Consider the following 142,053-nt stretch of genomic DNA (forward strand, 5'->3'; position numbering starts at 1 on the left):
TCTGGGGTATATGTTGTGCATGTTAAAACAAGATGTTCTATCCTTCTAGGTAGTATTTGCGTTGCTAGTTGTTGCTTTGGGTCCCCTATACCCTTATTGCTCTCAGCTGCCCCTTCACCTCTGGTTCGCCTTTCCTTGTAAAATAGTTTGAGTTGTAGTACCAAGCTCTGTTTAGCCGTCTGTCAACTCCCTATGAAACATTCACTCAGCGGGGATACAAGCAGTTACAGGAGGCTGCATTGGGCACAAACCATGCAGAAAATCCACTCATACCTTGGGTGACCATTAGATGTGGTATGTTGACATGATATGGGACTGGATGGTGTTTGAGGTGAGGAGGCCTCATCAGAAGACACAAGTCACGGTCCTGAGGATTTCAACCTTAAAACGGCATGACAAGGGAACAAAGCAGAAGCTCTGATCCTAAAGCTCCATAATGACTGTGTGTATGTCATCCATAGGGACTGATCTCATTTATGTTTGCAGCGTTGAGCTCTGTGATCCTCGTGCCCCCTGCTGCACTCAATAGTAGCGTTGAGTACAATATCAAGCATTGTTGAAGGAGTGCCTGGAATCTGTCCAGCTTCATTATCGCTACTATACACATATAAGAAGGAGGGTGTAGCTAGATCGGAGAATAAAATGTACCCGCATAGTGTTTGGGTGGAGATCACACAGGTGAAAGTAAGAGTGCGTGTGTGTGTGTGTGTGAATGCCATATGTGATTGTTCATAGCGATGTTTGTACTTGCCACTGCTTCACAGTTGCGAGTTTATGTAGGGCATTTATCTCCTGCTGGAAGCCTCCAGGAGGAAAGGCTGCTTCAGCACTGAATAAATGTTATTTATGGCCACTTTGACAGATGCTCATGCAGGAACTGTGTGCACGGAAGCCAACTTCAAGTACTTGGCAGAGACATACCAAGAGGATAAATTGTAGATCAAAAAGCTGTGTGAAATGAGCGGCTTTTTGTTTTGCAGAGAATGAAAAACAATGTTGGGAATATTTCACAGACGTCTTTGCTTTAAGCCATAAGTTTGTGAATGAGCAGTTTGTTGAAAATATGCAGTAATGTGGAGGGCGGGAAAAAAAGCATATATAAGGGTTTTACAGTGAAGTATGTTGCACAGTATGTAGACAGCAGAGAATTATTGGTGGTGATCCGCACCCCTGTCGTTTTAAAGATTTCGGTGTCATGGTGAAAAAATAAATTCAGCAGCCTGGTGCCTCCCATCATGACTTGCACCTCTTGTAAATCAACCTATCACTCCTGCCTGCTCTGTCATCCAGTTGTTTTGATGCATCAGGACAGTAAATCCACTGAATCAGTGGAAAATCAAGCATGCATTGACAGGTCAGAAATTATTGCATATTAGCTTTTGCCAAAAGCGAGAGTCACTATTGGCAGGGCAATATCACCCCAGGGATGGGACTGAATGACATATGATCATCATGTCATGTGATTAATTTCCTTTAAGACTCTGTTTGATTACAGTGTTGACGTCATATCCTCAGCGTTAAACTTCTCATGCAACATTAGCTAGACCTTCTCAAGAAATGCCAACTGCTTTCACAACACACAGTTTCAACATAAATTCCAGGGCATTACAGTTGACATGAAAGAAGCATCCAGACAAGTGGATATTTGCTTTATTGACATTTCTTTCACTCTGTTGTTAATGTTACAAACCGTCCGTTTGAGTGAAGTTGCTGTCTTTGTGCTACAATACAAACTATTTTGGCTCCACTTGCCCCTTCTCTGCCCTGTTCTAATGCACTCTGGTCTGGTGCAGTACACTTGTATTAACCCACGTTATTATACTTTATTATGTTTGATTTGCACAGTAAAACATGCAGTTCCCATAGCGATGGAAAGGCTGTACAGTGAAAGCCTTATTTGTTTGCTGGATGGTTTCCTCACCCTCACTGGTTCAGTGCCTTGGGTTGGACTCACATGTTTGGTGGATTTGATGAGCGAACAGCAAATGTTCACTGTGTTTTGGAACTGGTCCACTTGTGACCCAGCTCCCTGCTCCACACTGTAAGCTAAAATGCCATATGAAAAACAACTGTCGCTGGTGTGGCAGGGTGAGACATATTGAAAAAGAATTGTGTGGCATTTTTGTGTTCACTGAGTGCATTCCTTTTACTTTCAAAAATGCAAAATCCCTCAAACTCGAGCACATGGCTATGATAGGTATTGTAGTATTTTGATGCATTCTCAAGTACCACATAGCCCACAATTAAAGCCATGTGTACCATGATGTGCTGTATCTTTGGCTGAAATGTAAGATAACAAGGTATTAAATGTGATCCTCAAAGATATGGTGCATTATATATGCATTATTAAAAATAGAAGCATGACACAGGTGACGAGCAGATGCCCCACTGGATGTTTTTTTTTTCTCCATTACAGTGAAAGAAAATGCAACACCCTATTTAACTGCTCTGTAGGAATACAACATCATTAGCTGGAGGTTCTCAACCAAACTACAGGGCATTTTTACAGTGGGATGGCTGAATAAATCAGCTCTCTTGGAGTTCTCAAACTAAGTAGGTTTTACTTGGCCTCTTTGATCTCAGCAGAGCACCTGCATCCGATGTCTCAGGGAAAATCCTTTAAAAGTCAGAGGCATGTTTATGTGGCTGCCACAGAGACCTGCTTTCTCATCACTTTATTATCAAGTCTTTTAACTCTGCCTGTAAGAAACCAGACCGAAGCTCCCTCGCGGTACCAAAGCATGAGCATGAGGAAATACCAAAAGACATAATAATCATTAAATGATTAAGCCAGGAAAGCGGGCACTGAGTCATCTCATGTGTATTCAGTGTAAGTGCTGGAACTCTCAGGAGGCACCTGTGTTCCATCAGGATGCCATTAGAGTCTAAAGAGATCACATCCAGAATCCTGCTCGCATCCTGTTTCTCTTGACTGTGTGTGTGCATGTGGGGGGGTGTCACAGTCCATGTGTACTGTATATGCGTGCAGGAGGACGGGGGGTTGGTGTACAAGGCTAAGTTGTTTTGTTTTAATCAGTTTCGCCTGTAATCACACTACTTAGAGTTGGCAGGCGACGAGATTGGAGATGAGCCCGATGCGGGTAAAATGACTTCCTGTCTCTTGCTCTCCCTCTTGTGCTCTGGCTCTCCACGTCTGACTCATAGCTGGGGAGCGGCCGTGCATGTGAGTGTGAAGATGAGGGGAAGTGAGCTCACTGGTGGGCCGACCTTGCCCTCTTGGGGCCAAATCACTGCCCGCTAATTAACCACAGAGTGGCCCCTTCCCAACAGCACCCAGCAGGGAATCTGCTCACCACAGCCACTGAGCTAAAAGACTCAGCAGTCGCCAGTATAAGCAACTGTGCAGCACTTTCCTGCATCCCTTGTATGAGCATGTGCAGGACAACGCTGTCCATAAGTGCTGATCCTCTCACCAATCTAATATGTACCTGATGTCTCCACTCCACACTTTGACATCAGTTGTTTTCTTTGAGCGTCAACCTTGACGATCCGACTGTGGTCCTAGGACCATGTTGCCTGTGTTTCCATGACAGTGTGTACACTGCGCTGTGTAATGTGTTCCAGATGGATAGGTAAAGCCAAACATACTACATTTCACCAGCATCTGGTAGAATAATCTCCTACCACCTCCAAAATGCTTTGCTTGGATGCAGAAAGGAAGTGATGATCACGATTTACAACAATGTGCTTTGATTTCTGGAAATCTAGACCACCACCTTGTCTTGGCTGGCTGTGACTTATAAACTGGCAAGATGGGAGTCTGTGGCTTGAAGCTAATAGGCTGAAGAAGAAGAGCCAAGCCCACCCACACCTGACAATCCAGGGTAATATCCAATAAAACATGCAGGCATTAAGCAAACAGGGATTTGCTTTTTTGATTTTTACACACTCTTGAAAAGTCAGGGTAGCTCTTTAACAACTCAGCGTAGACTTGGAGGGATATTTTTGGTCTAACAATAGTGAACAATATATAGCGGTCTGGCTGACGAGGGACGCAAAATGCTGATCAACAGATAGTTTCCAGGAGAACAAATCCAACATGGCTTTAGGGATGATTTATGTGGTCAAGTAAATAGAATAATCTTCTTTTTGCATAGTTGTTCTGGGATTGAACAAGACCTTGAATAAACCCTCCTCTCGAATGATTCTGTTTACCAGCATTAGAACAGTGCAGATATTGTACACAAAGGAAAGTAAAGCACAGGATTTTAGACTGCTTAATTTTTTTATCTTTCAAAGACAACAGGTAAATAAAGGTAATTTCAAATACACTTGAACTTCTCTAACTAGTGTAATGTGTGTGTCACTAGCATTCAAAATGTAATATTATTTCAAATGTTGTAATGAAGGTAGAGCAACAATTGAGGAGATAAACTCTACTTTATTTACAACTCTAAAGTGGGACTTTGAAAAAGAGAAATAGGCAAATCTCCTTTTTGAAAATCCGTACAATTACCACTTTATTCTAAGTGATATCCTGATTCCTGGTGGGGATACTTTTCTGTCTGTCTGTGACAAAGTAACAATGTCATAACTCCAAATAAAAATTCTCCTGCTTTTGGTTAGACAAATATGAGACCTTTTTTTATTCATTATGTTGGACCACACATGAGGTAACTTGATATGAACACAGCGTCAATGGAGACTTCTTGGACTGACATATTTATATATATTTTAACAAAGGCAAATTAAACAGACATAAAATATATAATAATGACTCTGTAATCTCTTTGGAGCTCCCTCTGCGCACTTTAAAATAGAATCATTGTGTAACTGTCTGTTGCAACACAGTTTGAGAAATAACCAGCACTGAGAGCCGTATGACAACCATTGACGGGAAGCGCATTATAGCTTTGCATCATGGGATGTGTCATCAGTCGAGCAGTTGGCATGGCACTATGTTGATGTAATATGGCAGTCATTATCTTCCGCAGTCCCCGCCAAAGGAGGAATACCCTCTCAAATGTCAAGTCACATCAACACTGTGCAAAACCACACAGACTACGAGAGCCAATTTGTCACATTTACAGCATGTGGCACCGCACCAGCTCCACTAACATTCATTACTGGCCTGATTCGCCCTCATTTAGAGAGAATTAAAATGAACTGATTGCCTCCAATCCTGGTAATCATGCAGATATTTCATTTTCTTTTCACTGTCAAATACAATTGTTGACCAGAAGATTAATTCCATTTTTAGCCAAGCACTGCAATAACTTCCACTCTCTGAATGCACAGGCATTAATTGCCAAGACAAATTAATGCAGGGATTTGTTTAACAGAACATACTGGCAGGCATACATTGGGACACGGACAACACAGTAAATTTATTGGTCAACTTAATAGCTCAGTAAACAGGAAAAAAAACACTAAATCACACAGTACCAGTTCTACTGTATACACTTGCACACATATTTTTAGGTGCTTGACAGGTAGGTTGCTCAGCATCTTTTGTTCTTGTGTGGATTTATTTTGCATCAGTGGCTTTGGTCTCTTCATGTAATTGCAGCCTGACACAGTGAGATCAGGACTCTTATCATCTGCTGCAGGACTTGTTCTTCTTGTTGCTGAAGATGAATCTGGCTGCGTGTTTTTCATCACTGTGCAGCATTCTACAGAATGCCTTTGGGACCAGATGCCTCCCTGATGTTCCTGAAATTATAGATTGGAATCTAAACTTCTCTAAAATGTTTGCACAGGACTGCGTCTATGCGATGCTTTGAAAACATTTTGCAGAATAACTTTTCCCTTAAGTTTGTTTCTAATTTGTAGGCTGCTTTGAATGCACATCTCATGTCCTTCTTCCATGTGTGCAATATTCAAAACCCCCTGCAGTTCTGCACATTGTTTTCTGTAACATGAAGAAGCTATCCCTGTGCCATATGGATACGCTTCACTTTACAAACCATAACTGCTCTCATTGCAAGTTTTCATCTTTGTTTTATACAGTGCAATTACAATGTTCCCTTTTTGCCAATGTACATGTGTTGGTGTGTGTGTGTGCTTGTGCGTGTGTGTGTGTGCAACGCCATGTATTACATTGTACAGGTTTTCTATATCTGGAAGACGGGGATGGGATCACTCTTAAGGGCATCCAGAACATACCTTTCTGTTGTGATTGGGCTTAGATTAAACTACTGAGGCTACAAACACAAATGTGGACCACATATGAATTAATGCAAACTGCAACCATATGGAGCTGATGGCAGACAAATGAAAGAACGAGAAAATAGACAATGACTGCAAGGTCTATTGTAATTACAAGCAGTGGGCTTGCTGGAAATACCCCACTGAATTGATGAGATTGATTTTGTCTCTGTCTGCACACACACATCTAGGAGTACACACTTGTGCATGTGCAATATACATGCACAGGCTTGTATGTGCATGCACAGAGCTCTGGAGGATTTACTTTTCCTGGCATGACTAACATTCTAATACTTTTATACACTGAAGTGAAAAAAGAGCTTGTAGCCAGACTCTGCTGCCAATAGCTGTTGCAATACTTCTCTCATGCAGAGTGAAAATTTGGGGTTGGGAATATGAATCCACAGTGTTACAGATATACACTAAGTAGGCAAGCCAGAAACCTTTCTGCAAAACCACCTCTACATTTCTGTTGCTGTTTAACTCACTGAACAGCATTAAGTGTTAATACATGTTCTTTGGAAAAGTATAACACGGTTGGAGCATTTAAAAAATCAGATGCCAAACTGCTTGGATTAACTGAAATTACAATTCAGTTATGTCTCGCCTGTGAATACTTTGAAAGCAGCCCTGTGCTCAGTTTCGTGCACTTACACGAAACTCGTTCTAATTCCTTTTCAAATATGGATATCTAAATCATCTCAATTGCAGAAAATTTCCCTTCCTGAGATGAGGTAGGAGAATGGTAATGCGGAGCAGAGCTTGCCAAGGAAAGCATTTTTCTGAGGATGCACCTCAGCCCTCAGAAAATAATAAACCAAGTCATTTTTTGTAAAGGACACACTCTTCTCGCTCAGGTTTGTGCATACAGCTAAGCCTTCAGTCTACTTTCAATATTGTTCCACAGCAGCTGGCAAGCTACAACACACACCTGGGTAAACACACTACGCTCTAGCTCTTGTCCTGTTCGCTCTATGTCTCTCTGACTAACCGATGAAGATCGCTGGCTGTTGCGGGGGCCTTCGATTGTCTTCATACTTCATTCTGCTCACTGTCAGGCTCGCAGGGCTTGGCTCCAACCGCAGATCAATCTCACTTCACCAGCACTGTCTGTGTGGACATGAGAGGGACGCCACGACAAAAGGCCCACCCAAAATCCCTCCAAATCCTCCTCATGCAGAGCAAGCAGGACTCACAGCAGTGTGAATTACCTCAGGAGGCTGACATAGGCCAGCCCCTCCGCTCTGGACTGGAGGGCTCGTTTACAACCAGAACTTTGATTGTATCAGTGCTGGTGATGTCAGCCTGCTCTGCTGCTAACAGCTTTATGCCACTCTCTCTCAGTCCCCCCCTTTCACTCTCTCTGTATGTGAGTGCTGCCAGCAGATTAATCCATGGCTCTCCAGCACACACTCATCACTTTCTCAACAACATGCACAAACTGCCAAGACCAGGATATAGCCTATTAATGTCACACCTGACTGAAATTTACATTGTGTAAGCTGCCCTCACCCACTCCAACATTGCTTTTTGGTGCAGTAATTTATTTCACAGTATTGAAAAAGCCTGCTCCTGCGCTGACCTCCCCTCAATTGCAGCATGGGCTTCCAGATGCTGGTGACTTAACCCCTCGCCTGTAAAACAAGAGTAAGAAAAACACCCTGGTTATGACGACTATATTGGTGGCCTCGTTCTCCCGGGGAGCGGAGGCTTGGCTGCAATTCTGTGCGACTACAGAGGGCCAGTGGGTATTAGTGGTTACTGTAAAGTTTTTTCGGGAGTCATTTAGTTTTCTATCTGACCACTACGCCTCCGCTGACCCTTCCCTCTCTGTTGTACCCCCTCATGGTTCCCCCTGCTGTTCCCCCTCAGAGAGGGGAACTCCATGTTAAGGGTTTGTAGATCTCACCGTTATTTATTTCTGAGTGTTTAAATGCCACAGCACCTTGGCAAGGACTTTAATGGAGGTGAGACACTCCCATGTCGCGCTACTCCCCTCAGTAAAGTTTTACAGCGTCCCACCACACTCTCCAGAGAGGCCAGGGGAAAGTGACGCCATAGCCTAGGAAAATACTCTGTAGTCATGCCTGGGCTGGCACTGGTGTAGTTGAGTCGGGGGCTTTGAGGTATCTTGAAACTGTGAAAGTGTGGTTTTTGATATTGCTTTCCTTTCAAAGTACTCCAAATGTTACTGTAGTCAAATATCACACCTTAAAAGCAGTAGTAAGTCGCTAAAGTGCACTCAAAACATGGGATTGCACCACATTTGACTGCAATTATCAGAACATAATATCCTTCGTGTAGCGTCGCCCTCTCGACTTGGGCTAATCAGCCCGCAAGCCACTTGTATCTGTCAGACTTCACCACCACTGTGGCTAATGGATCGGTACTTTATCACATTGATTCTCCCTGTAAAGCCAGCCCCCTGTCAACCCACCCACCTTTTCCCCTTGCCTCATATGGCCTTGATGAGATCCAGACCCTGTGTGGAAGCATATTAAAGTGGCCCAACAGTGTCAGCAGGAGAGCTAAATGGAAGGTAGTGAAATCTTTTGAACCTCTGTTACATTATAACAGTTCTAAACACATCCAGCTGGGTCCAAAGTTCAGGGAAGACATAAAAGCACTGTTGCATGTTACCTTGGAGGATGATAATAGCCGAGCACCACTAAAACTACTAAGACAGTCCACAATCAAAGGGCCCAGAGGAAGGACTCCCCGCACTTCTTACTGGCTGCTAATGGTCTGTGTGTATCAGACACAACCTGTCTGACAGTCGTTATATCTCCTATAACACACACTCCATACGTTGTAAAGAGAGGGAACTTTTTCGGTGTTAGTGATTATACTCCATTAACTTTGGGTTAATTAAAATACAAAAGACTTAGAAGAGTAGTAATTACCCTGTGCCAGCCTGGTAGGTCACCCTTCAAGCAAGTTACAGCACACTGATCTTGCTGGGAGGCTGCTCGTATCGTGACTTCACGGCTGCCAGACGTCTTTGCAAACTTGTTTTACTGGAGTTGGACTGCTGACATTGACAATATTGCTGATTCTGTCTATATTACAGAGCAGAGGAGCTGGACAGACATGGCAGAGTGAGGCCAGACAGTATACAGCATGTGTGTGTGTGTGTGTGTGTGTGTGTGTGTGTGTGTGTGTGTGTGTGTGTGTGTGTGTGTGTGTGTGTGTGTGTGTGTGTGTGTGTGTGTGTGTGTGTGTGTTCCTTGAGCTATGTGTTGGCTGTGGGCTCCTCTGTGGCGTTTCAACCACACACGATAAATATGAGCTTGTGGTGAGGCCGTGGTGCCCCAGGAATGCTCACATGTGGTGGAGCGGCTCTCACCACCATTGACAAGAGAGTTAGATGGCTTTTGGTCATCAAGATTCCTGGTGGGGAAAGCTGCATAGGAGGCCATTTGACTTCGAGACATGAGGCCACGGTTGCCGATGCCAGTTTCCTTTCTGGCTCAAGTCTCTTGCTAAAGCGTGTTATTTGTTTACTCCGTACACTGACGACGCAACCAATCACACTATTGTTTACTGGCTGACTGATCTCGGTCAGGGCCAAAAATGCACTTAATCACCAGTTACCAACATCTGAAACAAACATGGAATGACATTACCGACAGCAACATTTCCCAGATCGAGTGTAATTCTATGAATGTCTTTCCATATTTATTTGTACAAGTCAGAAATGCTCTCACAGCCACAGTGAGTGAAGTTTTCCAGCATAGTTCACCTGGTTTCAAATGTGAGATTTGGCTAAAAATTAACAAGTAAGAAATTCCAAACAAAATATGTTCAGATTAGCTATAAGAGCATTAATTAATAACACATTTAGAGCAAGAACTAGCAAGACAAACCACACTTTAATGCCGACCAGTATTCTGCACACACTTCCCAGTAGCTTGGTATCTTCAGGACAGGACATGACCTGTCCCACCCAAGTTACAACTGACCCTAACATGTCCAAACTCATCTACTCCATCAAGCCAGCCAAGTTGGACAAAACTAGCAATAGCTAAGATGTGTAAACTGATGCACAGCAGGGACACTTTTATCAGCCTCTCCACCAAAAAGAAAACATTTCTCCTGATTGATGTTGCACTGATTGGGCTGGCGGGTCTTTTAATATCAATACTGTAGAAAGATAAAGCCAAAGTCATTTGTTATCCTCACAAATTGTGCCAAAATATCCTTGTGGATCTATTATTCATACAGTAACTGGACATTCTCACAATGACGCTTGATCCGTATGTGTTTAAGAGAATACATTTTTAAAATAGAGCTCATTAAACGCCGGCAAAATTATTACACCAGCTGGAATCTGAAATTGCTCCCAAGCAACAACAAAAAAACAATTACCAAAGTGATTTAATTGGGTCAATTATTCTGTGGTCAAGCTATTAAATTCTTTTTTCAGCCCTACATCAATAGCTTTAGGAAGAAGTCAGTGTAAATCATGAGACTATGAAATGCTCTCTCCTTCCACACATCCGTCATCGGAGACCGATCTGTTGTCTCCCATAACTTCATGGCTGACAAGGGTCATTCGCCTGAGGCCCACTTGGAGACTATATCCCGTCTCTGGACAGATGCAGTGGCATAAGGGGGCCCCGGATGCCCCCTCTCCTCCTGCCGACCTCTCTCTCTCTTCCAGAGTCTGAGAAAGGGTCCTGAGGTTGAGAAGGTCCTGGGGACTGGACACATTGCGGCATTAATTACACACTCAGTTACCATTGAGCCTAATGTTTGGCCTCCCCCCCCCCCGGGGTTAACTCCTTCCTGACAAGCAGGGAAAGTAATGGGGCCTCTGTGGCTCGTTTGCCAGCAGTCAGCCAAGACAGCTCCTCTATGTCCTCTTCCGTAGCCCCGGTCTCGCTGACTGACAGCAGCTAAATGCTTCAGTCCCGAGTCGCTGTGCACGGAGATCACACACGGGGAGGAGGAGACGGAGATAATGGGAGGTGTGAGGCGGTGGGTGACAGGCGGGACACTTCATCCCATCAAAGGCTTTTTGCTGGTTGTCTTGTGCAAACAAAGAGGCTGTTTTGGAGCGTTATCTATGAGAGGCTTCTCCTGCTGACATCCTCACTACAGTCGAGAGTGTGACTGGCTGAGGAGACAGAAAAAGAAGAAAGAGAGCGTGCACTGACAGGATATCCCCTCTGGTTAACAGCAAAGTAAACACAGTAGAAAGGAAGAGAAAGGAAGTCTACCTCTGTCACACAGACTCGAGGTGAGATGCTTGCAGATGTCTTTCGATGTATAAAAGATTAGTTCCTGAACTTTGGCAGGGCTGGCGTTCTTCTCCAGAGTGCTGCTGGCTACAACTATAATCACAAGTGTCTCTGCCTATTGCTGAAGTAATCCGATTTCTGTTGACAGTTGGTAATCTGATAGGAGAGTACTTACAATATCAAGGCTTGTGTTTCGTTTGATTAATTCATAGCCTACAGGGTCTGTGAGATAGAAGGAGAGCGCAGCATGAGATCATGACCCTGGAATTCTAAACAATAACCATCTGTGGTGAACCATGTTGAGCTCGATCCGACTCTCGCTTTTCCTCTCTCACTTCCTTTTTCTCTTCCTCCATTCTCCTCCCAAACACGCTAAACACGCCCACACACCGAACACACATACGCACACCTGCAACAGCCGTTTTGCATGTACCACTAACCATCCATGTACCAGAAATATGTCACAGCATGCACATGGTTGAAAATGGCATACTTCTGGGCCTGAGGCACATATTCTAACACCGGAGCTAAAGCAAAGCCTCTGTGAAACTTGAGTCATCCGACAAGCTAAGATGATTACAAAAATGGTCCTGATTGTCTTTTTGAACATCATGTAATTTAATTAACTCAGCAGCAGCACGTTACCCCACAAGCTGCTAGCGTTAAAAGCAGCAGTAGAGAGGAACAGTGGTCCCAGTCCACTGCACGATGCTGGAGAAACGACTTCTGAGTTCTTCATGCTTGAATGTGACATTTTAAAAGAGGGATGGTCTGAATTACGCCTTTGAAGATGTTCTTTTCTTTGCTCCAAAAAAGAAAACAACATCTCTGTAAATGTCAGAGCTCTTCCAGCATCTCCTCCAGTGTTAAGAAAAAGTGACGTGGTTTGTTCTCTTTCAGCTGGTTGCCACAGGCCTGAGAATGATGGATGAAGTGTTACTTTGTGGACTATTTTTAACTTTTCCAAACCAGCGTTCAGACATCCCATCTGGACGGGGTTAGGAGCAAGGCAGCCCAAGTTCTTTGCCATTAGTTACAGTAACAGACACCGTAAGCTCTCCTCAGAGGTCACAAAACAAACACTATACTTGTTTATGTGCTATAGGACAATGAGTGCAGCTTGGTTAGCAGTTTTCAAGAGGTGATGCGTGACTGTTTAATAATCTTGCGCAAAGCTGTATTGAATGTTGAAGATGGTCTAAAAGCTACAAATTTAAGCACTTTCTGCTCATCAAAACTGAGCTTTCACAAAGTTAGATTGTCCATAGATTATTAGGTGAGGACATATTGCCTTCATGATAAGGAAAACAGTATATAAGGCTATGCAGACAGGTCTGCAAAGCACTGATGCTATGATTACTTAAAGCATGTGGTTTATTACAAAAAATCTTGCAGAATAACTATAGATCAGCATACTGTCTTCTGTCAATATATGAATTCAGTTCTCGACTTTAACGTGGCTGCAAAAGCGACCAAGTGATCACATTGTCATCAGAGAGGATTTTTTAAAAAATGTTTTACACTTACATTGTATTATATGTTTTATTTATAAAGCATATTTTATATATATACTTCAGCATTGTATTGAGAAAAAAACATTACATTGCGTCAGAATTTAGAATGACGTACTGCAAAACAAACATTGCGGTTAAAGTCAGTATATACTGCATAAGAGCATGGGATAGTCACAGTATGCAGTACATCCAGCATGTTTTTGTTTTTTCTGTTTATCAGGAACACATCTGATGATTGCACCACATGCTGGCAAAATAATTGTGTTTGCCGTCATAGTACGAGAAAGATATGGGATATTTAATGATGTGTTATCTCAGGATAGATGGCTTTTGTTACGCTGTATGGAACTGTGCTCTGTTGTGTATGTTTTTTTAGTTGGCCTAAGCAGAGTGCATGCCCATAAAATTGTGTAAATAATTCATTTATGGTGCATGAAATGACTCGTGCATTAATCGCGGGGGGTTTTGTTTGATATGATTTCTGAAAGTTGGTTTAAGGTGATCAAAAACATCACTGTTAAGGTAAAAAAAAAACAGTACAGAATCATTTCAATGTTTGATTTTCACACAGACACAGTTGAGTGAGGATTGGATATTTCTTCAGTTGCTCAGGTCCTGTTTTTATTGAGCCCTTCATTTATAACATTATTCTGCATTGCGTGAAAAATGGTGCTTTGTGTTACATTGTATGTGTACTAAAAGTGCAACGTGAATAAAGTGTGTGATCGATATATTGCTGTATTTTTTCAGGGGACTAAAATGCACATATTTTGATGCCACATTGTTTGTGACATCTAATGTATTTTCTCAACAGCAACAATTTTCTGTTCAAAAGTTTGGGATCACTTAGAAATGTCCTTATTTTTTAAAGAAAAGCAGTTTTTTTTAGTGAAGATAACATTAAGTAATTAATATAGAAATACAGTCTAGATATTGTTAATGTGGTAAATGACTATTCTACCTGGAAATGGCTGATTTTTAAGGGAATATCGACATAGCAGTACAGAGAAACTTTTTCTAGCAACCATCACTCCTGTGTTCTAATGCTACATTGTGTTAGCTAATGGTGTTGAAAGGCTCATTGATGATTAGAAAACACTTGTGCATTTATGTTAGCACATGAAGAAAAGTGTGAGTTTTAACGGTAGTGTATGCATCTCTGCTGAAATCCAAGTGTTAAAAAAGTTTTCTGTGTCTGTGTAAATGTACTTTTTTTATTCAATTTTACAAACTGTACAAAAATTTCAAGTAATTCTGGCCCGAAAAACAGAATAAACCACCTAATAGACACTCTTCTGCATTGACTACAAAGGAGTAACTTTAAGAATCAAACATCTTTTTCTCCCCCAGCCACCTCGCATGCAGAATTCAAAAACTGCATGACCTACAAATGGCCTCCAAAGGCTTTGCTTTGACCTTTAACAGAACAGGATGAATGACCTGTAAAGGATGGCCTTTCAAGAGAAGGACTGTCTTGCTATCACCCTGGAATCTCCTAATGTTTATGCTTGAAGGGGTGTGTCAGGATGAGAGTGTCGGGCTGAGATTCTTTGAGAGAAAGGGAGGTACACCCTGCATTCACTGCCAGAGTTGAATGTCAAGTGTAGATACGCTGCAGAACAATGCAGCAACAACACCGTCTCTAATGAAAAATGTCCTCCTGTCTACAGCTGGAGCAGAAGTGGCCCCACGGAGCTGCTCTAATACACAAAATTTCCATTCTTTTTTCCCCCCAGACTAACCACAAGGTTTACAAATAACTTGCACAAAATCCATTTTGATAGCGGAGAACTCTCACTTCATACGACCATTTTTGACTTTAAAGTGAGAAAGGGTGTTCCCTTGATTATGGTTATACAGCGAACAATAACTGGAGTTAAGTTTCCCTCTGTGCCCCGTGAGTCGCAAATACCATGACCACCGCAGAGAGAGCCTTAGGTTTTCAATTACACTCTCAAAGTGGTCCCCGATCGTTCCCCCGTCACAGGTGGTGGGATGTATGTGGAGGGGCAGCAGGACCTGGTGTTCCATTTAAGAAATATGTGGGAAAAACTGAATCGGAGCCTTATTTATTTGGAATGTTTTATGGTTACAGATGTGTCTCCGACTGCGCCGACGTCACCCTGAACTAAAAATGTCTCTGCTCCTCCACGGTCCGTGTATATTTTGGTAATTGGATTTTCCATTCTGAAACGGGCATTGAAAACCAAAAACGAGTGGTTATTTGATTTTCATTTTAGAATACAAAAATTAAAATTGAAATACAAGGCGTTCTTCCTTTTCATGATCAACAAGGGATATACGAAATTTTAAAAATGCTTTGATTTTCATATCATATTTAGAAAAAAAACAAAACAAAATCAGTAAGAGACAGAAATGAATAAAGGTAAGTTTTTTCATTTTCTGATACCGGAAGTGGTCATCAGCAAGTGTGGAGCCAAACAGACTACGGTGCATAGACTGTATATAATTTTTTTTCATTAGTTTTCATGGTCAAAATGAGAAATAAGGTGGCCAATCTTAAAAAAAATCAATATTGAATTTTTTATAGAGTCATGATATCTACAGGTATGGCTCTAAACTAGACTTTGTGACACAAAAAAGGCTTTACACTTTTTTGCTTTTCAGTACTTTAAATTGGGATACAAGTATTAGTAGTCATTCTAATGGTAGTATTATGTATGTTTTGTTCTTTTTGAAATGTTAGTTGTTAAAAGTGACTACCTTCAAAAAGTGTAATGACATGTTGACACCCATTTGCAATGCATACATGTAATTATAACATACACATACAAATTACATGTACTAACTTGAATTCAGGGAGCTCTGTAGTAGTTTATGGTTGATTAATTTAAAAATAACAATAATGTTGAATTTTACAGGATTGTAGGGATTACCTCTGTAGGATTGTCCAGAGTGTAGGGAAACACCTGGGGATGTTTGTGGGGCACTAGCTACATGCAGAGGCCTTGTTTACCAACTCACAGCTCTCTGGTATGTCTAGAGGCTGAGAAATAACCACTTAAAGATGCAAAAAAGGCTGGCGAGGCTTTTTATAGCCCAAATTCAGAGAATTTCAGACCCCCACAACTCAGAAACTATTTGAGCTACAGGCCTACAATTTTGCATAGAAAGTACTTTTGTGACTATCTAATGGCATGCAAATTTAGGAGTAATTTGAAAATGGTGCAGCAACACCCCCAAGGAATATCTGGTCATTTCACCTGGAATGACCCGTATGTCGCTAGAAAACATCATAGTATAGCCTTTGGTATGAAAAAATGCCATCATATACATCCTATATCGGACCAATAACAAGTCAAAGGAAACAGACATACATTGTAGAATTGTAATAATTGTGGGCTGACTGATTTACTGACTATCAGCATTTTAGTTTTTACCGATTTATGGTAATAAATAAATTTAAAATTGGTGCTACTTTGGCTCTGAACCTTTATCTACCTGTGGTCGCTCTGTCTTCTGAAATGATATGATTGGTTATACGTCACGAATAAAACCCCTTTAACTTAATATCTGTAAACAAAACAAAAACGTATCAACAAAGTTTTCTGTTAGAGTTTGTGTTCTTCTAAGTTTAACTCCAAGATTTTAAATACTTTCATTTACTGCAAATGAATATCTACTCCAAATGTCTCACTAATAATCATTATCAGCCTTAAAACTGAACAAAACACCCCTCTATACTGGACCACACTTAGTACAGGCTGGTTCCCCCTTCTATAAATCTGTTTGGAATGTTCTACTTCCTGTTTATCAAAGTGGCCTTCTGCCTGGACAGGTTTTGTTGGAGCTCATGCAACAAACATTTTGGGTAACTGCACTTTAATATGGATGGATGACGCTGAATTAGAGTCTGTTTTAATGAGACTGAGTTCAGATGTGTAGCTCTGTCATTAAATAAGAAATTATTTCTCAGAATTCAAAGAATTCAAATGTTTGCTGGGTTAGCGTCCCACATGTTCTTTGGCTCAGCTAAAGCTAACTCTCTGCAACTTCTGGATCTCTTTCGTTGCTTGTTGTTAAAGTATCTTGCTATAGGTGCTGAAGCTCAGAAAGTCTGAGATGTTTGTGCAAAATAAGCTCATTCTCAAGTCTTATCTGAACTGTCCTCTTTTGTTTGAACTTTCCCTAAACTTAGGAGTTAATGACAGAGCAGCACATCCAGACTTGGTCTCATTTATGCAGAGATTAAACTTCAGTGTCATTCATTGATGTTAAAGTGCAGGTTATCAGATGTTTGTTGCACATGCTCCCGACCAAACCAATCCAGGTAGAAGACGATGTGAAGAGAAGCTCCAGAGGATGAATATCACACATTTACGTTGGAAATAAATGTCCTTTAATTAGACATTGTCATGCAAAAGTTGGATTCCTTTAATGATGTTCAAATCTTTGTTGAGTGTTTTGTTGATGTTGGTTTCTAAATGTTTTCTGACATTCAGCCCTAAAGATTAAAACCTTTTACGGCTCACAAGCTGCAACAATTCACACATTATCAACTATCTTTCTGACTAAACTTAGATAAAAAGTGAAAAACTGTCTGATTCCTGCGTCATGAATGTAAATATTTTTGGTTTTTATGACAGTAAACTGAATATATTTGGGTTTGACATTTTATAAACCAAAACAAGAAATGAATTACTGAAGAAAATCAACAGATTAATGGACAAAGAAAATGTGTTTTCCAACATTACAAGATGCATACAATTTAAATTCAATTTTATTTATATAACGCCAATTACAGGTCAAATTGTCTCAAGACGCTTTATTTTTATATGTTTTTTTGTCATATTTAAAATATGACAACGTAAGAAATTTAAACCTCTTGACTAATCCAATTTATTATTTGGTTTTTAAGAGACTAATCGACAATTAAAATAACTTTCTCCACTAAAACTAATGAACATGAGGCCAAATAGAAGGAACAGTTTTAAATACTGCAGTCCCACGACGACAAGAATAAAGTTTGTCAACAAAAACTAAATCTGCTGGTGGATTCCATTAAAGTCCTAATAAATGATAATAAAGTGTGATACTAAAGGTTTGTGGTGCTAAAAAGCTCAGAGTAAAGATATCAAGTTGAACATCTGGATGGAGTTTGATAAAAGTTGACCTCCCTTCATTTCTCTGGAGCTGACTCCATGGATTTTAGGGATGGTGGTTAAAGACTTGCTCTTCTAGTCATCGTCCTTCTCGACGCTGTAAAAAGTTACTCCATTTTCTTTTTAAATGCTTCATTGTATTTAAAATTTAAATTTCAATAACACTTTAAGAATATTAAAGTGTTATTGTCTAAGATTTAATTTTCTAATTAAACATTTAATTTTTTAATTAAATGTTTTTTAAAGGTTTAATCTAATTAAATGTTTTGTATATTTTAAATGTTTAATATTCTTCTTGTTTAATTGTATTTTTTAAAAATATTTATCTAAAATATTTCATCTTTAATGTTTAATATTTTTGCTTAAAAAATTTTGTTTATTTTCATAATTACATTTTGTATCATTTGTTTAATTATCTAATTAAACATTTTGTCTTTTTAATGTTGAATTTTTTTAAAAGTTTTATTGCATTAAGTGTTTTTTCCCTTGATTTAATTGCTTTTATCTGGTATATTTCTTTAATCTTTCTTTTCTGTCAAGATTTTTAACCCCAACCTTAAAGATGAAACAAACCCTTAAATCACAATGAAAATACTTCTGTTGTCACAATCATGAGTTAGTCAGTTAATCAATTCAACTTTATGTGTTTATCACCTTTCACACAGATGACAAAATTAAACAAGCAAAGAGAAAAAAAAAACTAGGCTAAAGCTGTGATTAAAACTCAAAAACATATTCGACAAAAGATTTAACATGGTAATAAAATGTGTTGTGTCCAGGGGATGGAGGGAGTTTATTGACGTCTTCTTGGGCTCACACGGTAAATCATTTAAAATAGAAACTTGATATTCAGTCTAAAGAAATAAACTGCAGAGCAACAGAAGAACCAACAATATCTCCCGTTTTCTCCTTTAATGAGTCAACTCTTCTTGTGCTTTCAGAACAAAGAACTCCTGACTCAAACTAGATTATTTTAGAAAATAAATCGATTTAGAGGCATTTGTTCACACATGTGGCTGAATAGGAGGCCGTTCAATCAGGTTAGAGGTCTTCACTCTGTAGGCTGTTCGTTGGGTGAGACTCTTGATCCTCCATCAGCTGGTCTTCCTCTCTAGTGGCAGATGATTCATCCATGAATTCAGCAGCTACAGACTGAAATGAAGCTCATGCTGCCGTTATTGAATTCCTGTTCCAGATCAAATGTTCAGAGCTCACCTTGAAAGCATGCTGTCTGCTGTCTGATAGTTTTTCTCATTGTCGTCTTCAATAAAGTCTTTCCTCATGTCAGCCAGAAATGATACCAGACGTGCAGACCATAGATACATACAGAAGACTAGATACGCTAGCACACTGTCTTCAATATATATATCTATGGTCTGACCAATCACTGCTCTCTGGCTTCGCCTTCTGAGAATCTTGTTGTCGTTTGGCTCCACACTTGCTGATGACCACTTCCGGTCTCAGAAAATGAAAAAACAGACCTTTTTCCATTTCTGTCTCTTACTGATTTTATTTTTTGTTATTCAAAATATAAAATGAAAATCAAAGCATTTTTAAAATTCCGTATATCCCTTGTTGCTCATGAAAAGGAAAAACGCCTCCTATGTCAAATTTGATTTTTGTATTTTAAAACGAAAACCAAATAGCCACTCCTTTTTTGTTTTTCAATACCCGTTTCAGAACAGAAAATCCAATTACCAAAATATACACGGACCCTCTTCCCACTCATTAGAGTAGCTAAGCCCATCATTAAAAGTTGGACAAATTATTGTACAGCAAAACCAAAGAATACTGTGGTTATACTGTACTTCACACATTGTATTTTAAATATAGAACTGGATGCAAAGATTAGTGCTAATTTTCATAAATGAATAAAATCAATGAACAGTTCTTCAGTAATTTCAGCTAAACTAGGCCACTTTTCTTCTCAGTTTTTGTCACCTTGTGCGCTCCCCGGGTGGCCTCATGTTACTTTTGGGGGGTCTCAGGCTACATCATGTTATGAAGTCCCACCCACCTTTTTCTCTCTCCCTCTCTCTCTGTCTGCACACTCATCTGTATTACATGTGTTATTTGTTGGTGGGGTGCAAGACGCCACCAATGTAGAGCACAAACCTCCCCCTCAAGGAGCCTCGTTGAAGAGAACAAGAGTGGAAAAAACTAAGAGACAGGGAGAGAGAGAGAGAGAGAGAGACAGAGAGAGAGAGAGAAAGCATTGTGTCTGTACTGCTGATCCAAAAAAACCACGGTGCTCCACCAGAGGACTCTGAAGGGGAAGCCCACACAGCAGGAACAACAGTACAGTACAGTGTGATGGGAAAATATTCTTGGATTGATTTTCATCAGTTATACCAGAAACAGAGGAAAAAAAGAAAAACACTGACATGCATATCATGCTTAAACATGGCTGGCTTCCCTTGCTATATGTCATGTGTAAAGCTATAGCCTGTGGTTCTGCATTGGTGGTCAGACAAAGAGTCTGCAGGGTCCCCAAGTCCCTCACCAGGACTCAAAGGCAAATAGGTTTTACCTTAGACAGTCAAAGTTCAGCTGACTAAGAGATCGTCCCTTTGGCTAAGGAACAATTTCCACTCTGGGGCTCAAAGCCTTGATCTAGTTTTAATGACATGAGGGAATGTGTGAAGACTCATAAAGGACCTCATGATTTACAGGTCTTTTTTGAACCAAACAAATTGAAATCCGGAGAAACAACCATAATGCTTTTTTTACTGAGAGTTAGATAAGATGATTGATTCCACGCTCATGTCTGTTCACCAGTAAATAGTTAGCTTGTTTAAACATAAACAATGCAAATGTGAGAAAACAGTTAAGTTGGCTATGTAAAATCAGATGATAAAAGTGTGAAAATTACATTTTGTTGTGTTACATTAAGTGTTTCTTGCACTGTGGTTTCCCCACAAATTCAGTGAACACATACCATGTTAATTACTGAGCTTTAGAGGTGCTTGTGGATGGATTTTATTACCTTTGGACAGCCATACTAGCTGTTTATCCCTATTTTCAATCTTTATGATAAGCTAAGGTAGGTGACTGCTGGTTCTATCGTTCTAGTGGTTTTCAGGAATAACTCTACCAATCTAGCCATGTCTGTATTTGTGCAGCATTCAGTGTAAAATCTGAGAAAACGGTCACACAAACTGACCCTTAAACTGCAGCAGTGCCCTTTGACCCCTTCCATCACTCGACACAGGAACACAGTCACAGAAACACACACTACTTACCCTCATTAGCAATTAGGACCCATTAGAAATTGGAAATTTAGCAGTGGTTTCAGTTTGTCATTGGGTAGCATTTCCTCTGTCTGAAAGCCAACCACACAGGCAGCGTGGTGTCTAACGCCTGTTAGCAAAAAGAGTTTGAAATGGAAATGCTGTTGTGGTCGGCCTCCACACCCTTCTATCATTTGTCTTAACCAAACCCGCCCAGAAATAAAATTACTCAAATGCAAGGGGATTTTCAATTATTTTTTTTCCCTCCTTTCTCGCTTACACTCTTGCACGTCTTTTTTTGCAAGTGGAAAAGCAGCACGCTTTGCGGAATTCAGGCGCCCACGCACTCTGTCAGGACACTTGATTCCAATTAGATATTTTTCTTTGCTTTCTTGTTCTAGCCTGTCTGGGCCTCCTGCTTTTATCCCTCCTTCTGCCCTCCCCACTAACTTTCTCTCTCGCTGTTGAACTCTCCCCTCCTCTCTCCCGTTTCTTCGCTCGTGTCCTCATTCTCTCAATCTCTATCACTATATGTAGTTTCGTGAACCACAGTACCCTGCTTTGCTTTCATGTATTCTCTCATACACAGATTTCTCACAGCCCGGCATCCTGTGTCCGTTTTTAAACTTTGACACTGGTGCATACAACACATCAGGGCTGTAAAACACTGTGGCAAAACTGTTACAGCAGACAAAGCCAAACAGTTTCCATAATGATAAAGCGGGGATTTAGACGCGGCTTTAGAAGTTAGCAAACCGCCTTTGTTTTGCTCCCTGGCAGTGGATATTTATTAACCTATGGATCCATTTGATTACAGTGTGAGGTCAGCTCCGTGCTGCGAAGGTCCTCCCACACATTCACTAATGATAGCTTAGCCATGGAGTGCATACAATACATTTCACCCAGAGTGCAGTAGCCACATGCAATTCCACATCCAAATTACTGTAATTAAAACATTCCACAATCCTTTATGTGTTATTTCTTCCTTCATGTGCTGTTATTTCGTGCCTCAGCTCTCCCCTTCAACAAATCAAATACTGACTATTAGCCTCATAGTAGATGAGATTTACATTCTTTACATGAAGTTCTGCTGATTCATATAGACTTATGTCTTATAACACTGCCCAAATACAGTCATTTAAGTTGGCAGCATTTCTGCAGAGATGAGAGGATCAGTGCACTGAAAGGTCAAGTTTGCTAACACTGATTCCATGTCTCTTTTTTTTGCCAGCCACAGATAGATGATTTAGAGCGCATCTCTTCAAGCTAAACTGCTTCCAAGCAGGGGGTTCCTCTGCAGCGTCCAGCCTTTCTCCTTATGAGCGAGTCCTCGAGTTTCTGCTCCATGTTGCGTGGAAGTTTCCAAAAGCCAAGCTATTGTATGTGTCAGCCACATTTATCATGTAGTTGTACAATCCTGGAACATTTTGTGTTACAGTTAGCGATTTCATGGCAAACCACAATAATAGAATAATAAGAATATCTTGTATATTTGATATTTTCAGAGTTGTCACTGGCGTGGTGCATTGGAGGAAAGTGTACAATTCAATTTGTTACTGAGCTGGCAAGGTTGTGTTTCTTATTATGCAATTGCTTGATGGTCGGCTAAATGAATTTCTATTGAAAAACTGAGCCTGAAAGTCCCCTCCTGTCACCCAACTTCAATATTTCAGGATTCAGGATGGGATTATGTTACTGATGGGCCAGCTGAGGCAGTGAACTCTAATTAGGACGGATCCTCAGGGGAGAGATTAGTACTGAAAATGCATGAGGGGGAGGTATATGTGCACTTGTGTATTCTTCACCCTCAGCTGAACATGCAAACTGTAGAATAGCTGGTGTTAAGCTCTAACAGGCACATCGGGCTGCAAACGTTGTTGCAAACCACCTTCAGCTATGAAAATTACTTATTGCTCACTCGGGGCCGAACCATTCATCACGTGGAAAAGAGGGATGGATGAAAACATACCCCCTGGTCAAGGAGAGAATACATTCAGTAAGTCAAAAAATCATCAGATTGCCTCCAAACCCAAAACACATCCACCTCATCCGGAAGATAATATCTAATGTCGTGCCTGGGCTGGATGTAGATAGCAGATGGACCTCTATTATGTACTTTCCAGATGACAAGATTTAGCCGCAAATTCAAAACTCTCAGTTGCACTGTAAAGCAGCCTCTATTTGATGAATTTATATTGGGAAGATAGGCAAAATGAGAAATTAATTCAATCCAAGGATAATAGGAAAATAATCTGTAGCCAGATTGCGGAAGAATAACCAATGTAACATTCAAGGCACAATACTTTCCTTTCACCTTGTTTGAAGAAGTAAAAATTCATGAAGTTGAGCTCTGAAATATTTAATAATTGTGTTTACTATTAAAAATAAATGTCCTCCTGCAGCTGTTTTTGCAAATATCTGAAGCCAAAAAGGAAATAGGAATGTTGCCAAGTCCTTCCAAGGCTTTTAGGATTTAGGAAGTGCCAGCAGGTGGGATTTTTGTTATCAGTGAATGCCATCTAATCTAAATAAAAGGCGCATGCTTTTAGCCATCACGTAGTCTAAAAATTGTTTTAAATTTTGTCCCAAGAATCTTGTTTCGGTGCACTTCAAGGAACTCAGAGGAAACGTTGCATTGACAGCTGTGTCATCAGAGAAAGCTGAGACCACACAGAAAAATCCTTCATGCCTCTTCAAGGCCAGAGCCATGCAGGCATGAAAGATCTACAACTGGAAGAGAAGCCCAGCCTTGCACCCTGCCTTTTAAAAAGCACTCGCTCTCCTTGAGTGTCTCCAGAGGGGGGCAGATGCAACAAGGCAAGGCGACCTCTTGGAAGGGTCAAGGATAAACACAGGGACACTTCGGGGAAGGGTGTTGACCTTACTGGAGTTGTCTATCATTCACTAAACATGTTGGCACCTTACTAAACACACACATGTACACCAGAACATGCACAAAGAAATAACCCACACACAGACTTCCCTATCCTGTTTTCGTGACAGGACATCTCTAATGAATGTGGCTCTCAGAAGACCCTTGAGAGGAAGCAAGGCCACTCTCACTCCTACCACCAACTCTACAGGGCACAGAGAGGCCCTCGCATGTCTGCATTTCACAAGATAACCAGATTGAAAAGCTGTCCCCAGACAAGTGTGCTCTGTCAAGGGCTGAGGGCCGTTTTTATGTTTCCCTGTTGCTGTCTGACGGATACGTAGAAGGTCGACTCTGAAGGAGTGCTTGTTCACGGCTGTTACAGTCGCTGGTACAGTGACAGGGTCCTTTGGCTCCACAATACCCACATTATCTGTCTTTCTCTGCCTCTACTGATGTGCACCAGGCTCTCTGTCTTGATATCCAACACACACTGTCAGTGTGTTATGGCCCCACTCAAGTGACTGTATAAATTGAGATTATGGAAGAATTATTCTGGTCTGTCTGGCAATTAAATATGCTCATGTGTGGCTTTCCAAGGCAGCCAGCCAAGATCTCATCGGCACCAGTCCCAGTCTGATCTAATTCTACCAAACGACTCCCTTTGTCTGTGGTAATACATTTTTATCAGAAGGGAATGTGTCTCATAGGATTGAAATATCTCTTTCCACTCATGCTTCCTGAAACCTTCAGTATGACAGCAAAGGCATCAAGGATCTCTTTGGTCTGTGTGGCTTTTGTGGTAAATCAAAACAAGATGAGACTCTCTCATAGTCATCTGAAGTTTGTGGGACAAAACAGATATTTACTTCACTTAATTGTTCTTTAATATAATTAAATTACCCAGAGAGATAAAGCTTTCTTCGTCTTGACTCCTCTGTTGCAGAAAACTGTCTGGAGAGTGTAATGAGCTGTTGGCAGTAGATAAAGCACAGTGAGAATCTATTAAAAGGCCTAGTGGATATTCTGAGACATGGTGCAGGTTACTGCTGGTCTCTGAGTGTGTAGAAGATAGATGTTTATTTTGGACTTGAGGGACAGTGAACCCAGCGCAAAGCCCAGACTTCAGAGACAGGAGACATCACGTCAGAGCCACATCAGTGGGAGCCACTAACGAAGGCTTGCCCCCATCAACGTGCTTTAAATGCACAAGCACACTCTCACAGCATCACCTTCAGAGGGGACCCACCACCCTGCAGCAGAGCCTGGCACCTCACCAGTGCACAGGGAAGAGGGGGTTTTAAGTAGGGAGGCCCTTGCCTCATTCAAATCCCAGAGACCACTTAAAACACATTCCTGCAGCTATTTAACACAGCGGCTCAACACAGCTCAACAGCTGAGGTCTTACAAACTCTGAGAGCAGTTGAACTGGTTGGGGTCGGGTGCTGAAGGCTGATACAGTGTGGGGGCTGTGGGATTAAGCTATTACCTTAACCACAGGAAGTAGATGAAACATGAAACCTAGTCAGTTCCACAGAGCTCATCTTGAGCTATATATTCCTGCATGGATGTTTTTTTGCTACACTCTTAAGTCTAACTGTAGGTTTCTCTGTCATCTCAAACAATCAACACTGGCTGACAACAGCAGGAGATACAGGAACTTGTAATCAACTATGATCAAAACACCATCCCTGTGACATATTATGTCATCATTCTTAAAACTGCAGAGGTAAGCAACCTGGATTGTGACATAAAACCTTTATGTTACACGAACAGGTTAGAACTCGTCACATGTGGATCCATGTGTACTCACCTCGCAGCCATATACATTCACACCTATGGAAAAACATCGTGATTACAGAATGCCTAAGCATGAGAGTCTACAGCCATACCAACCGCAGGTATAATGTTTAACAGGGTCACAATCTTAGTTTAATATGCTGGGTATGCCAACATTAGCCAAATAGTACTCAACTAAGTTTAGCAAGTGATAAACCAAAGTACTATATTAGACAGACTTGAAATTTAAACTAATGTTGGCACTGGGTATTAAGTAAGAGGATTGACAAAGTTATTAATATGAATCTGTAAGGTACCATGAATGTCTATAAATTTTAACAGCAATCCAGTAGGAAAATATTCGAATCTGGACCAGATTGGAGGACAGACTGACTGACACTGTCATTCTGGCTACTACTTAAACATGAGACTTATAATACTAAAGTTTTATCATGTTTTAATTTTTTCCTTCAGTGCTTTGACTCTGATTCAGACGAATGTCTAAACACAGGACAGTTTTAGCTTCTAACCAGGTTACGTTCCTCAGAGAAAAAAATCATCCCTCTTAAGTGTTTTAACACAAAAAAACCTAAAAACATTAATGCTCCGTTGCTCTCAGGGACACTTGGATTAAAGGTACAAATTATTTACGGCTAGCTGGTCTCAGGAAATGTTTTCATTCCTCTGCAGATACATGTACACTTCACATTAAGGTATTCAAGTGTAAACAGTTACAGCAAGTTTGGCCAGCAAATGATTGTGACTGTAGATGAAAGCGTATAATGCCTGGGACTCTTAAAACTCATGTGAAGGCTTCAAATAGAACATTCCAGTGAAACATCTCCATGGGCACTGTTATTTTCTCTCTTATAAAATATGTCTCACTTTGCGGTTGATTAGAGAGGCTTGCTTATAGTGTGAAGTCACATGAGGTCACACAGAGAGGACGGGACATGGGCTCCATCTTGCTAGGGAAACAATCTAATGACTTGAGGGGGCTACAGTGTATTAATAGCCTCAGCAATATATAGAAGTGCTTCACAGGAAAAAAGGCACCATAAACATTGGTCCTTGATGTTAGAAAAAAAAGGAGTCAGTGAGGTCACTAACTGGAAGAAAGAAGAGAGAAAGTCCCTCTGGTTAATCTGACAGAGGTGGTAGTTATTATGAGGAGGACAGATAACACATGGCAGCATGTGGAAAGAATCACAATCACAGACTCAAACGCACGCAAGCACGGCAACACAAACTTCCTCCCACAAACACTTCTTCCACGCACATGCAATATAAAATTCAACCCCTCCAAACATAAACGGCATTTTTATAACTGCACAACTTGCCACTTATACAAACAAACTTTCTTTCTGTATGACTTGTTGATTGCTGTTTGGTCGTTTGCGCGCACACACACACACACACACACACACACACACACACACACACACACACACACACACACACACACACACACACACACACACACACACACACACACACACACACTCACAGACATGCTGGGCAGTTTTTTCCGTCCTGCACTGGAGCATGGACAGGCCAAAGCTCACTTTTCAAGAGGGGATGCTTTGAGTTCCAGAGGGGTGCACATGAAAGAGCAGCAGAATATAAAGGAGTGCCCAAGGATACACTGCAGCGCTCAATGTGAGGACAATTTAGCCCTGATGGAAAACCCGGATCAAAGGCCTGGCCTCCATAATTGCACATTCCCCAACAAACACTGTGCCATTTGAAGAGTGGGCCAGACCTCCGGACTCCTGAGATCTGCTCCTGTGCACAGACACAGGCAGCTCCATTCCTTTCACCTTGCTATGTTCTCTATCTCAGTGTCTCGCTAAAAGATTAGAGAAATGCTTTCATTCCAAAAGTGCTCACAATTTCTCTTTGAATGTCAAGATACTGACACAGGCTAAGGCAAGCGGCCCTCAAAGTTTCTCTCCTCTTAGTCAAAGGTCATCCCAGTCATGATTATTACCACGGTGAGCTACAGTGCAAAATGACAAGACTTACACTGATGAACTCGTCAGATGCACCGTGCTTGTGGAATAATGACTCTTCTTTAAGATTTACTGAAGGTTGGATTGTGCAACCACCACTAAAAAAAGACACCTCAGTGTTTTGGTTACATAAGCAGCTCACAAATTAATGACTGCACCCCTCTGTTGAGACTCCAAAATAAAGTTCCTGCTTTCCTGATTAATTCTAATGGTATTGGGATGATCTGTTTAAAATCATGGGTTTATCTTTATGAGAGAATCCATTGTGCAGAGGCTCTGGCTGTCTGTGTCCTTACCTGTAGGAGATGGTGAGACAGGAAATTGTTTTAAAATGAGAAGTTTGTTGATCCCCTGAGCCCTGCCTGCAGGTATATTTTCCTGTACATGCTGGTTCAACCACCAAAATGCAGTTTCAGAGCTTGTAAATCTACCTTGGACATCTGCACTCTGCTGCAGGTGGGAGACCTCTGGATATTGTGGAATTTCTTGGCTCTGCTGAGAAGGAAATCATCTGTTAAAAAATAAAAAATCTGCTGAGCTTTAAATAGTACAAGTTGACTTTGGTAATCTTAAAGAAACTGCATGCAGACTTTAACTGCCTGTTTTTGTCCTTGGACTTAAATCGTTTGGTTGTTGGCCATCATTTCAATATATTTATGATGCTATAAATTGGTGGACAAGACAATGATTTACATTATTTTCGTGTTCTTGTTGTCCTACTACTGTATGATGCTTGTAACAAAGTGGCGTCCTTTTGCTCTGTCACCATCCTTCATAGTCAGCTCACTGATGTTTGCACTAAATCTCTCCTAACACTGCGCAGACTGCCTCAGAAACCCGGCGTGGTTCAACAGACACTGACAGCTCTGTCCACGAGAGCCTGTGAGTGCTTACTTCAGGACTTCTGATGGTTTTATGTTGCGTCTAGACTTTAATAAGTGGTTGTGTTTTCCTGAAAGCACACCCCAAATCTACCCTGAAAGTCCTATGGCGATGCTCTAGTAATAAAATACTATATGCATGTGTTGTTGGGCTGGACTCAAATAAACACGCTGCTAATAGGCCTGAATGTGGTAAACCTACAGAAAGTGCCTTGTCGTCAGAAATCTTCCTCAGCTTGTGCGTGTTTTTCAGTCTGCTACTACATCCGTGCACATACTTTGAAGGTTGAGGTTTTTATGGAGTAGACGTCACACATGGAAATGCTGTAACGTAGACAACATGAAGAGGACAGCTACACTTTGTTTTGAAACCATGTGGGAGCATTGGGTTGCTTCTCCAGACCTACTTGGTCTGGTATGATAATCTGTTCTCATTCCCAGGGTGTCAGATACTGCCGTTTTGTGAAGGCCGCTAACAATATGCACAAGGTGCCCTTTGGGTGCCACCCACATCAATATTCAACACCAATGGATGTGTAGGAGTTTTCTCAGCCCCAGGACTTTCACCCAGGAGACTGAGGTTTGTGACCCGTCTCAGACCCCTATTCTGTCACTTGGTTTCGTGTTCTTTTGTGACTCAAAGTCTCTCTGCTGTTGTTGCATTAACCCATGAAAATAATTCCTTAATGCCTTAATGGCTTAAATGTAACTTTGCACTGTTGCTTCCTTTAAGAATGTGCAGATCAACTCACCCTTCCCCACTCGAGCACACCAGCTCACCTATAAGTCTGCTTAAACCTCGAGTAGTCCTGTGGGTCAAAATTGACCCGTTCTAAAGTTTGAAAATGTGAAAAAAATATATCTATATCTATCTATCTATCTATCTATCTATCTATCTATCTATCTATCTATCTATCTATCTATCTATCTATCTATCTATCTATCTATCTATCTATCTATCTATCTATCTATCTATCTATCTATCTATCTATCTATCTATCTATCTATCTATCTATCTATCTATCTCTATATATATATATTCACAGAAAAACTTCTGATGTCCACATTTTCAACATTTTTGGGAAATCTTTGAACATTTTTTGGTGGAAAAAAAGAAATGTTAAAAATGTTTCTTTAAGAACATTGATAAAAAATCAACCAAAATCCAGCAAAATTCGCTGGATTTTGGTTGATTTTTTATGAATGTTCTTAAAGAAAATATTAGAAGTTTGACTGATATATGTAATCACTTTCGATATTTTTAAGCTCTTTACTCATTTTTTGGAAATATTTACAAGAATTTTCTAATCAAGTTTGGAGGATTTTTTAAAATCAAACTTTGAAGGGAAACTTTTAAGGAATTATTGGAATTTTCTTCCTGAAGGTTTTCCAAATCTTCACAAATTTGGGGAGTTTTTTTTTTTTTTTTTTTTTTTTTTGCTAAATTTTGGGATCTTTTTCAAACAAGGAAACAATTTTTTTGGTGCCCAAAAATTGATGATAGGAGAATTAGGGTTCACACATTCAAGCAAAATGCTGCTGAAACAGCATTCGCTTGAGAACAGCAAATTTCCATTCTCCACCCCTGAATTTATCATCCATTTGATTTGCACCACTTTTCAAGCAATTATCCTGTTTGTTTGCTTCATGCCTTTGTCCACTTTTGCTCTGATGAACGCAGTAGTTGATCACAGCTGTGAATTTATCTCCAGTCCTCTTTTTTTAACTCTGGAACTGATAAGTATTAGATGGTCTGCAGTGGCTGCTCTTTAGCAAAGGTTACGTTTTTGCTTCATGAATCACTTCAATGCAACTTTATTAGAACAGTTCAATGGATGTTTGGTGACTAGGGCAAAAGTTACAGTGCAGCTCTTTTTCTGTCAAAGTCAGTAAAATGGAGATCAGTACCTTCGCTGTCAGAGAATGACATGAATACATTTTAAGGTCAGACATGAAGTTGTGACTCAAATCAAACTGTTAATTGTTATGTTATATGTAACAGTGGTATTCTGCATGTTATAGTGGAGTTACAGCAAATGAAAAAGGCAAGTAAAGCACTGCAAGCTGCCTGTTTTGTTGAAATATAAGACTGCAGCTCCCCAACAGTAGTTTATGAATCACTTTGGCCCTTAAGCTCTGGACGTACTGATACACATACATCTACCATCTGGGGCTCACCTGTGACCCAGTCCTATTATACCTGCTAACCAGATGAACCATCAGATAGCCCCTCTCCTGGGACTCGGGAATCTATAGACCTACATCTCCCATTCAGCGCTGACCTATCGTTAACCTGTAAGGATTTTCCTCAGTTGTTGGTGAAAAGCATTCGAGTGGGTCAGATTGAATTTCTCCTTTTCTGACATTCAAGTTCAAAGCAATCATGTTGAGTAGGTAAGAAGGCCCAAGAAAGTAATTGAATTGAAGAGCTGGTTTGAACATTTTTCAAAAGAGCCACGATGGGGTCATGATGAAGCATAATGATCATTTCCTTGCCGCCGTAAGCTTTGAGGAGAGAAGAAAAAAAGCTTAGATGACAGGCTGCATCCAAGTTTTATTCCTTCTTGGCTTTGGTAAAACCTGTTGAGGTGCTAATAACAAGATGCAGGCTGTCCACAGACTCAGTTTTGACAAGTCCACAGTCTCCATTTCACTCCAACAGTTGATCACCAAAGAGATGAAAGCAGGGAGAGGAAAGGACAGATCTTTGGTGTTAATCAGGTGCTGATTGGCAACTTGGGAGCATTTTGGAGTTTGGAGAAAGGAGTCATTATCCCTGAACACCACCGCATTTCCTCCTCATTGTTGCCAATCGCAGCACCAAAGTTTTATCTTTAATCTCTTTAGTTCAACAGCACCTGGCAGAAAGAAAGTGTGTGTCATTCACAGTTTCCCATTTCTTTGAAGTTGAACTAAAAATAAAATTCCGTTTTGGAGAAAAGTTTACATCAGCCTGGGAGCTTGCAGCAGCTGTACTTAGCAGCATCTGTGATTTTTATCACTCTCCATCACTCTGTATTGTGATACAGATCATTGGTTAATGGAGGACTGAGGCTACAACTTTCTAGGCATATAGGACAGAATATACAGTATACAGCAGAAGTAAGTACACCCCCGTGTAAAATCACTTAAATGTCAAGTAATATCTTATTGTGTTGTATTGTATCAAACAATAGTAGACAAGTTGAGTGTTTCTTCTTATCAACCACCAAAGTTGATACTGAAACAAGTTAGACACCCTGAGATCATCAAAGTAAAACTGAATACACCTATGACTTCCAATTACCCTAACTACATCAATACAGTTAAACATGATCTGTGAACAAGTATAGAACAAGCCATAGTACCACTAATCAGAGCCACAGTGGTCTTTTTTTCCCAGAATGTTGCCACAAACAGTGCACTGTTTCCACAATCTACCTCTGAAAAACAGACAGGGAGGTGCTACTTCCCCTATCCAAGATTACTTTAAAATGTCCAAAGTTACTTGAAATATCCAAGATTACTTTAAAAATGTCCAAAATGTCTTGAAACTTGTCCAAAATGCTTTGAAATTTGTCCAAAATGAGTCAAAAACAGTTTGAAATGCTTTGAAACTCGTCCAAAATGACTTAAAAATATGCCTAACCGAGTTAAATTTGCCTAAAATGAGTTTTATTCTGTTTAAAATATATGGGTTATCAATGAAAACTGGAGTTTTTTTTGATAACTCAGACAGTGTCAAGGACGTTGACTAACGTGAATCTCTTTCGACAGCATCCAATAAAAACACTCTTGCTTGCTCTTCAGTACAAGACTGCAAGATGACGCTTTGCTGAAGAACTTGAAAACAAGCCTGATAAATATGGGAAACACATTTGTTGATCAGATGCAACCAAAACAAACTTGTTCAGCTCAGATGGGGTCCAGCATGTTCGGCGTGAACCTGGCCAAGACTATCACAGTGAATGCAAAGACCTGACAGTAAAGCACAGAGGTGGAAGTGTTAGGGGACTGCATCAGTGCAAAAGGTATTGAGGAGATGACATACATGGCACCATGAATGACCAGATGACTCCCATTCTGCAGAAGGTTTACAAAATAGGAATTTTCCAGCAAGATAATGATCTGAAGCACTCTGCCAGAATCCCACAGGAGTTAAGGGTGAAAGCGATCATTTCTCTGTCTCTGTAGGAATTTGGTTTCCTCCATGCTGAGCAGGATTGAGTCTGTAATCAAAAATAAAGAAAAAAAAAAGGAGACTTGGTTATAAAAGCGGTACTGAATTTTGTTGCACCACGTTCCTACTGTTGGGCCTGTATTTTATCATAATAAATATAAATTAGTAGTTTTTAATTCGCACAATAGCAAATATACCTCTGTTCAACTTTTAAGTGATTTTAATATATCTGTTTTATACTGTCTATGTTTTAATAGGATTTTATTTTCTCTGCAGGGAAGTATCTTAGATCAGGTGGGACATGTGGAAATCCAGGAGTTGCTCAGAGGAGACCTGGTGCTCCTTTTCATTGATAGAAACCAGCTGAGGTGGTTTGGGCACCTGATAAGGATGCTGCTTGGGTGCCTCCTCTTAAAGGACTACCAGGCACAGGCAGCTGGGTCGAGGCCCCAGGGCTGACCCAGGACGTGCTGGAGCGATTATTTCTCCCAGCTGGCCTGGGAGCAGCTGGGGACCGACCAGGAAGAGCCAGGGAACGTTTCTAAAGACAGGGAGGCCTGAATGTCACTCATTCCTCTGTTGCTACCGTGACCCTAAAGCACTTAGCGGTTTGGGGAATGAATGGATGGATGGAATATTTACCCTGGACATTTACTGTCACCACCTCTGGTCCCATGAAAGAGAAAATTAGGTAATTTAGGACAAACACAACAAAGTGTGCAGGAACTGCTAATGACTCAGCACTTGTTGAAAGAAAAGTAGCACTGAGCTAAACACTGTGACTTAAACTGTACCGGCAACAGGAACATCTCACCGTTTCATGCCCAAATATAGCCCTTCTCCAATATATATGTTCTCAAGATCTTTTAGGAAATGGGACACAAGTTGGCTAATTGGAGAGGTGGCAGGGGTTAAATACTTCCCTCAGCATTTCAATCTGTCTCTCCACACTGTTGCATGCTGGGACTAAGGTCTGAATGTGGATGTGGGAGACCATTTGAGCCTCTCCAAGGACATTAAATGTAGACACCCCAGAGAGGCTGCCACTGCCGCCTCAGAAGAAACACACAAACCAGCTGTGAGCCACACACACCCAATCACCCCGTCACCTCAACTGATGCCTTTTGGATACAGCGCGCCATTCCTATAGTAAAATCTTAAATAAAAATGTGATTTGTAATTCAAAACACCCCTTAAACTTAAAACCACACAAATTTCAACGAACACATTTTCTCAATAATCGCTGTCTCATTTCCGTTCCAACTAATGTCATTCACAATAGACTGCCAGCAGTGAATTTTCCTCATCTTCCTGTTGGGGCCTCACAGTGATTGAAGTTTTGTTCATGTCGCTTAAGTCTGCTGTTTAACCCCAGGCCCTCACAGGATATGGCATGAATTACACGCACACCCCAAACTGCTTAGATTCTAATCTTTTCATAATATACAGCCAATTTCCACACTGCTACATATAGCTGATTTGGGCAGAGCTGGTGGAGCCGTCCACGCCTTCTTCAGTGTCCCACTGTTTTATGAACTGTATGCAAGTCCCAGTTATAAACAATCAAATAATGAAACTTTTCATCAAGATGCTCTGCATACACTTCTGTGCCCCACTACTCTATCTCGCACACTAATTATTGTTTCTTTTTTAATTAGGCAAACACAGTTTGTACTCAGTACTTTGTATACACAACTGTGCATCTCTTTGATTAGTTTTCCACAAAGATGTTGCAAGATAGCAATGATAGCTGAGAAGGGAGGGGGCTGTCACATACTTGCTGCTGTCTTTTAACACTAATTGAGGGTGTTCTCTGTCTTTGGCAGTTTGTTTAACCACTTATATGATTGGATTGTTCATTAATTCTCATTCTGTCATGTCCCAGCATTAATCATTTTTTAACTGTGCCTTTAAACTGCCACCGTCAACATCTGTCTGATGATTTAATGTTGACATATTACACACTGAGTTGTTTTTCTGCCACTGATATATTCTCATGCTTTAATGCGATGAAGCGCTGTAATTCATTTTAACCAAATTTAGTTCTCCTATTAGATTAGACATGGTGAGGCCAGGGCACATTCTGTGAGGAGCATGTCTGCAAAGTCAGTCCACAAAAATGCGAATGGCCCTTTACTAAAGCTACACTAATGGCACGTCTTTTTTGTATTTTGAACTACCAAAATGTGAAATTAATGTCTAAAATAAATGGTAACAAAAGCATGATTAATCTGCTTAATAAGAATGTCTACTTTTGTAGTGTGCAAGATCGTTGTCATTACTAACATCAGTTCTCTTCCTCCTTTTTCCCACCATGACATTATATGCTTCATTCAGCCTTTTGCATTTGTTATTGTGCAGTGACTTTCCAACATTGTGGCCACTAGCCACAGTAACCACAACCCAGCTGACTGCTGCTCACCACACCTATAGGAACACACACCCACAGGACATGGTTTATGCCTCAAAATATTGGAAATATTATCCATGTCCATGTGTTGGGGAAACAAATATTTCAGTGGCCAAAAAATCCATCAACTTATGTTAAACATTTAGAGGGTTTTGCAACGAATTTGACAAAGAGAAACACTATTTTCTGTAACAAGAGAGTGCAGGTCATGCAGCTCTGATCGCAAGTTTACTTTTTTACTCATGGCAGGCTTTTTGTCATTTGTTTTTGCAGATTTATTTGTAACTAATACAATGCAAACTTTTTCTCCTGAAACCTGAGTGGCGTTTCCAGTTAGGTTGTCTTGTGCAAAATTTAAAACGCCCATAAAACAGGTGGAAACTCTCTTGCTCAAAAGCCATTTTATGGTTGACAGCGGAGTAAAAAGTGCACACACAGAGGCACAGACCGTTAATGTCGACTCCATCTCCTAAAATTTCATAATCTGCTTCTTTGCATTGGCCATTAGTGGGGAGGACAATGCATGTTTTACTGTCATGATGACTGCTCAGCGGTACAATACATGCTTTCTCTTACATTTCTGGCAGACGATGATCATATAGTAAATCCTGTTTATTTGTTCATTTATTACTGAAGAAAAAAAGCTTGCATATTCCAGCTGGAGGACTAGTATATGAATGGTCTGACACCTTGGAAGGACGTAGGCCAGCTGTGGTTCTGATCCAGCCGTTCACATGTGTGGGTCCAGACAGATCAGTGCGAGGGAGGGTTTGCTGCTGTGAGGCTGCTCCACCTAATCCCAAGCTGCATTACTCAACCAGTCCAGTCAAACAGCACACAGACGCGGGGACTTCCCCTTCCCTCCAAAGACATAGAGGAATACTGTATTGCCTCATGCACCACTGAGGTAATATCATTACTTCAACCAAATGCTGCAAAGTCTAACCTGAATATTGTCTTAAGTGTCCAAATAGGGTTCTGTGAGAGTGTATGCAAAAACCAATTTGTCCTGAGAAATATTAAATCACAACTCTTGGATTACTGTTGCATCGAGTGACATTTCAGCACAATGTAACTAAGTTTTCTCTGGTTGTAACACAATTCTGTGAAAGCTCTGCAATGGAACACATTACCCTGACTTTTGCTCAGAGTATCGAACAATGCTTTTAGTCATTTTCACGTTTTTCCCCCCTGATAGATACCAATCAAATCTACTTGAGGGGAAATCCATTCACATGGCTGTGCAGCAGCTCCACGGGGTATTGTCTTTTGCACGCAACTCTAAAATTACTGCTATCCACTGTTACTGGCACTTTATCAACACCTTCAGGCTGTTGAAGGGTGTCATTTAGAAAAAAAAACAGGACAACTGTAGGTAACAGTGATCATATCTGTTGGAACACGGTTCATAAAAGCTGCCGCCTTTCATCATATGAAGTTCACAGGGGTATAATTGTGTGTAATTGGTATACTTTCGGTGTAGTTCTTGGGTAAGCACGAGAAAGAAAAAGGCAAGAAGCCACAGTTTGAACAGATTATGATGTATAATCCTTCCCATTGAGAAATGTGACACTTTGAGATATAGTAAAGATATGAGTTAATTCCGATTCAGTAGCATAATATGTGGAAGAGACTGTCTAATAAGTACAAACTGGTTCTGCGCTGACATATTTCCCTCGATAGATAAATATGAACTTGAAGGAAAGCATTGGGTCTATCTCTGAAAACAAACAGGGCCATATATTTCACTTGGAATAACAGCGATCAGCTGTATCAACACTGATCCTCCTACTGCAGCCAGCCACCTCAAGTGAGAAACCATCGAGTCTGAAACTGTCCTCTCAGTGCATTCGAGCAGACATGAGGAAAACATTGTCTTTCAGCTGAGTGGGACAGTGAACAAATCAGGCTTTGATATCAAGGACTACAATTTGGTTTAATGAACGATCTCTGTTCAGTACAACTGTCACCTCTGGACAAATGTTCAGGCAACATAAAACCCCCAAATCTGCAGCTGAAGAACACTTTATTGCTGCTATGATTTGATGTCAGTATTATGATAGTGAGGCCTGCCTAACTTTTCCCTTGCAAATAATCTGTCTGCTGTTTGCACTGGCACAGCTGTTTGCATTGCCTTTGTTCAGCTGTCGGCGCGCTCCCTCCCTTTTCCCAGTTTGATAACATAATACTCTGAGCATGTTTCCAAAGGGTCATAAAATGAGAAGGAGCCGCTATCTGCTCTTTGATTGAGCAACAGCAGAGTTAAACACATCCCCTGAACCTGGAACATTTTGCCATCCAATGTTTTTCTCTCTCTCTCTCTCATACATCCTGAAGACTTGGAGTGTACAGCAGAGTTGAAAGGATAGCAGAACTATTTTCTTTTTAACCCTCAAAGAGATTCTGATTTGTTATGCTTTTTATGTTGAAGATTTGTCATTTAATAACAGTGAGCAAAGACTGTACAATATCAAGGAGGCACACTCAAAAAACATTTTTTAACTCTTGTTTCCTTTCAGGAAAAGACTCTCTCAAAACACAGACTCAAACTTTAATGGTTTCATATGTAACAAACTTAAAGAGCCAATTCTGTCAACTTGCAGGATTATATGTGACTGAAATACTCCAAATTACAACTTTTCATTGTGTAATAGAAGCAACAGTGTAGAGTTGCATCTAAGTCATTTTAAGGCAGGAAGGGATCAGTTTCATGGGAAAAAACTTTCTAAATGTCTAACTTTGATTAGCAGGGACAAGTTTTTAGGGGCTCAGTTCATGGACTGAGAGGGATTTTAAAAACTGCATTAATACAAAACTGATGTCCATTTTGTTATAACATTAATCCTTTCCAGATATCTTTGTCACCATAGCAAAATATCAGGAAAGGATTAATGTTCATTTATATTGAACATGTCAATTTACTTCCAGCACAATACTGTGGCCGGCCAACCAACCAACCAACCAACCAACCAACCAACCAACCAACCAACCAACCAACCAACCAGCCAACCAACCAACCAACCAACCAACCAACCAACCAACCAGTCAGCCAACCAACCAACCAACCAACCAGCCAACCAGCCAGCCAGCCAACCAGTCAGTCAGTCAGTCAGTCAGTCAGTCAGTCAGTCAGCCAACCACCCAACCAACCAACCAACCAACCAACCAACCAACCAACCAACCAACCAACCAACCAACCAACCAGTCAGTCAGTCAGTCAGTCAGTCAGTCAGTCAGTCAGTCAGTCAGTCAACCAGCCAACCAACCAGCCATCCAACCAACCAACCAACCAACCAACCAACCAACCAACCAACCAACCAGCCAACCAGCCAGCCAGCCAACCAGTCAGTCAGTCAGTCAGTCAGTCAGTCAGTCAGTCAGTCAGTCAGTCAGTCAGTCAGTCAGTCAGTCAGCCAACCACCCAACCAACCAACCAACCAACCAACCAACCAACCAACCAACCAACCAACCAGTCAGTCAGTCAGTCAGTCAGTCAGTCAACCAGCCAACCAACCAGCCATCCAACCAACCAACCAACCAACCAGCCAACCAACCAGCCAGCCAACCAACCAACCACCCAGCCAACCAACCAACCAACCAACCAACCAACCAACCAACCAACCAACCAACCAACCAACTCAACCTTAAACTAGCAATTTCTATTTTAATCATGACAACACTATTTTCCTAACCTTAACCAACTTTTAGTGGTTGGTCATATGAAATAGTCATAAATATTTTTTTAAATGCACTAATGTAGGTCAGTGGCATAAGGAGTGTTTCGGGCATCAGTCCACCTAAATATATGTGGCCTTTTACTGGTCAAAAAGCTCTAAAAGTTCACAAAAACATTGTTAGCAAAGGGCTTTTTCTGGCCGGAAACATAATATTGTGAGGCTGCTCAGCACAAAGCATATCCAACTTTTTACTGTGAGTCAGCAAGATCCTTATCACTAATGCGTCTCCCCCCTCCCACCCCAGCACACCACTCATCTTGATAAGCTGTCAACTTTCAATCATCCACCATGAGGCTGAGCTAAAGACCTGTTAATCTCTGTTTTCTCTTGGTGCTCCTTTCTGCATTTGTTATTGTTTTAAGATTTCTCAACATTGCGGCCACTCAGCAGCCACAACCAGCTGAATGCTGCTCACCACACCTATAGGAAACACACCCACAGGACATGGTTCATGCCTCAAAGTATTGGAAATATTATCCACATCCATGAGTTGGGTAAACAAATACTTCACTGGCCAAAAAAATGTATCAACTATACTGTTGGATATTCCGAGGGAGTTACAGCAGGAGCATTACTAGTTTTTCTCTAACTCTGACAATCTGTTGCAGCTTCCCACTTGTTTTTATGTTGTTCTCATGAAATAGCATACACTCAAAGATGATGTCACCCTGCCATTTAGGAACCTGTTTTTTCATTAACTTTGTAGGACTGAAAGGATCACGCTAAGCATGCAAAATACTTTTCATTTGTTTTCCTGAATTAACGGTTCAGTTTAGCCATTTCAATGACGTTGTGGAAAGATTATGGTGTTGGTTAAACACGGAGTTTTAGTCACAACAGCAATCTGATGTTAGGTAGTCTCTAACTTAAGGATTTTAGGGACACAGGATGCCAAGTGAAGTTACCAATGTCATGGTCTACGCTTTCCACCACTGCCCAAAAGATTCTGTTGGTATATGAATGAACATTACACTCCCTTTGGCAGTTCACATCAGGCAGCAATAATGTTTCCTCCCTGTTTGGCAAAGCAAATTACAGGTATAGAAATGTGTCTTGTAGGAGACATTGAACGAAAGGAGAAGATTCAGAGCTGATTTGTGAAAATAGCATTTCATTTCACGAAGGTCAGAGAACTGTGACCTCACAGATCCACCTCTGACCCCCCAAAATCACTGCCATTGTCAAGACTGTCTGGTCTTCTCCTCACCATCACCGAAATAACTGCAGCAAGTGTTGATTGATGACAGAGGAAGGGATATTAGCTCCTGTCTTTCTTTGGGATTTCAGAGAGAGTTTTTATTGTACACACATCCAGACTAAACACACACAGCGAGAAAGAGGGCACAAACTTTAATAGCTGCAACCCTCATACAAGCGTGACAGCGTGCTTCGTCACAGAGCTGCAGGCTGCAGCCTGGGGGGACTCTGTGTTTTGTTTCAATCATCAAAGCTATTGGGTTTAGGGTCTCTTCTCTCTGCCTATCACTCAGCAACACTCATGGCCACTCAGACCCTGAAATCTTACTCCAGGCTGCTGAGAGGAGTGGGCGGTGGGGCTGAAGAAACGTCTCCCTGGCCTTGCTTGGCACTGCCGGGGGTCACTCTGCCATTCTTCTGTTACACAAAAGACTTCTTCAAGTGCCTGTGTGACAATGGCCTTTAGATCACTGGAGCGTAATGATTGCTGGTTAACGTGAATGCACTCCGTATTAATTGAGCCAGAATTAATATGAAGTTTTGGGTGTTTTTTATAAGTTGGCAAGGAAACTTCTTAGTAGCATCCAGTAACCATGACTAAACGTCTGCGTTGTCCTTTAGTTCTTTTATTTTTTGCATAGCAGACATGATTGGAGAGGATGATAGTTAAGGCTGGACAGACTGGTCCCAGACTGGGACTCATTCTGAGCTTGTTAATGAGCACAACCTCTCACTTTCAACCTTAAGAGCTAACATAATGTCACTCACGGGCTCCTCATAACGAACGTGAACAAACCACAAGTCCACAATAGCAGTGAAGCATGATTTCACAAGACAAACCTTTAACTTAGCACAAAGGAATGTCAGATGTGCTGACACAAAAGATCTCCCCGTTTTTCCTCCTTGATTTACATACAGCATAATGCACTGAGGGAGACATTCAGGCATTTGCACACCACATTAGAATGCATTCAGGGATTCTGATTAGGTCAGAATGAAAAACATTATCAAATAAAAATAATTAAAACAAGGTTTCGAGTCTATGGGTTCCAGACTGCTTTTGTTAAGCTGTCGTAAACATAGTTAGCTGTGTCTGTCAGTGAATTAAGAAAACACTGGGCCCCTTCTGCTGTGCCGACCTTGATTCACAGATCCTGTGAGACTTGCCAGCGCTTCGCTCTCTTTCAGCACAAGTCGACTTTGCCAGTGACAGACAGGCACCCTCATGTCAAAACACTGTCTGCTTCTGCCAGCCTGCACACTGCATGCAGCAAGGCACAGCCACTGTCACCCTCACTGCTCACATGTTTTTGCATCCAGTGCATCCCTATACATATGATAAAATACACAACAGATTTAAAGAGCAACATTTCTCTTCAATGCAGGCAAGAAAGTAGCCAAGCCTCTTCAACACTCTTACATTTGTTCTGTTAAATGTTTTGCGAAGTTCCTCCACACAGTACCCTCCCTCAGCTGTTCGCTTCTCTTTCCAACTCCACTTTCAGTCAAAGGTTGAGAGCCTCATCATGTTTTTCCTTTGCTGGCTATTATCTTTGCATATCGATATTTTAATGTGATTTTTTTTTCCCTCTGTTCCATTTGCTCCTTAACGACACCACTTTGCTTTGGTGTTTTGGACCATTTAGTGTGGGGGAACCACAAGAGAACAGAACCAGGCAGAAATGCCAGTTTGCTGCAAGCTGACACCTCTTCAAAGGGCTGCGAGGCTGCCAACCATGCAGAGGTGTCCTCTTTCTGACGGTCACACTTCAAGCCGATTGGATGCTGTGCCGGACAGAGCTTGATAAAATGGCGACCTGTTTGGACTCTTAGACACGTTCTAAAGTGCTTAGATTTAGTTTGTACCTGTGTGTGTCTCTTTTATTCCCTCTTCAGCTGCTGGAATGGTTTGAGGTACAGGCAGAAGGAAATTCTGAGCCTGAACATTCCCATTTCTCACTTTTCATGATGTCTTGGATTCAGTGCTGTTGTGCACAGAATTTCCCTGGTTTCACGTGATGTAGGAAACAACACTATGTAGCCAACATGTTGCACTGTAGACACATGGAGGATTTTTGGGGGGGCATTTATCAACTTAAAGAAAAAGACTTGAGCTTATTTCCAGGCTATGTGTAGAATTAAAGAAGAACTGGGAACATGAGAGCAGACAGTCTAACCACATAGCTGATTGCTGCATTCACATACATCAATAATACAAGCAGCATTCAGACAACATCACAATGAGCCAGACTGATAATTTGAAAAAAGTATTACACATTACAGTATGTTGTCTGTATGACACCCACACATGTATTGCCTACATGTTATTTGTCATCATGCTGTGTGGAAAATATTGCTCCCACTGACAGTTTTATGACTACTTCACACAGCGTTTTGAGAGTCATGGCCAAGAAAAAAAAGACATGGCAATAAAACCCTCCTGTTGCCTATTAAGCTATAGTGAAATTTAACCATACTGAGGTTTACCCTGATTGTGTGTCCCTGTTTCTATTGTACAGACCAAACAGAAGCTTGGGATTTTTGTCTTCACAACATGCCTAAAAAATATCTGATTTGCTCACAATACAAACTATTGAAACAACACAGAAATTTAGGTCAGTCGGATGGTGCTATTGCAGCTTTCAAAAAGCTGGCTAAGACTACATATTACACAGTTTAATTGCTCACTCCTGTCTGCAGACTGGTTTAAAGGTCCCATATAGTGAAAATCTGCTTTTACTGTGTTTTGCATGTTTTATAAACTAGGAGGTGTAAAAATAAAAGCTGTGAGAACATGAAGACACTTACTACTGCCACTCCTCAAGCCCCACCTCAGCTAGAGGGCCTCTCAGCTTTACAAGCCAGTAAGAACTTCATCCAATTTTTACACAGAAACTGGGTAAGCAATCATTATCAACGTAAAAAACTCGCATTGTCCTGCCTGCCTCCTTCTTGAGAGTTGATCCATTCAGAATGAGCAGCACCAACAGGTTTATTTACCTTCAAAGTCCACACAACAATAGAATAATCTGTAGTGTTTATGTGTTGTGCCGCTAATGTGGCTAACATTACCATTAGCGTTGATCGTATGCCAATGAGTCAGAGCTTTGTAGAAACTGTAAAGTTGAGTGACATTCAAACATGGTGTGAAATCTGAGGCTGATTTTAAACAAACAAGAACTAGGGCTTTTCAGAAGCCCTCTGTATTTCGATGCAACCTCCACTCAGCCCTCGCCTCTCTCCTGCTCTCTGTGCTCACATATACTGCCTTTTATTGCAGCCTAATTCCCAATAGCGCTTTTGTCATTCACATATTTTTCTGTTTCTGTTGTAAAGCAATGGAAACATGAAACAGTAACTGAAACACAGCCCATTAACAGCATGCTTACCACAGAATCACTTCAGAGCTATTTGCAAATTGTTGCTGTACATCATTAAAATCATTTTTGAGTGATGGCCAGAATTGTGTTGGGTGAGATCGCAGCAGTCTTTTACCACCAAAACCTGAGCAGTTTATCCTCGAGTGCAAGTTGGCATTTTAGCCAAATGAAAAAATACCAGTCAGGCATTCCTGAGAGATCACATTCAGAAGGTTAGGTTGGATGCGCAACCTACAAAGGCCACAGAGGCATAAAAAAACAAATGTTTCTCCTCATTGACCTGCAGTCTTCATCATGTTTGTCATATTAAAACTGCATGAGCTGCTGTATTCATATCTTGGTGAAAATTGTGTTTAATGTGTCCTAAAATTTGGTGTGTTAGCATTTGGCTGAAGGTGCACAAACACTGAGGTGGAGATTAGAGGACTGCAGTGTCAAAAGAATAGTTCATCCAGAAAGCATTACAGAATGTTTTGACATGAACAGTGGGTCAGGTGACTATGAAAGGGGTCACTAAGAGTAGTCTTAAAGGAATAAGATGACATTTTGGGAAATACACATGCCTTCTTTTTAGACAGTTTGGTAAATATGTAGCTTGCTAGCAGTTAATTGCCAGAAAAATGGCTAGAAATGGGAAAACAGATGAATTTTTCAAGCTAGCTGTTTCCCCCTGCTTTCAGTTTTTATGCTAAGCTACTGCTAAAAGACTTAACATTAAGCATGCATACATGAGGATTGTATTAATCCTTGCATTGGAATCTCACCAACAAAGCGTGTTCCGCAAACTGCCAAACTTTTTTTTAAGTTATAATGGAGTGCTTCGGTGTATAAACAGTCGGTTCTGTTCCAACACACTTACACTTGTAGCTACATGGTGATTTACATCGTGTGGCAGACCTTTTAAACCAGCTGCACGTTCACAATGGGACTGAAAGCAGGCTCATTAGTTTAACATTAACAGGTAGTTGACATGCTCCAGTGAAGTGGACCCGTCCAATATTCAGCTTCACCATGTCCCTTGTAATTGAGCTGTTCCCACATTTTTCCATGTTCTTTGTGACTGCTCCACTTCTCCAGCAGCCCAGCTCCACACATGTCTATAAACAAACTGAATAGTGTCCTTCCCTTGTTAGTTGACACTGTGTAATCTAATTTTCAGTATACTGACTCACTAAATGTTGGAATTGGGTCCAAGCCCAGCACTAAATATGACATGAAATTAGTTCATTGTCATACAAAATTAACTGAGCACACTTGAATTATATTTTACATTTATTACAGTGAAGAAAAGTGTAAAGTAAACAATCTGCCAGGCTTCTTCTATTGAAGTAAAATCTCATGTTGGTCTTTTTTTTAAATATATATCCACCACATTCTAGTGTTTAATGCTATGTCATGCACTCACATCCAGTTTCCTGAAATAACACTGTGGCTTTCGATCTGCAAGCTTACAAAAACAACATCAATTCAAACTGCTCCACTCACGACTAAGAAGATTGAACGTGAAAACATATATCAGCTCACGAGTGCCTGTTCTGTCTCAAGACTCATTCCTGGTGTGTGATCACACATTCTTTAGTGTATGTGTGTGTGGGAGAGCTGGTGGATTTTGTTTACTTTAGAGGAAAGCGAAATGCAGGGGTCATCTATATTAAAACTGACAGGACCATTTGGAAGCAATCATCAAATGTGTCATGGAAAAACCGCTACGTCATGGTGTGAGGGACGTCAGGACTTTGCCAGCATCAATATTTTCCTTCAAGGCTGGCAATGGATGTCCTTTTGACGGGCTTATGTTCATGTTCAAGTTCCTCTCTGCAAGTCTGCAAGTCGTTTTTCTGAGAGTTTGCAGCCCGATGTGCTTTATAGTGACACACAGCTGCAAAGATCTAACGCGTAATGCAATTGACAGACAGGGACAAAAGAGAGGAAGAGTTTTATCAGTGTCACCTCCTCCAGATAGGAAGTTCAGGTAATTAGCTGCACTCACCTCAAGCGAGGGCCAATATCCTGTTTGATGAGAGCACTGTTCTGACTCACTGATCCTGAGGGCCACACTCACAGGCCCTCCTGACTCTGGGAGACCACCTCGGATGGTGTGATGGGCAAAGGATCTAATCTCCCTGCCTGAATAGTTTGCATCCTCCCACCTGAGAAGAAACCGCCACGCTGATCAATGATTTAAACATTCTTCTAGCAAATTTTCAAACTGCCCTTTCCACCGCAGGGCCAAATCTAATCAAACACAGATTTGACTCCACAGTAAATCAACTGTGCTATGACATTACGCACTCACGCACAAATCGCTTAATCACATGATCACAAGGGTCAGCTCAGCAGTATGAGACCTGGTATTGTTGGCCAGGTGGAAATGCTACACTGGTGAGTAGAAGGCTACTAGCCTAAGAGGGGATAATCTGATTTGTTTTACTGACTGTAGCCCTGCGGCCTCCCCTCCCCTCAGAGCATCAAACACCTCTGGCCATTAAGGATGTGCGAGGACACACACAGACTGATGATCCATTCACAGGTTCTTAACCTGACACGTGTGCGTGCGCAGAGTGCTGATCCAGTCTTCTCTTATGACGCTGCTGACGCTAAAAGTAACCGTCTAAATCCCTGTAGTTCCCCTGCGCCGCTGACATATGCAGCACCGCTCTGGGAAGAAAAACGAAATGAAAGGAAGACAACTAGAATAAACACGACATAAATGAGTCACCCACAGCATCACCGCAGCAATTAAAGCACAGTTTGAACCAATGAAAATCAAAACCCATGCTCTCAACCAAACCCTCTATAATCCAATTTTTACTTAACCTCTACGTAGCAGCTGGACTCCCTGTGCACGAACCACTATAAGGTACTCAGCACATATACACTGAGACATCAAAATACCATCACCTCGCAGAACGGGCTTTTGGATAAATGTTGAAAATAACAAAGTGGCCACCTTTAACAGCAGAAAATAATATTTATCTCAGTGACGATTGCTGATACCATCTGTGACACATTCTGTAAGAGCAGCTCCCATAAACACGCCATGTAAACACTGTGATATTTTAAAGGCACGAACACTAAACCGTAGAGGGCCTTCTTCTTCACTCTGTCTCATTTCCTCTTCAGATGTGCGTCTTCACCTCACACATCCTGACCTTTCTGTGTAAATTCCCCACTTCACTGTGTTTCTTTATGCTGGTCCATTTCCCACCATGATACCACAACAAATATCTAAAACTTTGGTTAATCATAAACTTCACTGATGGATCGTCATGGTGCCATCACAGCCTCAGATATGTAACAGCATGTGGATGTGGAAGGTTTTTGGTGATTGTAAAAAAAACAAAACTGCAGTACTGTAGTGGTGGAAGAAGGACTGAGATTAGTAAGTAAGTAAAAGTGCATCCCTTGGAGAAATTCTGCCGCTGCGACATATAATAAATCACTTTGATAATACTGATGAACAAGTGCTTCAGCAGCATCTTACTGTTGCAGCTGGTCTGGTGGAGCCATTTTGAACTGCTGTATATTGGATAGTGTAGTTCAACCTAAGGAAAGTGCTCCTCCAAAGGGTCTCAAATAAATCTGAGGAGGTCAGCAGATGATTAATAAGAGATGAAAATGCCTTGATTTTATTTTATTTTTTTACTTTTATGTGACATATTAGAGCGTCACGTTTGCCATCAAAAAGATAAAATCATCTTAGAAAGGGATTGATGGAATTGATAAAACAATTCCCCTCAGATGATTCATGAGCTTTCTGGGCATATTTTGCACAAAGAATTACTACATGAAAAATAACTGCAGTTGCCAGATGAGTGAAATGTCCAATATTTCTGTACAGCACCTCTTGTGCAATGCTCAAAAACTGCTTAGTTGCATTCAACTGCTGCATTAAGGGGCAAGAGAAGAGATCAAAGATTGTCTCCTGACTTGTTTAATGACATATAAAACATAATATCTGTATCAATTTGGATGCCTAAGCCAATGGGTAACTAACACAAGTGTGATATGGTGATTTGAAGACTGCATTGCACATCCACTGAACTTTTAGACACTGTGAATCCACAAAAACAATCAGAATCATACATTTTGAATTTGGGTGAGGAGATATAAATGCCATTTTAACTATTTATATCCAGATAACTGAACTTTTTTAAAAAGAAAAATCCATATCAGAAAGTATGAATCAAAGCACAGTATTCTGATGTCTTCAAACATGCTAGAAGAGGATCTTTAAACTAAAGTTCAGTGGTGAGAAACCTTCAGCATTCAGCAAAAGAACATGAAAACAGCTTTCTAGTGACATTCTCCACAGTGAAGGTCGAATATCCGTATGCAAAATTAAGACAATAGATTTCAAGCAGCACTTTGATCTTCCTCTACATTATCTTCACTCTCAACAACCTCTATATCTGAGCACAGCTCTTGTAATCAAGCGGCACTCACAGCCCTCTTCTGGAGGCACATTTAAAAAAGATGTGGTAGGTGACGTACACAACATTTCCAACACACCCTATGCAGAAGAGTAAATCTGCCAGCCCTGTCACATGGCGCTTTCTTGTCTCTCCCTGTTGACTGTCCACAATAAAAGTCCTTGTTGAAGCAACACAGCAGCATCATGTTCGGCTTATAAAAGAATGTAATGGGGGAATTATTCTCTTCCAGATCTTTAGTGGCCAGGCAATAATGGCATTAAAATAAATGGGATGCAGTTTTAAAGAGATAGATGGAAATCTCTTTAGGAGAGAGTGCACTGATTTTAGTAAAGGTAGGGGGAAGGGAGCACTCACTAAGCACCTAATCCACCACATTCTTGTTAGGGGTCCGACTCGGAATTCAGGCAGGCTTCAATGCCATGCACTGTGATAGGAGGGGTTGCAAAAGGCTGAGGTAATTGGATTGGAATACGGCATTGAGTGTCAGACAACAAAAGATATCCATCTCCCTCGCGGTCGTTCAGCTCTTTTGTAGCTGGCTGGAATTTATTTGGTCATTCACTCTACTCTTCCAAGCTCAGCAAGGACAGAAGAACAGGAGCGGGCCACCAGGACTGGTTCAGTCTGGTGGTCTCTCATGCGGGCCAGTGGAGTCACAGCGCCTTTGCAGCCTATGTGTGAGGATGTATGAACCACGGATCCCCCCCAAAGCCCAGGGGTCATTTGTGTGATCATTACCATAATCACATTAAGGCTGCAGGAGATTAGCACCACGGCCTCAGAGGAGAAACTCTGTCTGTGCTCCATGACGACTACAGACCATGCTTACAGAGAACACGCTGCTTGGATACCTATTAGCAGTCAAGTGGAAGAGCTGAATAAATCAACAAGGCATCCTTCCTTGGCCTGGCTTCTCAGCAAAGTGTGTTTTTTTCCAGGAATAAAATGCAGCATCTATTGCAAACACGCCATCCTTCAACACTGAGTATTCTGGACTTTTTGTATAAATGTGCAAACACAGAAAAAGACACTATTTGTGGCTGGCACTTTGTTGCGGATACTCATTATCACGTCAGATATTTTCTCCCAGAACACCCCTTTCTTTCATTCATGTTGAGCACCACCACTGCTCTCTCCCACCCCTGTCATCATCCCAACACAAGCATCACCTCTGGGCAGGTCACGGGGCCACGGCAGACAGGATCCAGTCACATCCCCCACTCTGAACCGTCTACAATCTCTAGACTCAATTTTTGCATTCACCATCAAGGCCGAAAAAAAGGAAGAAAAAAAATACTCCCTTGGGTTAAAAACTCCTCCAATTAACCCTAATTACCCAGAGTGAGCATTTCAATGAAGCCTGCAACCTGAGATGTCTATCAGCTCAGCGACTGAGGCAGGCGAGGAGGAAGTTCTATCTTTCATCTTGAAGTTCAACCACAGGAAATGTGACATTTGAATATAGACGGCAGTGATTTAGGATGGTGAAAGTAACACGTAGCTGCTTGCCACTTTGAGCAAGAAGCAAATTATTCCAGTTCTGTCGCTTGAAGACGAGTTTCTTCGGGATCAATGCAGAAGCCACCGCAACATTTCACTGTTAGTGAGGCATCTAACGATAAGATAAGCTATTTGCTTTGCCGTTTCAGTGAAAACAGAGGGTGTTTACAGGGTTTCAAAGAAAATATAGCCAGAAACTGCAGGACTTCTCGGCTTATCTAGATGCAAACACATACATCTGAGATGTGTGACACCCTCATAAACAGCTATAAAGTGTGATGGTGAAACATTACATGGTTACTGATTGATGCGCTCCTCACCCTGTAACGCCACAGTCTCTAACTGTGTTTCCTCGATTGTGACCCATTGAATGACCTGTGTAATTAGTCCACGCAAATCACTAACCACAGGGGCAGAGGGGGTTCCCATCCTCTCATATGAATGCAAGCATCTATGTGTGTGTGTGTGTGTGTGTGTGTGTGTACTCCTAGTCACTGATCCAGTTCACAGATTACCTTCTTGCAGAGATACACCTGGCCACAATTGCCCTTTGACACCAAAAAGGATACTGGGGTAATAATATCTTTCAGCAATCTGTCAGAGTATTTCTGTGACCACATCAATGACTTGAATGTTAAAAGGTATAAATCTGATCAGCAGGGGCTGCATTTAAACTAATATCCATCCTGGTATTATGTTTGCCCATAAACTGGAGGTTTATTGTTGGAAGCAGCATTACATTGCAAGTGATTTAAAATGTGTGACATTCCTCAGGTGGGCAAGTTCTGTTGCACACCCCCACCTCATAACATTATGTTTTTTTTTTAAATGAAGAAAAAGATATGCTGAGAATGTGCACATATTGAACATTTTTCTCCAGTGGAATGTAACGCTCTTCATCCAAGGCTTGTCTAACACACCATTTAAATAACATCTCAGCACTGGCCTTGATGCAAGTTCATTTTGTAGCCCAGAATGATTTAGTATGTTACCTAATGGCACAAATGTAGAGGAGAGTAAAAAGCAGCTAAACTCGGTCTATCCACCTTTTAAACTGACATAAATCTTTATGAGGTAAAATAATAGCCTGGCTTGTGGTGAGGGCAGTATGCAGCTAATGCAGGATGCAGAAAGATAGAATCTCTTAATAAAAGGAGGGGTGAGGTATGAACTGATGCGTGTCTTAAACTGTAATTGATTTAGGTTTGTGGTTGTGATGACTTATGAGTATCAATAAGGCTTCAGGTTATAGATTGTTTCCACTTTTAGTTTCCACCGCAGCACTGCCAGAGTAGGATCCTGAGTGTATGATTATCCTCATAATGTGAGAGGGGCGGGTTCTTGTGCGCTCACCTCATGAATATGGAGACTCTGGGCTCCGCAGACACTCCCTCCCTGCTGAACTTGTGTCTCCAGCTCGGACCAGTAGTCAGTCAGTCAGTCAGCAGTGGGCTCCGCCGCCGCCGCATGGCTACTGAGTAAACTTTCCTCAACAACAAGTGGAGACTGTCGGATAACGACGCAGCGCAGACGCTCGGAGAGCTTTGCGGGACATACTAGGAAGCGGTCTTCTATGAATCGGGAACCTGTGCTCCGCTGATCAAAGTGTTGTTCGCCACTCGTGCATGTTTAAACCAGAGGAGAGCTCTGGTGCCGTGTGTCGGCCAGACGACTAGTACAAACGAGTGGCAACCACAGTCCGGAGGCATGATTTTGAGACGGGGCTCAGTCGTTGCTGCCTTTTTACTCTGCTTTCTCACGCAGGTACGTGGATTAGTTCCGTGGGTGAAGCTGTTTGGATGTTTGCTTGTGTGTGTGTGTGTCGCTAAGCTTGCATGTAACCTCGTGCAAACTTGTGTCCACACTTAACCCGCTGCAAGTGCACAATAATGTAGAGCCACTAGCGGCAAAACGGTGCAGCTTTTACGTACAGTTAATGTTCTGTGATTTTCTTTTATTGCCAGGTCAAAGTTTTCCATTGCACTCACTGTTCTGTCTCCAACAGGTGTCAGAGGGATCGGGACAATTCGAGTTACAAATCTTATCGATGCACAATGTGAACGGAGAGTTGCTGAGCGGCATGTGCTGTGATGGCGCACGGAACACCGCGGATAGAAAATGCACACGGGACGAGTGCGATACGTTTTTTAAAGTTTGCCTGAAGGAATACCAGTCGAGGGTTTCAGCTGCAGGGCCCTGCAGCTTCGGAATGGGATCTACGCCTGTCCTCGGAGGGAATACCTTTACTTTCAAGAGCTCTGTGAGGAATGACAAATCCAGGATAGTTTTGCCCTTCAGTTTTGCCTGGCCGGTGAGTGAAGACTTAAAAAAAAAACTTTTCCTGACGCGCATCTCCAACCCTGAAAAAAAAGAGAGAAAAATGTCTGTTTGCATGGCAATTGGGTGCAATTACTGGCCGCCAATCATTCTTACCCCCCAAAGAAGTGGATAGAAAACACAACAAACACAGAATAGAGTTTGGTAGTCAGCTCTCTGTGAATTCTACTTTTTGACAAACCCCCCTGCTCTCCTTATTATCTGCTCTAATTAACCAGGTGCAGGTATTTTTCTCCACCAGGCCCAGGCCTGTCTATCTAAGTAGTGTTAGGCTGTTAAAACTCTCTTGCATATTTGATATTCATAGAAGTTTTCAGAATTTGTCTTGAGGGTGCAATCGGGCAGTGAGAAATCATTTTAAAAAGTAGGTAAAATTCAGACCTGCACTTAATTTGATCTGTCAGACAGCCATCAACATGAATAAATATCTTTTATGTCTGGGGATTTTTAATTGATGTCCTTTAAATAAACCATATTATCTTGTGTAAATAGACTGGGTGCTACTTCAAATGTTCCCTGTGAATATGTCTCCCTTGTCTGGCTTGACTGAACATTTTAAAAGAGCTTGTTTCTCACAGGGTTCCTCTCCTCTGGCAGCTCGTCCTGTTGCTCAGTACAGCGACTCCAGAGTGAAACCCCACTTTCTGGTTTCCTTAAGTGTCAGCTCTTCTTCAGAGAGTAAATAAATGGGCCTGACAGGCCTGTGGGAGTGTTGTAGGTCTGTGAGAGATATGATTTGCCATGCTGGAGCACATTTCGATGTAGTGAAAAAAAAAAAAAGGAGGACTGTGCACAGACTGACTGGCCCCACAGCTTGGCCCGCAAACTCCTCCACTGTGCCTGATGGGTGAAAGGCACAGTCTGCTGGTATGTGTGTGTCCAATTACATCAAGGCTATTTTTACCTCAATCTTGATGGAAGTTCTTGTAGTGATTTCAAGCATTGTGCGCACGGACGGCACTGAAACAGCCCAAATAAGTGAAAGATGTGGATGATCATGTGTGATTTCCTTTCATGTGGTTCATTTTTATGCCTGTTACCTGTGAGGCAGAACAGATGATCATTTAAGTGTTTTTTTTTTTTTTTTAACCGATGATCTGCCAGTAAAACAGTGTTCTCAGCGGGGTAGCGTGCAGTTTGATATTGTCTGTATTTTTTATTTGCTCTCCACTTATACACTGGCGCCTCACACCTTTTTTGAAAGACAAAGGTTTCTGTTTATGTTCGCTCTATGGCAACACTAAGTTGGCAGGAACCCTCGCAGCCAGACTAGTTTCATCTTACTGGTTGAAAATCATTCCTACTTGAAAACAGCACGTGTTGACATTGAAATGGAAGCTGGTGCTATGTCAGGTTTGAAGACTCTGCTAACTTTACTCATATTTCTTTTCTTACACGCTGGCCTACATGCCCCTGAACTAATGAAGGATGTTCGTGTCATGTTGAAAACTCTAGAAACATGGAAATGTTTAGTTTAAATTCTTCACAGTCAGTCAATCAAGCAGGGTAGCTCAGGTTTGAATGCACCTCTGCGCTAGAAAACAGCAGTTTGGTACAGCCACGCTGAGATCTGGGAGAAAACAGAGCCGCTCGATCGTTTCTCTCCTCCTTCACTTCAAGTGCTTTACTTCAGTGCACATTAACAATTGTCAGGTTAGGTATGATATCACTCTTTGTCCTTTTCATCAGTTGATTGGCTGTTGTGGACAGATGGCAGTGTGGTGCAATTGGGTTGTTGGGTACTCCGAGTTCATGAAGCGCACCCCCCACCCTCTCCCCTCACCTCCCCTCCCTCCCCTTCATCCTCTCTTGTGAGCTGCATGAAGTTGGCCTCTTGTCCAGGCCAAGGGCTTTGTTTAAGTCACGCTCGGTTGGACCCCAGGCATTTCATCGCTTTAACCTTGCCACCCACAGTAACTGCTGCACTTAATGAGGCTACACACATGTGCTTAGATCAGGTAGGGCAAGAGCCAGGCATCCAGCCCAACGACGTCGGGCCGCACATCTTAAACATAAGCGCACCGGTGTTTTAGAGCCCCGTATGGATTCACTAATGTCTGCTCCGTGCTTTTTATTCCACAAGAGGAGTGAGGGCCCGGCTACCCTGGCCCTCACAGTGTATCAAGCAGGGACAATAGTGTGCCCTCTGTGACTACAGTGAGGATTACAGAGCATAATAGAGGCAGTGCAGCTGTAATGCCAGCGCAGGGCAAGCAACAGGAAGCAGTTGTAGTAGACTCAGCAGTGATGAAGCTGGCTCTCAGGCAAACTGCGACCTTGCCTCTATGGCCGCCTCAGCATATTTTGCCCCGGGTTCCACCTGTAAAAGGAGAGAGAGTACTTTCCTGTCATCTCAAGCCTCAGTTCATCTTGCGCCCTAATTGTCCTAAATTAAATGGCATCATTTTCTTCCGCCTTTGCCTTCACACAATGCTTTTGTGTCTCTTTACACCTGGGACATGTTGGTATCCCAGTGATTGATCTGTTGACAACTGGGATCAGGTGAGTCACAGAGCAGTGCTCGGCTCAGCCTTGAGGGTAAGCGCTGCTGGCTGCTGTGGGAGTAATGACATGTTTGTTTTATATTGTCGGCTCTGATGTGGCAGTTAAGTGCAAATTACTCAAGTGAAAGAGGGAAAAGAAATGTGTTCCTTTTTTCTCTCTCTACCTCACCCTGTCCTGTGCTTGAAAAAGGATTTTTTTTGTGTGTGCTTGCAGTGTTTTGTCGGTGTGGCGTTACATAATGCCTTCTGATGCTTCACTGCTTATCTGCATTGTTTCAAGCTGTATAGATGCATTGAAACTGCATTTAATTGGAATAACCTGTGCCTTGTTTTTGTTTCTCTTAATGGTTAGTGACCCTTGTTGAAGACAGATGACTGGCTGCTTGTGCAGTTAAACGCATGATGTGACTTTTCATTCCCATCTCAGGTTTTCATCTTGTTTGCCTTCCAAGAAAATCTGTTTGCAGTGGCTTTTGTTTTACTTGGCAAAAGGTGAGATTCTTTCGTCAGGGTGAGGTCCTGTTGTATTGCAGCTTGATGTACCTTTGCAGGATATTTAATAAGCTGTTGATTGTACAGCATTCTTTCTCTAACTCTTGTTGTGAGGAAAATCTCTTGGGAAACAGTGCACTCCCTCCTTCCAGTCATCTGTGCAGCCAGCGAGGCTTTGAAGGTGATCATGACAGTTGTCTTTTCGTGACTGAGCCTGGCTTTTATGGCAAACAGGGTGTGTTACTTAGCAGTCCCAATCATTGGTTAGATTGCAGGTCGATACTATTGAAGTGATTTACTCAGGAAAACTGATACAGAAGGTCAACATCCCTTTAACTAGACTGTTTACATTTCCTCTGTGCTCAGTGTAGGCCTACGCCAGTCTAATCTGTTCTGCTTCGTCTTTACTGAGACCTTTGACTTTTGTCTGTTTTTAAAACAGAGATACTTCTCTTTTTTATTTTGTTAGATTTCCTAGTAATGGTACATCAGATGGCTTCATTTTCAGTAGAAGACAGGATGAGTGTGTGTGTGTGTATTAGGAAAATTCCCCTACTGAGAGGATTCAGTAGTGTTCTTTGGCAAGTCAGTGTGATTCGAACTGGAATGATCTTTATCGCTTATGTTGCTTGTCTGTTGGACAGTGTCTGCTTGGCCAGGAAAGATAAGAAGACATATGGCCACACTTATTGCACTTGGATGTGTGTGTGTGTGTGTGTGTGTGAGAGAGAGAGGGAGAGTGTGCTCTGTAGTTCAAAGAGAAGTTGTGAGTCAGCTGGGAGCCTGGGAAAAGTGAACCTGGCAGTGGCAGACGGTTCCAAGCTGATAACCGCCAAGGAGTTATGGAGTGTTAGTGAATGAGGAGTCAGGCCATATCTCACTTTCTGGAAGCAGTTATTTAGTCTGAAACTAAACATTCCAATAATGGTGAGACTACTTGTTAAATCAAGCCATTTTGCTTGGTGTGAGCTCCCTGTTGCAGCAAAGTTACGAGACAAGATGCAAAAAAATATTAAAGCTACCATGTTTTATATGAGCTTTTGCGGTGTGACTGTTAATTGTGTTAATGTGAGACTAATACATAGTTAGTCTGTGGTGATGAGCATGGTGATTATAGTGATGCAACAGCTTCCATGTTGAGGCAAGTCCAAACCATGCAAGAATTGGGTGTGTTCTGATGTTGTTGTAGATCTGGATCTAAAGGAATGAGCCAATAAGCTATTAAACTTCAAAATGGGATTTCTTTCCCATCAGTTCTGGATGAAGTGTTAGGTTTCGTGGCATAGCAGGTGTGCCAGGTCTGTCGACATTTTCGGTTGGCAAGGATCCATTGTTGTTCCTGATGCAACTGCCAGGAAAATGATTATGTGTTAGCGCAGCAAAAGCAAAAGAACTTTCAGGTTGTTTGAGACGTCACCAAAGGGTGACTTCACTGTGGCAATAAATACGTTGTATTCCCACACGTATTAGTCACAAATACACAAAATTTGTGTCGCAATGATGAGTGAGGTGTCAAGAGATAAATCAGATGCTGAATGTGTAGTGTTTTTTGCTGCACAGAAGAACTTTCGAGAGGTTTTAGCCAGGGAAAGATTATAAGAGCTTTGAATAAAATGGACTGTTGGGCTTCATTTACTTTTTGCTTCTATTTTTTCTTCATAAAATTGTAAGGAAATCACGAAAATGCATCGATTTCTGTCAGACAAAGCAACAGAGGATCCTTGCCTTTACTGTTCACAAACCGATCATGATTGCTGTTCTGCACAGTTCCCCCCCAAGGCCCGTCCTGAGCCAGGAAAAACCCCTGGATGTTGCATTTGAGTTCCCATTTTTAGGATGAGCTCACCACTGCGCTGTGTCGAACGTGTGGGATTATTCTGGCTGGTCCTCCCTAATGCGAAGATGTTTCGAAAGTCTGTACATGCGGTAAAATTTGTTGTAATGATGCAGCCGATTGCAGTTGTTTCGACTGGGAAATTACTCCCCTAATGGAACGTATATTAAAACACTAACAGCTCTTTTGCAACTGTGTTGGGTGTTGAACACAGGAGGCGAACAGCGAAGCATTAACATGATAGTGCTTAATGTTTGGAGAGGAGCCAGAAGACGTTTGTTCTTTACTGTTAAAATAACCAGCTGTAGGTGGGTCGTGGTAGTAGATGATTAGGTGTCACGTTACCACTGACTCACGTACTGGTGTTTTGTGTCAAGTGATAGCAGCCAATTGTGAGTCAGAATATTCTGTAAAGTCTGTTGCTGATCAGCATTGCATTTCAAACAATGACTGCCCTGATTGCAGTGAAATGCTGGCACAGGATGACACAAATGTCTCCTGGAAAGATGGAAAGTTGAATGCCTGAGAAAACAAGGTAAAGCTATGAGGAAAAAAAAAAGCTTCAGGAGTGAGTCATAGCCTTTTCTTTCTTTTGGTGGAAAGTGAACAGGGGTTTTCCTTCGAGCAGGTTTGTTTACCATGAAGTCATCACAGCAAAGAGGGCCATAGGAGCAATGCAAAATATCTGAAATGCCTCCAAGCCGCGATGCTAGGGGCCAAGCATGTGTGCGAATATAGCAAGTAGGTGTTTCTAGTGGATGCCCGAGCTCTGTAAGTGGATTACACTTTCTCACAATCGCATACTTTCGCTGTGTCGTGTGCACTCACAGACTCATTGTCCGTTCCCTCATGGCTGCAGCACAGGGCAGGGTGAATGTGTAAGCTGATATTGGTGTGAGCGCTACCGACCCTGAATCAGACAAAGCGTTTTTGGGAGTGCTGAAATCTAGACAGGCCCTCCAGAGTGTAGCACTCATTCAGTCTCTCTCTGTCTCTTCTTTCCTGCAAAGTTTTTTTCTGTCTCACTATTCTCATGCACTTCTTTTTTTTTTTTTAATCTGTCTATTTTTTTTGCCCGTGTTGACATTGCCTAAAAAGCCGTCTCCTTCAGCACGTCCACCCGGATTGTCCACAACATTCATAGCACTCAGTTAAAATTTAATAAATTAGCATGAAATTGAACACCCTCGAATACACTGCAAAACAGAACCGACAGTGTGCTTTTTTTTCAGAGCGCTGGAAGTCATCCACTGACTTCTCTCGCCACATTTTATAAACATGTGGAAAAACTGTATTTGGGAAAAACAGTTTCTAAAGAGCACAAGGTTACAGTGGCTAATATGAGGACATATTTTTGGCTTTTCAGGGTGAACTATAATTTTCTATGTGCTATTTCAAAAATTTTTTAAAGCTATTCTAGTAATTAGTAGAGAGTCTGTGTGGTGCTGCCCCGCTGCATACGGCTGGTTTTTTGGCGCATCAGACACCCTCCTGCTGGGTGGGTGTCCAGCTAGACCAGACCGCTGCCCATGTGTCTGCCATTCTAATCATTGAGAGACCTCTGCACCACCTCGAGCTTATTCTGTCTTAATCAGATCAACGGGACCATTGTTGCAAGTTCACAGCAGTTTTCTGTACCAGGCTTTGTTGTAAGCCAACTCGATGAGAGGGAGATGAAACGTCATCGGGAGGGTGGGTGAGGTCATGGGAAACGAGAAAGTACTGGATTTGGAAGCTACGAGCGCTGAAAATGATACGTTAATAAAGGAAAATATGGTCATCCTTTGCTTATTTAACGTCAGTTAGGTCTGATGTTGTGGAATTTTTAATGTAGGATGTGATATTTGGTCAAATTTGCTTGGTTACTAAGAAAACCAAAGACATAGACCGCAGTGAATGATTCCTTGCACTGTCAAAGTATCTTTCAGACTATTTATTACTTACTGAATATTATTATTTTTTGGCTCCTTGATGACAGTTCCCTTCACTAATGCTCCTTGTGTCTCTGTGTTATCGTCCCCAGAGGTCCTACACTTTGATAGTGGAAGCCTTGGACTTCAACAACGAAACCAGTGGTGAGTAGTTCTCCTTGTCTGGCATCTCCATCTTGCCTTCCCCTCTCTTTTTCTGTCTCTCCCCCTTCCTCACGGCCAGCGCCTGGGAGGAGTTGCGCTGAAGGTCAGGAAAGGAAGTTTATTCTTCCTGAACCCCCTGCCCTCTTCCACATGGTCCACTGGGTGTGTGTCTGTGTTAAAGTGTGTTGACAGGTGCCTGTAAGGAAGGAGAGCGGTTCAAGGAAGCACGGGGGGAAGAAGTGAACGAGGTGGGAGGCATTTTTCATGGGGGGGGGGGGTTGGGTTGGGAGGAGACACCGCCTCCCCCGTCTATGAAAATGTTTTTATTTGGCCGATGACTGATGGCAGGTGCTGCCAGCCAGGGTTGGGGTCACACTGTCTCACTGTCACTGAGGCGTGAAACACAGAGTTCATCCAGCCGACCGGCCTGCAGTCACAATGCGACGGGGGCGAGGCCTCTGAGCCGCACCGCCTCCGAGGTTAAAGTTACCTCCAGCACAGGTCTGCTGCAGATTGGAACATGTGCAGTGGAAGACATCTTGGAGTGCTGTGCAAACACTTGGGGTGAAGAGCACAATCGTAACATCTGAACATAAAATTCTGGTTGCCAGGTTTCACGATAACTGCATTGGCTTGGCGACTCCAGATGAGGGCAGGGCATTATCTCATGCTTGTTTATGTCTGTTCGAGCTCAACAAGGTTTCGGTCTTTTCTGCTGTATTTGCCATTGCCCAGAGAGCTATTAGGGCAGTGGTGTGAAAATCCCTCTGAATGTACACACTCGTTGCTGGTTAAGCCTCTCTGAGCTCCGTCAGGTTAAACCACAGCTGTCAGCTTCGTGTGTCCTAACTGTTGCCTAACTGGATTCTAATTAGGGGGAAAAAAAGCTTGGTTTTATACTTATTTACAAGCATTAACATTTATGTATTCTTACTGCAGAGCATTTGGAGTTTGAGTAAACTGATTCTTTTTTATGGGAGGCAAGCTTAGATTTTTTTTCCGATTCTAAATAATCCGTTTCTCCAGTCTGACCTTTCTAAACTTTTTAAAGTTTGTCTGATTTATGTTTAGCTCCAAGCCAGGCAGCAGGTAGTAAGAGTCTGCTACTCCTGACACTGCAGGTCAGCAGTTGGTAGAGAAATGCCACACAGCTAAACTCTCGATTCCAGACCGCTGCGAAATGTTACTGGGCACTGTGATTTCAGTATGCTGCCCGACTCCCCCCTGCGCACAGCACAGCACGGTAAATAAATGACAGCGGGCCATCCCCCACTGCATCTACATTGCATCATACTACACAGAGGAGCGATTTACCCCGCGGTCAGCCACCTCTGCTCGTGTGAGTGCAGTAAATAATGACTGTGACACATTTTTCATTCTCTCCCAGGTGGAAGATTTAGACATCAAGTAGCGAGTGCTACATGCGCGAGTCAATGAGCGGTATTAATGTGCCGGGCTTGTTCGTGGACAGTGTAGTGTCTGGAGATCGGGGCTGAGGGTGTTTGCTCAATTCGAGTGTGTTTGCTCTGTGTGTGAAGCTCATTACAGGCCTTAGCTCCCAGCTCAGTCCTTGCCCGTTTGGCAGAGCTGTGACCTCTTCGTGTTTGACAAGAAAATAAGTCTGTTTCTGGGTCTAAGTCTGTGTGTATTTTACTATCACAACATAGCCCACGCCTGTGCTCCTCGTCTGAAGTGTAGATAGACTCTATGTAAGTGTATGAAAGTGTTGACTTCAATGCTTTTTTTTTTTTTTTTTAGACTGCTGTTAGCACAAAAATGCATGTGAGAAAGACAGGCTGGAAAAAAAAAAAAAGTGCTGATGGCACGCTGGCAGGCTTCCCAGCAGTGACTGTGGCATCGGTGTCCTCACGCTGTAATTTATGGTGGCTGCGGTAATGTCCTCGCCTGAGCAGATGCAGAGGGCAGCATTGGAGAGCAGTAATATCCTCAAGCTGTAAACCTGAGAATCTGAAACTAACCAGGGAGAGTTGGACAGGGAGCGTGAGAAAAAAAGCAGTTAAAAGTGCTCATTACAGGCATCCTTTTCCTTTTTTCTGCATTTCCTCCTTCTACTTTTCTTCCTCTCCAGCGCGCACATAGTTGCTTAATTACATATAATCTGCTATCTAAGTGATCTTCTGCAATTTGTGTGTGCGAATTTTTGGGGCATTTTTGGGTTCCCACTGTATGATTTAAGGAGAACATTGCAACACCCAAAAGCATAATGTAAGATACTTCTATCCACTGTTCTCTCCCAGGCTCAAACATTCGATGAATATTAACTCAGTTGAGGGGAAAAAATAGTTTTTCTTACTAAGAAAGTAAAAAACAAGGTTGATGGTGTCAATTCTTTCTTCTTAGGTGCAGATGGGAAGTTGATCGAGAAAGCCTCTCATTCCGGCATGATCAACCCCAGCCCCCACTGGCAGAAGCTGACTCACAACGGACCAGTAGCCCAGTTTGAGTACCAAATCCGGGTCAGCTGTGATGAGCACTACTACGGCTTCGGCTGCAACAAGTTCTGTCGGCCCAGAGACGAGTTCTTCGGGCATTACACATGTGACTACAATGGAAACAAAACCTGTCTGGAAGGCTGGTCCGGACCTGACTGCAACACAGGTAAGCCCTGCTGAGAAGGCAGCATGTAGTCATGGAAAACCTCACTGAATGATCGAGACAGTCGGATTAGTATTTATGACTACGAATGAGTCTTCAAACACTATCTGCCAGACTGCAATCTGTGATTCATGCCTGATACACTGTCTGTTGCGTTGTTGGCATTGAATGGCAGGCTGTGTTTGTGAACTCCCACTGGATTTTCCTCTTTCCTTCTCTATTTAAATGAGGCTTTTGTTTCCCTCTTGTACCAGGAGTAATTTATTAAACCCAAGAAATGAGCCTGGGCACTGGTGAATTTCTAATTAAGTGCTTTACAGTGTTACATGGCAGATCATGCATGGTAGTTTATCGACAGCAGTGTTTACTCTTGCAGACAGAAATGTCAGAGAGGGTGGTAATTAAATTGTGTACACCTATAATTAAAATGCGCTAAAAAAAATGTAGTTACCATGCAGTGAAATGATTATTCTTCCTCTTCTTCTAGCTATATGTCGACAAGGCTGCAGCACTGAACACGGATCATGTAAGGAGCCAGGTGGATGCAAGTAAGTTTCCGGACCCGCTCTCTATGATTTAATAGACTCTTATCAGTGACTTTACTGCATTTTTACTGTGTGAAATGTCACTCATGTTTTGTTTAAGTGCATTAACTTACCATGGAGGATAGTGCCAGAAGCCTGTGGTGTAGATCATTGAGTTATGTAGGGATCACGTCCAAGCTCTAGTTCTGTCATGGCATCAGATCTTTCCCTGTACGTGCTTGCATTTCTAGCCAAGAGACTATCAGTACCAGGGCTTTAACAGAGATGGAGGCTGAGCTGCCTGCAAATCTCTCACCGAGCTTCGAACGAGAGCTGCCAGTCTGAGCAGAGGAGAGGCTCAACTGCTTCGATAACATGTTGGAAATGTAGCCCTCTAATGAGGCAAGCGTTATCAGTCAAATCGAGTGTAACATTCGGATGAGCCCTAAAGTGTATTGTTTGTGTAGCTAATGGCTTCCTAATGCTGTTTATGCACACAGCCAGAGGAAAAGCCGAGCGCAGATGGATATCAGAACTGGGGCATTGTGTGCACTAACATTTGTATCTCATCCTCATCCTGGAGGAGGCCATGTACTGCCCAACTCTTCCCACAGTTCAGGCACTGGCTGCTTTCTTAGTTGTCTGATTTGGCCATAAATCAAGCACAGGGACGATCAGGTTTGTTCATTTTGTGCCGCAGCTTTGTTGTTTTTCCCAAGCTTTTGACATCATCAGGTTTCTTGTAAGTGCTTGTGTGGCCACTGGCAGAACAAGAGGTTGAATTGCTTTAGTCTCTGCACAGGTGTGGCTATATTTAAAGCTCAGGGTTTAACTCTGTTTATATGCACTCTGCCAACAAACTCTCCAAGCAAGATCTACTACTATTGTAGTCAGTGAGCAGTTTCCCACCATCGGGCTGCTGCAGTGTGTTAAAACAACTGCAGTACATAGCAACATTGGCTGCAGGCGAGGGCACCCTCCTTGTCGCTAAGTCAGCATAGCCACCGTTATTGACGTTCTTTGGGATTTTCTTCCAGCCCAGAGTTTTTAGTGAAACTCTTCGCTTTCATTGTTGATAATGGAGTAATGACAGTGCATCTGTGGACTAAAGAAAACAGTTGTGGCAAGCATTAACTGCACAGCCACAACATATAGACTGTTATGAGATCTTTATGTGCATCAGCAGTGCTGCACAATGTAATGTCTCATTCCCCAGTAATTTGGCTGTGTAATAACTGCAAATGATTTGGGATCCTGCTGGGGATTCCTGCCCCACTTCTCATGGAGGGGATTAGCACACTTTTAAGAATAGCCTCTTTAATCACAGACTGAGGTTTACTTAACCACCAAGTTTATTTTTACAGTCCGTCCGTTTCTTGAGGCTAATCAGTGTGCCGCTCCCCCGGAGGGACACTGTGTTTCCTGTCGCTCGGCTCCACAGCAGCGACCGTGTCACCACCTCGCCACCTTTAAAGAGCGGACTTATCAGTCAGGCCGGATTGCTGTCTTAATTATGGAGCTAAGGGAGAAAAAAGGGGGCAGCGTTATCAGTGTAATTATGGACGTGGACATTTCGGTGGTTGGCAAGCTATGCTCACCTCCTCGACCCTGGGGCAGGAGCATGACTTCTGACTCATGGGAACCAGGATGAACAGCAGTGTAACAGCCCAGAGGAGGGCTGAACACTCCTCTCTGCAAGAATGTCGCCACTGCCAAGCCACAGGCATAGTGTCGTTAAAGGGAGCGTCTGGCCGCATGCTAATGTTAGCTGTGCTAAAGGTCCCATTGGAACTGTAATTTAGTGTTTTGTTTTTTTCTGTTTGGTAAAATGCTAAATACTCTTCTGTTTCTTCGTCCCCAAGTATTGTTTAAAAGCTGTTGCATAAACACCCAGCTACTTAAGATTCATTTGTGGTCTTAAGATGCAGTCCAGTTGTGAGGGCAAGAATACGCCTCTTTGTTTGTTTCATTCGTGCAGTTCCTTGCTGCATATGCTAATGTGCAGTTCATTAAAAACAGATTATCGCTGTATTACTGCTGAAGGAATCTGGACTAAATGGAAGATTAAGATATTAACATTTTAAGATGCCACACAGATTATGTGGCCACGCTTGGGAATTTTCCTGAATGTTGTGCTTGTGTTGCTGTGCTGTGGCGTGTGTGTGTGTATTGATTTGCGATGGCACGTCTCTTTGTGTGTCTTTCAGGTGTCTGTACGGCTGGCAGGGTCAGTACTGCGACAAATGCATCCCCCACCCTGGCTGTGTACATGGCACCTGCGTGGAGCCGTGGCAGTGCCTGTGCGACACCAACTGGGGCGGCCACCTTTGTGATAAAGGTTAATTTCCTTCTCTTGTTTCAGCTGCAGTGTCTGTAGGAGCAGCTTGTGTTGTGTCCAAACAAACTCAAGACATGTGAAACGCTCTTTCCCCAGATCTGAACTACTGCGGCACTCACCAGCCATGTCTAAACGGTGGAACATGTATCAACACAGGACCTGACAAGTACCAGTGTACCTGTGCTGAGGGTTACTCTGGAGCCAACTGTGAGAGAGGTACGTGCTGCTGCTCGGAAAGATAAGTTACCTTTCTGTTTAAGCCACTGCTAGTAAGCATGAAAGGGCATACTTTGTGTTTTGCAGATGTCTATTTCTGACAGTGACTCATTTTGCTTTGGCTAAGTCTTAGATGTTTTGGGATTTCCAGTGAACTTCCTTTATTTCAAGCACAAGACGATCTATATTTAAAATGCAAGATTTGATCTCAAGGGCTTTCAGAATCATGTTTGCAGTCACAATAAGTGGGAATGTTCTTGGCTCACTGAGCTTGCAGACAAAAGGTCAGAGGTGCCTTGAGTTTGTAATCAGAGGAGGTGGTAACTCGGCAATAATCTGTTTCCACTCCAGTGTAAGTGGCCCCCAAGTCAGGTAATCTAGCAGTTTGATCTTGAGGGCCGGTCATCTCTTTGCTCCTTCAGACAGATAGGCGTGGTGCAAAGGTTCAGCTGCTGCGAACACTTACCACAGAGATGATGGTTTTTTCCTCATTAAATCTGAGCCTCGCGGGGTGCTGACAGCTTAACTGCAGAGATGTCAGGAAACCGTGGCCTTCGTAACAGGAGGTCTGCAGACCAGGGGATACGTCAGGCTATTGTACCACAGAGGCCCCAGGGTGCAGCGCTGCATCCTCTTCCCCTCCCTCCTCCCCATGGCATACCGAGAGCTGATCACCTCCGACTGCCTAGTTATCCTCTGAGTGAATCATTCATTTTTGATTCATTCGGGACCCGCTCATCCCTAACTCGTCCATAAAGGAGAAACTGTTCGGGCCGCCCCTCTCCCGCTCTCCCTCCCGCCACTCTCTCATCTTGTGCCGCCTCTCAGAAGAAGAATGGCGGGGAGTCAGAGGGAAGTCACGGTGCATTGGTCAGGTCAACTTAGCATGAAAGATGATTTCCTGGTGGGGTGGCAGGCCAGGGCGGGTAATGAGAGAGAGATAGGGGGATTTTGAGCGGGCTTTTGGAGCAGGGGAGGATGGGGTCATGTTGATGGGTGAGGAAAGGAGTCGACCCCTGGATGTGCTCTGGTGACAGACGAGTGAGGTTTTCCAGGGATTAAAATCAGAAACTGAAGATTTGTTTTCCTGCCAATACTAGGGCAAATGTAGATCTCAGAAATACACATTTTTTTTCATCACAGATCATCACAACTTGTCTACAAAACTGTCTTCCTCTTTCTAGCGGAACATGCGTGTCTCTCTAATCCGTGCTCTAACGGAGGAAGCTGCTCAGAAACCAGTCAAGGCTACGAATGTCAGTGTGCGCCAGGCTGGAGCGGTCCATCCTGCACCATCAGTAAGACTGTAATCACCATGCACCCGCTGAACGCGCTCAAAGAAAGCATCACGTTGATTAACCTGAATTGACTTGTCTCTGGCACAGATGTTGACGACTGCGCTCCAAACCCCTGTAATCATGGAGGAACCTGCCAAGATCTGGTTAATGGCTACAAGTGTCACTGTCCTTCGCAGTGGACGGGGAAAACGTGTCTGATAGGTGACTCACCGAGCCCCTTTCCACCACTTCACTGCTGTCAGCTGCATGTGCGAATGCCACTAATCCTTTTCTCTCCCCCTCTAGATGCCAACGAATGCGAAAGCAAACCCTGTGTCAATGCCAACTCATGCCGCAATCTGATTGGGGGATACTTCTGCGAGTGCCTCCCTGGTTGGACGGGGCAGAACTGCGACATCAGTGAGTTGAAAGCTGTCAGCTGCAGCTGCGGAACAGGACACCTGTCCAGTGCCTGCTTCCTTCCTTTATTTATTTATTTCCACTTGTGCAATGCATGCTGAATTAATGCGGCAACATAAAGGCGTAAAGCAAACCAGTTGGACAAGGGCTGTCTTTTCCAGCTCTGTAAATGAATCCGCTATAACATTATTAGCCCTGTGTGTGGCCACGGCTGTGGTGATTAGGGGTGGCTCAAAACAATCCCAGGACTAGTTTCACTTGGCAGCAGACGGGATTGCTCAATACTGTGTTTTGCCCTGATTCTGCAGCCACATTGTCCAAGTTTTGCACAGCACACTGTAGCTCTGACAATGTTTTTAAAGGCCCCTAGCATGGGAAAGATAAAGCACAGACTTGTTTTCAAAGACAGACTATTTAGTCAAGCTGTTCAGAATTAATCCTCAGATTTGTTTTCCCGTGCAGATATAAACGACTGCAAGGACCAGTGCCAGAATGGGGGGACTTGCAAGGTAAGCGTTGGGTCAAAAACCATCTAGCTTTATCTAGTATCACTGCTCTGTTTGCCAGCTTGTTTGTTTGTTTTATTGTGTCTTTTTATCTAAGCCAGAGACATTTACAGCAGTTTTATAAATAGCTGCTGTAAACTATTCTCTCCAAACCAACAGTGGAATTGTTGTGGAATTCCTCTGAAATCAACGGGTTCAGAGGGGTTTCTAAGGGAGGGACACACAAGTTTCTTGACCACACTAGATTGAATTACAATAAACATTATTGTGTTGAGCCCGTGCCAGGAAAATGTGTTGAAATAATTGTGGAGCTGTGATAATACGGGTGCCCCCCCCCTTCGGCCTACTTCACTCCGTTCCCTGGTTTGACAGTTATTGTTTGGACTCCACCCTTTCTAAGCAGTTAATCAAATATGTGGCTGCGTGAGTTAATCCCAGTCTCTCTTTCTCAGGACTTGGTAAATGGTTACCGTTGCTTGTGCCCTCCTGGTTTCGCCGGCGAGCATTGCGAGCGGGACATTGACGAGTGTGCGAGCTCGCCGTGTCTGAATGGCGGCCGCTGTCAAGATGAAGTCAACGGCTTCCAGTGCCTATGTGTGACTGGCTTCTCAGGAAACCTCTGCCAGGTGAGACATGACTCCCACCAGCATCCCACACACCATTAAGCATGCAAGCAAGCATCCTCCCTGCTATCATTCAGCATCTTAAGCCTTTCCCCCAGCCCCGTTTCTGTCAGCATTGCTGTATCTGGGTTTGTTGTAAAGTTTTCCTGCCCCACCCTCCTAAATGGCTGTTGTTCCACAGTCCTTTTTAAAAGGGAGTGCTTTGTTGAAGCTGCTCCTGGCTACAGTGGGATACATTCCTCAGCGCTGAAGCCCAGACTCAGAGGACGGTTCCTATGTCTCTGCCTTGTTTTTCCCCTTCCTCCGAGCGCTGTGCGTGTGTTGTTTCCTGGCACAGCCTGTAGGGAGGATGCTGTGGGTTTTGCTCTGTTTTCTGTAGCAGAAACTATGTCAGCTATCAGGTTCACCGCTCTCTATTCAATACCTTTTTTCCCTAGCTGGATATTGATTACTGCTCGCCCAACCCATGTCAGAACGGAGCGCCCTGCTTCAACCTGGCCACAGACTACTTCTGCGCCTGCCCAGAGGACTACGAGGGCAAGAACTGCTCTCACCTCAAAGACCACTGTCGCACCACCACATGTAAAGGTACGTCTCCTGCCTGTACAGTAACCACAAACTTTTCGCTCCTTGTCTTTTTCCACAAAACTTCTGAAAAGTGATCTGTGTAGCTTGCTGTACTAAAATGCTGAATAAGTTCAGGTATTCACCATTTAGCCGAACACTTTGCCCACATTTTCCCATGAGGGCAATACCTATATTTTAGTTTCACGCAATGCAGTTTCTTGGCCAAGGTGTGCAGTTACTTTGAGTGTGGCTCCCTTGATAAATGCCCCCTCCTTCCTCTCCTCAGCAAAGCTTTTCCAATGATTCTCCCCTCTTCTGAGTTCCCTGAAAATCTGGCAAAAGACTGATAGCACCGTGTGTGTTCTTGGTAATGACTTGGTGGGCTACCTCTTCTTTTCCCCCTCAATGAATGTGCACATATTTTCTGTGTGTGTGTAATTGAGTGAGTGGACCAACCACAGAGTCAGATACCAGACGGTGAGATTCTCTCTGCTCTTGGCAAGATTGAAGTGATTACAGGGGAGCAAATTCACTTGGCTCTCCTAACCTGATCAGACAGGGGGAAAGGAAGGGATTTCAGTGCAGAGTGAAAAAGATCACTCTGAATTGCTTATGAAAGCATAACAGCTTATCGTTGTTTCTCCTATCATTATTTTTATTCCCCTAGTTCGTACACTGATACTGTTTTTCTCAGGGGATGGGAATGTTTAATCATCGTGTTGACATTATTATCTCTAACTGCCTGTTGCCTTGTAGATCCCTTTCTTAATCGCCTCGCTTGCTCACTCTCTCTGTCGTTTGCTAGCTTACTTTCCCTTACTTTAATATAAATTAGAACATGGTTGCTTAACTTTGATTAAAATACCAGCAATAAACAAAAGACCCGTCCTTCCTTATTCACTGGAAGATGAAACCACATTTAATGATTTGGAACAAGTGTCAGATCAAACAGGGTTTCATCAGTTTTATTGTCTAACTGGCTCTGCTTGTTTCACAACAGACACACTTCTGAAGTTAATAGAAATTTGATTGCAGATGACACTGTTTGCAAAAATCTGAATAAACACATTCTCTTTGTCCCTTTACAGTCCATTCCATGACAGTACAAGGTGACATGTGTGATACTGTGTAGAGATCCACTTATTCCACTAAATACAATGCAATAAGCACAGAGGTATAAATATCCAAGAATGCATATTCTTTTTAAAAAAAAGTACTTTTTTTTTTTTTTTTTTTACCTGTTTCAACCATCAAATAAATGTTACGGTGTTATGGCCTTTTTCTTTTTCTTTTTTTTTTTGGGTAAAGCTGTCTGCAAGTTGTTTTCTTGTTTGTACCAAGAGCACTTGCTCAGTCCTCTATGTTTGGACACGTTTGCCGATGCTGCTTATCTCCAGGCAGAATCTCTTTTTCTCAGAAACTGGCTCTGTAAACCCAAAGGCATCAGCAAATGAATGATTATCTGTCACAAAGAATACTGGTGAAGCATGTTTGGCGTCACCAGGACATTTCGGAGAACAGCGTAACCATAAAATGGCATTATCAGTTCCCTTCAGACATCAGCCAGTGTTTCCTGTGCTTGCGAGTCCTCTTGACTGCCAGGAAACGAGGGAAGAGTTTCCATTTTCTTCTATTAGAACAATAAGGTGCATTCCTTGTGTGCCCTCATCTGAAAAATTTCCAAATGAGGCAACACAATAATCTTAAGAGCTAGAGAAGTGGAAGTACAAAACTACTTCCTTACACTTAAGTTCGCAAACTCTTGTGTTTTCTTCATGGATTGTCTGAAACCATGAAATGTTGCACATTTTTGATGCTCGGTGCCAAAGTGCTAGCATCAAACATGACATCTGGCCTTCTCCATCTTGCAAGAAATGTAGCCCATCCTAGACCTCTGCAGATTCTTTTCCCTAAAATCACAGACCGATCATCTTACTGCACAGCACATGAAGGATCTATTCTCCGACTTAGAGAACAGATCAGGGATGGGGTGGTGGAGAAACTTTTGTCTGTCCCTGGTATGACGTCATTCACATGATAGGAAAGTACCCCAGTCACACTGCAGTCGTGAACGAGCCAACAGAAAACAGGCAGATTAACCCTGGACATTTTTCCCTGCTGTTCTCAGGAATGTTTCCTTCTCTCTGTTGTAGAAGAACAATGAGGCATCTTCCAGACCATACACCCACTTTATAGGCTTCTGTAATGTTCCTTCACAGTCACCCTCAGGGGGGAGGACTGATGTAAATGTCACATAACAGTTCTGGTCCCTGTAGGAGTGCAGAGTTTGAATGGAATGGAATGAGACATCCAGTACCTTTGACAAATAACTCCTGCAAGTAGTCAAAGAGACACTGAAGCACATGTGGGTGACTCCCACACGTCTTGCTGCTTTTGGTATAAATCCATTTGTACCTATGTGTTACCATCAGTAACAGTGACCTCCAAGAGAAGACGCTCTAAATTTAACAGAATCTGTGATGCTTGCGACATTGTTAGATGAGTGACAGATTACACCAGCTTTTTGTGTTTGTACCTGCAGTTTTACCTAGACTTTCTGGCACTTTTCTGAACCGGCCATGTTTTTAGATGGACATCAGCTGTCTTCTCTGTACCTCATTGTGCTCTTATGTTGTCATTTATGTCAAACTCTGCTACACCTCAGTGACAGTTTCTCTGCCCTCCATGTTGTTGTCAGCTGCTCCCTTCAGCAATGTTTGTTTCACTTTCTGCATCATCCTTTTTGGCATGCAAAACCTCACTCTGCGTTCACTTGTCTCAGTCGAGATAATGTGCCCTAATGCATGTCTGACAAACACATCCTGACCCATGACAACTTCAGGGAGTAGAGTCAGTCATCCTGTGACCTCACAACAAACCCACACTTCCTTTATGGGACTGCTCAATCCATGCTTCAACAACAGAAGCCTATCTGATGACGTGTTAGGATAGTCCCCCATCTCTAGCAGACATAGATGACTGTAGCACCAACCCATCAATGCACAATCCAGTCTGTTGTTAGCTACTTCATATTTCATATCTGTGTCACGTAGTGGTTTACACACAGCTCTCCGTATACTTTGCGGACTTTCTGCTCCTTTCCTAATGCATGTAAAGCAGAAATGTGTTTTGCCACCCTTTCGCTTTTTGTGGTGCCTTCTGAAGACACCATAAGAGCCCAGTCCAATACAGTGTCAGTCGCTACCACTGCTCGTCTCTGCCTTTCTTCTAATCTGTGTTTTGTTACAAGCTGCATATATGCATTGCACCTCAGGCTACAATATAACTGTCGTTGATATTTCAGGTTTTCTGCCATAACTCTCACCTCATCACTGTTGAACTCTCACGCTTTGATACTGAATAGTTTCTGAATCACAATTACTCAGTCTTGGACAAAATGTGTCACTATTTCAGAGGATTTGATGTGGTGAAAATACTGTCTGCACTTACCTGTGTGAGCTAGAACAGTAATGTGGTGACAACTCACACCTGGTTTGAGTTCAGCTCTTGCTCAAGTTTGAACAGTGTTCTGCAGAATGTTGCTCCATTTTCACCCTTGTTGCCTGAGCTAGTCAGAAGCTTCTGCAGTTTGTCATAAGCATCCCTTATACCAACAGTCAATGATGCTTTGTCACTAAAACAACATCCATTTTGCATTCCAGCACAAGACCACATGTACAATCTTATACCGATAGTCAGTTGTCTAAATGAATATGAAGCAGCCAGTACAGCAGAGGTATACATAGGCAAGAATGCACTTTATAATATCTGAAACTTACCTCACCTCTCTGCAGTGATTGACAGCTGTACAGTCGCCGTGGCATCCAACAGCACACCAGGAGGAGAGCGCTACATTTCATCAAATGTGTGTGGACCTCACGGCCGCTGTCGGAGCCAGGCGGGGGGCCAGTTCAGCTGCGAGTGCCAGGAGGGCTTCAGAGGCACCTACTGCCACGAGAGTAAGGCTTGATTCCAAACCCACGGAACAGAATACAAGCGGATCGTTACGTTTCAGAATGTCTCCTGCACAAGCATTGTCAGTCTCACGTTTTTTTCTCGTCTTTCACTTTTGTGAAATTTTCAGACATCAACGACTGCGAGAGTAACCCGTGCCGTAACGGAGGCACGTGCATCGACAAGGTCAGCGTGTACGAGTGCATCTGTGGCGGTGGCTGGGAGGGCGATCACTGCGAGATCAGTGAGTAGGACCACTTTTGCTGTGACCTCAAAACAAACCCACACTTCCTTTATGTGACTGCTAAATCCGTGTTTCAACATAAAAAGCATGTTTGATGAAGTGTTCCGATATGTGCCCGCACATAAATCACGCTCTCGTTTAATGCCTCCACCAGACATAGATGACTGCGGCACCAACCCCTGTCATAATGGAGGGACATGTCGAGACCTGGTGACTGATTTCTTTTGCGAATGCAAAAATGGCTGGAAGGGAAAGACTTGCCACTCCCGTAAGAGTTCTTTTTTTTTTGTTTTTGTTGTTTGCTCCACACCCGTGTAGTCTGTCTGTGCAGGCTCATGGTATGTGCTTATGGTATGCGCTTATGGCTGTATATAATTACCCAATCTTCTATGATGTGTGTGAGAGACCCGTGAGTAACCCTATGGTTTTTAATGCCCCTTCTAGGCGAAAGTCAGTGCGATGGAGCCACATGCAACAATGGAGGCACCTGCCACGATGAGGGCGACACATTCCAGTGCAAGTGTTCCCCAGGCTGGGAGGGTACGACATGTAACATAGGTGAGTCACACAATCCCAGCGGTTTGGTTTGTTTCCTATTTACACACACTCATTCACACACAAACAGACCGAGACAAAGAAGTCTGCTTTGTGGGAGAGCACCGTCTTGTCTCAGATATTAATCAGATCTGTCAGATCTGCGAGGTCCATAAACAGTTTTTATCCCTTCACTCTGTCAGCGCTCCCTCCCCGCTCATCTCCCTCCTCGCCTGTTTCTCCCTCTCCTCGGAGTGCTGACAGATATCCGCTTAAAATCCCTGATTGCACGGACAGTACACTTCAAAGTTGTGGAATGTAGAAAAAGACAGGGAAAGTGGAAACCCGACTGAAAAAAGCCAAACGAACGGCCAGTTCTGTGACTGCGCAAGGTTTTTGATTGCACTGATAATCCAGCTCACTGACAACATTAAACTTTTCCTTTCTCCTCTTTCTCTTTCAGCCAAAAACTCAAGTTGCCTTCCGAACCCGTGTGAGAATGGCGGTACCTGTGTGGTGGAGGGGGAGTCGTTCAACTGCGTCTGCAAGGAAGGTTGGGAGGGTCCCACGTGCACCCAAAGTAAGCTGGCCAGTGGACAGTTACTGCTATTAAATGATGATAAACCTCGTGCTACCTAGTTCAGAGGTGAAGTCCTGCATCTGATTAACAGACTCTCCCATCATCTTTTGATCTGTAGCTCCTTTTTTTTTTTCCTCCTCCCTCTCTTACTGGCTGCTGCCGGCCATGAGAGGAGAAAAGGAAAGGAGGAGGGAGAAAAGGGCTCAGGAAAGTGGAGACAGATGTTTCTCCCCCCTTTCTCCCAGTCCAACACACACCCCTCTCGTCGCTGCATTCTTGTCCAAACAGTGACATGTCTGCTTGTTCTGCAGCCCTCCTCCATTTCCCTGATTTTCCTGGGATCCCTGCCCTGTACTCCAAAACATAAATTCCTCTTGTAACTTTTGTAAGGGGGAGCGAGAAACAGCCGGGGGTGGGAATTTGGGTGTGGAGGTGTTGTGGACGGCGGTGGGGGAGCCTGAACTCATTTTTGAGGATGAGAATCGACTGTGTGGCGTTAATAAGGCACAGTAAGCATGCAGTGCGTCGTCCAGGCCTGACCGGCCCAACACGCCCCTGTACACGCAAGCTCAGACGTGCCATTTGCTGTCATGTGCGCTAAACACTCATACATGATAGACAAAAAAAAAAACAACACGCTCACTGCTTTCTGTCTGTCTCTCCCTCCCTTTCTGTTTTTTTTTCTCTTTCAGATACCAACGACTGCAGTCCCCACCCATGGTAAGTGGAAGCCAAACATTTCCTGTAGATCTAAACAGATGTAAACACGCTGCTCCTCCTGTATTGGAGTTTCTCACCTGCAGGCTTTCCCTCTCTCACTTGCTGCTGAGAACCAGGCGTTCACCCTCCCCTGTCATTCCTGAGATGCAATCGGCAAACCCTGCTCTGTGAACTGTCATGTGGAACTCTTATTTAAACAATCACTCCCAAACTAAAAAGAATAGGACTGACTGCTGTAATTGTTTTTGGGAATTTGTTGTTATGTCTCTGGTGAGAAACCTCAGACTGGAGAAGCAGAGATATATGGCAGTATGTAAAACAAGCTATCCAGAGATACAAATTTCCCCTCCTTCTTATCTGCAGCTACAACAGTGGAACCTGTGTCGACGGGGATAACTGGTACCGCTGCGAGTGCGCCCCAGGCTTTGCGGGTCCAGACTGTCGGATCAGTGAGTATTAACCCTGCCTCCAGCTCCCCCCTGATCCCTGTTTGAGCCGTCAGCTAGAGCATGCCCGGGCTGCGGGACCATCCCAGTCGCTCCAAATGGAGGGTCTAGTCGGCCAATTATCTGTGCGCTGGGCTTCAGGCCAGGCCGAGCCATTTCAGTGTCACTCCACCGGGCCATGCTGTTGTCCCTTGGGGGAAACCAGCTTAGCAGGCCAACAGCTAATCAGCCATGCTCTCTGACACTGATTACACAGATTGTTTTCCCTCTTAAAGGCTTTCAGATGGCCACATTCTTTCCCATTGCAAACCCTTTGTTCTACTAAGTCCAGCCTTTAGCTCCTGCATACCTGCTAATGATGCTGCCTTTAGAAAGCTGCAAGGGGGCAAAGAACGTCTCGGGCTGATTTAAAGCATGTTTGCTTGTTTTTTTATTAACTGCTGTGCATGTGTGTGTACTGTTCAAATGACACATGACCTCAGTGAATTTAGTTTAGGAATTAGATTTGTGTGCTGACTGCTTAACCCAATATTTGAATGCTGTCTGGCTGTGCTCTTAATCCCATGAAGGAACCATTTCTTACCCCTCGCCCTTCTCCTGTATGACAGATATTAATGAGTGCCAGTCGTCTCCATGTGCCTCGGGCTCCACCTGTGTGGATGAGATCAATGGATATCGCTGCCTGTGTCCCCCAGACAGGAGTGGACCTTATTGTCAAGAAGGTAATAAGTCTTCACGAGCCAAATCCACTTAACAAAACATGCCGTTTCTTATATACTTCTAACATTGCGGCTGTATTTAACACAGTGACGAAAAAGCCCTGCTCTGGTAACGGACATGCCACCCCTGACGGAGCCAAATGGGACGAGGACTGCAACACTTGTCACTGTTCCAATGGGAAAGTTATATGCACAAAGGTATGTGGAAACTGCATTAAATAAACAAGTAATGAACAAGTTAAGTATTTTCAGTGGCCCTGTGCTGCTGTGAATCCCATGATATCAGTGTTTACAAAGAACCAAAACAGTTATTGACTCAAAGACTCCGTAGGCAGTTGTGTCTTATTCCTCAGAATATCAGAGACTGCAGGTAGGGCCATGTCGGGCCAAAACAGCTCTCTGTGTCACAGGGTGGAGTTGGCTTGGGAGTGTCAGATTCTATGCAGAGATGATACAGTTTGTTTTGAAAAGAAACACAATGGCACTGTTAGAAATTGGCGTCAAATGCCATTTCAGAATCTCCCACAGTCACACTGGGTGAAGATTGGCTGATTTACAGTAGCGGCCTGAAGTAGTGCTATCATTATCATGCCCGTCTAACCACCAGATGAACAATGGCGCTTTACTGATGCGACTCCCCCCTCGGGAGGAAAATGCATCATGGGGTGAAAATGATCTGTGTGAGTGTAATATGTACTGTAGGCTACAGTTTTAAACACAGCCTGGTGTTACTGTACTTTTACTAACAGTAGCTTGTGTGTTTCATGCGGATTACAGAAGCATATCCCTCGGCATGCAATGGAGACAAATCTTTGCAGAGCTACTAATATCCTTGCCTGGGGAAAAAAAAAACTGGTGTTGCAGATTCCTTTTCTCTAATCTATTTACAGCCTGTTTGGGACAGGATATTGAATTTGTGGTAGTTGGTGCTGCATACACTTTTGACTTAGTATCAAAAGTCAAACCTGTCAAATGTCAAAATCTGTTTTTAAATGTCTGGATAAAGTCAGAATATTTGGACTTTTTTGTTTTAACTTTCTGAACACCAAAGCTGGTGACTTTTAAAAACAAGTTGTTTATAGATCACACCATTTTCAGAGCCAGAACCTGTAAAAACAGAAAGAATTGTCAGATTTTCCACTTTTCAGCAGTCATAAACAAATCAGCAGCAACTCCTAGTTAAGCTTGATTGTTTTATTTTCAATGTGTCTTGTTTAAAAATAAATCATTTGCAGCTTCTGTAAAAAACAAAAAAAAATCTGTTTTCCTCTAAGTAACTGAAGAGCCATTACTGATGCAACTGTGACTAATGGTCACATGACAAAAATTCTGGGAGTTTTTGGCTGAACTGCAGGGTGTATTTACACAGAGCAGATAGGAGGCATAGTAAAGAAGTCTTAAAATATCCATAGTCACCTTGTTTGCTAGTATTGGTATTTGGCACATTGACAAATCCGTTGATTCCAGGTTTTTACATTTTTGTTAAAAAAAAAAAAAATCTAATTTAGCTTTATTTTATACTTTATTACAAAAAATCCCTAGAAACTGCTTGTAGTTCAGAGGGTTCATTAAAAATGTGACAGCTTTAGACAACTGTTCAATGTGATTCATCCATTGTGCCCCAGGACAGTCTGTACAAAAATTCCCAGAAATCTATTTCATAGCAGTTACAGATACGTCCATTTAGGCTGAGGCGGTGGATTGAAGAACAATCTGTGACCTCATGTTAACACCTGGGTGCTTTCCTCTCCAGATGTGGTGTGGTCCTAAGCCGTGCAAACTGGGTGCCAAAGGCCGAGGCGGGTGCCCCTCAGGCCAGAGCTGCATCCCCTTGAGGGAGGGCCACTGCTTTGTTAAGCCCTGCCTGGAGCTTGGAGAGTGCTGGCGCTCCAACCCTCCCCAGCCTCCCATCAAATGCCACCCCAGCTCCACTTACCAGGACAACAGCTGCGCCAACATCACCTTCACCTTCAACAAGGAGATCATGCATGCTTATCAAGTGAGTTACCTCGGCACCAGAGAAGAAGAGATTGAATTAGTGGGTTCGGGGGTCATTTTTCATGCCTCTGATCCACCACCTTTGTTTAATGGATGGGAGCAGCAAACTGTGAAAGATCAGGTTTTTAGAAGTGCTCACCCATCTCTTCGGGGCAAAAAGAGACTCCTGAACTATTCCGTCAGCTGTTTAAATGTGCTCCATGAGGGAAATAATGTAGATACTTCTTTTTGTATCTTGTTGTCAGCATCAAAGTTTTGGTATTTCTGAGAATCAGAATCCTGATTTTGTAGATCATGCCAATCCCCGCTTCCCCAGACCGCACTGTGAGATTAATTGCAGGATAATATGGATTTGAGCTAAACAGGACCACTGGCGACTCTGTCACCACATAGGATGATCACTCGCCAGCTGTCTAACAAGCATGACAGCAGATAGTGACAAGCATATGAGCCTGTGGTCTTTAATCTAAATTAGGTGGATTTCAACCAGATAGGATGTTGAACATACTGCCAAAATACAGACATAGCTCTTCCCTTTCCCCCCCTTGATTGCCCTCTATTTTTCCATATGTGTTAACGTTCGCTTTATCTCTTCTTCATGTCCAGGGATTGACTGTGGAGGGAGTATGTAAGCAGCTGAGGCACTTGTACATAGTGAAGAATTTCTCCTTGGAGCATTCTGTGTCCATAACCTGTGACCCCTCATTCTCAGCCAGCAACGAGATCCACGTCTGCATTGTAAGTACCTCCTCCCACTCCCAGTCTACCATATATGTTTGTCTGCCTCTATTAATGCATACACAGAAAAAACCTTTTTGATTTATAGCCTGCAGCATGCATTCTAAGCAGCAAATAGACAGTCTGTAGTGGAATGTGATGGATTTAGGTTGGGGTATTTTGTGTCATCAGTTGACAGCAAGTGAACACAATCACTGGCAGACAAGATAGAACTTAAACCTAAACCAGTAGATTTCAAATCTCACTTTCTTCTTTGCATTCAGTCTACTGAGGACCATCGCTTGGACCGGAGCCCTATTAAAGACATCACAGACAGGATAATCGACTTGGTTAGCAAGCGCAACGGGAACAACACCATCATCTCCGCCATCGCAGAAGTCCGTGTGCCAAGCCCCAGCAAAACTGGTATGAGCCGAGTCCAAACTCCTATGAAGTTTTCCAGACTTGCAAACACTTGTGTGTAGAAACTAGTGGGAGTTGTTTTTTTTTTTTTAAGATCAGATGAGATAGAGCCAAGCCTTGAATATGACAGCAATGCTGAGTACCAAAGAAAAATGTATGTGTATATGAAAAATAAGTCCTTGCACTCCCACACAACTCCGACCGCCCAGGTCTGCCATCTCAGGGCAGTTGTAATGGAGCTCAAAAGGATCTCGCCAAACTTTCAATGGAAAGAGCAGAGCAGCTTGGCTACGTGGCTTTACACTGGCTCATACTGCAACTGGCTGGACTTGTAGTAAGACTCTTGCATGTGTCCACCATTCATCAACACAGTGACAGCAGACTGCCGCCATGGCCAAGTAGAAGCAGCCTCCTCCCCTGTTCAGGGCTCAGAGGTCAGGTTATGCTGGCCAAAGCACGCTAATGATTTAGCAAGCTTTGACACAGTAATACAATAAAACCTACTGTGCATTGTTTAACTGAGAGTCAGTCCTTTTAAATCTGTTGTATCTCTTTGACCTGTGATTGTCTTCTTCCATCAGACTACCTAGTGCCCCTCCTCAGCTCCATCTTCATTGTCATCTGGGTCCTCGTGCTGGTCTTCATTTTGCTGTGGTGCATGCGTCGGCGGCGGAAGCAGAGCAACCACAACGGGACATCAGCGACTGGCTCTGAGGACAACACTACCAACAACGTGCGGGAGCAGCTTAACCAGATCAAGAACCCTATAGAGAAGCACGTGGGCCTCACAGTGGCCATCAAAGACTACGAAAACAAGAACTCCATCATTGCCAAAATAAGGACAAATCATCCCGAGGGGGATGAGGACGACAAGGAGAGGCACTTACAGAAAGGCCGCTTTGCCAAACAGCCAGCATACACACTGGTGGAGAGGGACGAGAAGGCGCCCATCTCCAATCCCAACTCAACATCCAAGCATCCTAATTGGACTAATAAACAGGACAACAGAGACTTGGAGACAGCAAACAGCATAAACAGGATGGACTACATTGTATAGCAGACAGCTGTGTTGCTGTGCAACCAAGCCTTATGCCTTCACACCCAGGTGGTGGGTGAAACAGGGGAGCTTTGGCATGTGTAGTTAGTAAACGGTCATGTCAGTTGTGACCCTACAGTATTTTCAGATATTCCCCGTGTTAATTTAAGTTCTGACAAGCTGGCTTACACTGGCAGTGACAGTTGCTGTGGTTGGCTGGAAACACAAGGCACTGGTATACATTTCACTGTAGAACTAGTTGCAAAAGTGTCCTCCTATGCATTTCATTTCCCTTTTTTTTTTCTTTTTTTTTAAATTCTGTGGACACATGGAAGGGGCTCCTGGTGTAATTGTTGTACAATGACTAAAACTACCCGACGTGTTCAACACTAGAGCTAATTATTTTTAGTATGTGTTTGAATTCTTTCTAGTTCTGTTTGGAGAAAGAGCCTTTTCAGCTTTAGACTTCAGCAACTGTCAAGAGAAAAAAGATCAACTTTATTATTTATTTTTATTTTGTGGGGGGTGGGGAGGGAGAGGAAAGGGTTCAATGTCAGCAGTTGCTGCCAATATGAAGAATTTATGTGACAATTTAGAACATGTAGATATGTACATTTTTTTTATTAATCATTGTGTATATTTGATTTATTAACTTAATAATCAAGAGCCTTAAGATATCATTCCTTTTTATTTATATGTTCTGTCTAGTTTGAAGGTTTTGATAGCTGTGGAAGCCTACCATTTCTTTCAATGACTAAATTTTTTTCAACGCATTCTATAAAAGCCAAATTTCGAATAAGACAAAAGATGGGCACTTTGGGCCTGAAAGAAATACTTTTCTTTTTTGTTTTTTTCACACATTTGACATTTCATTATTTGTTGCCAGGACCTTAATTGAAGGCAAGTGAGGTTAGGACAACAAAAGATCACAGCTGCTGTAAGGGTTGGACATGGTGGCAGACATATTGCTTGTCACTAATGGATAAATACTTAAGGGAACAAAAATTCTTCTGCAGCTTCAGTTTAACCCATTGACGTATTTCAAAGGCTGTCAAAATCCACCAACTTGTGAGGCAAGTCTCATCAATATGACACGCCAGAATTCCCATCTGCTTTAGTCGGCGTAAAATCATAAGCTAGACCATGAGTACTTGAAGAGTAGGGGGGCAATGGGAACACTGTAGAATCAGATAAAATACACTGCCTTGCTCTGCAAGAGTCTGCTTTGTTTCTGTGCACATTTGTTTCTATTAAAAAAAAATTGAGGCTCTTAAAGACAAACATGTTTTATCTCATTTGTTAACCCTTTGAGATCATGGCAACATTTTGTCCTGTTTTTGACTTTGTGTTATGAACTTGAGAATTATGTGTTGATCTGGCAATATATTTTTGAAAGTCATATTTATTAAATATTTTGTATGAAAAGAGAATTAAAGTTGTCTTTGTTCTGGAGAGCGAGTGAAGAGTCTGTCTGTGATGCATCAAGCCAAACATGTCAGAGCATATGAAAGGTTTCTCATGCATCTGGCGTGGGAACTAGAGCTGGAGAGACATCATAGGCTTGAGCAAGGTCTCTGTCCAAATATGTTTACAGCTAATTACATTGTAGCTAGCCATCCTGTATTAAGTCAATCCTAAAGACAAAAATACCCCTGCTCCTCATGATCCTTAGACAATGTTTCTCCTGTTGGTCTGGCTTAAGTAGCAGTCTTAAAAAAAACCTTTCCTTAAAACCTTTCAAACTATCCAGCTTGAGAAGCCTATGCTGTAGAGTTGAAGTGATTTAAAAACAAACTCTTGTAAAGAATCGGTTTGACGGGATTAAAGCCAAGGCAAGAGATTAGCAACACCTCTTGAGAATGACTTTAAACAGGACTTAAAACATTAGGCCTAGTTTCACTAATCGGCCATACTGTGTCCATCTTGATAAGAACAGAAGTGATTTCTGGTGGTGATTCATCTCAGGTTACAACCACTAATACTGTTATTGAACAGACCTCGCTGTCAAGCTGCCACGAGTATCAGCCAGTCAGGACCGTGTGTAAAGAAAACAATGCAATGAGATCAGATCTACATGTTATTTCATGCTGGCTGCTTCCCAAAATTTCTCAACTGATTTGCATATTTCCACAAAGATTCGTTTTTTTTCCCCCCTGGGAAAAACACATTTATTTCGATCATAAAATGTCTTTCCAGTAAAAATAAAAATAAACCAGGAGTAATATAGTCAGGCAACATTATGTCATCAAATGGAACGTCTTGGTTTATTAAATGAGGGTATAAGTGACTGCTGGCTCCTAGTTGCCCCATGCTCTCTCTGGGTCTGGGCCAGTAGCATGATATGAACAGCTCTTCCAAGTGTTGGGGCGACAGCTACATTTTAACCTGAGATACTGAAGATGTCCTGCTATTCCAAAATGACACCACTAATAATTCCATACTGCTCACATGCCCACACATAATTGGTTCACGTTCAGTATAAAATGCATAATACCTTCCAATTTAGAGATACATTTCAGGTTCTTAGTGACTAAGTATTGAGTAAATTGTATATAATTGAAATCCAACTACAAAAATACATTTTTGAGAAAGGGGTGATGAAATAAATCTGGAAACAGCAATCAATCACACCAGAGCTTCAGCAGGGAAACTGGACAGTTTTCAGACACGTAGGAGCCAGTATTTCAGACTGAAAGCCATGACGTACTGCATGGCTCCTGCCTGTCTGAAATCCCCAATCTTTAACACAAAACCAAATCTAAACTCCAATTAAAGGTTTTTGACTTTCATTTGCGAGTCTCTCTTGACCACCACTACTTATGGGTGGAGGCAAAATCTGTTTCAAGTATTCGACAAAGAGTAAGTCAAATGCTCATGTATCAGTTGCCACATTATGTACAGCATTTGATCTGCGTGTGTGTGTGTGTGTGTGTCTGTGTCTGTGTCTGTGTGTGCACACGGTATGTGGAGCACATGTGAAAAGAAAAGATATTGTAGTAAATAGTGACACATGCACAAATTCCAGTCATGTGAGGAGACCACACAAACTACATGGGGTAAACATGCAGCCTGACAGAATATCATCTCTATCTCTGTGGCGTCAGGCATCTTTACTGTAGTTTGTCTCTCCCCCTCAGGACCTCTTCAGTCGTCGTAATCTAGAGGTTCTGGGCACATTTTCACTCCCCTCCTCTCCGAGGGTGGATCTGGAACCAATAGAGGAGCCTGAGGATGCAGGCTTGACAGATAGGCCCCTCAGACTTGCGGCCAGCCTGTTTTGGTTTGTCTGTGCCGTGTTATTGCTTGTGAGGGGGAGCCTTTGGGCCCGTTTCCCTGGAGTAAGCAGCTCCACTTCCAGTGTGGTTTTCTTGCACTCAGAGACAGGGAAAGCCTTGGACTCTGCCTTGGCTTCGAGTAGAGGAGAGGGCGGCAGAGGAAGGAGGTCATGCTTGGATGTTTGCGTGGAGCACTCGGTGGAGTGAGTTTGCATTGTGGTTGGAGGTTGTTCAAGGCACGTCCTCTTGGCCCTCTGTGAGTGAGGGTCGTCCCCAGCATCACTCGGCTTGCACCTCTTGTTCTTGTTGGTCTCCTGAACGATTTTGTGTTGGCAGAAACCTACTGAGGCCCCATTTATTGTGTCTGGAGGATTATTCTCACCTTGCTGCTCCTGCTTTTGAGTAGGGCTTAATTCAGGCTCTCCAGCTTTTATTTCAGGTCTTGAGTTTTTAGGAGAGGCTCTCTGGTCAATCTGCTGGTCCACCATAGTGGAACCACTGAGCTCTCGCTGGACACTGGCTTGTTTGGCTCTGAAAAAGTTAAAAAGGATAAAAGGATATGAGGAGATACTTGAGTGTCCTCTCTGACTGGTGGGGTTGGAAAGTTCTGCATTAGATCATACTTACATCTTTTGAAGCACAGCCTTCTTTGTTTTTGTGGAGCTGTTTAAAAGCTCTTGGGTTTCTCCCACACTGGAAAAATATTCCGATCTGCTTTGTTCACTCAGCTCAGTCTAGAGAGGACAAACAGAATCGGTGTAAACAAAAAATATTATTCCTGGCATCCCTTGGAAAGGTTTAGCTCCACGGTGCTGTCATCATCTGGCATTGTTGAAGATTAAAAGACATTTACTTTACTCCTTTAAAAGTAATAAAGGTCTATATGACTGTACTCTCCTGTATTCCAAAGAGTGTTGTCACCTCCCTATTTGAACTATGATGCCGTACAAAAAGAATGCTTTCTATAAGGCCTTCGGAGACACTTAGTAACAGCACAGCTGGCACAAAGAATGTGTCCCCCACTTAAAACTGTCCAAACCAGCCACCTCAAAGGCTTCAGAAAATAATCACTGGCTCATAACAGTATGGCAAATGTTCATAGCCTTCACTGTCTGAGGCTCAAAGTGATGCTTGTAGCCCGAGGCAAAATTACTAAACCGTGACCATGCTGACAAGTTGAAAGAGCCAATAAAGAAGGCTCATTAATAAGATGATGCAGAAAGAGAGAGGAAAATACAAGTGAACATGGGAATGAAAAAAAAAGGTGATGATAAGATTGAAATAAATTAGCAGAAGGAGCAGCACTGTAATTTAATCGTTTAATTGCTGACAGGCTGAAATTACTGGAAGAGGACTGACTATAATTGTTGAAATTGTCATTGAACAAAGTTGTATGCATGTGGGGATCTTCATGTGTATCGTTATTTATGTACAATCTTAATTCCAAATGCCACTATGCTCCTACGTTTCTGTAAAAAGCACATTCTTTGCCACTTAAATGGTTAACTGTGGGGTAAATGTTCAATAATATCCACATACTAAGACCCCATTTGGACCCTCTGAGGCAGAACAAGGAACAAGCTAAAAATTGGATCTCACCAACGTGTGCCCTCAACAGGCCACTAATGAAGGTTAATCACAGGTCTTTTCCTTGGCTGACCTAGAACAGAGTCTGGATTTATAAGAGAACAGGAGACGCTGGTGGTAAATTGAGCAGAACTTAAAGGTTGAGAGCCTGTCAATTTATCATAAATTAATTGCACCAAAAAAATTGGTGCAATAAAATCAGAGCAGCTCTGGATTGAAAAGTGAGTCAGTGTCTGTCTTGTTTAATTTTGTAAATTGTCAATTCTAAAAGTTCACAACCATATATGAGCTAACTACAGCCCCACAGAGCCTCCAAGAACTGCTTACATCAGCATACCAGCATGTGCACGATGACAATGCCTGCTAATTAGCAGTAAACACAAAGTATAGCTGAGACTGATGTCAGTGCTGTTAGTTTTGAAGACTTTTGTGTAATAAAGTATTGGACAAATTAAAGATTAGGCCTAATCATAGTTCTAGCTGAAAACCTAAAGAATCACTAATGTTTAATCTTCATCTTTAGGGGAACATGAATGTCTGTGCCAGGTTTTATGGCTGTCCAATAGCTGCTGAGATATTTCTCTCAATAGCACAAATTTGAGCCTCATGGCGAACCGTCAGCGGTTCACCAGAGTCAGGAAGATTTACCCTTTGCAAACTATGAATGTCTGTAAAATACATTTTGTCAATCACTCAAGTATATGTTTAGATATTTCACTGATTTGTGAAGAAACTGACCTACTGGTCACACAAGATTAAAAGTGAGGAGGTCACCAAAAGTCTTCAGGATTCCTTCTCTGACCACCAAGAATGTCTGTGCCAAATTTCAAGGAAATCCATCCAACAGTGTTTAAATTATTTCTGAACCACAGTGGTGGAGCAGCTGACATTGCCTTCTACACTCATGCCACTAGCATGATTGAAAACTCTATAGACTATTGCAGAGTGGAAATACAACCAGGCAGAAGTTAAATCTTGGAAAATTCCAGGTTGTGGCCACCATGTTTATTTAATATCAGCCATTTTTCAGATCATTGCTATTCCATAAACTGGTTGGTAAAATGATCAATGTACTTTAAGACGGGGAAAGCCAATGTGGTGAGCTCTGGCATCCACCAGTTGCTGTGAAAACAGAGAAAAAAACCATTAATGTCCTCTCCCGCATGTCACGATACCAGTGACAACATGTGACCTGACACACATGGGGAAAGGAGTAATCGTCCCAAGCTGTAAGGGCAAGCTGGGCCACTGTGGCTTTGCACTGGGTGTTGAGATCTAGCAACTGCACTGGTCTGTGGTGTGGTAGACAGAATGAAGAGGCCAGATGAAGGGAGGGGAGTGAAGAAGGAGGCTGGGCAACAGGGAGGTAGGCGGAGTTGACAAGAAACAAGGGACAAGATACTACAGACTGAATAAGAGAAAGAGCGTTTAGAGGGAAAGGCAACAAAAGCAGAGGCACCCCCCCAGAGCCATACTGCCTGACCTCAACAGTCTCTCAAGCATGCCCACAAACGCAAGAATCCTCACACAGGAAATTCTGCACAGGCTGCTCTTTGTGCAGAGATATGGTCATGCTACAGTGTGGGCAGAGGTTCAGTCTTTACTCTCTGTCTCCTATCCAGAGCTACAGTAAGCCTTGGATTTGGGACAGTGACACACATGCAAACTTGAATTTGCCTACACACTTACACACCCACCCCAACAACAACAATTGTGAGAAAAATGTGGGTGCCATCATTTGCATTGTAATGCCTTGATATGTATGCTCGTCTGTTTAATATGAATAAATGCTGTTTGAAAATGAACTTGAAAGAAAAATCAACAAGAAGCCAAAGGGAGGTTCTCTGGGAAAGTTTAGTGCCTTTCTGTTCCTGTCGGCACAACTTCAAAAGAGTAAGAGAGTGAAAGAACAGAGTCATGGAAAGGAAGAAGCATGAAGACAGGAAGAGGATGGATATACATAGAAAGTAAAAGAGAGATGGATAAAAAAGACAGACAGAGAGAGAAAGAGAGATGGTGCATGAATTATCGCCAGGGGGCCAGAGGTTGGATGTTCTGTATATAGCAACTCCAGAGGAAAGCAAAAGGATTAGAGATGGAATAGCAGAGAGAAAAAGAGAGAGAGAGATGGGGCATGAACAACAGTATAATTATCACAAGCTATGTGGATAAAACAGTAAGTATTGTGTGGGAGCTGAGGTGGCCTAATCTTGTATGGAATGATGCAAACTCCAAATAGCTGGAGAGAGTCCCATGAAAAAGGAGGGAGGGATCGTGGTAAATAAGAACGTCTACCACCTCTCCGCCAGCAAAAAGGATTTAACCCCCCCACCGCCAGTCAGTCTGCTCGCCCCCACACATAGCGGTGAAATGCTCCTCGTGATCCAACATGTAGAGTAGACCAGCAGTGCCCTCCCCGGCCCCGGAGCCTCCAAAACAACAAGGCTCCACCACAGGAGCTGCAACAAGACAGAACATCTGGATGTCACATTATAAAGATAAGCCTGGCAAAAGGGCAACGAGAGCAGAGAGAATGAATCCTTTAGTTTAAAAGGATAACAGTACAGGTTCTCATAGCATACTCCAACCCTGAGTGACTCCTGGAAACAACTCCAAAAAGATAACCAACAACAAGCTCCATAAAATACAGGGACTAAACAGTTTCTCCTCTGGATGGTAGGAATACAGATAGGAAGATTATGTTGAGTATCTTCTAATGCTGCGGCACTTGAGCATTAGGGACTGATGCAGCTAAATGGTCTCTGAGTGATCTAATTTACGTCCCTACAGCATGGAATAACACCTTTATTTGTATTTGAGCATACAGAGTTATACTAATATATGTAAAGTTTTTTTTCCCCATAAAATCTGCATTCATCTCTAAGTGCTTGCAAAACCGAACTTTCTCAATGCATCGTGGAGGCACATCAAACATGAAAATTACAAGAAAAAATTTTAAGATGACGAATCAGAAAACAGATCAGCATGGGAGGCTCCGATCAACCATCAACTCTGATCTGCCCCAGTGGAAACCAGATTGTTTATTCTTGGATTACTCCAATGTCTTTGTATCTCACCTAACACACACAAAACAGTGAGAAGCTTTCTGTGAAGCCAGCTCTTCATTCATCTGTCACAAAACAAGGACTCATGTCAAGTTGAAATGTTTGAATCCCTGAAACCATTCAAGTTATAAAGAATGAATTATTCTTTCCACTGGAAAACCTTTGAATAGCTTTATGAAGGCACAGCTAAGTTTACAAAATCATCCAACTGGCACAGAGAAACAACACTAACTGTCAGAACAGAAATACCTCCTGCAGAGATGTTCGTGAATGTAGTCCACAAATTCCACCCCTCATCCTCCACCCACCCTGCTCCCACAGAGGAAGCATGCCCTGTTTGTCTAAGCTCACCACATCTTCCTTGCAACAAAGTCAACAAACATGCATGGGCACATACTTGTCTAAAATAGAGGACAGTTCTTATCCTCAAACAATGACAAAAGTTTTGGATCCACCCATGTGAATGGATCAAGACAAGCTGTTTGAACACACTTCGTGCAAATCAAGAAAAGCAGCTTACGGCAGGATGAAATGGAGGGGGGTGATCATGTATTTTAAGAGAGCATAACCATGCATTTGGCCTAGGCGTAGAGGTCAGTGGACACTGGACGCTTGGGAAAGGACTGCTGCTAGCTGTTGAGAGCTGTGAAGAACAGAGGCGTGCTGAGGTCATGAGTAAACACACAGGCTCGTCCAGAGCTCCGAAGAGGGGGGGACTGGAAACACATCTGCTCTGCCTTTGATCCAAACTTCTGCGGCTCAGCACGCCACTCACCTCAGCTGCCCACTCTGTGCCTGACTAGAAAACAACGGCCATAATCTTAAACACTAGCTCTTCCTTCCCATGCTGCCCTCCTCACTGTTGGTGCTGACTCACAATAGGAGCAATTTTTATGAGGGACTTAAATCTTCAAATGCCAAAGGAAATAAACCAAGAAACAATTCAATTATCTTTGCTTCCCCCGGTCTCGTGCAAACAAAGTGCTTTAAGTGGTCCTACCGCTACAAAGCAACAGTCAGCTTTAGGGTTCTAGGTCATAACAGACAGAGTACATCAGGGTGATATGGACGTCAGGTTTGATTTCACTTAGCAACTCCAGATCTGACAGTTAAGACTTTGTAGCCTGCTGAAACCAAAATATTTGTTGGATGGCTGAACAGTGCCTCTTTAAACTAATTAGTTTAAAATATTAATATAAGAGATAGTTGTCTTGCAATGTTGTAATTTTCTGGAAACGACAATCTACTTTTGCAAGAACTGATCTTGTGTGCGAAAGTCAGAGTTTTAGGATGTAAACAGGAGTTTGACTTTTCTCCTAGTCTTGCTTTAATCATTGTACACACAACTATTTTGTTCATCCTTTGTGTGTACAATAGAGTATACCACTTCTAATACCTTCCAGGAAGTACTGTCTGATGACAAAGATTAGCCAGCCTTCCCTCCAGCTATTTGAAACAGCTATTAACACTTTTGCTTTCTGCAGTGGTTGGATGACTTCTTGTGCAAACTGGTTTCTTCCAACCATACCTTTACCTTTAAACTGCAATCAATTAAGCTTCAACCTGCTTGAAGGTGAACTGAAACAAAATACGGCAGTTGTGCCTGTCAAACCAAAACAAGACACTCCATAGACATACACTCCGTAATGCTGTCTCAGTGTGGAAAGTCAACACAAAACCTTCCTGAGCAGGTCTCAGCACTGACATTGAGCATTGAAAATCATTAATAACTGGTATCACAGTGCCTTCTACGCCACAAGAAATTACTAAATCTAACCATCTTCTCTTCTAACTGAATCGCAGCTGAAAGTATGACTAATAAGAGCACACAGTATACAACTAACTTACAGTATGCTTCATTGTGGGAGTGAGAAGTTGGCTTTCACAGGACAAAAGGCCAACCATGATGTCACGTTAATTCCTTCACAACTTAACCCTCTGACCTTATGAAAAGTACTCATTTGATGAGTCTACATTTCCACTGTGGTTGAAGATTTTTGTTCAACAAGTCACACAAACTGAATCCTAACAACAAACCCGAAACCGCCCTAAACTCAGGGAAATGTGGCATTTTTTGGGACTAGCAGGCTCGCGCTGTCAAGAGCTGTGGGATAAAAGACCCCCACTTCAACATGAAATCAGCTTTGACGTGCAACTCCAAAGACCCCATTATTTTTAAACAGCAACATTATTATACTTTACATCAGTTGTGACTCAAAGCATAAACTTTTTTCATTCAGATTTCTGGCTTCTTTGGCAACATTAAAACTGCAAAAACAGATTTTCTGACAAATAAGAACAGAGTGAGTGGTGTAAACAAATTACTGTTTTTGTCATGTGAAAAACTTGAGCCTTTCTGTCTGGTATCTTTCCCTTACAGACCAGGCTCGAGGTTGAGCTAGTGAGAGCTCCACCACAAGACTCCCACCCTCCAATTCCCTCTGCTTGTACTGTATGAGCCCAGAGAACCACATCCTGAGGAGAGGAACGCAATCGACAGCAATGCCTCCTTGAACTGGAAAATTGGTTACACAATCTGAACTTTTCACTGACGACTGTGTTGCTCCCCTAAAAATATTACAATCACTGCTTTCATTGGAAGCCAAACTGTGGAGAGTGCAGAGAAATTTCAAAGGGAAACAATAGCAAAAAAAAAACCCGTAGAAAAACAGCAGGCCACTGATCATGGGATGTGATGGGAGAGATGTCTGTCCTTGATGTGAGTGCCAAGGTGAGAGGCTCCACCACTATTTCCCAGAATACTCTGGGGAGTTTGGGATCAAATGAACACTGACCAAAGGACAGTAGATTATAGCATGAATGGACAATAAAGAACTACAGTAGTAAGTTTAATGACATGGGAAAGAATAAAACGAAAACACCCACCCAGCCGAACTTAAAGACACATGGTATTTGACTGCAGACAATCAAGTTAACTGTCCGTGTAACAGAAAGATGATGACTGTTATTGTAGTGTTCCTCAACAATGAATGATATGCTGCCTTAATAGGCAACACAATGTAATGCTTGCATTTACAATAACGTACCAAAAGTGCCAAAAAAAAAGTGATATTTTACAGAAGATGAAAACTGTTCTGAAAAACATCCACACTGAAATGTCTGAGTTGGATAAAGGCAGAAAAAGTTCAAATCTGATCTTGAGTGCATGAAAATTCTAGTGGCTAGACTTGTGTAGGGGGTCAAGTGTACTGAAGTATTTTTAACTATAGTTTGGATTTCCCAACAATACAATGTTTGACTCTCTCTACCAACAACTAAAACAATGAATTGTGTGAATTGGCACAATGTGGGAGGAGGAACCTTTCAAAAAAGGGTTGACTCTGCAGCTTTAGACCCTACGTTTTACCACCCAGCCTCCTGCCATCCTCTGTTTTCCTCTCACAAGGTCCCTGAAAAGCTCCAGTAGGTTCAGATCCCACCCCCTTATAAAGAGGATCAGCATATACAAGTGAGAGCGCAATTTGGCAACACATCCCTATAATAACACACAGACCCATGCAGGACTTTTTGCCAGGCGACTGGAAGAGGAAATAGAGGAGTATAAACAGCACTCACCGCGGCCAGGCTCGGGTTTCTATGGTGTGCTAAGGCATCCTCTGGACAGCTCACACACACAACATATCGTTCAGGAAACACACGCAAATCTGAAAGCAGGCAGAGAAAAAACACAGACCCTGCTGGTTAATAGCATGGGCTCACCTCTAATTATGAGTCAAAGTCCAACAGAGGGAATTGTGGTGGATATTTGAATTTACATCTACAAACACCAAGTATTTACTATCCCTCAAACCAAGGAGAAATTGGCAGTTAACATATAATTGCTGAATTTTATGAGCTGCGTAAACAGCATGAAATATTAGAAATTTTTACATTAACAATGGCTTTTGGGAATAATATGACTGCTTCACTGACTTCAAAAGGAAAGATCATTCACAGTGCAACAATATTGTTCCATGAAATTAATCATTATAATAAATTTAACAGTCTGTAAGCACTCCGGATGAACTGACCTCAAGATATCACCTCAACTGGACAGCCAAATTGGCAAAAGTCTGACCTACAGTCTGTTACAGATAGTCTCCCTTATGTAAACAGGTTGTTTACATCAGGGAGAAATGGAGGTTGTCTGCATCATCATGTTTCATGTTTGCAAGTTCAATAAAACACTGACAGAAGAAGTGACTTCCTGCTTTGACAAATTAATTGGCATTGGCAAATATGCAAATATCCTTCAGCTTGCATTCTTAATCCATTTAGACCGCCATCTTCTGTTCAAAGGTTTTACAGCAGTTGCGAATTAAGTCTGTAAAAGTTCATATTCCTTGTTAGTGGTCATTTTTTAATATATTGGTTTTGCTTCTTTTGCGTAGCAGTGGATCAAGTTGCACAAACCCTGGGTGAAGTAAATAACAAGGATGACAAAGAATGATTATGTCGTGGGTGGGTTTGGGTGCTGACTAAGAACTAGTTGCCAAATTACCACAAAATGTGCTGTGAAAAGTCTTGGCCTGAATTCCCAGGCCAAGACTTTTCACAGCACATTTTATGCTGTCATTTTCAACATAAGGATATATTAAAATAAAATAATAATAATAATAATAATAATAATAATAATAATAATGATAATAACACAAGATTTCAGAACAAATTAACTGACTAAGCATGTGAATGCTTTCCAGAGTGAACTCATATGATTTGGATATTCTTCTAGCTTTATTGCCGAGCAATGCTGCTTTATATTCAACATCTTTGTACTGATGGGTGAAATGAAAGTCAGCTAAATCTGAAAGTATCACTGCATTCTGATCAAATACTTTTTAAAAGTCTCATTGTCTTCCTAACAGGCTTTAACTTCAAACTTGTAGCCATCTAGCCAATCACAATAAGGACGTTTTAACCACCCATTTTATAGCCATTTGAAATTTTTACATGATCTAACTGCATTTGTACAGCTAACTCAGTGGACCAAGTTACACAACCTTTGACCCCAGGAGACTGGGTCTAATTTGATGTGTAACGAACCTGCTGAGAGAAGCCGTCATCTCAGTCTGTAGCAGGTCAGCGCTACCCTAACATCCAGGCTCTGGCCCCCAGGGAGCAGATATTAACTTTACTGACAGGAAGAGAACCATGTTGGTCCCATGAAAAGGTGGCCAAGGGTCACAGGCACTAGATGGGCCATGGAGATAGATTCTCACTGCTCTTCATAGACAGCCCTGCAATCTCTCTCTCTCTCTCTCCCACTCTCAGTAGCCTCTCAAGGGAACCACTTAATGGCTGTCTGTTCTCAACAACACCCTGAGCAGGTAGGGACAGGACATAAAAACAAGTGAGGGGGAGAAAAATCAACATGCAAACCACAGTTGACTTGCTCTTTCTGTGGGAAATTTGGCAGAAGATGAACCTTGGAGAGGTCTATTTCTGATTCCTTTAACTGGGACTGATGCACTGAAAACATGGAGGTTACATACCCTGCCTGACAATACATCTGAGACTGGAGTGTCGCTTCAGAAAATTGGCGACCAGGTTGAAGTTTTGCCCTACAAAAAAAAAAAAACAACAGAAAAACAGTTAACATCAAACTCGGCCTTACTGATGACTTTCAGAGGGACTCTAGATTGTGCATGTTGGCATTCTTTGATACACTGATAACATCCTTTATATTCAATCAACCATCGTTACACAAAACAACTGCAGCTGGCATTCAAATAATTATCTGGTTGTGGAATCTTTTATTCAGACAGTGAGAAAAGATCAAGGAGGTCAATCATTAAACACCAGTAAACATTTTTTTGATCCAATACAAAACCCTTCATATGATGAGGACTGGCAACAGAAGAAGTGAGGCGAGCATATACTTCACATGAATAAAGGACCAGACATCAAACTTGTAGAAATACAGCAACTTTACGTCATTAACAAACTAAACAATGCCCATATCTGGTTCCACAAGCTTAGATACATGCCATAAGTTTCCTACTAACTTTAAACATATCCTCATTCAAGGTCCAGCACACAAAAACAAGCTCACTTAATTACTCAGTGTGAAACAACTCATTTTATTTTGTTTTAGCTGACCTCCCAATTTGGCACAAGCAGAGAAATCATGTCTTGGGTCTCTGCTCTATTTGTCATGGAATGTTTGTCATGCTATGTAAGATGTACTGGGCAGAAACAGTGGCCTGTTGCCTAATCTGGCAGGAATTTGTTGACTAAAAGCAAGGGTCTGGCTAACACGCTATCCAGTTGTTCTTTGCAAACAGACACACAGTGTTGGGAAGCTAACAGAGCCTGCTTACCCTTTGGTACCTTCTACGTACCCTTTCTTCCTCTTGATACAGTGACTGGAAAACTATACTTTGCTTGATTTTACCACCACGTTTCTATAATTCCTTATTCTTATTTAGTAATCTCTCCCATTTTGCCGTTGCCTTGTTAAAACCTCATTAACTGCAAACTCCGGGATTTTAGTATTTTAACATCAATTAAAGGATTACATACCTTCCATAGTTTGAGAAAATGTTGACCTCATGCACTCAAGGCTCTTTCAGAAGTCCCTGGATAATGTCAAATATGTGCTGTTATCAAGCAAAAAACTAGGCTGTCTATATTTCTGAAAAGTTGACATTTTGGAAGCAGGGAGGATTTAGCCCGTCGGCAACAACACTGACAGTCACTCATCAATAAAATTTGAAAAAAAACTTGGACAAGTCTCATCCAAACGTTGACCTACAACTGAGAAAAGTATGTTCCATATGGTGTGAACAGAAAACATACAGAGCAGAGATATATTACCAGTACTGGCCATGCACTAATGTGAGAGAGCGTTTCTCACATTTCGGCGTTCACTGATGTAATCTCAGAACAACTCAAAGCATGTAATTATAGTCTTCAAAAAGAAGCTGCCTTTGGACAGTGGCATTCAATTATAGAGACAGTTAGCCACAAAACTGTCACAGGTGTATGTTCAAGTCTACTGGACAGTGATTAATGGCACCACCACCTCTTTCTTTTTCTCAGCTGTCTTGTAGTAGCATTAAGAACCATCATCACCACTTTAGAGAACAAAATTCTTAACAGCAAAACAGCACAAGCATAGATAAAGGAACAAATGAATAACTAGATGAGCCATCAGTAGAGGGCAGAACCACGCCCTCTGCTGGCGAAAACCCTGTCCTCCCCATACAACTGATGCAATATGTATCAATTTAGATCATCGTACGTATCTCCCTCCCTACTTGATCTGCTGACCTGTAACTCCACAACTGAGCAGGGGACCTTAGACTGATCTTCAGTGCCAAGTTTGATTATCCTGACTTCAGCGGTTGCAGAGATATCGGACCGGACATAGCCACATACATACATACATACATACCCACCCAGTCAGATACCGCACCGAATGCAATAACTCTGCCGAAGTACCCGTCGGGCGTGGTTAACGAAAGAATAAATCAAATCAGTCTGACAAGTGTTATAGTCCATCACCAGGTAACAGTTTCACGCTATTAACTTCTGAAAAATATTGATTATAATTGCTTAGTACCATAGTAACAAACACATATCCATTGTCAAAGATCCTTGGGAGTGTTTTCTCACTTTATATATGCATTTGCACAACCTTGAAAGTAACTGACAGGGGCACTTGTGGTATACTTACGCAACTTGTCAGTTGTTTTGATTTATATTTTATGGATTACAGTCCATTATTTGCTTTCTAAAAGTACACAATACAAAAGTCATATTTAAGGTGAGATTTAGATGTTACTTTGGGGTGATGAAAGAAGCTCATCTTACCAGCTTTTCTTAGATCAGTGATTGCTCCTCAGGCCAAACTTTTTATACTAGCCTTCTTAGTCAGGTGCTAAATAATGTCTCGGCGACCAACACATCTATTTGAAAGAGCAGAAAATCAGTGAGGCTCCAGGATTTGCAGCTTAAGTTTAAAATCCTCTGCCTTACAGCAAGAAGGCCATGCAATGGAGGGGCCACATCAGTGTTTGATGGATGATGAATAGGGATTTCTAGGAATCATTTTACAAACCGTTTTATCAACCTTAAGGGCTCAGATAACCCTGTAACTCTGTAAATATACTACAGTCTACACGTACAATGACGATGACACATTTTGGTGGTACTGGCTAAGTGCCCAATCACACCGGATTTGCAAGGAAATGTTGAGTTTAAACTGCCAACTTTCAGCTTTATATGAGGGTTAATACAAATGTTTAATTCACAGTGCTGTAATTGTAGACCTTTTTATCCATAATGAAAAGCAGAGAAAGATCTCAACTCAAACGTTTAGCATTTTGGTAGCAAATCTTTTGCAGTTAATGATGCCTGAAGCCACTGAAATCAGCTTTGTAGCTTCCCTAGTGGTGTACTTCCAGGCCTGTAATGCAGCCATCTTCAGTTTTTGGTTGTTGGGGGGGTGTGGGGGGGGTGTGGGGGGGGGGGGGGGGGGGCGCTTTTGGGGCTTAAGTCTGATCTCCAGCAAGTTAAACACACATTGGATTGAGGTCAGGTGGTTAGGCGAGACCACTCACAAACACTCCACAACAACAAAAAAATGTTTAAAAAATGTTTGTTTGGCTTCAAGTTTAAAAATAGTGACTTGCTGCAGGACTAGTTGTGTGTGTGAGTTAACAATAAAACACAACTTCTTAGGAAACATTTGAGCAGCCAGTGAGATTTGCGTGGCCTCATAAAAATGGAGGCCATTGTGTATAAAGTGGTACACAGATTACAGATACTGCTACACAGATGTGAACACTTTAAATTCAAAGCTGAGTGTTTGTATTTGAACCTCATAGTCACTGTTTCCTTTTACATGCAACGTGGTGGAGTACAAAACCTAAACAACAAAAGTGTGTCGCTGCCTTGCTTACTGACTGTACTGTACTCTCATTTAATCAGGACACGAATGTTAGATTTAGGAGTGCATGTGAAGTCGGAATACATCCCTTAGTGAATTGTCTTTAGTGTTCACATCCTTGAGAGTCTGTAACTTTAGAGCTTGGAGTACATAAAGTATGTAATAATAATAATAATGGATAAGTCAACAGTCTTTAAATAGATTGCCATTGCTCACAAAGGGAAATTGCATTAACACACCGTATGGGTATGTTGAGCATGTTTGTAGTTAATAGCAGCATTCCTTTATTGGGGAAAAAAACTCTGATATTCTGTTACTCCATAAATAGGGAAGCAGTGGTCATCTATCACCCGTTCTAGATATCCAGTCAAAAAGGAATGCAGATCTGTATCTCTGTTTTGTTTTTTCTCTCCATTCTGGGTTCACGAGGGACTAGGAAGCAAGTGTCTTTCATTGCACTCATGGCTCTTTATGTTTTTAGAGGCTCTGATTTAGATTCTTTAGCCTCATGTCTAGCTCTGCAACTGTTCTCACTGCTTTCCCTTGGTGGGTTGAGCTTGCCAATTCCCAGGACAAATTTGACAGGGATGTCTGGACACAGAGTTGGGAACCAGTGCAACGCCATGGCCCGAGACATCAGCTGTTGCTTCAACTTTATAACGTCCTGCACAGCGCAGAGTTGCTCTTGGCCCTCTGCCCAGCTTCTCTCGTGTTAAGCTTACATTCATGTTTCTCTCTCACAAACAGTTTGCTGGTGCCTCCTCTGGGAATGAGTGGCCCCTTTTTGTGGCAACTGTGGCCCGCAGTGGTGCAATACCCAAATCTGCAGAACAGAGACTTTAAAGGGTTTCATTTGTACTTCCTTAAAAAGAAGATGGTCTTGCTTAATTGTTTTGAAATCCAGTGCACAGCAATATTATGACAGGTCAAATCAAACAGTAAACAAGCCAGCACGCCATGTTTTCAGAAATGTGGTAGATAATACTGTAACCGCTTGTTTGGAGAGACTTCTGCCATCTTGTAATATACCACAGAACAACGGCAGAAAAAAAGACTCAGACTTCAGGGCTGGTGCCACGGCTACAATACTGTACTTTCGAAACACACACACACACACAGAGCAGCTTTCACCGCTTCCTGGGAAAACAATGAGAGGAAAGAAAAGTCAACAAACCAAAAGGCATCCAGAGTGACTGGGACTGTAAAATGGAACAGACAGGGGTGAGAGGAATTCAGACCGGGGTCAAAGGTAAGCCCCCAAGGAACAGACTTCATTAACTTCAGTCATATCCTGAGGAGATCATTAAAACAGCTATAGAAAACATAGCCTACTTCTTCTCACCATCTGCATTCCTGGCAGCCCATGCTGTTCTGACTCAAATCCATAAGAATTTGTCTGATATGGAGGATTTTCCCTCACAGGTCCAAGCCAAGCATTAGCCTGATCACAGAGGGGTCAATGGGTTTGAGAAGAGATAAACTTAAGTGTTTGTATTCTTTCAGCACTTTAATGGACTCTTAAGTTACCTGGTTACTCTATGCTTTTTGGAGTAACCCAATATCATTAATATAATAGAAATAAGAAAAGCCAGGTTTCCAGAACCAGAGTGAGTTATTACAAGAAATCTCTTTCACAGCTAAATTTCTGCAGGGGGAAACACATTTCTTGTACATGTCTAGCTGAGTTTGTAATGGGATTGTTTATAGAAACAGGTGTGTGTAATGCATCTGGCACGGAAAGAAAGTATCATCATGGCAACAGTGCCCAAAGACGGAAGGAAAGATGATAACTTGAAGCGATGCATCCTGATTATTTTAATACCTCATGGGCACAACAAGAAAAACAAGACTGATTTTTCAGTCAGTCATTCCGAATATTCCCACAGAAAATGACTCTTCAGGCTATTAGTATTATATATCACATTAAATATCATTATTTTATTTAAATTATGCTTAGACTGCTTTAAAAATGTAAAAAAAAAAAAAGAAGCCAGAAATCTAATGACACACCAGCTGCACACAAAGGCAGCAATCTGATTATTGTAGTGCATGCAAAGGCATAGTACGGTTTCCTCCTGTAACCTGATTTCTCTCATTAGCCACGTTTCTAGTGTGCATGTAAATGTGCTGACTGAATGTCAGGAGAACTCTAATTCCCACGCAACCCTTTTATGAACAGGAGTTGAATCAGCAGGACAGTCAGACACCAGTGCCTGAGAATCCTGCTCTTTCGACATCTCTGCTTTGATGTGGACCCCCTCCCTCTGTCCTCAAGTGTGGGTGGAGAGTTGGGGCTTAGAGCGAGAGAGTGGGGTGGAGTGGTGAAGGATGAGAGAGCATGAGGAAGTTGCCCATATGTAAGTGGGGGCTTTCCTGGAAGGACATCACTCTCTGTGTGCAATTGTAACTACGGCCGTAGCAGAGCAGTGTGCCTTATCATCCTGCACAACGTCCACCTGAAACAATATTTGCACATGAGTGTTCAATTTAACATTTGGGTGACCCCTTCATCGCAGTTACAAAATACGCCGCAGCATGGTAGCTCAGGCCAACCCATAATGCAGCATGTGACTAAAGTGGTGGGGAGCATTTTGGAGCACAGAACAATTATCAAGGGAAAAAAAATAGATTTTTCAGAAACATAATCTGATGAGAGCAATGCAGTCACAATACAAAATGTCATACTAAATCATCATTATATCGTAATTAACCCGAGAGGCCACAAATCTCCTAAAGTGCAGCCACTGTTTATGTTGAAGAGCATTGAGAGTGAAGAGGATACAATCTGCTTATTCTGCATTAAGATCTTTTGGTTTAGTGTTGCACTTTTGGGGCTTGAGTTATGCACTGTGCTAGCCCTTTAAAACCCAGACCAAGGTATTATTGGGAGCTGTCTCTGCTTACTGGGTCCTCTGTAAATCTGCTAGCATGAATTTAGAAATCAAAATGGATATAGCATATCACACACAGTCATTCTACCAAGGTATACAACTGACTGAAGTTCTTCATTTCACTTTAATTTTTCGAAAATGGTAAGAACATGCAAAATCTTGACTTCATGGGAACAAAATTCGGGTAAAGCATCAGTGTATAGTAGTAAACTCTATTTGTTAAGGCTATCTTAGGCGGACCTTTCCTGACAACACATAGTAAATTTGGCACACTGCACTATCATAACACCTGTCCACAAGAAAAGCGTCATGATAGCACGTGACACAAGCCTATTTCTTTTAAAGTGAAGCAAAGAGCAGAAAAACAATGGCATCCTCTGAAATGTTTCAGTAATTCCTGAAACAAGGCATTCTGGTCAGGCTGAACACTGAGCATGAGTTCAAGTGAGTGTGTGCCGTCTCCCAGACCAGATTGCGGTAAAAAGGAACAGTCACATGAATGTGATCCGTGCTCAGGCTCAGGCTTAGGCCCTAATTATATGGGAAAAGAGTGTGGTGTGACAGCTATGGCGGGGATTGTGGTTGTGTCCTAAGAGACTGCAGCTGACCCTGCGGAGAAGGAGAAGGAGAGAAAGTGAGAAAACATAAAGAGACAACATGACGAGAGGAAAGAAATGCAGACATGAAGCGAGAGGAGAGGAGAGGAGAAGAGAGGAGAGGAGAGGAGAGGAGAGGAGAGGAGAGGAGACATGCCTTCAAATGCACAGAGCAGAAAATCAACATAAGAGTGTGTGTGCATATGTGCAATAATAGCGAGCAGGGTTAGCAGTGGAGTCAGACTGTCCTATGCGTTGCTGCTGAGTAAGGCCAGGGGCTTACAGGAAGGATTTAAAGAGCCACAGCAACACCACAAAGCACCAGGAGGAAGGGGGTTGCCCAGCAGGGGCCAGGGGAAGGAGGGCAAGCGGGGAGAGGGGCAAGCTGGCTGGAGCGGCTACTCTGATCAGGATCCATTTCCAGCCTGGGCCTTGGAATTCCTTTGTTCCTGTCACAGGTCTCCGTTTCCATCTCGCCTTAATCCCAGCCTGCCTCACGCCCAGTAACACAGAGCAGAGCAGGTAACTCTGCCACTGGCATGCCTCTCTATTTACAGACCAGTCCCCACATAACAGCCACGAATATAAATAGTAATAGCTGAGGTAGCACTGAGAAGAACAAGGTGAGTGAATACAAGCGGTCCCCATAAAATAACTTTTGACATACTTGTATGTTGAGAGAAGCGTTGTGTACGGTCTTAGTAGGAGAGTGAAAGGTTGGCATCTATTGATTCTTTTTAAAAAAGAAAAGCACCAAAACATCCATGCAGGGGTTATATATTTGTGCACAGAAAATCTCACATTTTGACCAAAAGGTGTTTTTAAGTTAGATAAACTGTTCTAGCTTAGAGCTGCAGGCTCATGGTCAAAGAAGCCAAACAAAGCTAAATTTATGGCAGGGCAGAGCAAAAATTAACCACCTCCCTTGTAGTCCCTGCACATCCTCCGCATTCTTCATTGAGAGGGAGATGGTCATTCGTAAACACATTCTCCAAGAGTAAAGCTATCCAGCAACACTTGTGCTTTTCTCGCAATGGCCGTGGCCAGGCTGCCTTAAGCCCCCTTCATAGGCCTGCCAAGAGGAGTCAGTGGTACACTGTGCAGCACTCGCAAAGCCCTCTCCCACGGCTATTAGTGACCATTCATCTGGGGAGCCTGGGAAAATGCCTCTCCAGCCTGCCGTGGCCATGGGGAAACAAGCTGGCAGGTGTTCCCTCCCCCTAAGTCCTGGCACCTGTGCAAGGAGAGGAAGAAGGAACCAGCTCTGCCATGGGCTCAAACAGACTCTAGGTACCAGTTTGTCAGAGCTCCTCTAACTCTCTGAGTGGTAGGAAAAGTCTCAAATGCTCGGCTAAATTATACCTGAGCTTTGCCTCACACGGAGAGATAAATGTGGCTATATCAATACTAATAGTAAATGCCTGACATCTGGTAATGTACTTTGGCAATTTGAAATGCCGTGTTAACTAAATCCGTGTAAAATGGGAGATCTCAGTTTACACTCAACTCATACACACAAATATATACACTACAAAATCAATATTCCATTGGGATAAAACAATACTAGAACAGGGTAATGCACAATCAGAAGTAGAAGGAAACTAGATCTAATCTAATAAAAAAGAAGAAGAAAGATATTGGCAATAAATGACAATTTCATAGAAAGTTTGTACAGCAAGTTGTATTGTCCAAGATGTCTGACATGAGCAGCACTCTGCGGAAAACAATCTTCATGAAGATAACTGTGACACTCTATTTGTCGTAGAAGCTAACCACCAGCTTCCTTACTCAAATATCATCTTGAATAACAAAAATGTATTCCTAAATGCACAGAGAACCTATTATCCACTCATTTTCAGTCTGTAATTGCTCTGAGAAATGTGGGTGTGTTTAACACAGTCTACCAGTGAGAATGCATGAGGCCGCTCCCAAGCTCCCCTTCCCTGGACTTCTAAAGTCTACCATGTCCATTCTGCATGTCCAGAGCCAAAATGTTTGGTGGGAAAAGTTCCTTCTGTTCATCTCTCTAAAAACATAAATAAATCACATCACTATGAGCTAATCATGAAGTCTCAAGTAGCCTGGGTAAAAATTGAGAGGAGGGTGGGGGCTGACAGTTGGAAATTGGCTTCTGCAGCTGAGATTTTAAGAAATGGCTTAGATTTATGTTGGCAGAAAAAATGGGATAAGCCGCTCTGTGACAAGATCACTGAGCGCTGCACACACACATGCGCCAACACAGCATATATACATAAATGCAATAACCCATATAGATAACTCGGATACAAACACTTGCACTGAAGAGCCTCGGAATGCTAAAAGCTGTTGATGGCTCATTTGAAGTGCCAACAGCTGAGGCTGTTACGCTGTTCTTTCGGCTGTCTGTTGGCGGAAGCACTTGTGATTTCACACTGGCACCAACTCAAACGCCGCCTCACACAAGGCCCACAATCCCCCTCCCACACCATCCCACACATAGCACCACAGTCCATCTGCCTATTCTTGGACTAGACATCAGTACTTCTCCACCTGACACCTTTCTCTATATGCAACAACAAGCATGTGTACATGTTCCAGCACATACACATGTCTCAATCCAGGATATCCAGCTTAACTCTGCTGTCAAAGAGCAAAATGCTGCACAAAGACACATACAAATGCAAATAAGTCTTCTGCTGAAACAGAAAACCAGCTTCCACTCCCTGCTATCATCGGTCTGAGAGTCCTGTGAGGATTAGCAGGTTAGCGTTTGACCTGCTTGCAGAATAGACGACCCCAATACTTAATACCCACCCTGAGGTTTGCTGGGCTTCCCTCACTAAGCCTATAGTCTGTCCTCCCCTTTTATGGCTCCTACCCGCCTGCTCACTTCTCACAGTCACAGTCTCCACCTTTACTGCTCTGCCGCCTCTCTCACGCGGGACAATGAAAAAACCAAGAATGTCATTACACTCACTTAAGACCTTTAATAGGACTAGAGCACATGAACTATGCTGGCTTGTTTGAGGCGCTATACCTTTTCATGTTCTGCAAGGGGAAAATTCTCTGATATGGTATGGAGTCATGTTCCACTGGTTACATTCTTTTTGGCAAAGCTGCAATGAGCTTAATCATTTTTACATGCATATTTCGCTGTTGAAATACTGATAGTCCCCTTGTTCACACAGAGGAGTGAATTTGTGCACATAAGTGTGTGTGCGTGTGTGTGTAGCCTCAGTCTGTGAACTCCATCATTAGAGATGTCCGTCTCTCCTCAGTCTGTCATGGGGAATATGAGTCAGGCTTTTCAGTAACGTTACACTGTCAGCCTGTTCACACCTAGCCCAGGGGGAGGATATATCTCTCAAACATACTGTCGCTCTTCTGATTTTCACTGGAACTGGTATATGAGCACCTGTGTAGATGCTTATAAACATGCATGCAACATGCATCCACTTGTTATACGTTGATCACAAAAATTACAAAAGTTGCTACATCAGAACATGAAAACAATGAGTGGATGTTAAGACTCAATGTGTGTGTGCATGGGGGAGTAGCGTGAGAGGCAGAGCTGCAGCCGCAGGAGAAACTTTATGGGGCCGACTGCCCTGTAATCCCACTCTCACAGTAAGGCCTGCCCTGCTGAGTGAGCCCGGTTTAACTGCCCTTAACTGCTACCTGTGACAAACCTGTCTGTCTTACAGCACGCAGCTGGAGGTTCCTCTGATGCTAGGTTTACAGTGCTTCAAAGGCATGCGTGTGTGTGTGTGGCTGGGGGAACATACATTCGATAAACAGAGATGAATTGAACTGGCTCACTTATATTAGTGTACAATTATTGATTTTTCTCTCTGTGTATATGGTTGTAAGTGCCACAGCAGCTGCTTTTGATGTTAACCACCTAACTATAAGTATAGATAAACACAGGTGTGCCAATGCCACATAAAGCAGAAAGGCAACAGGCATTAGCCATTTTAATAAACTCACATCTTCTATGTCCAAATGCATCAGAGACGTGCCAAGTTAAACTGTACTACACAATATAACTTCCACAGGTCACACCCTGGGCGTAGGGAGCCACCATGTCCCAACTAGTTCTGTTGTCTTTCCACCCACACTCTCCCTTAAAAAGGTAGCCATGAAATACTTTTTTCACTGTTTTGTAACTCCAACTCCACCCACATATTTCAATGGTTCACCCACATGCACACAGCAATATATCAATAACATCTCAATAATGGCTATGAGTTCACAGCCAAAGAAAACCATTTGACTTATTCAAAGGTTAATGATAGACACACCTAAGAAAAAGAAATCAAACACAAAGATGACTTCATTACACAGGAATGAGCAGCAGTGAAATCAAAACAGAATAAATATAACTTGTTGTAGTTACTATGTAACAGTTTAAGCTAATGTTCCAAGTAAACACAACGCAGTAGTATGTGCAAAAATTGATCACATACATTTTTCCATGATGAATATTTAAGTATTTGAATTAAGAGCAGTTTAACAAGGATCACAAGACTGTGTGTCACCTTTCACAAAAAAGGTTGAAACAGGTGGCAGCTCCTTCTTCTGTTTAGGCTGTCTTCTATTGTGGAGAAACTCTGTGTACTGCTTAACTCTGTGGTCCACAGCATCTCGAACCAGGCTTGTAACCTCCTGTAAACAGAGTGTTAATATTTCAGTACAGCAATACTTTGCTGAGCAGTTACGAGAACACGAGTTTTGATTCGACTTCACAAGGAAAGATTAATGGCCAACAACAGGACAGTACAAGTCTCAGGTGAAAGGCGAGTGTGGTAACTCAAGTGGTTGGCAAAGAGATGGGAACAGTTTTTCAACAATGGAAAGAGAGAAGGCTTAAAGTCATTTTAGATTCTACGCTGCTGCTGTCTTTTGAAAAGGCCCCCAGAAGAACAGAAGCCACATATTCACTCACACACGTATTCACAGTCACGCCCTACTCCCTGTGTCTGTACCTCGATGTGGTCCGTAGTAAACCAGCTGGTGTCCTCTTGGCCGCCCAAGGGCAGAACGTGGAGATCCACCAGCACAGCAAAGTTCCCACACTGTAGCACAAAGAGGAAAGACAGCCACAGGTTGCGCGGGGCATTGAGCTCACAGGCAACAAAGGAAATCAGAGTGCGGGTGATTGACAGCGAGACAAACCCAACGACCCCCTGTGTCCTCAAACATCACCCCAGGCCTCTCACAGCGGTCCCCTCCCTCCTGTTTCTCTGTCTAGCCATCTCTCTACCAATCTCTTTACGAAAAAGTTTGGTCCTGTCCGTCTCCTCATATTTCCCCTCTCTCAGCATAAAAAGTAGTTCCCTATTCTATAAGCTTTGCAATACAGTCACAGCCCCAGGTTACAATAGGCAACAGCGAAAAAAAAAGTCTAAAAGATGTACCACATAAATGGGGACTATCCTACTTTGCATCAGAGTGGTAATAAAACTCCGCAGATCTAACATCTTTACCCTTTAAAGTACTTTAGTGAGCTAGGGGAAAGGCTGCAGAGTGGATTCCTGAAGCACTACGTCCTTGTGTCAATGACAATAAGCTACAAGGGACATGGAGGCCTGCTGGTTAAGTTGCTGTTACATCTTTCTCAGGCTGGCCTGATTATGGTTTACACATGAGTGCAAAAGCTGTCCGCTGCAGAGAGCAAATAGATGTAGGTCTCGTGTGAACTTCGCCTCTCACTGGACAAGGAAGTAATGGATGGACTGAGACCACCCACAACACGACACAGAGATCCAACAAGTACTACCCTAAAACCCAGAGTGATACTGCAGCAAAATGCATTGAGCTGAATTGGGGCAGCATAAGCAGCAGAGAGTGACAAAAAGGAAAAACCTGACACAGATTTTAGGCTCACATTGTAGAACTGGAAAAGAGTGGTTTAATTTAGTAACAGGGAATACTTGTTTTGGGCCAGATTCATCCCCTGGGCAAAAAAAAATAAAAAAATTGCAGACAGTATGAATAAACCGTACAATCCAGACTTGACGGATGATTCTATGGCTCAGGTTCTCAGGATGACGCGAAAGAAAGAATTAACAGGATGTGTATGGGAAGGCTCCCCCTATTTAAGTCCCAAGTCTACACTGCCCAACTCCAAACATAGTCCAGTTTTCTCCTCCTCTTGTTTAAAAAGGACTTTGGTTTGCTCCTTCACCAAAGAAGGAGACTGAAAAGTTTTATTCACTGTGATAAAACCAAAGGTGGGCAGTGAACCTTTCGTCAAATGACACTAAAAGGCTGCATTCTGGCTCTAAACAGTCATGCTGTCAAATATTTTGCATTATTCTTCCCCCATGAGAGCATTTTCCTGTCTCGTTGTCTTTTTTTATATAATAAATAAAATGAAGCTGCCTCCTTATTACTACTTGCATCTCAAACAGAGGAGAGGGCGCCCCCATATGACCGATCATTGAATGTTTCTAAAAGTGTCAGCCATGTCTTGGGCTTTTCTTCTGCAGAAAATGTCCAGTCCTACAGCATATCAATCTGTAGTAAAATTTGCATCTGCACAAGTGTAACCAAGACTAATGCAAACAAGACAGAGTGCAAAAAGTTCAAATGTCAAGATACGATACCCCTGAATAGAACCATTGCTAAAAGAAAAAAAAAACATTGTTATACAAAACCATGTTCTCACAAAGACAAGAATGCCATGGACCAGAAGAGAGGCCCATGTGATGTGCCAGTTCCTCATGTATAAAATGCATGCGGTATTGCCTGTCAGCTCGTCCCTACAGATCAGCATTCTCTTCATCCTCTGACCTTTGTCTCACAGCAGTCCACCAATGACTGGTGGCCTCCCACAATTACCCGTGTGTGGTAAAGCATAGCAGCAGAGGGTCAGACCTTGTCAATCAAAACACAGAGCACAACTAGTGGACTTGACACATGCAGAATAGATTTTTGGTATGCTGACTTTAGTTTCAGACTTTTGAGACCTAAGAATGGCTTTATGGATAGTTACAGAAATTCTAGCAGTATGCATAAGTTAGAAGATGATCAGGAAATACGGCCCTGTCATAAATCCTTAACTTATAATGTCATAGATGAGGAGATGTCAAAGATGGTGCGGTATTGGAGTCAAGTGTTCATTATCATATCCTGTCCACCTCGTGCACATAAATTTCAACACGAACCACAAGATGAATCCTCTGGGTTACATGGCTCTAAGTTAGGCAAGCTAATGCAAACTCTAAAGAGCGATGCAATGTTAATTTGATAGAAATCTTAAAATGAAGAGAGCTGTACAGGGTTTGGCGTGCGATGCTTACGGTGAGTCGCAGCATTGTGAATCTCCTAACATGGTTTCTGTGCTTCTGATTGAGTCTGTGTTTTGGGCTAAAAGCCAGACATCTCGCAAGCTTTAGACTAACGTCCTTTTATCACATTAGGACAGCAGACAAGACTCGACTGGGAACTGGACGTTAATGATAAACAGTGGTCTGCCCCTTACACAAACAGCATGTGATTCTGTCGGCTTCTCAGAAATGGGGGATTTTGTCAGGAATGCAAACTAATGCAATCATCCTAATGAGAAACCAATTAATTTGTCCTGCAAAGGTGCCAAATTGGAGGAGCGACGAATTTTGTGCAAAAAGCGTCAGTCTTTGAGACAAAGCTATGCTGTTTAGGTGCAGCGACTAGCGCGTTTAGGAAGGACATTTATATTGAATGGGGAACATGAGACAAAACAGCAGCAGTTTGAAATTTTACACAATGGCTCTGACTACAATCACATCATGTGGTCTAAATTTGTCAAACTCTGCACAAAGAGGAACCAGTGGAGCTCTTGGTTGAACTCTGCCATGAACTCTGACCTTTGTGTATTCCCTTTAAGACCCAGCTACAGACCTTCCTTAAGTAAGATCTCTGCAAGCAGCTTAATACTTTATAGATGCAGTAATGAATGGCAAGAGCCTTGTCTCTGTTTAGCAAAATCTAAAATCAGCTCAAAAAATCCAATGAGTATTGAAAGAGAAAAAACTGCCATAAAAATCTTCAAAGCAGTCGTATCAGCAAATACACCCTATAATTTTCTCTACAGCACCATTTCTGCAGTATTATACCCAGAATCCTAAGGAATTTATTACATCTGACAAAATCAGTTTACAGATTCATGAGCTATTCTACTGCATGTAGTTTGATTTGACACATTTAAGGCAACACTCTGAGCAACTGTCACTGTTGTTGAAAAGACTGATCTGATAAAGGGCCAAGTTTTAGAGGAAGTTACTCTTTTCATGCTTCCTAAAGTGGGCCAGCACAGCTTTGTTCTCTGCCTTGCACAGTTTTTTTTTTTTCAGTTACGAACAGAGGCTGAAAGCTGAACGAGAGGCGTCAAGAAGCGCTACTTAATACCAAATCCTTTATTGTGCCATCTTTTGTGTGCTGTGACACAGCGAATGAATAGGACTGAGTCTTCCTGCAGGCTAAGCTCAACTTCTATATCCTAAGTCTCTGTGCTGCCAAACAGATAAATATTATTGGGGGGAAAAAAAGTTAACAGACAAAAACATTAGAAACAGAGTGTAAAGCTGCCCACGATCCACAGCATGAGAAAAATCCTTTATATTTTCTGTCTGTAAATAAACAAATCCTGACTCAAACCCACTGATGGCTCCTTTGCTTTTTCTAGTCTTCAGAGCTCTGGTCTATATCACTCTCAGTTCCCAAAACACTCTCTACCTTCCCTTATCTCTCTCCCAGACCCAGCTCTCCATCCTCCTGCCTGTGCTGCTCAAAGTTGGGCACGGGGCCCAAACTCTGTGAGCAGTTTCACCCGCCTCCCCACCTCGCTGCCCTTTGCCATTGCTATCGCGCAGTATAAGAACCAGACCTTCTCGGACTGCACTTAGCTCAGAGGCTAACACTAACCAGCCACAGATGTTTACATTGGGAGAAAAGGGGCAGCAGATGCGGTCTCACTCAATAAAACTTGCATCTCTCCCACTCTCCCTTTGTCTCTCTCTCTTTCTGACTCTCTTTCTGCAAGTCTGCAAAGAACCCAGGGGAGCTCTTTAGATCTGTGGGTGTGACAACCTTGCTCTCAGGCTTTATTTGCCTCATTCCCAGCTCTGTCTGTGCTGTGAGTCACCTGGGTTTCCCCCTAAAAAAAAAAAGACTACTCTCTTTCCCAGTTTTTCAAAATGCCAGATACTGAGCACTAAAACTTGAGACTTGACTATTACTGAGACAAATGCTATTTACAGATACTGCACGGAAGTGTTTTGTGCACAAACCTCCCTTCATAAAAGTGAATGTTAGCACACCTGAGTCCTCTTTATTTGATGATAAAAAGAGACACAACCCAGGACTGGAATTCCAACAGCAAGAACAGACAGGAATATCTCCAGGTAACACTCAGCAAACAAAGCGCAGGCAGACACATCCTTGAGAAATGGTAGATAGACAGAAATAGCAAGCTGAGAAGTGTTTTGCCTCATTAGGAAATGTGAATTCTATATGACAATGTAGGGCAGTGCTGAGATGAAAGGGGGCTTTTTTACTCTTGTCAGTTAGTTTCTCTCATGAGGTTGGAAAGTGTCAAAATATTCCTGATCAAACAATGCAATGAGTTTGTACAGAGGCATGATGTGTGGTCTGTTATGAGCTCATCGACACAGTGACAACAACACTAAACAGCACATAAACCTCTGACATTAAACTGTTCTGTGATACCTCAAATGTTTTATTCTTAAAAAACGCTTTGGTCTCTATCTCAGCCTACTACATTGAATGGTTAGAAAGGCAGAAGTGCATACTGCTAATAGAAGGCAGATTGCAGGGCTCTGCAGTAGTAATGTCCTGGCAGACAGCAAGCGCTTCAGTGGATCAGTGTTTTAGCCTGCAGGCCCTTTTCGGGAGGTCTGAGAAGTGGCAGGTCACTATACAGTCTAAGCCTATTTAAGAAGGAGCATACCAGCACCTCCTGCAGTTCCACAGACCATGGAGGGAGCTGCTTTGAAAACATTTCAGGAGAAAGGACCATAAAACACTCTGCTGAACAGCCTACTAAGCAAGGCATGGTGAATCCAAGAACATAACTCATAATTGCTTTGATAATCCTCGCTCGCTGTGCAAGCCAGCAAACAGAGTTTGCAACATTTCTGTGTGAAAGCAATGTCTCTGTGCAGTATTTACTCTCTGATATTCTAAGAAGTTAATTCATTCATTTAAAAACATGGTGCTAGTGGAGTTTGTTTAGCGAAAGAGAAGCCATGGGTAGCGCCTTGAATGCTATTGTTTGGCCTGATCCCTGCTAACATACTTGTTTGTGGTTAGTTGGTTAAGCATTGTAGAAGCTGTGTGCATTTTCTCAGGCAGAGTAACACAACAGTATCATTATGTGCCCAGTGGGAAGGAACCTTCCGTGAACCTCCAGGGTTTTACTCTCCCACAACCAGCTGAGGGGGGTGGTGGGTTAGCCTGTATGCAGGCATGCATATGAAACAAATAAAAGGGAGTGAATGCAATATCTGGTCAACTAGGCACACATGGCATTATGGAGGATGTGAGAGATCAGCGCAAATGTCTGCAGCCCTCATCCAAAGCTCTCAATAAATGAAACATCAACAAAAGAGAGACCAGCAGCTTTCTCTGCACTTAACAAAAACATCTGATGTGCATTATTCCTGACAGAGCAACAGACTCAGGATGAACAGCTTGGCTTTTTAATAGATGGACTTGCCTCTGCACTGTCTTGTTGCATCCATTAAGAAAAGGCTCTCAGGGAGGGGGTAAGCTGAGATTTATAAAAGGTGACCAGAAACTCCAAAAAACTTTTCGGAAAGAATGAACAACATCCTAATGTTTCAACAGTTGAAACATGTATCTGTACTTCCCTCTAGTGGACAAATAATTTGCTGCTGAGAAGGTAAAAGCAAAACATGCAGGAAAGATCAGGTTATTGCGGCAGATTTAATACTGCAAATGTTACAAAAGCTATCAGATACCGAATTCCTTTGCTGCATATCGTCCACAACTTCACAGTAATTTTTCAGCGGTTTAACGCAGACCACAAGAGCTCATGGCATTTGCTGGAAGTGGTGCCTGTAGCTGCTCTACTATTTGGCATTAACGCAAAGATAGATAGTTGTTCATAATGACAGCTGAAAGGCTTTAATAAAAGGCAGACTGATCTTATTCTTCAGTTTTTCATGTGCATGTCATGTGGGGGAAAATGTAGTTTAAAGTAACTGCGTGGCTACATGGTCAGAGAAAAGCACACAAAAGTTCCTTTGCTTAGGAACAAGACAAAAAATATTTTTCAACATTTGATAATGATATTCAAAAGATACTGAAAAATATGATCAGCATGTCATTACCATTACTTTCGGTCACCAAGTTATTGTGATTTAACGATCTCCCTTTGTTGGATATGGTCATGACAAAAGCACACACACACACACTCACAAAAAGCTTTGTACTAGTGCCTCCAATGTCACAAGGGTACAGCACTGAATAAAGCTTACTGAAAAAGGTTCTGAGCAAATACACTTAAAAAAATGTAAACTTTAACATCACAGTGGCAAAAACATAAGATAGAAATATTAAGTTAAACCTAACAGTACTCTATGTTTACATTTAAATTATTTTCAGCTCTTGTGTATAAATTTCTCCATGTTTGTTAAATCTCTAAAGTACTTAAGAAAAGTATTGCAGTTAACACTGAACATTAGAACACAATGTGTTTTAATATGAAAAATAAGAAATACAGTGAGCATATTGGGAATTTGTTTTCACATACCTTAATGACAAATTTGAGAGGAGCCATTGCTGTGAACACAGTAGTCAGTCAGCTTCTCCTGAAACAATAAAGTCATGGATTACACATGGCAGCCTAGTAACACATAAAAAAGACAACATGTAATACTGGTAGTGCAACTACCAACTGTTCTGCTTCCATTTTATAAATTGTATTCATCATTGCTGTTTTCATGCTGAGTACAATTATGCATTTTATCATTAACTATTAAGCACTTGCTGTTTGAAAAAATATAAACATACATTGGTTTAAATATTGTCTTAATGTAGATACCTGCATATTTACTTTTGACTGTATCTGATCATAAATAATCTGTAAAGACCTTTGTTTAATATTAATCCAGCCAATGGGTGGTCCGAGGTGGCTACAGACACTACGATGTCAAAACGGAAAACAGAATGCAAGTGAAATGAAAATTTATAAATTTTCTACATTTGGGTATTTGTGTTGCAGTGACATTTGACTCCTTTTTGACAAAACTGATTAAAAGCCAATCATACATTTTGCTCAACACACAATTTGTTGTACTCTGGACTAAACATTATTGTGAGGGCATTTAGTGATTAAAATAGTGTATTGTAATGAATAAGGCTGTGTTATCAACATGTGAAATAAATTCAAAAAGCTAATGATGTACTCTTGAAAATTTTGTGTGTCTGAGTGTGGGAGATATAACCTGGCCAAGGATGCATTAAATAGCCTACCCCAATTAACATCCCAGGGTTTAAACTTGTCTAAGCCAAAATATGCTTGGGGTATAAAACAGGCTGGCCCTCTTAAACCCGGATATAGTTTGGGCAGAGGGTATACCTTGACCTGTTACACCAGGGTTCAATCAACTGAGGATTAAATTTTTTTAAGGCATTTTATACTGTATATGATTTTCTCATCTATTTTACACAGCAGTATTGCCTGCAAATGATAGGAGTGAGAGACCAAAAAAATTCTTTTTTGAGTGAATTAAAATGAATCACAGACTGTGCCACTCAAATGGTCGTCGTCTTGTCACGTTTGAAAACTGTCTTGCTGCACCACTGCAAAGAGACACTATTAAACATAGCACACGGATATTATTCTACCCTCGTAAAGTTAACCCTCGTTCATAGACCTTTATTAACGTTAAAGCATTTTAGCTGTACAATGGTTCGAATTGAAATACTGTTTGTAATATCCTTTGTGTTACAACACCTAGCTAAATTCTGACTAACTCCAAACTAGCTCATAGCATCGAGTTCAGATTATTTTAAGTTAGGCTGACGAAACGTCATTAGCAAATAGAATATTAATGACACAACAAAACTATAATGAACAATATGTTGGACATACTGCCGTGTAATTACAGCAAATAGTAAGTATTCAAAGATTCCATACCGCCAACAATTTTGAATGTTTGTCCGGCAGCTGTGCAAACGACTGCCGGAGATGACGTCACAGTCCGTTTGTAGTCCAACAACTGCAAAGTCGGAGCTTTCAGCGGATGGCCTTCCGAATTTAATAAATCAAAAACACGAGTAAGGCAATTAAGTAACTGCTTATGTCTGAGTCTCCGCTACATAGACAAGCGGATGTAGTGTTAGCTTATTCAAACGTATTTACAACAGCACATTACTAAAGACTAGCAAGAGCATGCGACAGTTTGTCCAATAGGACCCGACTCTGTTACCGCTACCATGGAAACTAGTTGTGTCTTTGCGAAGCCTGCATAAATATCTACATTTTAGTTAGTCTTATTATATCTAATTATGCAGTTTATCTCACAATATTAACTATAATATGAGATTAGTATGGTTTTATATAGCTTCCATAACATTAGCGAAAAATGCTGCATCCAAAATAGATTATATTTGATCAGGCAATGCCATAAGTATCATCATCTGAGTGGAAGCTACCAATGGTTCTTTCAAGCAGCAAAAGAACGTTATCGATCTAATTCCGTTTAACTTTCGGTCTAAATTGACGCCAATGTCGTTTATAACGTGTCTCATTCTTGCTATTTAAAATCTGATCAACTTCAGCAGTCTTAGTTTGTCGATATCGGGTCCTAAAGTCAAGCTGCTTTGCAAGTGCTTGGAGAAAATGTAGTTTTAGTGATGTCTCGACTCGACAAGAAATCTCCATCTCTTTGCACGGATCGACCACTGGACAACACAGACATTTCTAACAAGCTTAATTTGCTGAGACAGCTTCTGAAGTCTTGTTTCGGTCCCACAGCTAGGCTGAAACAAGTTCATAACAACATTGGAGGACACGTTGTAACCACCTCATCCTCCTCGGTTCTCCTTCCAGTTATTTCATCCTCTCAGCCTTTCATCAATCTGATAAAAGCCTCCATTCTCAACCACGTCTCCCGCTTCAGTGACTGTGGTTTGTTTGCTGCCATTTTTTGCTTGGCTCTTATTGAGCAAGCAAAGCGGTCTGGTCTCAGAGGGAATGTGTCTATCAGAGTGAACAAACACCTGCTGGCTCTGTGCTCCGGTTACCTTCAAGGAGAAGACTGTGGATGCAAAGTGAAGCTCGATTTCTGCAGCAGCCACAACCTGATCACACTAGCTCGCAGTATTGTCTCCAGCAAACCAGCATGTGTGCTAACAGAGCAGGAGACACTTCACATCAGCAAGCTGGCTGTGCAAGCTTTTCTGCTGACTGTTCCCTGTAGCAGCCCAGGTACAGTCAGCCTTGGCAAAATAGTGACTGTCCCTGTTGAGGGCTACTCTGTGCTGACCTCTGTAGTGTTTCCAGGTTTGTTAGTGGACATGCCTGATGGATTATGCCTCACCAAGTTTGACTATCTGTCAAATCCAATCCGAATGGTGCTGTTCAGCACATCTCTTGCCGGGGACCTTTCTGATCTGGGAGATGGGATGATAGAGGTGCATGCAGGTGTGGACACAGAGTCACAGATCCTGGATCAGCTTCTGGAGCTTGGCAAACAGGTGGTTGACGATGAGGTGAAGCTGTTTGTGTGCCAGAAGGTGGTGCACCCAGTCTTACAGCAATACCTGAGGAGCCATGGCATCATAGTGGTAGAGAGAGTGGGGATCACTATCATGGAGCCACTTACTCAACTGACAGGTAGGTCCTAATGTAGATTCGGACCTGTTTGCAGAGTCCATCCATCCATCCTCTATATACCGCTTTATCCTCACTAGGGTTGCGGGGGGTGCTGGAGCCTATCCCAGCTGACTCGGGCGAAGGCAGGGGACACCCAGGACAGGTCGTGTTTGCAGAGTCATCACTGCAAATTCAGATCGGGATTTTCAATACTTACTTTAGTTTTATGTCAAGTTTTAATTCTAGTCAAGCTATCACACCCGTATGATTATTACATGTATCATTGAATATCTAATGCAGTATTACACTAAGATAAACAGCTCTGTCATTCAGTATACACATGGTAAACAGTAGCTTCAGTCAAGGAAACACTGAACAAGCCAATTTCTCCAGTGTAAAACTTAATGTTTACTGTCCAGACAGAATATACCATTACATCCTAATTACTCTGCTCTGTAGCTAAGGTCTTGTTTTGTGTACTTTGACACAATAGATGCTCAACCCGTGGCGACATTACACACCAAAATCCCATCCAAGGCCTATGGAAAGGTGAGGGAGCTCAGCATGAAGCAGTTTGGATCCAAGACAATGCTGCATTTACAACCTCTTGGGGAGTCAGTGATCTGCACTCTGCTCCTCTGCCACAGGAATGAGACAATGTTAAGTGAGCTGAAGGTAAGATAAGTGGATGTTGGAAAAGGTTAAAGATAGACGGAAAGAGAAGAGCTGCCATGATGTCAGATTTTGACTAAACGTTTGTCATGGTCACAAGAATTCACAGTAACAGTAAAGAAGATAAATATTATCACTTAGATTGATTTTTAAATGTGTTTATTGTGTGTTTAGTCTCTTTTGGCAAACTAATTCCATTCAAAATACGAGTGGAGAAAGGTGAAATGAGAGAGAGTTTGTAACCATAATCGTACCGTATGTTGTTCATATTATGAATATCAACCAAACAGTTCAGTGCGCTGGATTATTTCTGATGTGTGCTATTACTTAATATGACAGTTATCGTGAATGCTGGTATATCATGACGCCACTAATGTAAAGACATTTGGACGGATGTAAAGTCGTGATGGTGTTTCACAGGAGAGAGATTTAACTTTCTCTACAGCACTTTTAACAAAGCATCTATATCATTTTTAAAATACATGCAATTACCTTTTTCTTTTACCTACAGAAATCATCCTGTAATATCCACTAATAAGCGGTAAAGGTGATAAATTAACTAATGCTATTTCTTTTTGTGTTCATGTGTAAAGGTGGTCTGCCAGAAGACAGAACATGTGTTGAGGCTCACCCTACGGGAGCCATCAGCCTTACTCGGAGGTGGATGTACTGAGACCCACTTAGCTGCTTATGTTAGACATAAGGTGAGATCAAGTATTTAATGTTTAGCTAGTTCATTTTACTGATTTCACACAGCCTCACAGTGATCACGTGATTACATGTCTTCATTATGCCATGTTTTCATCTTAGAGCAAGAATGAAGCACCAGAGGCAGCATCAGTATTGGGGTGCTCTCAGACAGAATACCTTCTTGGCGTCGAGGTATTCTGTCGATCTCTGGAGTTCGTGGCCAAAGCGCTGCAGCATGACGGTGGGAACTCTTTAATCGATCTGACTCACGCTCACCACTGGACTCTACCTGCGGATGTCCTGGAAGAACACATGGAGGACAGCTTGGGCTTCTGTGGCTGTGGGCTGGTGGAAAGTAGCCCAAGTAGGAAGTGGACTTTTCTAGATACTAAATACACGGAGTTCTTGCCTCTCGCCCTGGTTGGAGACTCTCGTGTGCAGCCACGTGTGTTGGACTCCTTCACGGCTAAACTTAGTGCGTTACAAGTTGCTACTGAAACAGCAAATCTTGCACTAGATGTGAGATATATAATTCAAGATGTGAATTAGGGAAATAGATATTTTATCCTTTGTCTATGGGGATTCTGGTTTGTAGTGATCAAAATGAAGACTCAGTGCTGTTTTTTATTTGTAAAGGATTAATTCAGTTTATAGAATAATCAGTGACAATGTCTAAGGTGGTCTCATGATTTAATATTTTGTCAATAATATTTCTAAGAAATTCCTATTCTTCATATATATTCCTACATTATACTTGCAATCCATAACATTCAACATGCCTAATCTGAAAATACAAAGAGATGTTCCTGCTGCAGTTGCTTTCTGTTCATATTTTTTAAGACATGCTGTACATAAAAAAGGGTGTTGGTGGTTTTGTACAATGAAGTCTGACTGGAAGAGAAATCAAAGCGATTTTTGTGCAGTAAAATTAGTGTAATTTCTGTTTAACAATACAATAGGCGTGCAGATGCCAGTGCTCATCTTCTGCTGTTGCTTCAATTATTGTCTTCCCAAACAGGATGACTGGCAGGTGCTTTTTTTCTCAGAAGATGAAAGGAATCAAAGCTTTTCGAAACTTTGGGTAGTCTTTGAATTTCTCTTGATAAAACCTGGAACAGAGGAGCAGAAGATGACAGCTATGGCTTAGAAATGCCGCTTGGTAACAGCAGCAGTTTGAAATATGAGTATTATTATGCCGTTTCCTTCGTTTTTATTAATATCTTAGGCACCTGTGATGGTAATAGGCTCTTGGTCCAATAAAGCAGAGGCTGAACAAAGCAAATGAGAGTGTTGGAAGGGACCAGGTGGCTACAGCGTATCCAAACCATTCCACGATCTCTCCTAAATAGTTGGCACCAGACACATATTCAAACACACCTCCTGTAGGAGAGTTGGAATGCCACAGGTCACTACAAGCACAGGATGGATAAGACATCACTCCGGTGAAATGCATGTTTCTTACCGGTAGGAATCTTGTAAACTATTTCATTTGGCTTCCTCAAGTTGCGCAGAATACAGTCGCTGTGTATGTTGATGGCCATCCCAGTGTAAAACAGCAGTAAACCTAGAAGAAAATTTTACTCGTATATTGTTTTTTTTTATTTTTTTTTAAAGAAACATATTTTAAGAATGAACGTTTTTGAACAAAGAATAAACATTGCACTTGCCTGTCTTGTAGCGATAGTCAGCTGACCATTCATGGTCAAACTGGGCACAATGCAGCAGGTAGCATCCCTGCAGGAACCCGTTCAGAGAACAGATCAAACCTCCTGCCACCATCACACCCAGTGGGAAAGGCCTTCCTCTGGTCAGAAGCGAATAGACAAATGTCCTATAATCGTGAAGAAATAGTAGATGCAGGGTGTGGGAAAATCAATGCTGGTTCATGCACAGTTGGCATTCAGCACAGTGTCTTAACCTCCAGATTACTGCAGCAATAAATCGCCTTTGCAAAGCTCTTTTTGTAATCCCTCCATCTTAAAATTTGACTCTTGCTTCCACATGGTGTCCAACACATATTTTACATCTAGTAGCCAAAAGGTCCAATGGTGAAATTATTATTAAAGATGATTTGTGTCAATCATGTTTGCTGTACTCAGGAATTTTAGTGAAAAAAAACTGTTAGTTTGTTTCATATTTTATTATTAGAACAGTTATATAATAAACCAATATGAAGAGAATATTCTTCTCATAAATGCAATTACATCCACAGTGATTAATTGAGTTCACAGTGTGCCCGTTGTGTAAATATTCTTTTGATGTTCCCTGTGTTCCAAACAGGCTAAGCAAGTTTTTTATCAAACAAGTCAGCTTATGTTATCAGAAATCAGTGAACTTGTTACTCAGATCTTTAAATAAAATCACCCTGCTGAAAATTTCATTCTGACTTATACTTTCAATGGACGAAATGTTGATAACTCTGTCGTACGTGCAATTTCACACTTTCCTTCACATACACATCACATGTCCAGACAAGACAAACCAGACTGTCTCTGCTTTTACCTCTGAAAGTAGTGCAAGCAAAAGGTTCCGAGCAGCAGGTATTTCCCCATACTGGAGGAATTGTGCGCGGTGAAAATTAGAAACAGGGGGATTAGGAGAGCTGGCATCTCCTGGAGGAACCAGCCCAATCTAGCAGGTACCATCCTAGCAGGAGGAGAAGGTCCCATATGGCGTCCATAGGAGGTCTGTGCCGTCTTGTGAAGCACCAGGTGTCCCAGTCCTGTCAGGATCATCCCACAGCTGAGATAATTGATCAAGTTTTCGTAGCAATGCATCACGTAGGTCTGAGCCTCCAGTACCAGTTTCCTCCTCTTAACAAATCTAAAGCATATGAGAAGCTACGTACTCATACCAGAGTGTGGCTGAAATAAAAGAGGTGTGTCAGCCTGCTGAAACATGAGAGCATTCCCTTTTTTCACATCTTGGTCACAAGCAATGCTAGACGTGAGGTTTTCCATCTTAGAATACAAGCATTAATATTGAATGGGTACAGTTTCATCCTGTTTGCAGACACACACAGGTCTAGTGATCTGAAGTTATGTGGAGTCATTTCCCCACACAAAATTTATGTGAAAAATGTGAAAGTAAATTTGCATTGTAAAGGCTGACAAAAAAAGTAGGAAGAACTACAAAAAAACCTGTTCTTCTTGGTCTGAGCTCTCCTTGTCATGACGCACTACAGACACTGCACAGTGTATTAAAGAACCCTGATCAAGAACAAAGTTTGCTTAGGGGTGCCCGCATAGCTCAACAGGTTAAGCGGGCGACCCATGTACAGAGTACTCTGGTATCAGGTTGATCAGGACCAGGAAAGTGAAGTGTTTGTGGAGAAGTACACATGAGACACAAACGCCCTCTTCTCTCTATCACAGACCACAGCCATAAAGACATAGGCTTTTTACTCAAGGCATATATACTTCTTCCATCTTATTTTTCTTACATATACATAATGCATATGTTGTGTTTTAGCTATTTTATAAATTTACTTTCATTAGGTCTAAAGTCTACAATCTGTAATTGAGGACTTTAGACTTTAGACTTTGTTTATTATTATGTTAATACCTTTTATTTTTATCTCAGGAACCGGTCCGCTCTATGTGTGACCCCTCCGCACACAGGATGAGAATATTACTTGTAATCTATACTGGGTCATTCCAGGTGAAATGACCAGATATTCCTTGGGGGTGTTGCTGCACCATCTTCAAATTAGTCCTAAATTTACATGCCATTAGATAGTCACAAAAGCACTTTCTATGCAAAATTGTAGGCCTGTAGCTCAAATAGTTTCTGAGTGGTGGGGGTCTGAATTTTTCCGAATTTGGGCTATAAAAAGCCTTGCCAGCATTTTTTGCCAGAGAGCTGTGAGTTGGTAAACAAGGCCTCTGCATGTAGCCAGTGCCCCACAAACATCCTCAGGTGTTTCCCTACACTCTGCAGCCCGTGGGGGCTTGCTAAAAATGCTAAAAAATTAAGAGATACCTACTCACGAGTGGGGTTTGGGACCTTAAAAGTACTAGAAATACTGCACAGAAGTGTTCTAACACCCATGGGTTCCATTCTACACAAACTTGTGTGATAACTTAGCAAACTGGAGCTTTCTAGGGACTTCAGTTTGGAAAATATGAGCTCCCAAAGTTGGACGAGATTTTTAATTGGCTATTTTTGGTGGCAAAAATCTCAGTGTGGGACAGGTACCAGAGACCCCAAATTTTTCTACAAGACAGTTCCATCTGTCTTCTATCACTGTACAAAAAAGCAGCAGGGCTATATTTGTAGTTACTGAGATATTCTTACTCAAAATGGCATGGATAATGTCAAAATCGTTTTTTGCTTTTCAGGGAATGGAACCCAGGGGTGTTAGAACACTTCTGTGCAGTATTTCTAGTACTTTTAAGGTCCCAAACCCCACTCGTGAGTAGGTATCTCTTAATTTTTAGCATTTTTAGCAAGCCCCCATGGCCTGCAGAATGTAGGAAAACACCTGGACATGTTTGTGGGGCACTAGCTACATGCAGAGGCCTTGTTTACCAACTCACAGCTCTCTGGTATGTCTAGAGGCTGAGAAATAATCACTTAAAGATGCAAAAACGCTGGCGAGGCTTTTTATAGCCCAAATTCTGAAAAATTCAGACCCCCACAACTCAGAAACTATTTGAGCTACAGGCTTACAATTTTGCATAGAAAGTACTTTTGTGACTATCTAATGGCATACAAATTTAGGACTAATTTGAAAATGGTGCAGCAACCACCATCTGGTGAAACCACACGGAATGACTCTACTGTGTGCAGAGGGGTCACACATACAATTAGGTAGCTGGTTTTCACTGCAGCCTCGCTGACCTCACGGCTCCGGGTGAAAACAGATTGCCGTTTCCTCAAACCCGCCCACAATTCATTTATCTTCTGTCTTCTCAGTTCTCCTTTCAAGGTGTTGTACTTTTCGCCATGCCGAGTCTCATACTGGCGCCGAAGATTAAATTCCTTGCTTGCATACACACCAAGCACATGGGTTTGTCATTCACCTCAGTGAACGAATAGGAAGTGGTCCATTTGTCTTGGAAAATCCTACACTGGATGTCCACTTTTTTCTTTGTTGACAAAGACGTCTTGCTGATGAGCGTGTCAGGGCCAGCAGAAAAGCAGGTGAAACTCCAATAGACAAAATGCCACCTACAGATCCGGATGAACATTAATAAAACAAAACTGCGAACAAAGCTCACACATAAGCACTTAACTGACATGCTGAAGTTGGCTGCTGCTCAGGACATGATGCCTGATACTGATGCACTTGTGCAGGCTAAAAGATGTCAAGTTTCAGGAGCAAATACGAAGCAAGAATAAATCCTGTAAAATGCTGCTTTAAACATTGTTGCCCTAGGAAATAAACAGTTGCTAAATGAAAACTTGCTGTAGTAAATACTGTGAAATTCAGTGTTGGTCATCAGATTCACTACAAAAATGTTTGGTTGAGTGGAATATTATTTCTTTTTTTTTGTAATTATGTTTTTATTTGAGTGTTTTGGTTATGCAATGGACAAACATAAAATGGGCATGAACATATATTTTCCACTTAGGCCTTTTTCAGGTTTTTTGGTTTACAGAGAGAATGACTGCTCCATTCCGTATTGTCCTTGAGTCCACTCCACTTTGACAGTCTCTTCATCTCCTGCATCCACTTTCAAGAATTCCAACCCATTTTGTAGCCTCTGCAGAAGACTTTTAGCCCACAAATTAATTATTTCCTTTAAAACTATATACAATAAAAGAGAATTCATGAACACATAAAACTGGGGGGGCTTGTCATTATAAATCACAACATAACCAAGGTAAGAAGGAGCATTCGTGAGCTTGTGAGTCATACAAAATCTTCACGGAGAGGCTTTATAAACTTAATCCATTTGTTCCAAACAATGTAAAATTTTTCCCTTTGTGTCCTCAAGGAGTATTCTCCATTCTGAAAATTTCTAATATTATTCCATACCATTCTTCTAATACAGGAGGCTCTGGTTTTAACCATTTCTTTGTAATAGACTTCTTACTTGATGCTAGTAGAGCCTGCAACAGTTTTGTATCACTCCTCCTTGTTAAGCCAGTGATGTGACCCAGATACAGATTTTCAAAACTTAAAGGAATATGGATTTTGAATATCTCAAGTAATGTTTCATGAATACCTTTCCGGTACAAGCCTAGTTTAGGACAATCCCAAAAAACATGAAAATGATTTGCTATTCTTGAGCCACACTGTCTCCAACATGAGGTTGTTATCCCTGTATTGGTCTTGATGTGGTGTTTTAAAGTATCTCATAATGTTTTTCCAACAGTGCTCCCTCCAGTCCACTGAACCTGTTGAGGACCAGTGAAATGAGCAAACTTCTTCCCATGTCTCCTTTGTCAATCTCATTCCTGCTTCTTTTTCCCACTTTGCTTTAATATTAAGTGTGTCCTCATCGTTTGCATTTAGAAGGGCATTGTAGAGCTTAGAAATGGATTTTTTAGGTGTTGCTTTGTAAGCTGAGACCAGATATTTATACAACTCATTGTCCTTTAATAGATCATTAAATTTACACTCTTGATTAAAGTAATGGCGCAGTTGAAGATATCTAAAAAAATCATTCTGCTCCAGTCCATGTTTTTCCTGAAGAAAATCAAAACTCCGCAATGCCCCCCCACTAGTGAATGGGAGATTTGTTGTTAATCCTTTGTTGTTTATCCATGACTCAAATCTCTTATCATCTTTGTTGGGCATGAAATCTGTATCGTAGGCGCACCATCTGAAAAGTTTTAACATTCCCTGAATTCCACACAAGTTGACTACCTTCTGCCATGTTTTAAGAGTCTGATTTATCCATGGGTTTCCTACCTCGACAGTTATACCTACCAGTCCTTTATCCGCTATTATGGCTTGTAAGGGATAGTTAATTGCAAAACTAAGTTCAAGTTCTTTCCATCTTGCGGAATATTATTTCTAATGGATGCATCCATGTTATGTATGTAGTTTTTTATGTATATTTTACATATTATACATAAACAATGCAGGTGACAACTTTACTTTCTTAACTGTCTGTATAAAATAGCTGCTACTTAAGATTTAACCCATAAGAACCCACGGTGACACCAGTGGAACAAGCACTTTGAGTGCCCCAGTCTCTTTCTTGTAAAGCTTTATGTCTGACCTGAACTCATTAAGTCCTTTAAGGAAAAATGGGTCTAGGTGCTTATGGGTTAAAGGTGTGCAGAGTTAATGTAGGTGTTCACAATTACTTTCCAGATATGGACTTCAAAAAATTTCTATATTTTGATAAGTTTGATTTTTTTTTAATTCCAGGACTATGTTTTTAAGTTACACATACCTGTGACTAGTGTAAATATGTTGTGCCATTGTACAATCACTGTGATCAGTTATAATGCACACCATTAAACGTTAAACTGAGTCATAGCGTTGTTGAAATTGCACTTACTTTAATCTCTGGTTGTTTCTAATATAATCTTTAAAAGGACAGTTCATTACATATAAAGATTTTCCTAATATACTTGTTCTCCTTTGCACTAAAACATCGGAAAAACTTAGACTTATTGTTACTTCTCAGTAATTATGCTATAGGTTTACTGGTCCGGCCCTTTGAGATCAAATTAGGCCGTATGCGGCCCCTGGACCAAAATGAGTTTGACACCCCTGGTCTAACACATAGGTCCAAAATCTGTAGTAGCTGTTCAGTTTGGTTTAGATCTGGTCATGGTGAAAGTCATGGAAAATAATTCACATCATTTCCATACTCATCAAACCCTTAATTGACCCCTTTGGATGGGGAACTGGAAGAGACCACTTCCATTAGGATAAAAAGGTCGTATCGCAGCGAAGCAATTTTGGCACAAAATATCTTCAATGAAGTGATCAAGGGTTCAAGTTTTTAATTATTTTGTCAGCCGTGTGTTTTTTGTAGGTAAAGGTTGGAATTTGAAGTCAGTAGTCACAATTTTTAAATGGTCAGACATGGTCACAATAACGTGGCCACATTTATGACGCAATAACAACCATCAGCTACTCTTTTATTACATTCAACAGTGTAGCTAAACTGCCTTGCAGTAAATCTGACTTTCATGAAGGTTGTGATGTTCACTTTCTTTTGAAATTGTTTTTGAGAAGCATTGATTAAACTTTGTGTTATTTAGCCTGTCCTTAGTCATGTAGGTGTGGCAGATGATGGGCCTTATGCAAGTAATTAGGACTTCTTCAACTTAATCACCTAACAACTGATAACAGGAGAAACACCAGTCTTACTCTGGTCTACTTTGAATATAATTATTTTGAAATTCAACTGAGGTGAAATGACATGGGGTTTCTTTTTCTGCCAGATTTTGCAGTCATTTTTGTACTTTGTTTCAACATTGTGTTATATGTTGTGCTCTTGAAATGACACACAGAATGAAAATAGCCAAATGCTTTGAGAAATTATTTGACAACTAAGCTGGATAATTTCCAGAACAGAAACAGTTTTAGACATTAAAATAAAGGAAATGATATCCTTTATTTTTCATTTCTGATGACACTGGTGAGGTTTGGTGACGTTGGATTGCACAGTTTGACCTGAACTGTAGAAATGAATGAGGGATTTAAAGTCTACCAGCCTGAGATGGAACTTTTAGTTTTTGACTTCAGATCCTCAGAACTTCTGTTCAACTCTGTTAAACCAGTTTTAGTCAGTTAATATTCAAAAAAACCTTAACAATGAACATGTTTAGTCAAATAACTCCCTGAAAGGATTTTAACAAAAAGTGAGCATTACATTCTCTTTGAAGGCAGAATTATATTACAGGACCACATATATAGAATTAGGGCTGAACGAACCGGGTGAAATCACTAATTCCAATTAGATTTGCAAAATCATTTTTTTTAAAAATCATGCCTCAGTTGAATATTCAGCTTCACAGATTTAAAACGTGATGGAGCATTGCCACATATACCATTCATCATCTCTTTATGGCGTATGACTGCTACACAAGGAGGACAGCATAAAATTGTAAAAACTATTGTCACAGCAGTTTAAACCCTGGGTCAGTCACGCTGCGAAACATACGAGGTGCAGCTATTAAAAGCGAGATGTCAGGCAGCACAGTGTGCACGCCTGAACCACGTACCATACATAGATCAACAAGCAAGAATGAACAGCCCTTGAGGTTTAAATCTGTTTGAATTAAATAGAATTTTCTCGCCACACGTCGCATATCCTGATCTACAGCTTTTGTAATGTTCCAGTCACACTGTGTGAAACTGCAACTTCAGATCAGTTAACTGATCATCCCTATATACAATACTATCTGTACTGACAGTTTGTACTTTCTAAAATGCATGAATATTGTGTACCTCTTAATACATTCTTCCAACCACCTGGCTTCCTCTGCTGTTGATAGTCAGCTTAATGTCTGCAGGGTAAACTGACCGGACAAACACAGCTGATATTTATTTTACCCTGGATGCCTACCTTAGCAGCATCTTCAGCCCTACACTGTAAATCTGCTACCATACATGTTTGATGTCTGGTAAACCGAGTTGAAAATTACAACGTTTAAAAGCAAACACTGCTGCAGCGCTATAAATAAGACGCTACTAATTCACTTGGAGGAACAAACGTGTTCAGTATGATGATTTCTGTGAGGCTGTAAATATGAGAAGAACAAGACACCAGAGCAGACATGCTTTTCAGTACATTTTACTTATTTTGTAACATGAATCCTCAGCCTTATCTGAAGAGCCTTTTGGGATGCTTTGTCAGTGGAACCTGAGATCAAAAAAACTCCATTAAGGGAGCAGTTAAGTAGTATATTTTAGGTTTGTGACGTGTAAGTTCCAATTCTCTAACCAAGAAAAAGATAATAATACAAAAACCATTTCAAGACAAACAAATATCCTTAAACAAACAAAAAAAACATGAACAGTGTTGAGGTTTAGCCTTTGTCTCTCTCTACAGGAATGAGGTGATTTGGAGAAAACAGAACACCACTCCCTGCTGGAGAAAGGAGATAACAGTTGGTGCCATTTTAGACCAACAGATGAGGGGGACAAGTCGTACACTCCCGGTGTGTTGGGCGAGCTGGAGACAATGTTGGGCGATAGGCGAAGGGGAAGGTACACGGGGAAAAACAGAAAAACTGAAGTACATATTCTAAAATAAGACTAAAAGTGAGAATACGCTTTATATGTATATGTGCAACAGTGATAAAAGGCACAATAGCACAGTGTGTCATGCTTGTCTAGTTTCCCTTAAATTAGCCTTAGAGGTCAAGTGAGTCTCGGGATACGTCTCTCCGTCTGCACCCGCTTGGTACAACTAGATATTGTAGCTTAATGCTAAGTACGGCGCCTCGTATGGTGCCAAGAGGGAGGGACTGATGTAAGAGGACTGCATTATTTAAATGGGAATACTTGACTTCAACAGCAAAAGTCAGTCAGAGATAAATGACACTGGAATCTGAAATGAAAGGACAGCGGACACTGTGTGCTGCCTATTATCATATGGTCACTGGAAGTCTACACTGCTACTAAGAACCTTGGGAGTTTTTGCATTCAGCTTCTGTACGCAGTTGGCTCATCTATGCAAACGTCGGAAGAGGAGTATTTTAGGCAGCGACCAATTCTTTTGTTAGTAACTCTGATCCTCGTTCTTGGCATTTCATTATGCAAATGTTCATGTTTCTTTCACATTCATCCAATAAATCCAAAATACAGCAGGAAGTATCAGCTGTCACTTTTCTGGGTCCATTGCTAAACCTTAGAGAGAAGCATTATGCCTCTGTGTTGATGCTATTAATCAAGCTTAATCATTGCTTATTTCTTCTACAATAAACTTGTCTAATAAATGCTCCTACTGTCTTAAGAGTAACTCAGACCTGGAAACCAAATGTATGAACAAAAGCTTCAGTTTTCTCAATCATTTTTGGCATTCTTCAGTCAAAACATAAAGAGCTGTAAATTACTACCTAATGCACAGATATATAGTAACAGTTCATATAATATAAGCAGATCATCTCAGCCTTTACTCTTTTGCCACCTACAGAACTGAATGTAAAACAAAAGACATTTTAAAATCTAACAAAAATGAAAGAAAGAAATTGTAACGGAGGCTCCAAGGCTACATCCACACTAAGAGGTGCTTTAAATTCAGTCCGTCTCCTTCAAAACAAGAGTTTTAGCTCCATCAAAATGCAGGTAAACGTATATCAGAGAACAATTTTATACACTGGGTATTTGCTGGATGTGGGAGTTGTCACAAATCACTTGAATAATAGCTTGCTTACTCTGCATGTGCGCACTTGTAGCACAATAAAATTCAGAAATCCTGCAATCTGTGCATGTTGAAGTGACTACCAATATATTATATATTACATATTGATGATTTCTTCTGGAAAACGGTCTCATTATAGCAGCATGAGGAATTAGGATAGGACACAGACAGTAATCAAACCCAATCAGAGGACAATCGTGGGCATCTGCATCATCGTTTAGAAAAGTCACTGTTTCTGCCTGTCCTGACTAAAACACAATGACAAAACTAAAAAGGGGTTAGCAGCATTTGTAAAACACTCCATCTTAGGGGTCCTAAAACACTTGAGCAGTTTCAACACTAGGTGTAAATCTAGCTAAGAGTTAGAAGTTTTTAAAATGTAACACAAATTAGAGTGGACGTAGCCCTATTCAATGACTGCAAAGATTCGAGGTGGCAGTGTAAACAACGATTAGAGATGTCTGCACTGGAGTCATGTACACAATATCCAAATTCAATTACATTTCTGTAGCCCCCACAACTGCAGTCAGGCCCTAAAAAAACATTGCAACCCAGGAGCAGTGTTGTACACACTAATTTATTGGGCAAACCACTGATGGCTTTGGAGCTTAAGTGACAACGCTGCTTTTTGTTCAGATCTACAAACTGAGTAAATACCATCACATCTAATAAAAAAATCTAACTAAAAAAGGAGAAAGAAAAGGAATAAAATATGAATAAAATATTCTATTTAATAAACTACAATGATAATAATAATGTTTTTGGTTTTGTACAGTAGGGGGTTAGTGAACTTTGCTGGGTGCAGCCCTTTGTTAGCAACTACAACATATGTTGAGCAATGGTAGTAATTACCTATGACGCTGTTTTCAAAGTTGAAATTGTTGAAGCAGTCAAAACACTCATATGTTCATCTGGAAACATTTGAATGCCCTCCATTAGCAACTGCTGTTTTATTTGAATTCCTTTTCTGCGGCAAATTACAAGAGAACAGATCGAGTCCAAATATAAAGATTGCAATAACACAACTGAAATCCTTCGTTTCGTAAGGAAAACAAAACGGAACTAAGTGGACAACTACAGTCCTTGCAAAAACCAAAATAAGATTTCCCCCTCTCAATACTTACTCCAAGCCAAAATACTACACACTCTGCCAGTCTCCTCTGACCATTTGCTCCCACATCATCTCAAAACTGCACTTCAACCAAAATGTTTCAACCAAAAGCTCTGAGACACACTTCAAACCGAGAGGAGGGTGGAGAAAGGTGGAGGAGGGCTGAGGGAGAGAGAGAGAGAGAAAGAAGACGGTATTGGCTTTGAGTGTCTAGGTCCTTCCTGCAAATAGTGGGCGTAACTGGGGGTGGGGTGAGAGGAAGGGTGTCTGGGTCAGGTTATGGCGATAGATAGTAAGGGCAGGGTGGCGGCGCTGCAGTGGCCCCCGCAAAAGTTGACCTCAATGGACGATGAGCGCCCCAGCAGCGTAACTCACGGAGCTGTCCTGCCAGTTCCTGCACTGACTTGATTGGGCGTAGTTCAGGAAAGAGAAGTTCATTTCTAAACCAGACTTTCTCAGCTCAGCCACAGCCTGCAAAACAGTAACATCCAAACAGTCACCAATTAACAGCAAGTATCACACACAAACAGGCAATAAGTATACTTCTCTTTTCTACTGTTCTTGAAAGTCAATTGGCTGTCTATCAGAAGCAGCCAGTATTAAGACTGCAGTGCTGTGCAAAATTCATGGTTCAGTATGAACCTCAGTTTTGGAGTCATGGTTCAGAACATCTGTGGTACAGAAGACAAATTTTCACAAGACTCTGACTGGTCATAATTCTTTATTTCTCTAACAGTTCAGGCACTCACATACTGCATAATGTCAACAAGAAAGGACTGAGCTGTTTACTCTCATGCCAGATTAATCAAATAAATGTCCAATAATACAAGTACAACATATTCCCAATTAAATTACCAGTAGAAGGCAGCAGCGCAGGTTTAGCTGTAAAAATTGCACAAAGCTAAGCTGTCTTCTCTTTTCAACACCTTGAAGAACAAACATATTGTCTGAATATTCATTATTGGAGCTGTCACTCGACCAAAGCAATCAAGGACTCTGTGCTTAGACTCACTGTGACTGAGTTAACTGAGTAGTTTACAAAAATTTATCAAAACTCAAACTCAGCATTTACAGTAGGAATTAGCACACTGTGAATGTTTAATAAAAATGCCACAGGTTCTGCCCAGCTTTCAAGTCCAAATCTGCTGGCCTGCTACAGCTAATGAAGAACTGGTGCACATCCTGAACGCTCCTGGTGGTGCTCAAACTGTTTCGCCCCCAAAACATAATGAACAAAGGAAATTTCGTACCGAACCAAAAGACTTGTACCTAATACTACATATACTGATGTAACCCATGTGTAAAGTTTGCAGTGTCATATCTTAATTTGGCCTTTACAAAACCAAAAACACAAGCATATAGAATGAGTGTAAGAGTTCCTTTGTCTGCTTTTAATGTATGCTGCAACTATTAGCAAGTCTGGCTAACTAGTTTAATACATTCTGTAGTTACCAAGCACTACTTCAAAGGTCCAAAAGACTGTCATTAACTAACTGTATCAGTTTGTATGGATACAGGTTATATTACAAACAAAAAATAGCTCTCCTTATCATAGTTTACATGAGGGCTAACCAGCTCAACACTCAAAGAACGATCCTCAAAATCAACGATTTAAGATAAGAACTCCTGTACAGGGTTCCCAATTAAAACAAGTCAGCACATAATAGTCGTACCTGCCAAATCATCATGTTTGTCTGCTAAAAAATTAAGAAGCTGCTGTTGTTGACATCTGTCTGAAACGATGGACCAAAGACCAACTAATTTAGAATTCTATATGGTAAGTGGGAACAGGTCTATTTATTTTGTATCAATAGCACACTACTAATCCTTATTTTTTACCTTACTTCTGTAGTCCTATTATATATATATATATATATATATATATGTATATATATATATATATATATATATAGACATAATAAAGTGAATCAATAAAACCTTATCTCTCATCTCTAAGTCACACAACGAGTCACGGATAGGTAAGTGGGGAAACTCTGATAGACCTGGTGATGCTCTTCTTCTATGCTACTTACATTTAGCAGCACTCCAATCGGGTGGCGTCCACAGATGGTGTTGCGGTACTTCTTCAAGTAGTTGGTGAAAGACATGGGATCCAGCTGCTCTATAATGCCCATCCCCTGCACAAGCAGAGAAAAGAATTGAACAGAAGTCACAAAACGCTAATGTGCCCTCATATCCTAAAAGCACAGACTGTTGTTATTTATAGGCAGGTTATGTTTTGAGATAAATATATTTTTTCACAGCAGGCAATTTTGCTCGTCACAGCAGGAAGAGCATGAGGAATTAAAAACATTAATGATGGCACAGTTCCATTAAGTGTCCCAGTAAGCCGTGACAGTGAAGCAGCATGTAGAACAGCAGGCCCTCCCCTAAGTGGAACGCAGCCATCATTAATGTAGCAGTGCTTTTCTGGTTCTGCTGTGAAAATTGTCTATTACATCAAAATAATTTTCACTATATAACATTTTGAAAATGCTTTTCTATTCCATAGTATATACACTGTTCTTCTCGTGTTTTCATTTGTTGTTAAGAAACGTTTTGAAGAATAACTGTTTAGCTTCCATATATACTCAATAATGTTGTGACTATTTAGAATAGCTTTTTTCAAATGGCAATAATTTCTATATGCAGAGAATGTATTTTAAAAAAAACAAGCCTTCTCATCATAAAAAACATGTTCATGAAAAACACAAGAAAATTCCTGTTTTTAACTTCTTGAAACACATTTATCTGTGTGCGTATGCATTTAAACAGTCCAAATAAGGACACTCAAAATGTCATGGCATTTATAACCACTAATTATTATGGTTCCCGTTCATTGTCTGCCTTATATGTACTTCATTACCATAGCAATTGTGCCTGTGATGGAAGCTAACATGCTTCACATTCGTTATCCCACAAATTACATCACACTTGAGTCAAATACATCTCAGTGGTTACCATTCTATCAAGGTGCTCGATAGACCTGCAGATCTCCCCTTGAGATTCATCGTAGTATGTGTAGCGAAACCGCTGACCTTCAAAAGAGAAACAGACAACAGTTGGATTCAGTCATGTCACAATTATTACAACAAATTATCTTGCTATCACAAACTACATTTAATTGTCAGAATAACCTCAAAGAATGAACGACATTTTCAGTGTTTCCATTTGTGGTCACCTACCCCAGTGACAGAAGTCAGATGAGATGATGAAAAGGTTGGAAGGATCTGCCAGGTACTTGCTGAGCAGCTTTCCATATTCCTGTTCCTTAGTCTCACTCAGAGCGCCCACGAGCACAGGAACGATGCTAAACTCATCTTTGTGGCTGCAACATTAGATTACTGGATTAACAATGTGAGTTTAATATTTATACTCTGTGTGCAGGTTTTAGTTTAACCTGTACACATGACATGCACTAACTTAATGTGCACAGTTCATTTTTACTACTGGATTAACAGAACCAAGAAAATCCATTTGACTCCAGCCAACCTAACAGAAGGCGGTATCAATTATGCATATCACACTTTCCATGTGTCCCTGGCACCAGTGTGACTCTGGTTTACGGTATTTACAGAATGGCAAAGAAAAGAAGAAAGAAAACAAAAGAGATTTTATCCTGTCTTCTTGTGTGTCAAAAACAGCTTCATTCAGTGGGACAGTTTCCTCTGAAACTGCACAGTGCTGATTCTTGAGTTCCAAAAATTTGATTGCTATGTGCATTACCTCTCCATGGCTTTAGCAGTGTAAGGCAAGTGCATTTCAATACTGTGCTCATCTTCATCTGTCTGCAGACTCATCCTCTCAAACAACCCAGTTTTCCAGAGGTCAGCATAAACTGTAAAGGAAAGGTTTCACTTTAATTTGTGCATAACCATGTCGACTGATTAAGTCATTTTTGGAGCTGTACACGTATTTAAATGGGGAATTCTGATTACTGCCTGGTTGAGCAAAACCTAAGCACTGATAAAGGGCTGAACCAAAGAGTCGGGAATATGTTTGCTCCCTGGAATGTGACTGAAAGTTCAGCACCTTCCAAGATTGCTTGGTATCTCTATAATAGAGCTCTATTCAAACCAGACTACAACAACCATAATGATGAAAGGCTCAGATATTTTTCAGTGCTTGTTTAGTGCAATAATTCAGAACATCTGAGAAAAGGTGTTTCATTTTCAACTTGGCATGAAACATGCATGATATTCTACTGCAAACAAACCTTAAATGCAGTCCAAACTATGTTATTCTGTCACATGCACATCCTTCAAATACTTTCTTAAATATTTACCAGGTGGCAGTTAACACGTGAGATTGAGAAACAAACACACATATGCGTTAAATAAAGTAGGAATTGCAATGACACGAGTGAAAACAGAGAATACCCTTCTGGTCGATTCTCAGGTCATAGAGGGGTGTTCTATAGACGTCTGCGGGCGACAGGGCACAGCGGGAGAGGGGCACATGGTGTGAAGGTCCCAGGATGAACACCCTACGACTGAAGGGCAACAACACTTAATCTCACGCACCCTGATCACAAAAGATACATCACAAGCACTGCATTGTGCTATCTACATGAACATCTGTTCATTCTGTCAGAGGAGCAGAATTCAGGCAAGAAACCGTTACACCATGCATTTTCTTAAAAATGCAATAGAAACAGAAAACAGAATGACTCACGTAATAGAGGGATCAACCTGCTTGTAGGCATGTGCTGCACAAGCACCACAGTAGGTATATCCAGCATGGCTGCAAACAAAAAACATCAGATTAGACTGACATGGCATCATGTAACATATTCAGAATTTAATTTTCTTCCATTTGTCAAAGCATGCTTACGGCGCTATGATGGCTCTAGCAGGTCTGATCGAGGACTGTGCTTGAGACAGCCAGCCTTCTAGTTGTGCATTCAGCTGGGATCCTGAAATGGTAGAAAGACATTTGACAAGTATTTTATTTCAGTCAGTTTCACTGGAAAAATGAGAATAGTAGAAATCGTTGAAAACAGAGTTTAACAGACACATGTAAGCTACAAGTCTAGATCCCAAAGATCAAGGCAAGCGTCTGACATCAGTGTGTGAAATCCAGACAAATCAGACAATAAATAATCTAGCCTTGTCATTGGGTAGGGTGTGTATTTTATTGGAAAGTGAAAAATGGAAGTAAACTAGAATGAGTCACCCCATATTCTATATGGAAATTCCCATTACACCTTACAAAGTTCATAACAATCTTTCATAAGCTAGCCCCCCCAATGGGTGAAACACTTGATCTTTTGCTGTAAACCTTAAGCCAATCATATTGTGTTCTGAAACAACAAAATTACTGCTAGTTTTAAATTTGCTTCACTTGCAAACACGATAGACTACACAGGAATGCACTGCCTACATTACAGTATAAACTACCCACGTTAGTGTTTAATGAAAAGGTGTTAAACTTCTGTCAGCATGAAATACACTAAATGTAGCTGACTGACAGTTTGAATAACTGCTGTTAATTGTTTTGTAATAACAAACAAGGACATCGGCATCATAGTACATTTCTGTTAGCTCAGCGTATGTGTCTTGTGGTTTACATGCAACATAAATATCTGTAGGGTTTCTAGAGAACCAAACGATCGTATATGTCCTGTCGATAATAAAGGTTAGTAACAATGCAGTAAAGCAGGCTAATAAGGGATAAAAAAGCAGCCTTGCGAGGTTCAATAAAAACAAACCAGCGTACTGCCTGCAAAATGGGGGAAGGGGAACAACATGAACCTTCAGTTTTCTGCCCTGCCCTACCCTACTCAGTCCTTTGTTTGATAGCAGGGAGGACTTCAGCACATAAACATAAGCCTGTCAGGGTCAGAGACCAACAAGACCACAACAATAAAACAGACAGACTGCTCCAGAAAATGTCTAGTGCAGCTGGCCAGATAGCATGTAGGCCAGGAAGTTCTGCAATATTAGCCAAGTTAGCTTTGACTGAGTTGATAGCTTGTCAGAAAAAAAAACGCTGAGCAGTAGATGCCTGTTTATTCTGACAGCGGACACCCAACGACAAAGTGCTGATTAAGCTCAAATCAACCATGCACCAAATGGGATAACAGTCTTGAGGTAGTCGATACCAGTTAAATGTTAGCTAGCCGACTTTTTTTAATCAGCTGGATAAGTGCTAGAACTTTAACGCTGCATATCATCGCCTATAATAGAAGCCAATGAGATCCTTTGATAAGTGGAGCTTATGCAGAATAAAAGCCCACTAAAACCAATTAAACACACTGCTATGACAAACAACACAACAGCCACAGCTAGCATACAGCGTGCTAACACGGACAGTGTTGACAGTTACCCGAAGCGGAGTACCAGCTCCCGGCGTGACTGGCTTCTCTGCACACCACTCGGTTCGACATCTTGGTTCCCAAGCCGCCTATCTTGGTTTACTTAACTCTTGTCAGGCGAAAAAATAAAACTAAACTGTAAAAATCTGGCGTCAGCTAACCGAGAGAAGAACCAACGTCTGCTAGCTAAGTTGCTTGAAAAGACAAAGGGCAGCTGGGCTGGAGAGATTGTGGAGCTAGCAGGCTAACAAGCTCAGTGTATCGTCAGCTGGCCCTGCTGCTGTTACCGGTTGATAAGTTAGCCGGGGAGCGCAGCTAACGTCAGTTGTCTGACAGCCTGGCGATATTATCATGTAAATTTTGGAAAGGCACAAATTACAAAATCTTTGTAATATGCCAATATCGAACACATAGAAGACCAATATTAAAAGCTAGCGTTAAAACCGAACGTTTTCACTGTCGGGAATCTGAGGATTACTGGTTTGTCTATGGGTTTGTCTGCCGAGCCAGGTAAGGGGCGTGTCTCAAACTGTTATGAGTGACGTAAAGTATTTTGATTGGTTGTTTGATTGACCAACATGATATGATTGGTAAAAAAACGACAGGAGGCGTAGCCGTTACAAAAATGATTGTTTGATTATGACATTGCTCTTGCCGTCAGGTGAGCGGGTACTGTGTGGTGAAGGTGTTGCTGGGCTGTCAACACAGATAAATAAAATTCACCTACTTTGTACAAACCGGACACGGTGTTATATTCACAAATTTAACTGGCAGAAAACTATATCTGTATCTTTTGTGTCGAAAAAACTTACAGAATTCATGCCATAAGATGAGACTGGTAAATGCCAAAGAATGTCTTGATGCTTTCAAATGGATTTATTTGCAGTAAAGGTTCGACTGGCATGTACTGCTGTATACTGCCATATTATATTCAGTTTCTTTTTTTCTCGTATTGTGTTTTATTTTTATTTTTTGGTTAAATTACACCATGCTAGATGCTTTGATAATATTGTTGACCAGATGATATTCATGTTAATAGAGCATATTAAATAGATTTATGAACTGTTATTGTATTGTTCAAATGTATGTTCAGTTTTGATTTGAAGGCACCACCTCAACAACCAAAAATAAAAAACAAAACATAATTTTTAATCAAAATCGAATTATTTTTAACAGAACTGACATTGACATAATACTGGAAAAACAGCTGTGCATTCAATTCATCAATTGTAACACAAAACTATCTCATCACGAAGCTTTCTTCTGTGCTTTAAAATTCTCTGGTACGACCTTTAAGATTTGTTAACATTTTTGTATTTACCTGATTTTGTGCATACATTTAGCAACTATTCTTTTGCATGGACCATCCCAGCTTCTGACACCACAGAACAACCCTAGAGGTCCTAGACAATATGATTGGAACAATTTACTGTGTTTTCATGGGGTCTCTAGTCCATCTCACTAGATGCACACTGTGTCGAAATGCCATCCATTAGCTGTTCATGTGGCTTTCTCCTCCCCTTCTCCTGTCTGCTGTTTTTTTGTTTCTGTTTTTTTTTAATTATCCAGTTTATTGACAGTTCTTGTGTCCCTGTATGAAAATGTTTCACCAAAACAATTCCCCTGTCACTGTTTTGAAGGAACACCATTGCTGTATCCTTTGCTTAGCTCAATACCATTGTGTTTAGATTAAAGAAATGCAAACAAGACACAGTGTTTTCCCGCTATAACAGAATGATAAAGAAGTGCAACCAGGTCGTTTTGTGCTGAAGAATGGTTAGTAGGTGATTAAAAAGAATTTTGCAAATGGAGCAAAATTGACAAAATAGCTGTATAGTGTGCATTTTGCTCTTAAACTCCCTCTGATTGATCATTAATTACACCCCCAAAAACTAATTTCTGTGTGTCAAAGATACATATTCAAAAGTTTGCTGTTTCCCTATGTAAAATTTACAGAGCATATGCAATGCTTCATCTTTTCTGCAGGTTGCAGTCAAGCTGCCTGCTCATCTATGACTACGCTCAAATGCTGTTAAACTCTGCTTTGGAGTATGATATTTAGACAACACTGAAACTTGACACTTACTGCTCTATAAACCCTTCAGCAGTCACTTGGCTGATGCTAAACCATGGCTCTGTCAATGATTTCTTAATCTTTATGAATATAAAACACAGATTCTGTTACTCACCTTCCACCAATGTCACTTGATGTATTATACAGCTAGTGCTGCTGGCTCAGCTGACATCTTCAGCCGGGAACCACCTGTCTGCAAGTGTTTCGACCCTTCATTTCCCGGAACACTCTCGAGGTGGCGGGTCCGCAATGAGTACGTCTGCTCACTACGTGTCAGCTGATAGCTTCCAGCTTTCTTCTTCCCTCTTCAACCACAGCCAGCTCGATGATCTTTCTGCCGCTTGGCCTACTACTTTAACAGCTTTCTTCCTGTCCCTGCCCTTGACACCTAGGTTCCCTAATGTTCTCCATAGGGACTGCGCTGCAAATCCTCTCGCTCCTACTTCCACTGGGAAAAACAAACACCTCCAATCTCGTTCCTGGCACTGTTCAACCAGCTCAGTGTATTTGGCCTTTTTGCGTTCAGACGCTTCCTCACATCTTGTTTCCCAAGGTACGGTGAGTTCGATGATTATGATTTTCCTTCCTTTCAAAGACCAAATGACGATATCCGGCCTCAGAGTGGTTTGGACTATGTCTGGGAAAACCAGCCTTCTTCCCAGGTCTACTTTCATTTCCCACTGATCAGACTCGTCCAATACCGATAGTGATGGTTGTGCCACTGTGGTTTTCTTAACTTCCCCCTCTTTCACAAAGTTGATGAATTCTTTGGTTTTCATAGGGTTTCTCTTATAAACCCTTCAGCAGTCATTTGGCTGATGCTAAACCATGGCTCTGTCAATGATTTCTTAACCTTTATGAATATAAAACACAGATTCTGTTACTCACCTTCCACCAATGTCACTTGACACCCTATTGGAAACATGTTTTTCGATTCTTCTCGTAAATGAAGCCTGCTGTTCAAATCAGTAGTCAAAGACAACTTTCTCTACTGTTATCTAAATTAACATCTTTCCTTGAGAAGGTGCTTTTTATTGCTTCCAGCCTGCAGTTAGTTGGGTGTCAGAATGGACCTAACACTAATATCCAGGTTGCAGTTGGTTCCAAAAACTGCAGATGTCTACCTATCTTGGCATCTTCTCATGTTCAGTTGAGGATGAACTATAAAACTGTGTTACTTGTACTTGAATAGACAGCTCATCTGTCAGATCTGTTCCACTCATGTGCCCCATGTCTCTTGCTTTGGTCATTAGACCAGAGTCTCTCAGTAGTTCCAAGAACTACTGCTGGCAACGACCAGGCTTTCTCAAGAGCAGCTCCAAAACCTGAGAACAGCCTCACATCTTTAAATCAGGTCATCAATTTTAATAACAATCATTAAATCTAAATTAAAACCATATTGTCTCTCATTTGCTTTTGAGATCCTTTTTCACTTTTATCTGTGTGGTCCAGTACTAATGACTATGCCTGTAGTTTGGCACACAGTGATTTGATTTCTTCTTCTTGTAATAATGGTTTTAGGTTTTAATGCACTTAATAGTTTTATTTTGTTTTAATGGTTTTATTTGTCTGATGCTGTGCAACACTTTAGTCAACATTTTGTTATGAAGCTGACGCATAACTTCAATAGGGAACATCTGTTCTCTAACTCTTTGTCTTTACCCGTCTTGGTAAACATGAACTATTGTTGCTGAACTTTTCTCTCTGCTATTTCTGTTTTCCCACTGGGGTAAAACTACTTTGTTTTCAATGTCAACATCACGACTCTCATCTAATGATCTAACCTGTAGATCCCATTCTTGAAAATCATTGCACTTCTGCCACTCTTTTTCCCAGGTGGTTGAACTTGCATCTGTGCTATGATTGTGAAACGTTGCACAGTCTGTGATGTTGTTAGTCATCTGAATCATGTATGATTCTGTCAGCAAACCCAGAGATCCTCTGTGATTTTTATATACACTAGAGGCCAAAAATGTGGAAGCAGCTTCAAATTTCTATTCATGTTGTCTTTCCTGAAAACCACCAGTATGAATTCTATGGATTCTGGGATGCATTTACTGCATGATCAGACTTTGCTTTCCCTACTATGCACCATCCCCCCCTAATTTGCCATAGGTATACACTGATGCTATGAGACAATTGCTGAATAAATGCTTATAAAAGAAGAGAAGATCTGAGTTTTAGAGTTGAAGAGATTTGCAAGGGTCACAACTTTAACACAAAAGTTAAAAAAAAAATCACAGTTTGCATTATTCACTTTAACTCTTTGGCTTTTCAGAGTTTGCATCCAAAAATCCCAATAATCTCAACTGTGTCCATATCTCTGTAACTACCAAAGAAATGGGTAGATAGAAACCGCTAAATCAAGAAACAGGAGTACAGATACAAATATCTGATAAATATAGTAGTAAAGATGTATTCAGATAAGTGACTCTTTTTATAATAATCATGCATATTTTGTCGCAAAGCACACCAATGAAACTGATCTTTTTTTGTACAAATTTGATCTTGCTTCTAAACTTTTGGCCTGTTTTATAGGATTCTTCCCCTGTGGGCTGTATGAGAGAGTTCCTGCTTTGCTTCTCAGCATCTTGCTGCTAAAAAAACAAAAAAACAAAACAGGAATTTTCCCGTATTTCCTTCTCAACCTCATTCAGTCCCTTCAACACTGCAGGATCCCACTACACACGTCAATCTAAGTCATTCATCCAAGTGGAAGATGACCAAAAAAATTTGCTCTTGTACAGGCTGCACCAAAGCGTGGCACAGCCACCACTCTAGTGTTCTCCTCAACCTTCCACTGATACAGTGGAAGGTTACACTTACACTGATGAGACAATCTCTCCAGGCTGTAACAGCATCACTCCACTCCATCAATGCCTGTCTTCAGGCGCCAGAGTACATGAACAGAGTCCATCCATCCATCCCGTTCAGCCAGTGTTCATCTACCTCTCTGCCTCAATTCTCTGTGGTCTCCATCATCCCCTCATTCTCTCTTGCTAGTCTGTCCTCACATCCATAAGGCTGCCAATATATAGCACAGTATGTTCCAAAACTCTTAAAGGTAAAGATATCAAATTAGTGAATGTGTTACTGCTATCCCTATAGAGCAAAAGAATAATAATATAATTAAAGCTGCAAGCAGCGATGGACGGGTCCTCGCATCCTTGCTGTTCGGCGAATCAAAGCACGTCCACCTGGTGGTGCTGCGACTGAGAGTGTATGTCATCCTATGGATGTGATGAGGGCTGGACTCTGATCACACATGTAAAATTTTAGGCAGATTGGAGCATGTTCAGACTAGTTACAGAGCTTTCCCTGTCCATCCACAGGTGGTGCTGCGACCGAGAGTGTATATTGACCCATGGATGTGATCAGGATTGGAGTGTGTTCACAGATATAAAGTTTCAGGCAGATAGGAGCATGTACAGGCCATAGACTGTATATAAAGATGGACGTAGCATCTGGCTCCAAAATTGAAGCCCAAAACTGTCAAAAACTTGCAATATCATGCCATCCAGTTGGCTCCAAAAAGCTTTTGCTCCATAGACCCCAATTCATTTTTGGAAAAAATAAAATTTGATAGACTGATTTTCTACAGCTCAGGATTTTTTTTCCTGTTAGTTTTCATGGTCAAAATGAGAGATCAGGTGGCTGATCTTCAAATAAATCAGTACTGAATTTTAAATAAATCGTTAAAATGGTGGAGCCAGGGGGCGTGGCTATACTTGATTGACAGTCCCATAGACTGATCCTGCCTCGAGTTGCTCTCCGGTCCAGCCTGATTGATGACGCTTTTATGTCACTTGCTCCAAAAAATCCAAAATCGCGACCAGGAAGTAGCAAAATCCGGCCTTCATTTTCTCACTGTTGAAACCAACGGGTGACGTCACGGTTAGTTCACGCCTGGTACAGGTCAGTTATAGAGCATTTCCTTCCATCCACCAGGTGGTGCTATGACTATGGCTGTATATGTACACTCAACAAAAATATACACGCAACACTTTTGTTTTTGCTCCCATTTTTTATGAGATGAACTCAAAGATCTAAAACTTTTTCCACATACACAATATCACCATTTCTCTCAAATATTGTTCACAAATCTGTCTAAATCTGGTATAGTGAGCACTTCTCCTTTGCTGAGATAATCCATCCCACCTCACAGGTGTGCCATATCAAGATGCTGATTAGACACCACGATTAGTGCACAGGTGTGCCTGAGACTGCCCACAATAAAAGGCCACTCTGAAAGGTGCAGTTTTATCACATAGCACAATGTCACAGATGTGGCAAGATTTGAGGGAGCGTGCAATTGGCATGCTGACAGCAGGAATGTCAACCAGAGATGTTGCTCGAGTATTGAATGTTCATTTCTCTACCATACGCCGTCTCCAAAGGCGTTTCAGAGAATTTGGCAGTACATCCAACCAGCCTCACAACCGCAGACCACGTGTAACCACACCAGCCCAGGACCTCCACATCCAGCATGTTCACCTCCAAGATCGTCTGAGACCAGCCACTCGGACAGCTGCTGAAACAATTGGTTTGCATAACCAAAGAATTTCTGCACAAACTGTCAGAAACCGTCTCAGGAAAGCTCATCTGTATGCTCGTCGTCCTCAACGTGGTCTTGACCTGACTCCAGTTCGTCGTTGTAACCGACTTGAGTGGGCAAATGCTCACATTCAATGGTGTCTGGCACTTTGGAGAGGTGTTCTCTTCATGGATGAATCCCGGTTTGCACTGTTCAGGGCAGATGGCAGACAGAATGTGTGGCGTCGTGTGGGGGAGCGGTTTTCTGATGTCAGTGTTGTGGATGGAGTGGCTCATGGTGGTGGTGGGGTTATGGTATGGGCAGGTGTCTGTTATGGACGAAGAACACAGGTGCATTTTATTGATGGCATTTTGAATGTACAGAGATACCGTGTCGAGATCCTGGCCCATTGTTGTGCCATACATCCAAGAACATCACCTCATGTTGCAGCAGGATAATGCACGGCCCCATGTTGCAAGGATCTGTACACAATTCTTGGAAGCTGAAAACATCCCAGTTCTTGCATGGCCAGCATACTCACCGGACATGTCACCCACTGAGCATGTTTGGGATGCTCTGGATCGGCGTATACGACAGCGTGTACCAGTTCCCGCCAATATCCAGCAACTTTGCATAGCCATTGAAGAGGAGTGGACCCCTCCAATAAAACAAAACTGCACTTTTCAGAGTGGCCTTTTATTGTGGGCAGTCTAAGGCACACCTGTGCACTAATCATGGCGTCTAATCAGCATCTTGATATGGCACACCTGTGAGGTGGGATGGATTATCTCAGCAAAGGAGAAGTGCTCACTATCACAGATTTAGACAGATTTGTGAACAATATTTGAGAGAAATGGTGATATTGTGTATGTGGAAAAAGTTTTATCTCTTTAAGTTCA

General features: G+C 41.8%; 5 protein-coding genes across 6 annotated transcripts; 2 read left to right on the plus strand and 3 right to left on the minus strand.

The window, feature by feature from the left end:
- The first annotated feature begins 51,047 nt into the window (after window positions 1-51,047).
- On the plus strand, window positions 51,048-80,793 carry jag1b (jagged canonical Notch ligand 1b). Its single transcript, XM_022191295.2, has 26 exons — window positions 51,048-51,405; window positions 51,647-51,952; window positions 58,832-58,883; window positions 61,245-61,502; window positions 61,987-62,047; window positions 64,231-64,361; window positions 64,458-64,577; window positions 65,762-65,875; window positions 65,963-66,076; window positions 66,161-66,274; window positions 66,737-66,783; window positions 67,233-67,406; window positions 67,841-67,991; window positions 71,765-71,929; window positions 72,055-72,168; window positions 72,323-72,436; window positions 72,613-72,726; window positions 73,166-73,282; window positions 73,975-74,002; window positions 74,366-74,451; window positions 75,057-75,170; window positions 75,256-75,365; window positions 76,921-77,166; window positions 77,772-77,903; window positions 78,167-78,308; window positions 78,887-80,793. Exons 1-26 carry the CDS (start codon window positions 51,349-51,351, stop codon window positions 79,360-79,362), a joined length of 3,657 nt encoding a protein of 1,218 aa, XP_022046987.2. The 5' UTR covers window positions 51,048-51,348; the 3' UTR covers window positions 79,363-80,793.
- A 689-nt stretch (window positions 80,794-81,482) lies between these two features.
- On the minus strand, window positions 81,483-113,052 carry slx4ip (SLX4 interacting protein). The gene is made up of 8 exons (XM_022191231.2): window positions 112,796-113,052; window positions 111,407-111,464; window positions 104,613-104,702; window positions 104,166-104,292; window positions 92,761-92,829; window positions 90,845-90,933; window positions 83,244-83,350; window positions 81,483-83,147 (listed from the first exon to the last, which is right to left on the minus strand). The coding sequence occupies exons 2-8, from the start codon at window positions 111,431-111,433 to the stop codon at window positions 82,475-82,477; spliced, it is 1,182 nt and encodes a 393-aa protein (XP_022046923.1). The 5' UTR covers window positions 111,434-111,464; window positions 112,796-113,052; the 3' UTR covers window positions 81,483-82,474.
- A 246-nt stretch (window positions 113,053-113,298) lies between these two features.
- Window positions 113,299-118,217, plus strand: mkks (MKKS centrosomal shuttling protein). 2 transcript variants are annotated; one of them, XM_022191293.2, is made up of 4 exons: window positions 113,299-114,496; window positions 114,969-115,150; window positions 115,741-115,851; window positions 115,958-118,217. In XM_022191293.2, exons 1-4 carry the CDS (start codon window positions 113,515-113,517, stop codon window positions 116,384-116,386), a joined length of 1,704 nt encoding a protein of 567 aa, XP_022046985.2. In that variant the 5' UTR covers window positions 113,299-113,514; the 3' UTR covers window positions 116,387-118,217. The 2 variants fall into 2 exon arrangements, with proteins under 2 accessions (XP_022046985.2, XP_051816171.1); XM_051960211.1 differs by lacking the exons at window positions 115,741-115,851; window positions 115,958-118,217 and adding an exon at window positions 114,574-114,638 and having other exon boundaries at window positions 114,969-115,078.
- srd5a2b (steroid-5-alpha-reductase, alpha polypeptide 2b) lies at window positions 116,821-119,545 on the minus strand. The gene is made up of 5 exons (XM_022191294.2): window positions 118,340-119,545; window positions 117,505-117,668; window positions 117,300-117,401; window positions 117,067-117,217; window positions 116,821-116,946 (listed from the first exon to the last, which is right to left on the minus strand). Exons 1-5 carry the CDS (start codon window positions 118,612-118,614, stop codon window positions 116,880-116,882), a joined length of 759 nt encoding a protein of 252 aa, XP_022046986.2. The 5' UTR covers window positions 118,615-119,545; the 3' UTR covers window positions 116,821-116,879.
- Window positions 119,546-125,531: 5,986 nt separating this feature from the next.
- Window positions 125,532-135,077, minus strand: memo1 (mediator of cell motility 1). Its single transcript, XM_022191292.2, has 9 exons — window positions 134,558-135,077; window positions 133,064-133,145; window positions 132,905-132,973; window positions 132,610-132,722; window positions 131,957-132,068; window positions 131,416-131,558; window positions 131,192-131,268; window positions 130,264-130,368; window positions 125,532-128,701 (listed from the first exon to the last, which is right to left on the minus strand). The coding sequence occupies exons 1-9, from the start codon at window positions 134,616-134,618 to the stop codon at window positions 128,570-128,572; spliced, it is 894 nt and encodes a 297-aa protein (XP_022046984.1). The 5' UTR covers window positions 134,619-135,077; the 3' UTR covers window positions 125,532-128,569.
- Window positions 135,078-142,053: the final 6,976 nt, after the last annotated feature.

This window comes from Acanthochromis polyacanthus, chromosome 15, assembly GCF_021347895.1.
Source record: "Acanthochromis polyacanthus isolate Apoly-LR-REF ecotype Palm Island chromosome 15, KAUST_Apoly_ChrSc, whole genome shotgun sequence".
NCBI lineage: Eukaryota > Metazoa > Chordata > Actinopteri > Pomacentridae > Acanthochromis > Acanthochromis polyacanthus.

Bases quoted from the DNA above. Each gene is read 5' to 3' on its own strand.
- jag1b (XM_022191295.2), top strand. From the start codon at position 51,349: ATGATTTTGAGACGGGGCTCAGTCGTTGCTGCCTTTTTACTCTGCTTT. The intron at 71,930-72,054 runs GTAAGGCTTGAT...TGAAATTTTCAG, and splicing joins AGGCACCTACTGCCACGAGA to ACATCAACGACTGCGAGAGT. The intron at 75,171-75,255 runs GTAATAAGTCTT...TATTTAACACAG, and splicing joins TGGACCTTATTGTCAAGAAG to TGACGAAAAAGCCCTGCTCT.
- slx4ip (XM_022191231.2), bottom strand. From the start codon at position 111,433: ATGGCTCCTCTCAAATTTGTCATTAAG. The intron at 104,293-104,612 runs GTACAGACACAG...CTCTGTTTACAG, and splicing joins TTACTACGGACCACATCGAG to GAGGTTACAAGCCTGGTTCG. The intron at 92,830-104,165 runs GTGACACACAGT...TTTTTTTTGTAG, and splicing joins TTCAACCTTTTTTGTGAAAG to GGCAAAACTTCAACCTGGTC.
- mkks (XM_022191293.2), top strand. From the start codon at position 113,515: ATGTCTCGACTCGACAAGAAATCTCCATCTCTTTGCACGGATCGACCA. The intron at 115,151-115,740 runs GTAAGATAAGTG...TCATGTGTAAAG, and splicing joins CAATGTTAAGTGAGCTGAAG to GTGGTCTGCCAGAAGACAGA. The intron at 115,852-115,957 runs GTGAGATCAAGT...TTTTCATCTTAG, and splicing joins CTGCTTATGTTAGACATAAG to AGCAAGAATGAAGCACCAGA.
- srd5a2b (XM_022191294.2), bottom strand. From the start codon at position 118,614: ATGCATTGCTACGAAAACTTGATCAATTATCTCAGCTGTGGGATGATC. The intron at 117,669-118,339 runs GTAAAAGCAGAG...TCACGATTATAG, and splicing joins TGCTTGCACTACTTTCAGAG to GACATTTGTCTATTCGCTTC. The intron at 116,947-117,066 runs GTGCCTAAGATA...CCTCTGTTCCAG, and splicing joins AGAGCCTATTACCATCACAG to GTTTTATCAAGAGAAATTCA.
- memo1 (XM_022191292.2), bottom strand. From the start codon at position 134,618: ATGTCGAACCGAGTGGTGTGCAGAGAAGCCAGTCACGCCGGGAGCTGG. The intron at 132,974-133,063 runs GTAAGCATGCTT...TTTTGTTTGCAG, and splicing joins GCTAGAGCCATCATAGCGCC to CCATGCTGGATATACCTACT. The intron at 130,369-131,191 runs GTAACCACTGAG...CTGCTTGTGCAG, and splicing joins TCGAGCACCTTGATAGAATG to GGGATGGGCATTATAGAGCA.